This window comes from Xenopus laevis, chromosome 3L (assembly GCF_017654675.1).
Source record: "Xenopus laevis strain J_2021 chromosome 3L, Xenopus_laevis_v10.1, whole genome shotgun sequence".
Taxonomy (NCBI): Eukaryota; Metazoa; Chordata; class Amphibia; order Anura; family Pipidae; genus Xenopus; species Xenopus laevis.
In genome coordinates, this window is record NC_054375.1 from 38,483,129 (window position 1) to 38,627,307 (window position 144,179).

Here is a 144,179-nt window from a genome sequence, read left to right on the forward strand (position 1 = left end):
CTGCCTCCCCCCAGCCTTGGATGGAATACACTGCGATGTTAAGTCCCCGCTGGCCCCCCTCCCTGCCTACCCCCTGCACAGTCTTACCCCAGAATTCTGTCCCCTCTTGAAATAGTGACCACACATGCAGAGTGAGCGCAGCGGAGCTCACGGGCGCCATCTTCTTCTCTTTGGTCTTCGTGTCTTCTTCCTCCACTTTGGCAATTTCTGTCTATTTCGGCGCATGTGCAGTTGTCGCAAACCAGAAGATTGCTCCAACTGCGCATGCCCCATTACGCCAATCACTACATGAAGATTACCGAAGAGAAGATGGCGCCCAAAAGCTCCCCCACGCTCACACTGCTTGTGCGGTCACTATTTTAAGAGGGGACAGAACTGTGCAGGGGGGAGGCAGGGAGGGGGGCCAGTGGGGACTTAACATCACGGGGCATTTAGTTCTCCTTTAATATGAACATAGATCCAAGGCTGATGGAATACACTGAGTACTTTAAAAGTTCAGTTTCAGCCTACTTTTTCCAGCTTATGACTATGAAGATTTTCATTCATCCAAGTCATGGTATATCTAGCATAAGTAATTATAAAATTCTAATTCTTCTGAAGAAGCTGCTCGGGTGAGTAGTGAAACGTCTTCATTGATTACTCAGCAAGTCCAGTTGTTTTAGAATTACCTATACTAGACTTTTCCAGCTTCCATCTCATCTGATATGGTACCAGTAGACTGGAGGAAAGCTGATGGTGATGAAGGATTTTTTCCTCCTCTGAGGTTACATTTTCTCACCTTCCTCTAGATCAGATAGTGGTTAGGTAGGATTTACTTGGCAAATAGACTGAATGCATGCAATGGTTATGTAACAACTACTATGTAATGATGATTGGCAGAGGATGAATAAACGGACGCCACTGCACAAGACTCTTGTTGACCGAGGTGAAAACTTTGTTAAAAGGCTAGGATGGTGGGATTCAAAGCTCTATTTGTCTCATAGTTGCCGAGTACTAGACTAATCAGTAAAGACAAATTCATATATTAATGGCAACTATATTTCTTTCTTTTGATTCATCATTAGGGGAACAAAACAGATGTACTAGATGCCATTGATCTCTCAGTAAAAAAACAAATGGATAAATAAAGGGGTTATTCATCTTGGGGCAATGATCTGGGCACACTAAAAACAACTGATTTGATCAAATGGGGCAGACATGACCCTTATATTGGCTGTGGCCATAATGATATGGTCTAAAAAAACTCCCCATTTACAATGGATACTAAATAAAGGAGTTAATGAATAGTGATGGGCGAATTTATGCGCCAGGCGCGAATTTGTGGAGAAGTTTTTTTGACGCCGGCGATTATTAACGGACGCCCACTGATTGAAGCTGGTCGGCAATTTCGACACCGGCGTCAAAATTCACGTATCATGGGAAATTTGCCAATTTTGGGGCGAAGCAAATTCGCCCATCACTATTAATGAAGAGACAGTGGGGAAAATGTTTTTTTGATGGCTCAAACTTGATTGAACACTTGGTGCAATGTCATTGTGAATGAGAAGAAGGTGGAAATGACCTCATGTATGTAATATTGGTTCACAGAATGCTGTTGAAAGATGTGGTACAAGGGGTTTGGAGTTTTAATTGTTGGCTTGTGTATCTGATTTAGGAAGCTTAAAGGAGAATTAACGCTTAATCAAAGAAGTAGGCTAGACATGCTTTACATTATATTTTGGGATTCCATACCAGCCCAAGGCAACCACAGCCTTTTAGCAGTAAAGACCTGCGCCTCCAAAAATGCCCCAGTAGCTCCCCATCTTCTTTTCTGCTGATTCACTGCACATGCTCTGTGCTGCTCTCACTTACTGAGCTTAGGGACCCACTCACAATATACAGTACATATTGAATGGAAATGTCCTAAAAATAAGGCTGATTAGTAATTATTACAGATAATTACTACATCTTAGCACAGAAACCAGTGCAATTAGCAACAGAATTTAATAATCAGCCCTGTAGCATCAGCTTATATTACAGACAAACTTCATTTTCTGCTTGATAATTTGCGATGACCCCTAATCTTAGCTTCTCAACAGCTGCTCAGAGCCCACTGATCATGTGAGTGTCACAGACACTTTCCAAGATGGTGACCCCCTGTGACAAATTTGAAGTCCTGGATCATTGCTGCTATTGACAAGTAGAAACTTTACACTAGAGCAATAAATTCAGTATATAAAATATGGCATTTTTAACCATATTCATTTGGGTTTATTCATTCGGGTTTAGTTCTCCTTTATGGTAGAGCTAAATATTTTAAATGTATGTAGGGGAGGGCTACAATTAATGGATACATTTGCTACCTAAGTTGTTATGGATTATTATTATTTCATGATAAAACATACATACACCTGTTTTATGTTTTCATTAAAGGGAAATACTCTTTACCATACCATATTTAGCAAGACATTAAATAGGGCTTGTGCTTGAACATACTTTTTTCCTGTTGTTTTTATCAGGGTTTTTTTTATTTTTGCACTAACAGAGCAATCTGAAAATAAAAGGAAAATAATGTTTTGCTTTCAGTTTTGTATTAGCACAGTCATAACAAATCAGCAGGCCACTGAGCATCATCTGTATAATGCAGTGCTCCGTATCTCACAGCCTAACAAAAGCTTCAGCTTAGGGAAGAGATGGACCTGTTTTTGCACAGGAATTTGCGGTGTGTTTTAAATGTGCTTGTAAGAACCTGAAGTAAAATGTGGCTTTTCTTTTAATTTCAGATTTTTCCCTCTAGTGCAAGAAGTAACAAAAACCACACACATATTTTTTAATATGTGGTGTTTATACAAATGGCCTGTAGATGTCCCTGTGCTGAAGACATACTGTGCATACTTCCTGTCAGCTTAAAAGTGAAAGTTACTGTTGTGTAATGGCTGCATGAGAGCCTGCTAATAAAGCACTGTTATACTCTACTCATCCTCGGCTACCCAAAACATAACAAATACTTATATATGTTTTGTGAACAACAGCTCAACAGCTAATTGCTAGTTAAAAGCAGCTATTTTGCCCCGAAAACATGGCACCACCTTCAGACGTGTCTTAAAATATGTGCTTTGGGCAGCAGTGTAATAAACTGTAATAAAATAAATGTGTAGTAAAATGAATTTCATTCAAATTTTTTTTGAGAATTTTCATTGCATTTATATCTTTTATTACATACTGCCTATGATGTTCCCATTCCACAGCGTAAAGGAGAACTGTGGTGATGAGGGGTATGATAGCACTGAAACCCTGAAGCCCTAGAGATAAGGTGTCATATAGAAATGATGCAGACACAAAACCACTAATAGGCATAAAATTGTCCCTTATTGCTCATTCACTGGCCAATTGTGTGTGTGTGTGTGTGTGTGGGGGGGCATTGTTAAACTCTGAACCCTGCCCGAAATCTGATGTGAGGTCCAGAGAGCAGAGCTAGCGACGCCATCATGTGTCTGCCACTGTCACATTGGCGGTTCCAATTAAAAAATCAGGCCTTGCTGTGCTCTGCTTCTTTCGATGCTCTTTCGGGAGATTAGTCGCCCAGCAACAAATCGCTTCTTCTTCAGGCACTAATGTCCCTGAACTGCCATCCTGATGCTTTCTGAAGTCGCCCGAAGTTTACTTGTGACGCAACTTCGGAAACGAAAGCATTCCAAGTGCTATCCAGCCATTGATTTACATTCTAGCCGGCGGGAAGGCAGTTTGGGGAGATTAGTGGCCCGAAGAAGAAGTGATTTGTCACTGGGCGACTGATCTCCCGAAATAGCAGTGTATGTCTCTGCCCTTAAGGTATGAAGATCCAAATTACTGAAAGACCCGTTATCTAGAAAACCCCAGGTCTTGAACATTCTGGATGACCAGTCCCATACCTGTACAGTTATTGATTCTTAATAGGCTGCTTGAATCCATACTGCTGGCAAAACAATCCTATTGGGTTTATTTAACGTTTAAATGAATTGTTTTTAGCAGACTTAAGGTATGGGATCTGCATTACAGAAAAAATATCTTATCTGGAAAACCCATGCCCCAAGATATGGATCCTACACCCCTTTAAAGCTACAATTAGAAGGCAACACAATGGAACCTGCCTTCTATTACAGGTCTCTATTACAAGTCTCTATTAGAGGTCTCTAAGCTGACGGTATCATTGTTTGGGTATTTCAGTGGTAAACTCAGTACTGCTGTTATGGAGGATTGAAGGAATGGCGCAAGTATGTATAAATCTTCCTTTTAATATGGGTGGGGTAAACAAGGTTTAACTCGTATCTTAATACAAGTGAGACTTGCTAATGAAGTTCCCCTATAGCAGAATATAATGCTAGCCCGTGAGCCTTCGCCTTGGCTAAAACTGAAATATTTAGTCGTTGTCTATACGTTTAGTAAAATTCTTCCCATGTAACCCTGACTCACACAGACAGGGGCTGAAAGTAAGCTGTGTTAATGTTCCATTAATAATAATAATGACACTAAGCCCACTTGTTTGACAATTGCAACTCTAGTTTATTATTTGTACATTCAATGTCAATAAAACGCTGGCTGAGGAACTGTTTTGTGCAGCCGTTCCTGGGGTTAAGTGAGGCCCTGCCCCTGTGGAGCTTGCCTTGAAGTGCACGCCATTCAACATTAATGACACGCCGGCTATTAAGAATAATGTGGAATATCTGATTGCTTTTAAAAGCCCTAATATTATTGCCTGCAACTGATACCTAATAGACAAAAAGTTAATAAAGCCGATTAATCTGTATTCTCCTTTAAGCATTCAGTAAATGCTGAACAACTGCCTCTTTGACCTTTAACCCTCCTGCTGTGCACCAGTAGCAGGTGCCAGCTGCACCGAATTTATGACTGATTTCTCCTAATGCAGTAACATGTCTTCCTTTGGCTCTGACCAGCAGCTGGCCTGACCCGCTTGTAGCAAATGCTTCTTAAGTGGCCTGAAGGCTATGTAAACCAGGAAGGGATGAACAAAAGCATGTATCTACCAGCTGCCTAGCCTTAGGGTACAACCCCTTTGTTCTTTACACTATTACCCTTAAAAGCTTTCACTCATGTGTCGTTTTACATGTCGTTTTAATACGAGGGGAAATGCATACGTTTCTGTATGATTCAACATTATAAAATCCTGGTACATGGATGGGACCCATTATCCGGAAACCCATTATCCAGAAAGCTCTGAATTATGGGCCGTCTCCCATAGACTCCATTTTAATCAAATCATTCTATTTTTTTAAATTGATTTTCTTTTTCTCTATAATAAAAAACACAGCACCTTGTACTTGATTCAAACTAAATCCTTATTAGAAGTAAAACCAGCCTATTGGGTTTATTTCATGTTTATATGATATTATAGTAAACTTAAGTTATGGGGATCCAAATTATGGAAAGTTCACTTATTTGAAATACCCCAGGTCTCGAGCATTCTGGATAACAGTTTCTAAACTCTGAACGTCTGCAATTGGAGAGGTCCAGCTCTACATACCCATGTCTCCTGTGCTATACAACTGCAAAATCAATGCTCATAATAAAAGAACCAGCGAGTCGGGAACGGAAATTAGCATAGGATCTATTATCTGGAATGCCTGGGACCTTAGTTTTTTGGATACAGGGTCTTTCTGTATTTTGGATCTCCACATCATAAGTCTGCTCAATTAAAAAAAATATATATTAAAGAAACCCAGTAAAGGTATGGGACCTGTTTTCCAGAATGCTTAAAGGAGAAGCAAACACTAAAGTTAAAAAACCCTACCTCCTACCCTACATAGACCCCCCTCCCTCCTCCCCCCAGCCTAAGTGTTACCCCAGTCAAATGCCCCTAAGTCTTTACTTACCCCTCGGTTCCCATTCTGTCCAGCTATTTTCTGGGATGCGCCAAAACTCAAGAAAATTGCCGAAGTGCCAGTCTCTTTCCGAAGATTTCTGAAGCAGCTGAAGATGGCGCCTGTGAACTCTGATGCCTGAATCTGCACGAGGGGTAAGTAAAAAGTTAGGGGCATTTTCCCGGGGAAGAAGCTAGGCTGGGAGGGGGGTCTGTGTAGGTGTTTTTAACTTTTGGGTTTGCTTCTCCTTTAAGACCTGGGGTTTTCGGGATAATGGATCTTTCCGTAATGTAGATCTTTATACCTCAAGTCTACTAGAAAATCATGAAAACATTAAATAAACCCAATAGCCTGTTTTTGCTTCCAATAAGGATTAATTATATCTTCATAGAAGCTACTGTTTTTTTATTACAGCGAAAATCATTTTTAAAATTTGGACTGTTCAGTTAACATGGAGTCTATGGGAGACTCCTTCCAGATAACAGACCCCATACCTATAGATTGTTTTATCACCGATATTGATCAATGCAGCTTAGTTACCGTCAAGTACAATGTACTGTTTTATTATTACATCGACAATTAAAAAAAAATAATAATAAATAAAAAAAAAAAATATATATATATATATTTGATTGGAGTCTATGAGAGATGGCCTGACTGTAATTTGGAGTTTCAGGATAACGGGTTTCCAGATAAGGGATCACATACCTAATATATATATATATATATATATTATTATATACAATATATAGTGAATAAAGTACCCCCTCTTGTAAAATATAAGGATATTATTAGTTACCGAGGAGTTTCATGACCATATAAAAACACGAGGCCAAAGGCCGAGTGTTTTTATACAGGTCATGGAACTCCGAGGTAACTTCTAATATCCTCATATTTTACAACTGGGGGTACTTTATTTATTATAATACACAAATTTTAGTAAGTCATGTGACAGAAATGACATCACTACTCACCGTTTATAACTGATGACATCACTACTCACCGTTTATAAGGATATAATTTACAGGATATTCATGGCTTTTGTGCAGGCCCGGACTGGCAATCTGTGGGTTCTGGCAAATGCCAGAGGGGCTGCTATAAGGTGCCATAGAAAGTCAGTATTTAGTGGGCTGGTGGGGGGCTGTTTGGGCCTCTGTGTACCTGAAATGCCAGGGCCTATTTTAATTCTCAGTCCGGACCTGCTTTTGTGTATTATATGTGTATAATGAAACTGATTTATAAATAATGTTTACAGGGGGGCTGATTTACTAACATATGGAAAAAATAAAAAACAGTAATTTGCCATGTTTTTGACCCAAAATCCAGTGATTTTCTTGTTTTTTTTCTCCATGACTTCAACTGCAGTTGCTACCATCTGTGAGCCTCATAGTCTTTCATTGCAATTGCCTGACAAGCATTTGACATGACTATTTAAACACAATTTGAGCATCAAAAAATTCTCGTTTGTTTAAAATATTGGGTCAAGCTTTTTCAAATCAAAATTTGGCATCATGATCTTTTTTTATACGAAAATGTCTTGAACTTTTTTGGTGAGGCTTTTGGGGGCCGTTCAGGAATATGTTTGATATCAGTTGAGCTGAACACAGCACAACTGTTAACAAACATGTCGCAATAAAAACAAAATAACCGGAAAATCCGATTTTTACAGAACAGAAATCAATAGTATGTCAGGTGAAATGAATAAAGTTTATTTCAGTGATGCAGATCAGAAAGCTGTGCCAGTATATACACAAGTTTGGGAACCCGCCTTAGTTCTTTGGAGTTTTGTTTATAATTGGCTGAGCAACTTCTGTTAAATATATCACATACCTTATGGAAACAGTAGTATTTCAGCAGTGACATAAAGTTTATTGGATTAACAGAAAATATGCAATATACATCATAACAAAATTAGACAGGTGCATGAATATGGCCACCCCAACAGAGATATTACATGTAACAGCCTCTAGACGCCTCCTATAGCCTTTGATGAGTGTCTGGATTCTGGATGGTGCTATTTTTGACCATTCATCCATACAAAATCTCTCCAGTTCAGTTCAATTTGATGGCTGCCGAGCATGGACAGACTGCTTCAAATCATCCCATAGATTTTCATTGACTTGTACTTCTCCCTCTGCATAAATGCCTTTGTAGATTTCCAAGTGTGTTTAGGGTCATTATCTTGTTGGAATATCCAATCCCTGCAGTGTAACTTCAACTTTGTGACTGATGCTTGAACATTATCCTGAAGAATTTGTTGATATTGGGTTAAATTCATCCGACCCTCAACTTTAACAAGGGCCCCAGTCCCTGAACTAGTCACACAGCCCCACAGCATGATGGAACCTCCACCAAATTTGACAGTAGGTAGCAGGTATTTTTCTTGGAATGCGGTGTTCTTCTTCCGACCATGCAAAGCACTTTTTGTTATGACCAAATAACTCAATGATACTGAACCATCTTTGTTTTCAGATCTTTTAAGAGTTGCTTTGATGATCCCATACTGTCACTCTTCAGAGGAGAGTCAAACAGAAGAACAAGTTTCAATTGGCCACCTTTAATACTTTTTCTCATGATTGGACACACCTATGAAGTTCAAGGCTTTATGAGCTAATCCAACCAATTTGGTGTCACCAGTAATGAGTATTGAGTTACATGCATTCAAATTAGCAAAATTACAAGGGTACCCAAATTTTTGCACAGCCAGTTCATTTGATTTAATTCCATACAACTGAATACTGCTTTGCTAAAAATCTTTGTTCAGAAAACACCCCAGTACTCAGATGTTCCTGGGAAATGAAAGACATCCCACTGTTATCTTTTTTGTTGAAGTGGAGTTAATTATTATTCAGGCTGTGAGAGGGGTTCACAAACTTTTTCATATGACTGTATGTGTAAGCCAGTGTTTGGAAACTGGTTGATCTGCCTTTCCCATGGCCAACAATGTCCTTATCGCACTACAATGATTGTTCGTGCGTTCACGTTAGGTTGTGGAGGCCTTCCCCACTTCGTATAGTCCACAAGGGCACGATTTGAGGTGCAAGTCATGTGTCTGTGTTTAATACTGAATTTGATGCCAGTCCTCAGGTGTGTAAAGTGGGAACCTTGTAGCATTCTACTACAAGTTAGCTAATTTACACATTTGTAGCATCCTTTCTTAAGGGGTTTGTTTAATCAGGTTCCACCCTAATAGATCACTTAGGCTGCGTTCTCTCTTATACACTATCAAAGGATCCCTTTTCCTAAAGAAAGGTAAGCTTGCATCTTTTGGTAAGTGCCTTTTTAACCTGTGAACTAGTGTTCGTCCAGTCCATGACAAAGATTAACTCAGGGGTAGTCCATGGGGTATGTCTTTGTGTTTGCAAGAGCTGCTTCTGGTCTTTAATCTTGCTTGTTGTAACTGTTCTTTTATCAAGTCAGTGGAATACCCTCTAAAGGCAAACTGTTCTGCAAGAAAGGAGAGTTGTAGTCCCGCCATGGTTGGATCTCAATTATTCCTAATGACTCTCAGGAATTGGGAGAACAGGACCCCTCGGGACATGTGTGGTGGGACTGTGCATGTATAAGGCTATTGCAATCTGTGGGTTTTTTGTATAGGGTGGTTCCCTGTTTATAAATCGTGATATCTAGAAAATGAATCTACTGTTGATCATCCTCCAAAGTCAATTTAATGGGAGAGTTCAATTTATTGAAAGTATGATGGATCTCTTTGAGTTCATCCTCGGTCCCTTTCCAAAATAATAGAAAGTCATCTACATAGCGTTAATAAAAATAAATGTTGTCCTTGCCCTTTGGTAACAACCCCTGCTATTTAAATTGTTCAATGAATAAGATGGCAAAAGAGAGAGTGATATTTGATCCCATGTCGGTCCCCGCTATTTGTAAGAAAAAGGCACCTTTAAAGGTAAAGTAATTGTGTGACACATCAGGTGTAACCTGTAACATCAGGTGTTCTTACAAGTGCTTCTCTACATGCTGCAATCCCACTTTCATGAGGAATAACAATGTATCAGCTGGAGATATCCATCGTGACCAATAGACAATCAACTCGTCCAATCATTTAGGAGTGTGCGTAGGAGTGAGGTATCCCTTATATATGAATCCATTGTCTGCACCAGTGGTTGAAAATAATGGTCAATATATGTGGCCACTGGTTGGAATAGTGACCCCATGTCCAAAATAATCGGGCGCCCAGGAGGAGCTTAAACTTAAAGCGCATCAAAAGAACCGCACTCACAGGGCTTTTATCAGTGCAAACTTTTGTAGTTTATTTCAACGTTTCGGCTCTTAACTCAAGCCGTCATCAGGAAGTACAAACAACACAAATAACATCCCTTCTTAAAGGGCCCATGACAAGGTGTGCATACTATTCCTGACAACGGATCATAGTGTCAGGGCCTAGATATCGGTTATACAGTATATATATATCTATATATATATATATACATAGACATACAGAAGAAAGGACGGCACTCCGATACATGGAATAGATGTTTATTCCAAACACATACAAGGATCCAACGCCCTATGCGTTTCGGGAATCACTCCCTTAATCATAGGCATGTATCTTGGACCAAACAGACAGGTTATATACACAACCTCAATAGCGACCCCTGTTGGGCCCAATGTATTAATACAATTTAAAAACATATACGCTTTATTAACCATTAAAACCAATCTGCTAAAGGTCAAAACCTCGTTTTCCATATTAAAAAACCTGACAATCCTTCTGAGAATGTGTAAATGTGTAGAATGGGTTAAATGCTCTAGAGAATAAATAGCTGGTAATAGATGCTTAATAGTTAATCTTCAGCGAGCAAGGGGTAAACCTTTACAATAAAAAAGGTTTCAGAATGTATATCAATAGCATAGTACACTTAGATGTAAAGAAAGCATTGTAATAAAAAATGCAATGTAATAAGAAGTTATAGATGGATAAAGTATAGAGAGGTAGGACATAAGTTAAGGGTAGGAGGATAGGAGAGGGAGATATTTAATGCTAGAGGCCAGTCCAATCAGTGGCCCCGGCACTTTAATATAAATATGATAAATCATGTCTGGTGTTCAGACCGTTCGGTAACCTGGTCTCCATTTTTAGGATCCAAAACGCCTCTCTTAAGTTTAGTAGATGCTCAGCATCTCCGCCCCTAAGGGGTAGTTTCACCTGTTCAATAACCTTTACCGACAGATCGCGGATTCCCCTTTTCGAGCATAAAGCAAAGTGTTTCCCCACGGGGGTCCCCTCATCCTTATTCTCAATCGATCTAATGTGTTCTCGTATCCTGTCTTTTAAACAACGGGTAGTGCGGCCCACATATTGCTTATTGCAGCTCAAACATTCCAATAAATAAACTACATTTTTAGTGTTGCAATTGAAAAAACCGTTGCTGTGAAACACCCTGCCCGTTGTGCTAGATCTAAAAGTCGCCCCCGTGGATATAACTTTACAGGTTTTACAAATATTAGCCCCACATCTATAGCTGCCCTTAGTAGACAGCCAGTTATGTCTATGGCTTTCACGACCTGTAGCCACTAGACTGGGCGCAAGCATTTTCCCTAAAGTGGGTGCTTTCCTCGAGACACATTTGACATTCGTGGCAGCTAGTATTCCTGACAATTTTTCATCGTTGTACAGTATTGGAAGATATCTTCTAACAACATTACAGATTTTCCCAAACTCCTCGCTGTACTCTGTGATAAAGAATATATCATTATCGTTCCCTTTAGTGTTCAATTTCCGATTAAAACTAGCCAAGGTGTGGGAACCTTCATTAGTGCCAATTTTACTCGCTTTATCACATGATGTTTCTATCATCTCCTTGGTGTAACCGCGCCTCAGTAATCTCTGTCCCAAAAGCTTGGACTGTTACTATACATTCTGAAACCTTTTTTATTGTAAAGGTTTACCCCTTGCTCGCTGAAGATTAACTATTAAGCATCTATTACCAGCTATTTATTCTCTAGAGCAGTTAACCCATTCTACACATTTACACATTCTCAGAAGGATTGTCAGGTTTTTTAATATGGAAAACGAGGTTTTGACCTTTAGCAGATTGGTTTTAATGGTTAATAAAGCGTATATGTTTTTAAATTGTATTAATACATTGGGCCCAACAGGGGTCGCTATTGAGGTTGTGTATATAACCTGTCTGTTTGGTCCAAGATACATGCCTATGATTAAGGGAGTGATTCCCGAAACGCGTAGGGCGTTGGATCCTTCTATGTGTTTGGAATAAACATCTATTCCATGTATCGGAGTGCCGTCCTTTCTTCTGTATGTCTATGTGAATTCTAGCAGTGGGGACGCTGCGGACTGAGCACCCGGCTGAAGCAGCAAACAGGAAGTGTTAACTTGGAGCGGTCCCTCTTCTGTGAAACTATATATATATATATATATATATATATATATACATACATAAAAAAATGCAAAATCAGGTAAATGTGTTTAAGTGTTAAAGTAACTTTTTCTTCAAGTACCGAAAGGATATAAGCATAGGAGTCTGTTTAACTTTGAGATCCACTGTTTTATACATTGCAGAGTTAATGTTACACTAATGTTACACTATGGGGGGCATGTGCAAGACTCTCTGTCAGTCACATACACAACCTAAAGCAATAAGTGATTGGTGCAGGACTGTATAAGGGGCAGACTAATTGGAGTTTTGACCATTTACAGGCAGAACCATGGCAAAATATACATCTGATTAGTATTTTAAACCTTTTTTTTTATTTTTTTTAAAACAATAACATTTATAGAGGAAAAAAAGCCGTTTTTGGGTACATCAGGACTACAGTTGATGTAAAATCCAGGAAAACATTCCTTAAAATCAGGGAAATTCACCCATTGAAATGCATTATTAATTGGTGGGACCACAAATTAAAAATTTAAAATGCGTGGAAACTTTAAAATCAGGGTACTTTAAATTGAAACTTAAAATCGGTGTAATTTAAATCGAGGTTTCCCTGTATATAATAAAACAGAAACCTAACTAACTATCTGCCTTGTTGCACTTCCAGCAATATGCCCCATCAATGAAAGAACATCATTTAGGAGACCCTTTAATTGTTAAACCTCATATGGGTTTGCATGTGGGTTGTGGTTTAAATGTGGACTGCCAACAGACTTCATTGTATCATGAATATCCCAGAGTGCCTGGCAGAGTGCTGCTCTATGTGGAACAGCCTGAGTAGGTGGCAGGAGTTTGTACGTATTTGAGTTGAGAGCAGCTCAGTGTTACACAAAGGCAACCGCAACACTGCCAAGTGCTCTATTAGATCTGGGGTGACACTAATGTCTCGGCATGGAAAAGGGCATGGCAAATCTTTTTGTCTCTCTTTCTCTGTTGGGAGGTATGGAATAAGGCACACATTCAATGGCATGCAGTAGTGCACAAATAATATAGCAAGTCCATACTGGGGGAAGGTGGCAGAATGTAACCTAGGAAAAGTGCAAAAAAAGAAGTTGAGCAGTGGGTTATTGGGAAAAAATAACTAAAATGAAGCGCTGAACAGAACAAAATGGAAAAGGAAGGAAGGGAACCTAAAGGTGAAACGGAAAGGAAAAGGAAATTGGAAGCTGCTCTTATATTTAGTGGGATGATAGCCAACTATCCAGCAAGTAGGCTTGTACATGTCTAAGCCTTATCTACCTAAGCAATTAAAAGAGCGCTACATCAGAGAACATGGCATCCAAGGCCTACTCTAAGGGCAATGTCGGACTGGGGTGTCCTGGGTCCAGGTCCGGACTGAGAATTAAAATAGGCCCTGGCATTTCAGGTACACAGAGGCCCAATCAGCCCACTAAATAGTGACTCTCTATGGGACCTTATAGCAGCCCCCTCTGGCATTTGCCAGAACCCACAGATTGCCAGTCTGGGCCTGCCTGAGTCCACTGGGGGGTCCTGCGTGTGGGGTCCCCCACCCCAGTTGCAAAGTCCTACAAATGCTGCCACTAGTCCCCCTGGTTGCGTATCATTGATAACTTCCTTCCCTTTTGTTGCAGAGATCGGGGGTGGGGAAACCAGAGTTTGCAGTTCCAGCTGGAGTGCTGGAGTTTACAAAACATGGGGATTTTTTTCTAATAAATTTAGGTGCCCGAAGATTGCCCCTTAAGCTAATGCTGAAGGTATGACTCTTTGATATCTACATAGAAAATACAGTGTTTCGAAGTCCAATGCATTTTATATTTATCACAATGTGTAGCCATTATTGCAACACTAGTAGTAGACTTGTAGTGTCCATATTTCTTGTTGGAATATCCATCACATTACATTACAGTGCACAAGGAATTTATAACATCACTGCACTATATACACTTTTTGCACTTCTTTATTGACTGTATAGGTCTCATTTGCATTGTAATGTTAGTTCTGGGTGCGCCAAATTTTTTTGAGGTGTGTTGCACAACCTTAAAAGCAAAATGTTCGATAATTATTACAGCACCTAATGGCTTTGTAGACCTGCCTAATAGGCTACTTTCTATTCCCCTGTCATATTCAATTAATTTATTGTAGCTGTTTGTATTCATTTGTATACTCTGAATACAGCTGTCATTTGAAAATATTGATCTCATTTTACAGCTATTTGGGTTTTGAGGCTCAGGCCAACCCTGTCCTTACTGCCTTCCTGACAGATTAATGGATGGATAGAGGGAGGGAGGGCCATGAACACAGAACTGCCAGTCACTCTTAAATATAATTTATTTTAAATATAAAATACTTATTTTCTGTTGTTGAACTAAAAAAGTTCAGCTCTGTGAATGATTTGTTAGTTGTAGAAGTAGCAGCTGCAATGTCTGTAACTACCTCTATCGTGTGACCACCAGGGGGAGAGCGCTTCATACTACTAAAAATATAATCTTTTTAAATCGAATACATTTCAGCATTTTACTATAATACTGCATCCAAGAGACGGCTGTGAAACAGTCATTGGCTGATAATGAGCTGTCTATAGGGAAGCAATCAAATGTTTTGCTGCACAAGTCAACCTAGATAGATGATACGATGCAGAGACATGATGGACAGATATGATAGATGATAGATACATTGATAGATAGATGCCAACACAAATATATGTATGCAAGAATTTTGAGGTTCTTGAACTACAGCTTCTGCATTATAATGGAGAACATGCAAGCTATTGAGATCTATGAGGTCTATGTGTGTGAGTAATTAAATATTCAACTTTATGGTGCCAGCTACTATAATTACAAAAGGTTCATTTGGCTAGTAGAACGTTATATGACTGAATATCAGAAATTATTATATATATGTAGGGATGGGCGAATTTTTTCGCCTTGTTTCAGCGAAAAAATGACGCCCATAGACTTGTATGGCGTTATGAGTCAAAATAAAAAGACGCGTGTCAAAAAAATTTCGCTGCACAACAATTTTTTTGACGCCCATAGACTTTAAAGGGCGTCAGCGACATTTCGCCGGCAGCGAATTTTTGACGAAACGGGTCAAATTTGCCCATCCCTATATATATGCTGTATATTATATTTACATGTGAATACACACAAATACATGACGTGATTTTCCTTCACAGAACATATGATTGAGGGAATTGGAGTCTTGCCTGGAAGAGAACGGATTACTGCTATACGAGTTCAATCATATGTGCAGTCTGGATTAGTAGTGAAGAGGTAAGTACCTTTACAGATACATTGAAAAGCATACAACAATTCAGGTTTCTTTTTCTTTTATTTTTCTATTTTTCTGTTTGAGCAATTTGTCTGGAGTTCTGTTTTTTTTTTAAATTTTTTTAGGAGCTTTCTGGATAACGGGTTTCAGGTCTAACGGATCCTATACCTAGATTTTATATATTTGCTCTAAAATGTTCTCCCAGTAAGAACTAGTGGTGGTCATTTTGAGTGGTCAAGGTGTGGGGTCTATTAGGGGGAATGGGGAAGAAGTGAGATCAATCCCTCAGCCTTAGGGTAGGGGCACAGTGGGTGATTCGGGGAGATTTAGTTGCCTGGCGAATAATCAACTCGTCTTTGCGGCAACCAATCTCCCTGAACGCCTTCCCTGTCTCTTGGCTGGCTAAAATGAAAAATCACCAGCGCTAAAGCACACGCGGCGATTAGTTTTTCACTCGAAGTTTCCTTGTGAGACGACTTCGGAAAACGAATCACCGTGTGTGTGCTCATTCTGGATAACAGGTCCCACCCTTGTACTGTGTAGATATTTCAAGGGTTCCAACTGACTTTGGTATCTGTTTTTTTTGTATTGGTTATTGTTTCTTTAAATTGTGTCTGTATGACTGCTGATGCTGCCTATTCCCCTTCAGGCATGAAATGCATAAGGCTTATTCTTTTATGAGATGCTATTATTCTTAATGATTAAACTTTTTATACTGGCATTTAATGCCTGAGGTTCAGATTTCTGCCAGTCGGACATTCCCAGTAAGTTTTCTTTGAGGAACATGCCAATACTTACACAAAATACCACATTTAACTTTACTATGTAAACACTGAGTTAACCCTATTGACTATTTAGAATTAGGCTCCAGGCTTTAAAACACTTTTTAAAACACCTTCAGTTCTTTGTTGGTGCTATTACCCAGGAAATCTCCACAACCTCTAACATTTAAAGTATGTTTGAACAAAATTGACAAAGTGCACCGGTATAAAGAACTTCCAACAGGCTCTTAGCAACAATACAAAAGCTACATTGCCGTCTGGTCACTTATGATACAGTTCAAAGAAACGAATGTATTCTAATCGTGCTTCTAGTCAACCAACCAATCCACCCACATCATCTGGCTGTGCCCATCGCCACTTCCTCTGTTTTAATTTCCTCTTATCGTTTTCCCAATGGTCTCTTTCCAAGACCTCTCACCTTTATCACTTCTCCATTCATTCCCTAAAGCTGGCCATAGATGTAAAGATTTTTAAAAGATCCGATCGCCATTGTGAGACCACGATTATCTCAAAACAATCGTACGATCGTAAGAATTGACCATCAACTGAAAAGACCATTTGCCAGGAAAACAAAGGGGAGCTGCCTGCTTGTCCCTGCAAACATAGATAGATTGCACTGGGACCAATAACATTTTTTTAACCTGGCCGATCAATTTTTTGAAAGATGTCGGCCGAAAAATCGTAAGATGTACGATCGTTCGAATCCCACTAACCGCACGATAATTTCAAAGGATTGGTCGGACTAAGTTCGGCAAGAAAAATCTTTGCGTCTATGGGGACCTCAAGGTCACACTTTTTTATTTTCTGTTACAGTTATTAGGATAATTGCAAAACAGATTGTTGGACCTGGATTGTTTGGTACTGTATTTTGTTGGCCTGAATAGTATTTTATGCTTCAGGAGAAAGGGTTCTGTTGACCCGAAATGTTGTCAGCTATGATATTATAATAAAGTCAACCCTGAATAAAAGAAGCTGTACACAGTATTCCCTCTGCTTATAATTTTAATATAAATACATTTTATTTTACTGATCTCTTGAGCAAAGTATTAAAAAAAATGGGATAGTGTACTGCTAAGGGTTTTTGATGTAAACACGTAAGGAATCTCAATAATACTCATTCAGCATATGCTTGGGGAAAAATGGGGCTTGCCATATATGGAAAATTGCCTAGCCAAAAAAAAAATGTTAATCTTCCTTACTCCAATTTAATCTTTGTGAATATTCTCCTCCAGAAAGCCAATTCTAAGAACTGTAAATCAGAGAGCTCTGTGGTTTGTACAATGTTGTTGCTTTGGAAAGGCACATTTCAGTTATTTACTGTCTCTGTGCTTCTTGGGTGGGAAATGGCCTTTGAGAGCAATAACATAGTTGTTGAATTAAATAGCTGATATTTTTCCCACACCTAATAAGATTTGTATGTATTTCTGTAAAGATTCTTTAGAGCTTTCACCTCTCTCCTCAACCCCTTTTCTAACTGCTTTAATAAGCATTCTATTTATATCCGTAGATAAATGCTAGCTCAAAGAAAAAAGCATTGCAGAACACAATTACAAATGAGGAGAAGGTAATAAAAGTCATTAATGGAAAATATATTTGAATTTGATATGAAAATTTTGCTTTTGCCAAACCGGAAAGTATATAGCGACCCCTTTTGCCAGTGCAAAAAAACCTGAATTTTAGAGTTTGTTCCGGGCTCTAGTGTATGTATTAAAAACGTCTGTATTTACAGGAATGGGAACCGTTATCCAGAAAGCTCCACATTATGGAAATGCTGTCATAGACCCCATTTTATCCAAATAATCCAAATTGAAAAAAATTATTTCCTTTTCCTCTGTAATAATAAAACAGTAATTTGTTCTTGATTCAAACTAAGATACAAGTAATCCTTATTGGAAGCAAAACCAACCTATTGGGTTTATTTAATGTTTACATGATTTTCTAGTAGACTTAAGGTATGAAAAGCCAAATTATAGAAAGATCCATTATCTAGAAAACCCCAAGACCCGAGCATTCTGGATAACAGGTACGGGGTTATTTACTAAATTCCGAATGCAAAAATCACGAAATTTTTTTTATTTTTCTAAATAAAATCTGACTTGTAAAAAAAAAAATCACAAATTTGTCAGAATTTATTAAACCCCAAGGGTGGAAAAGTCAGAATCTGAAAATCCGGCATCTTAGACCTGTCAAGGTTGCATATAAGTCAATGGGAGAAGTCCCAATGTTTTTTTGATGTGCACTGGGTTTCGTGCACTACTCCGAAGTTTTCTGAGTATTCAGGTGAAAATTCCAAAAAAATCGCCAAAATTGAATGAAAAAATCAGAAAAATTGTGAAAATCTGTTTTTTTTTCCCCGCAAAGCAAATTTTCTGGAAAATGTAATAATAAATAAGTGTAAAAACCCTGAGCGGATTTGATCTGAGTTTTTAACAGAAAATATTGAGATAACTTCGGACTTTGAGAAATAACCACCGTTGTGTTTTTCATTTATAGCTATATGTATATTGTTTTCAATATAATTTATACAGGGCTTTAAACATTTTTTACGCATCAAGCCGCTTTTTCATGTTGGTAATTAAAGGGATGTCTTTGCAACCCTCCTGTTGCATTGATTACAGATCACAGCTACCATATCCCTTTAAAAAAACGAAACCCTAAAAATAAAATTTGGGTAGAAACGCTGTATTTTATATAATGAACCAGTCTAAAGTTTCCAAATCTCAATAACAGTAATGATTCCGGCCTTCGAAGTTGTGCACAAGGGGTCACCATCTTGGATTTTAATAGGAGTGTCGGTGACACTGCACATGCTCATTGTGTTCTGGGCCGCTGTTGAAAAGCTAAGCTTAGGGGGTCGTTGCAAATCATCAATCAAAGAATGAGGTTTGTCTTTCATAGAAGCTGACAGACTGGTTTCTGAGCTGCCATGTAATAAGCCCCATTGTATGGTTGAATACTATGGGCATTTCCTGGGGGAAAAAGCAAAATAATAAATTATATGTGTGTAATGTGAGTGTGCAAAAGCCTTCCAAAATGTCTTTGTGTCCATAATTTACTTGGGTGCGGGCAGGCTGAAGAACAAAGGGGGCACAGATAAAAATAGAGGCGCCCCATGTGGCACAAGCAGGCAAGGCTACACATGGAGACTGGATAATTTTCACTTACCTACAGTTGTTCTGCACCCCTGGTCTATGATCTTTTTGCCTTTATCCTCATTGGTGCGAGGGTATGAATCAAAAGAGGATCAGCAACTGTCAAAGGCTTTTTATTCACACATTATTGATTCTAGCATCTCTTCCACAACAGGTTAAAGCATACTGTTGGCAGGTATTTTTATATCAGCAAATCTTTATTGACCTGTCATGAATTTATGGATGTAAACGGTAGGCTTTGAAGCAGCAGAATGATCAGTGTGAGTACACACAGCAATAATTAGCTTGATTACACCCATTTAATGTGTAATATATAAATCTCATTAGTTTTCTGCTGCCGTTCATTTGGTCAACAGGTGGGAGGAGGCAAGGACAGAGGTGAAATCTCTAAAGAATGTTTGAGAATAAATATAAATCTTATTAGGTGTTGGGAAAAACCTTAACTGCTTCACCAACTATATTATTGCTCACACAGGCCTTTCTTACTCAAGAGAAACATCCAAACACTAAACATCTAGTGAACACTTCCTTAAAGCAGCAAAATACTACGGTCTGCAGAGCTGTGATTTCCAACATAGACACAGGGGTGAAGTCACAAAGAGTGGTGTCAGCCCCAAATTAGCGCTAGAGCAACCTTATTGAGTGCACTGCACAAAATTAGTTCAGCGCATGGGTGCTCAGCCGGAGTAATTTCAGACATGGAAATTCTTCATCCACAAAAATTTTATTGTAGCAAACAATGTGATACAGTGGCAATGTTTGTGCAGATCAGCCTACGCGTTTCGTGCCCACAACCAGCGGCACTTCCTCAGGGCGCTGAATTAATTTTGTGCTGTGTTGTCACAGGAGTTGTGTACCTGTATAGTTCTCGCGGGATGCCGATGGAGGAGAGACAAGCTTTTGCAACCCTGGACAGGTGAGCTCCGCTTTTCATATTTTCCCGCAACCTTACTAAAGTGGACCTGTCACCCAGACACAAAAATCTGTATAATAAAAGTCCTTTTCAAATTAAACATGAAATCCAATTTCTATTTTTTATTAAAGCATTCATAGCTGCTGTAAACTCATTTAAAAATCTCCGCTGTCAATCAAATATTGTCTGCCCCTCCTCTATGCCAGTGGCATAGAGGCGGGGCAGACAATTACTTTCACTTTCCATTCAGCACTTCCTACATGTCACTGCTCTCCCCACATTCCCCCGTTCTCTTAACCATTTAATTGTGTAACCAGGGCATGGAAATGGACATTGGGTCCCCCATTCTGGTGCACAAACAAGATTCTGAGATGATAAGAGGCTTGTCTTACAGTGTGCACAAAATGGCTGCTGCCTGCTTGCTATAATTATGAATTCCCAGACTGAAGGAAACAAGATTCAATAATTTATATAGTGTAATTAAAGTTCATTTTGCTTGACTAATGTGATAAAATAGGATTTTGAATAATTTCTTTGGGTGACGGGTCCCCTTTAAGTGGCCTCCACCATTAACTGTGAAATATCTGCAATGTTTTATTGTGGTTTTTTTTTACGGAATGTGTTTTTCAAGAGTTCCTATTAACTGTTACTTCAAGGTACATTTTTTTCTAGGATTCTAATACTCAAACAATGTTTTGATAGACCAGGTTCACTTCCATCTAAACCTAAAATTGCAGAGATAGATGGATGCGTCTGATGCATTAATTGAAGCTATTTTTAATTGCATTCTGATTCCACAGATCTTCTTCCTTGTGCACTATTTCAATTTTGCAGGCCACAATCATTTTCATGAATTTAATACAAAACATTTTGGTGGCTTGGAATCAAAAGGATATATACACATTTTGAATTTGTCAGTGTACTCTCCAAAACTATATATGGTTTTGTGGTCAACTTAGTTTTAGTGGCATTTTCAGCCTTTCAATTCTACTTTTGGTGCAGTCTTTAAACATTTGGTATTGAACTGCTTTATGTTTTTGATGTAGACTGACCAGTGCCTGATTACAAGTCATGCTGTGAAAAAAAATTGTGTTTGGTAGAAAAACAAGACATAAATTCATGAGAATTTCATGAATTTGGCCTTAGTCTGTAGCATTTCATGACACAAGGAGGCCTGAGCATCTCATGACGCTGGCATTTACCTGGCAAAATTTTGTAATAGTGGTTTTTACACTTGATAAATCTCAAAATTTTCAAGCTTTAAAAATATTTTTTTAGAGATTCATGGCAAAAATTAATTTTGTTAGTAAATGGGCTCCTAAGTGTCAGTGCTTTAAATGTACAATATATAAAATGTAATAGACCATTTCACTGTAATGAGAACATTGTCCAAACTGAATGTAATCACCACCGTTAATAATATAAACTTAATAATAATTTCTAATTTTCTATTCATTTATACCTGAGCATGGACAAACTTGCTGTAACTCCCATTCTTCCCAAATTCTGTAAGACATTTTGAAAGCAAAACAGATCCACATCCTTTTTATGGGGGAATTGCCATCTGAATTTTCCCCATTTGCATGAATGGTTTAAATCAGTTCCGAGGTGTTGCAAAATATTTCTTTTTAATAGATTTCAGGGATTGTGATGGGTAATGAAAAATCAGGCATAGGGAGAAATATCCACCTTATAAATTGTTTATTTTTACAGTTTTTTCCCCCCCAACCTTTTTTCTTTTAACTCATAAGCATGCCCCTTGGTCTAACACACACACCAGAATGTTCTCATTTATCTGTAATCATAGATGTTGAAGGTCAGCTTCATATTCTGCCGGTTTCACAATCACAAAGGCACCGCTCTTGTCAACATCTATAAATAAATACAATAAATATTGTTATATAGCAAACTCAATGTTATTTTAAACATATAACTTGTACCTTTTGGCCAACAACTTTTTTAGTAGATTGTTATAAATCTCCAGAAAACATTTTATCTGTAAAAAGGATATATATTTAATTATAAAGATCTATTGCCGCTCTAAAGCTATGTGAGTTACCTGTAAATGAGTTACAACCACAAGAGACTGCATTCTTGCAATAGTTTACAAAATCTGATTTTGGGGCCACAAATCTGATATTATATGGGGACAAAGACAAATACAGTGGTATAATTACTGGCTTTATATGTTTTGTAGCGGCATACGTACAAATATTTTTACATGGTGTGCTATAAAGAATTCCTAAAGCATTAATACAGTGGCATCTCTTTACTTAAATTCATTAAAATTGGCTATAACTTTTTCCAGATTAAGGGCAGAGACACACGCAGCAATTCGGGGAGAATTTACCAAGAAATGGTGTACACAGGGAACTTTTCTTTGAAGTTAATCTTTATTAAATTGGGTGTGATTACAAAATTTATACACATAAAAAATCCTTTGCAAACACATACTAAAGAAGCTGTCAAGCTTGCTCAAATAATGGTGTATTCAGGGAGCTTTGCATTACATTTTCACACCAAAAAAAGGGCAGAGACACATGCGGCAATTCTGGGAGATAAGTTGCCCGGTGACAAATCGTCTCTTCTTCAGGGTGACTAATCTCCCCGAACTGCCTCCCCTGCCTTCCTGCCGGCTAGAATGAAAACCGCCAGCAAGATGGCACTCGGAGCACATCGTTTTCCGAAGTCGCCCAAAGATTCCTCTTGAGGCAACTTCGGGCGACTTCGGAAAACGAATCGATCCAAATGCCATCCCACCGTCGATTTTCATTCTATTTCATTTAATTCGGACACAAAAAAATGTATATATCCAAATTGACGCCCGTGTCCAATTTTGGACGTGGGTGTCAATCTCGGTTTTCGTAATTTTTCGCCATTTGGCGGTAAATTCGCGAATTTTTCATCGAAACGGGAGAAATTTGCCCATCACTGATGGTGAGAAGAAGCCTATACAATCTACTGCTGGTGCCTGGAGTTGTGTTATATACAATCCTGCAGAATCATGGCACTGTGTCAGGACTGTGTCTAGTCTGGTGGCCGACTATTCGTAAAGATGTCAAAGACTTTGTTGCTGCTTGTACCGTTTGTGCCACTTCCAAGCCTAGCCATTCTCGCCCTAGCGGGTTACTACAGCCTTTGCCTGTCCCCTCTCGTCCTTGGACGCATTTGGCAATGGACTTCATAGTCAAACTTCCTCCCTCCAGTGGGAACACCGTGATCTGGGTCGTCATAGATCGTTTTAGCAAGATGGCCCACTTCGTCCCTTTACGGAAGCTTCCATCTGCAGTGGAGTTGTCACAGTTGTTTATTCAATTCATTTTCCGCCTGCATGGCTTCCCGGCGGAGATTGTCTCTGATAGAGGTTCCCAGTTCACGGCGAAGTTTTGGCGTTCCTTATGCAAGGTCTTGGGTATTGCTCTCCAATTCTCCTCTGCCTATCATCCCCAAACGAATGGGGCAGCGGAGCGAGTGAATCAAGCCTTAGAACAATTCCTGAGAAATCATGTCTCCCTCTGCCAAGATGATTGGTCTGATCTTCTCCCGTGGGCGGAATTTACTCATAACAACGCCTGTCATTCATCCACTGGAAGATCTCCATTCATGTCTGTGTATGGCCAACATCCTCAAACCTTTCCCGCAAGACTTTGTTTTGACTGATGTCCCAGCCGCTGATGACCATGCGGCCCATATGTCCGCTATTTGGGCTGCAACCAAGTCTAATTTGGAGAAGAGTGCTCTTGTGCACAAGACCTTCGCGGATCGGAGACGTAGGTCCTCTCCTCTCTTCAAGGTTGGTGATAAAGTTTGGCTTTCTTCCCGAAACATTGAAGGTGCCATCTCCCAAGTTGGGTCCGAAGTTTGTGGGTCCATTTCCCATCTTGGAGATTATCAATCCTGTGGCTGTCAGACTTCATCTTCCCCCTGAGATGCGAATCCCCAACGTGTTTCATGTCTCCTTGGTAAAACCCGCTACCTCCAACCGCTTTTCTATTGACCAGTCTCCCCCTCCTACTATCTCTGTGGATGGTCAACAAGAATATGAGGTGGAAAAGATCCTTGACTCCAGAATCTCCAGGGGTTCTCTTCAGTACCTCATCAAGTGGAAGGGCTTTGGCCCTGAAGAATGCTCCTGGGAAGGACACTCTGATGTTCATGCTCCTCGTCTTGTGAGGGATTTCCACGCCAGGTTTCCCCAAAAGCCTTGTCCTGGTGGTCCAGAGGCCCCCCATGGGGGAGGGGGTACTGTCAGGACTGCCAGACGTACCCGACTCAGAAGTATCCGACGACGCTGTTTACATTCCCGGCGGTCACAGTGAAGATCCAAGATGGCGGTGCCCATGCTGAACAGATGGCTGCAGCGTCGCTGTATGAGGATGTCATCTCTGGTGCCGGGATCTCATCATAAAAGGGCGCCCAAAACACTGTGACGGCGCCCAAGAATAGGATTTGCTGCCATTAATCCTGGGTTCCTGTTTGTATTTCCTGATTCCTGATTCCAGCCTTATTCCAGCCTGTTTCCAGCTCCCAGCCTGAATCCTGCCCCCAGTCTGTTTCTAGCTCCTACTTTGGTTCTGACCCCCTGCCTGAACTCTTGATATTTGCATCTGATCTGCCTGCCCTCGTTAACTCCTGCCTGTGACCACTACTACTGATTCTGCTTAACCCTTTGGATACCGCGACCTTGCTCCCTCAAGAGGGCTTACTCCTTGATCCAGACTACCTCCCTGGAGGGAGCTCCCGGCTCCCTGACACACTGCTACATTTGTGAAAAACGTTTGACTTGCACATGCTGAAGTAGATAATTTGGACAGGCAGATGCACAAAAGATGGGCAAATATTTATCATAAGGTTTGTTTTGAGAAGGTCTTTGGTCCAGTCACAAGACTCATATTAGAAAGCTGTGTATCCATATTTTATATCACGTAAACTCTAGAAGCAAACTATATGCCTATGCTTTAAAAAATAGGCTATTAATCACTTGTCTAGACTTTACAGTCAAAAGGAATTCGGAATAATGCAGGATGCATTTAAGGAATTCCAGATCTCTGACTCGTCTATGGAAAACACTTTAAAGTACACCACTGAAGTAAATCAGCTCACAATAAATGCAAACACTTTTGCCTGCGTGAAACAATTAACAGGAAGAAGTTTTTATAGAGTAAATATTATATTTGAAACACTTGTAATTTAAAATATCAAACTGTGCTGATGTGATTTAAGCTTTTCCTACTGAAGAATAAGCGAATTTGCATGTATAGAGCAGAGAGTTCATAAATCTATTATGCGAATGTATATTATTCGGATGTGATAAGAAAATATTTGTCCCCTTCGGTTTTGCTAGTTATATGGCATGCTGGTTAGTAAACTTCTATAGGCTCATGTTAAATCAAAACCGCAATTGCAGTCATGCTTAAAGGAGAAGGAAAGGCTTGGTGCATTTGGGGGTGCACAATGTTAAGCACAGGGCTGGATTTCTTCCCCGGCCGCCACTAGGCCGCGCGGTCTGACCAGGCGGCCGCGCGGTCCTAGCGCCCGCCTTCCCAGCGCACTGGCGAAAAAACGCCGGCGCAGCTGGTGTAGTTGGATGGGGACGCGAACGTCCCCATAATGCGGCTGGGCGGCATTCCGCCCCTATTTTTTGCCGCCCTAGGCCCGGGCCTATGCGGCCTTGCCGCAAATCCGGGCCTGGTTAAGCACCCCCAAATGATTGTATATACTTACCTGAAACCCCGGGCTGGTGTTCCTATCAGCAGAAAACTGCATGACCCGGGGTTATTCCAGTGAGCACCATGGAGAGATCTTCTTCCATCTTCCTCCTTATTTGCGCGGCTATGCATGCGCAGTAGAACAAAAAGCCGAACATTAACTAAAAAGTCGGTTATTTCATTCGACTGCGTTTGCCCTGAGAAATTTGAAGAAAGAAGAAGTCGGAAGTGAATCACTCTGTTGTGCTCACTGGTATAATCCCGGGCCCGGCTGATAGGAGCACCGGCCCGGGGTTTCAGGTAAGTCAATACAATCACTTGGGGGTGCCTAACATTTGACACCAACAAGTGCACCAAGCCTTTCCTTCTCCTTTAAATGGTTGCAGTTATTGCGCATATGGATACCATTCATGAAAGGCCCTTTGGCCTAAATATGCTCCCTGCACTTTGCAGTGGGGAACCTTGGAGCTACCCTAAATTATGATGGAATTGTGATGCAAAATGCTGTGTTTCCATGGTCGAGGTGTGATCAATCTCACAAATTTACATTTGAATAGGGGGAATAAAATTCGAATGTGTGAATTTTAAAACTCGAAAATTCTAATTAGAATTTACTATTCAACCCTTGATAAATCTGCCCTTTCACCCTTTCAGGTTCATGAGTGATGTTTCCATTTTTATTTACTATGATGTGGTACATATCGGTTCTTCAATGAGTAACTGTTACTTTCCTGAGTGCTTGTGTTAGTCACATGTTGTTCTACGGATGCTTTGCTGGCATACAGTATATTTAAGAAACAAAACATTTCCGGTGCCTTATTTGAGAATGGATACAAAGGTGCCTTATGAGATTAGAAGAAAAGAGATAATGGGGTAATTTATTATGTGCAGGAAAGGGTGAAAAGTATAAAAAACAGGTGCAACCCGCCATGTTCTCTGCCCTTTGAATTGCCACAGACAATTTGCAGTGCTGTATTCATGGGGGATGCACATAGGTGTATCCCCTGCCCACACCCTACTTGTCCCATAGCTTGCACATCATTTAGACATAGGCCGCACCAGGCCCAGTACTTACTGCTTGTCCTGTGCACCTTTTCTATATACCGGTAAGCCCAACTAAATGAGCTCATGTCAAAAAGAAGGGTACATTTTCCCTTTAAAGGAGAAGGAAATTCATCCTTGGGGCGCCAAATATTAGGCACCCCCAAGTGATTGTATTGACTTACCTGAAACCCCAGGCAGTGGAAAAACTGCACCGGCCTGGGGTTATACCAGTGAGTACCACGGAGCGATCCTCATGCGCCTTCTTCTTGCTTCAAATTTCCCCAGGCAAACGCATGTGCCATTGAACAAAATAGCTGACTTTTTAGAAGAAAGCTGAAAACGGAAGAGAAGCGTTCCTGGTATAAACCCAGGCTGGTGCAGTTTTTCCCCTGCCCGGGGTTTCAGGTAAGTCAATAAAATCATTTGGGGGTGCCTAACATTTGCGACCCCAAGTGCAGGATGCCTTTCCTTCTCCTTTAAAGGGTGGACACAAGAGGTAGCTTAATTACAGCAAATGAGCCCCTTTGTGCAAAAAAAATAACATGCACACGGTGCAATAGAACCGAAGAATGAAAATAATATAAAATGAGTTTGAGTTAATGTTGTTTATGTTATAGAGTCCACACAATCTTTCATACCGTAATGAACAATTAGTCATTAGGGCCTAGCTTCTCAATGATGTAAAGCAATTTGTAAACCATTTCTTTTAATAGGTTTGGGCATTACCCGGCCAACACAGATGTCTTGAAATCTGAAACCTATAGCCATAAAGCAGGATGCTTGTTCATTATATTTCCTGATAGACAAATCATCTACAAAAGTAGCATTTAATGGCCAGCCAATGAATAATCAATGGCTCACTTTTCATCTGAGTGTGAAAATGAGAATAATTTAATACATTGTCTCTGTGGTAAGCAGCGTGGCCTTGGGTTCCGTTTCTATTCAAGGCTGATTTATAAGGAAGCAGAAAACTAATGTAAACATATGATCACTAAGCACCATCATTGTTTATAATAACCCCCTACTGGTACACTCCCTTAGTCTAAAACATTATTTCACCAGGCTATTAACCACCTCCAGCTAAACCTTTATACTATCTTTTTCTGCTACTTTACTCTAGTCATTCATTTAGGCCAACAGACTTCGAAGTAATTTTATACGCAGCAGAGAGCGGGCGAAATTGATTTTTCACTCAGCACTCAGTTCCCATCTGAATAATTATCAATTTTACTGCCTCATAAAGAGAAGAGTCAAAATTTCAAATCAATTCAGAGAGATCCTTTGAAAGGACAGATATTATGCAAAAGAAGAAAGGTCAAATCGCCAGTGACCTAAGGAGATGATGTCACTCCAGTGTACAAAGTGGTTGACATACAGACGCGTCAATGAATCTAACGAGTACTAATGCAAGTCATATTTATGCTGACTACTACAAAGATTCATTAATATTTTAAAGCATGCATTTAGTGTAAATACAATGTATTCCTCTTGCAATGGGATTAATAAATATATATCACTGCTTAGTCATATGATATAAAACCAAAGGATAACAAAGTATTGTGCGTTGTTAATAAAACGCCCGAATAAATATTTCATATATAGTAAAAGAGAGGCCGCTGTTAATATAACTTCATGCGGTGATATTGCAATAAGAAAAGATGTATTTTGACTTTTTGCTATAAAATGCTTCTAAATAAATAGGTCCATGTTATTAAATTAAATACTTCCCTGCTAAATGTGTTGTAAGCCTTTAATAAGTTATAAAAGACTTTGAAAAATAACTAAGGCAAATGCAAGAACTGGAAAATGGCTAGGAAACTGTCAGGGGGCCTAGCGGCTCCCAGCGGAAGTAGTCGGGACCAAGGAGGAAGCACACTAGGGGTTAAAGTCCAATTCACGGTAAAGGTAGGGATCAGGAGAAATCCGAGTCAATATTCAGGCAGGAGATAAATTGCAGGCAGAAATCAGAGAGGTCAAAGTCCAGGCAAGGTCAGGAATCGAGGAATCAATAGCAGACGAATGATAACAAACCCAGGAATGTAGCAAACAATTCCTGTACCTAGGCATTGAACCGATGACCTGGGCATCCTTTTATTTGAATTTGGCACTGGTTTGTGACGTCATTGTGCCGGCGTTCTGACACCAGCATCACAGCGCCAGTGCCTCCGCTACCCATGTGGTAGCTATGGGCGCCGCCATTTTGGATTCACGGCCTAAGAGGACGGGCACGCTGACCGGCGCTCGTGACAGTACCCCCTCCCCCACGGGGGCCCCTGGACCACCAAGCCTTGGTTTCTGGGGGAAACGATTGTAGAATTCCCTTACCGGTCGAGGGGCATGTACATCAGAGTGTTTCTCCCAAGAGCATTCTTCAGTACCAAAGCCCTTCCACCTAATAAGGAACTGGAGAGAACCCCTGGAGAGTCTGGAGTCTAAGATCTTTTCCACCTCGTACTCTTGTTGGCCATCCACAGAGATAGCTGATGGAGGAGACTGATCAGAAGAGAAGCGATTGGAAATTGCTGGTTTCACCAGGGATATGTGGAACATGTTGGGAATTCGCATCTCAGGGGGAAGCTGAAGTCACGGGATTAACAATCTCCACAATGGAGAATGGACCAACAAATTTTGGACCCAATTTGGGAGTAGGCACTCTTAAGCGAATGTTCCTAGTGGATAACCACACCTTGTCACCAACCTTGTATGTAGGAGAGGATCTACTTCTCCGATCGGCAAAAGTCTTGTACACAAGAGCACTCTTTTCCAAACTTGATTTGGTTGCAGCCCAAATAGCAGACATATGGGCTGCCTGATCGTCCACAGCAGGGACATTAGACAAGACAAAGTCTTGAGGATGTTGACCGTATACATAAACAGAGACTTTCCAGTGGAAGTGTGGCATGCATTGTTATGAGTAAATTCCGCCCATGGGAGGAGATCAGAACAATCATCTCGACAGAGGGAAACATGATTGCTCAGGAATTGCTCTAATGCTTGGTTCACCCGCTCTGCTGCGGCATTGGTCTGGGGATGGTAGGCGGAGGAAAACTAGAGAGTGATACCCACGTCTTTACATAAGGAACTTAGCTGTGAATGGAGATCCCCTGTCAGAGACTATCTCAGCCGGGAAGCCATGCAACCAGAAAATAAATTGGATGAAGAGTTGGGATAGTCACCTGGTGGAGGGGATTAGCGGGAAGACAATGTTCTTGACAGAATGGACTCCAATGAGACATCTGTCTGTAAGACCAATCAATGGAGGGGTTATGTAAGCGTAGCCAGAGTAGACCCAAGACATCAGGAACAACAATTTTTCTTTATGTAAAGTCCCAACCTGCACAGGCAATTCCCCTGTTGTCATGGAAATTATTTTGGATGTTAGTGGCCTATTATCACTCACCGTAACCCGTAGGGGAATAGTCAATGGATACAGAGGAACATCCATATACTTGGCAAAAAGAGCATCCATGAAGTTTCCTGCAGCCCTGGAATCAAGGAAGGCAGAGCCAACAATCGCCTTTGTGGCCAAACAAATCTGTAATGGTAGAAGAAACCTGTGAGAGTCCTCTTGGGATTTTGGAGTAATGCCACCCACATATGTCTTCCCAGGTTTACCTTGAAGAAGAGGACTCTTTGGCTTCACAGGACAGGAGTTTTCAAAATGAGACTGACCACCACAATACAGACATATAGTCCTACCAAACGCCTCCGGAGCTTCTCCTGCTCAGAGAGACGTGCCCTTCCGATCTGCATGGGTTCCTCCGGAGGAATAACAGAAGGCTGCTGGGGTGATGGAGGCAACAGGGGTCTTTGGAAGCGGGGAGCCAACGTAGGTTGGAATCTCTTGATACGGTCCTTATCTGCTTGATGTTCTCTTTGCCGAGTGTCCACCTTGACAGCCAAAGCAATAAGGTCTTCTACCAGTGTAGGTTATTCACGGGAGATCAGGTCGTCTTTAAGGCGGATAGAGAGCCCATTGTTGAAGGCAGCATGATAGGCTTTGTTGTTCCAACCAGTCTCTGCAGCAAGCGTACGTAATTCAATAGCATATTCAGCATATTGGCCGCCGAAGAGTATGGACGTGCCGACCGGCGCTCGTGACAGCCCACCATTTTTTAAGTTTAGCAATCCTTATTTGCTGAACAATTAAAGGATAACTAAAGAATTAAGCTACAAAACTTTTCCTTATGTATTAGGCTTACATACAGGTGTATACTTTTATTACAGTACATGATTTTGAATAGTTCCTACAGCTTCTTACTCCTCTTTTCTTGCTTAACTCACTTCTAGGTCCCTGATCCAGACTTTGCTCAGTGTGCAAGTTCTGGTTCAGTGCTGTGACCAAAATATCTCCATCCCTAAATGAAGCCACACCCTTAACCTGAATCTTTTTCCACTTTATACACGTAAAACCTTTTTGGGGTTAGACTTTGCACAAGAAGCCATTTGTTTTTCATTTACTATTTTATCCTTTTAAGTTGCTTTACAATACATGTTGTTATGTTTATGTTTTATTTATGAGGCATCTATCCCCTCAGACTTGTAATTTTAAATGCTTTCCTTTTTATCCCTATTAACGTCTTTAGATCTGAGTTAAGCCACATAGGGTGGTCCTTAGTGCTTTAAGCTGTCTTTCAAAAAGGAAACATGTAATATATTGTTTTAATAAATTTAAATTACAACAATTTCTGCTGTGTGTTTTTAATTGAAAGTCTCATGTCCCAATCTACAATGACTTTACAATGCTAAAGTTGGCTTTTCTAAAATTGATGACACAATGCATGTCTGTTTTTAACAGTAAACATTAAGGGGGTTATTTTTCAAGGTCCAAATATCCGAACCTCGAATAATTCTATTCTATAAATTAGTGGGGAAGGTACCAGTGTCTGCGCTGATTCAGAGCAAAAAACTCAGAAAAAAGTCTTCGTTTTTGCGGAAAACTCCGAACAATTCGGAGTTTTGGGGGAAAGCTCCAAAGTTTTCTGAGTTTTGCCCGACCCTATTTTTCAAATTTTTTTCATAAATAAGGTTGATTTGGAAATTCAGAGTTGCTCGAAGTTGGATATTAGAAATACTGAGATAAATTCGGACCTTGATACATAACCCCCTTTATGATATAATATTATGGTCTCTATTATACAGGTGTTCAAGTACTTGAACATCTGCGATTAGAACCGGGTTGTTAGAAATCACTAGCTCCAATATAGAAATAGCCATGCAGCACATTTAAAACTTATTGCCAGTAGCAGTGCTGGCAGTATTATTGCTACAGTCAACATCTGAATAATTAAAATTCCCCATTATTAAGGTTTGCTCCAGTGTGGCAGCCTTTCCTATTTACAGCAAGATTGGAACCTCTTCCTCTTTGCTTTCGTGTGGGGGGCCTTTTGTATACTACAATTAACTTGCCCTATTGTCTGTTCCTCTGTAATAAATTCATGTGGCTTTAGCTCCCTCATTCTACTCCACAAAGTCTTCTTTTATGCTAAGTATTAACATATGCTTAACATACAGGCATACCCCTTCTATCTTTTCTATTTCCACTATCCCTATAGCCCTCAATATTTACTGCCTAGTCATGTGACTCATTTATGGTTCAGCACAATGACATCATATTTCTCATCTAATGCCATTTCTCCAACTATCCCATTTTGCCAGTTATGTTTCTTGCATTAATAAACATATATTTAATAGAAGCACCAGTCTGCTTTTCTGCAAGTAGGACAGGATATTTCAATTTGCACTTTTCAGGTGACTTTGACACTCCTCCAACTTTGTTTTTCTAAACTAAAAACATACAAAAAGGAGTAGGCACACTGAAGACCTACAAAAACAGCCCATCAAAAAATGGTAAAAACATTATTTATAGCATCATTAAAGCCTAATTGTGTTTCAGTGACTCTTTCTTTTCATTTTTCTTCAATCACACGTTTGAGATGATATTCTTTTAATTCATTTGGCCTTGTTCAGTGGAAAGTTTTAGGAGCAAATTCTTTAAGAAATCTCATAAATTCAGATAAAAAAATTTGGCATCTAAAACTTCAGGACTCAGGAACTTCTGTAGAAGTCAAGGGGTGGTAGATTTTCAACATTTAAACTATTTTATAACTTAACTTATAGGGGCAGATTTATCAAGGGTCGAATTTCGAAGTAGAAAAAACTTCGAAATTCGACCATCAAATAGAATCCTCCGACATTCGAATTCGAAGTCGGAGGATTTTATACATCGTACAATCATATTCAAATTGTAGTACGATCATACTTCGAATCGAATGATTCAAACTATTTTATTGTACGATTTTTCTTCGAATACAAAAAAGAAATATGCTCTGGAAGGTCCCCATAGGCTAACATAGCACTTTAGCAGGTTTAAGTTGGCAAAGTATTGAAATCAAAGATTTTTTTAAAGAGACAGTACTTCGATTATCGAATAGTCGAACGATTTTTACTTTGAATCAAAGTAAATTCGAAGTGGTAGAATCCTATTTGATGGTTGAAGTATCCAAAAAATTACTTCGAATTTCGAATTTTTTTACTTCTAAAACTCCCTCGAATTCACTTCGACCCTTGATAAATCTGCCCCATAATGTAATTTGAATTTTTAAAAATGTATGGAACGGAGTGATTTTTGTGTTAATCAAGATTTTTTTTTTTGTGAATTAATGCCATTAAGTCTTTCTGATCTGCAAATTTTGTAAATATGCTAGCAGGTGAGTAAAAAACCAACTCAATGGTATTGTTTTGTCACAACTGAGTTATCATTGCACATTTGGCATTATTGCAGTGTTCAGTAGATAATGCCTTGTTGTAGCTAGTGTGGTAAGCTTACATTTACTAAAAGCCTCACATGAATGCCAACTACTGTTCTTCATTACATCTGCTACAGAAAGGATAAGTAATGTAGACTGACCGTGCCAATGTGCTTATAACACTGTCTCCTACAGATGAGAAAAGTTATTATAATCAGGGCCGCCTTCAGGGGGGCACAGGGGGTACAACTGTACTGCACTTTTCAAAAGAGCCGGGCAGCGCTGAAGCCATGCCGCCCTTCCGAAGTCTTGAACCGATGAAAAGCCAAACAGCTGAAACGACGAAAAGACACAAAGTCACGAAAACAGCTGAAACTGAAGACCTGAAGTGGTGAAATTACCCAAAGTCATGAAAGGAGGCAAAGTCCTGAAGCCACGAGTTCAATTCTACTAAACACCAATATGTATTTTTTTATTTTTTTAATCCCCTGGCCACCAATGTATTATTTTAATACTCTATTGGCCCCTGCCGCCAATGTTTTTTTAAAAAAATATTCTCTGGGGCCTTTATTTTTTTTTAACTTGTAGGGGGGCCCTGACCAGCAATTTAAAAAAAAACTTTTATGGGGGACCCTGGCGCCACATTTTTTTTAACTTATAAGGGGGCCCTGACCATTAATAGTTTTATAACTTGTGTGTGTTGGGGGGGCTAATTTTTAGCACTGATGTCTATGTGGTCTTTTAACTGTGGTGTTTTGTGGGCAGGATCTGGGGTGGGGCTTGGAGGCTTGGGATGGGCGGGGCCCAGGGGGCCCCCTAATATGTTTTGTATAGGGCCCTGTGATTTCTAATGGCGGCCCTGATTATAACAACAACTTGCATTCTATAGCTCCAGTTATGGTTGCTGTAACTTCTTGAGGAATTTCAGAACTTTTTTCTGGAGTCATAGACATGGGTATTAATGCATGTACAAAAGGGTTTGTATGAGTACTCCAAGGTAAAATTAAAAGTTACACTGGAAGAGAAAATGGTGAAAACCTAAGAGCTACAAAACAGGGGAAATGGATAAATTCACATTGCCTATTCCCATATTTTCAAAAACATTTTCAAAAACCTTTGGCATAGCCAAAGTTCTGATTTTGTAAATAAGAGTTTTCATTGTGGAACACTGCTGAAGATGTTCTTTGGTTGGCAGTGACATGTGTCTTTTCAGAGACTTTTCAAAATAAAACAAGTTTTCTGTTTGTTGTCAGGAGGGATTTTGGCCAGATCCCACCAGTACTTACATTTCATCTGCTATTACTCTTAAGCAAGCCCAGAAATGGGCCTTTCTGATAATAAGTAGGGGTCTTTAGTAAGGGGGTTTCTTGTGGTGTCCTAAATACAATTGGGCTATAAGGTCTTGCCTGTTTGTTTTTTTAGCAGTGAAAAAGAAATGGAGAGAATTGGGTTGCTTGCCGTCCAGTGGCAGAACTACCGGGGGAGCAGGGGGTGCGAGCGGGCCAGGGCCCGCACCCCCTCAGGGTCCCCCGGCAACCCGGGTGTCACTGAAATGCGGGCCGCACGGAGGGGGGCGGGGTTCCGGATGCGCGTCACGCACTAGGGCCCGCCCCCCTCTAGTTATGTTACTGTTGCCGTCTCTGGTGTAGGTTGTAAGTGTCAGTTGGCCTGGCAGAGATTATCCCCTATAATATACAAATGTTGCTTTTAATAATATGGGGTATCATGATCATTATCATCTTTTATTTATATAGTGCCAATAAGATATACAGTGCTTTACTTTACTTATAACAAACAGGGAATAAATGGTGGATAACAAACAAGGGTTACAGAGTACAATAGGATTAGAGGGCCCATACAAATTAGAGTTTACAAACTAAAGGTTAGAGTACAATTGAGATATTACGATTTTAGAAACAATTTGGTGATATTTTGATACAGCCATGATTGATTAATTAAGGTACATTGAATAAGCTTCTTTAAACAGGTGGATCTTTAAGGAGCGCTTGAAAGTTTGGAATCCCTTTAATTGCAGAGCAGTCTTTCCCCTTGAACAGGGGTCCCCAAAAGTAAAAACATTTTGCAAGCAACAAAAGTATGCAAAAATGTCACCAAATATGAGTTGCCAAATATGAGCTGCAATTGGCTGCTGGCAGCGCCTATGGGAACTGACGGCCTACAAGAGACTCTGTACATATGATTTTTATGCAACAGAAACCTGCCTTGAACCAAGGAATTCAAATTGAAGTGTCTGCTTTAAGGCCTCTGGGAGCAACACCCAATGGTTTGGTGAGCGACATGTTACTTACAAGCCACTGGTCAGGGATAACTACCCTAGAGAGACACATGCACAGCAGCAGCATGGCACAAACTGAGGAGGCACAGAACACTCTAAGCCCTACCCTACAAAATACACACACAAAGTGGGTTATGTAATATAAGGTTCACAATTTGCTACAGTTCTTACCAACTAAAGTAGCACATAGCATTTACTGGTCACTTTTTAAAAAGCAAACGTTATTAATTGTCATGGACAACTGCACCTGGGCAAACCCCGTGCCTTTTATTACATATGGAAGATTTAGTATGTAACTTTTATTTTCTTTCAAATTCGTTTTTTAATTTAGTTGGGTATAAATTTGAGGGATGCAGTTCACATAATCTGGGGTCAACGTCCACAAAGATGGGATAGGATAGCATAAACTATAACTACTGTTATAATATATATAGAGAGAGAGAGAGAGAGAGAGAGAGTAAATCAGCATTACTCAAAATTAAAAAAAAAGAAGCATATACAGGTAAACCCATTTTCCAGAAATCTCAGAATTATGGAAAGGCCGTCTCCCATAGACTCCATTTTATCCACATAATCCAAATGTTTGGAAGCAAAATCTGTCTACTGGGTTTATTTAATGTTTACATTACTTTCTAGTAGACTTAAGGAATAAAGATCTAAATTACAGAAAGATCCTTTATCCAGAAAACCCCAAATCCTGAGCATTCTGCATAACAGGTGCCATACCTGAATTATCTCATGGTATAAAAAGGTGTTTGTTTTTCCAGTGGGAATGTAATATTTCATTAATATGAATTGTCTATGGCACCACTGAACAGTTAGATTAAACATACAAACACATGAATAAAAAACAGAACTTCTTCAAAGAAAAAAAATATATGTCTATAAGAAATAGTCATGTCAAATTAATCATTTTTAATTAATTTGATTACGTGATCAGGAGAACGCACAGAAGAGAGACCTAGCTTCTTTGTTTACAGGCAATTAGGATACTGCCTAGAACAGCTCATTCCCCTCAAGCATAATATAAATATACTGTATATATACTGTATACATACAGGAAGATCATCTCCCATAGGATCAATTTTTTTGGCAAGCAATTCTAATATTTAAAAATAAATTCCTTTTCCTTAGCCATATTGGTGATTAAACAACCCTATTGTGTTTATTTAAATGTGTTTTCCGTGGACTATGGTGATATCTTTTAGATAAATGCAATATATATAAAAAAAAATAATCCAGCCTTTTCTGAAACCCTTTACAAATGAAGTCAAAGGAAGGCAAGCATAATCCCCCAACAGTCCAATAAGTAATCTCATGCAGAATTGGTAAATGCAATTTTCTACAAAAACGTAATAGGGCCCAATGCACACACACACACCTCTAAAACAAACCGTGTAATTGGCCACAATTTTGTGTACATAATAATGTCACGTTCCAATATTTCCTGTAACCGCTTATAATTTGTTTAACATTATCATTTGCTTTTCATTCATGGTATGAATGTGTAATTTTCATTTCACTTTTAAACTGTGCACAATTATTTGAAAGGTTTTAATAAAGCTTTCTGCAGCGTAAAGTCATATTTTATGCACATTTTACTTTTATTGTGAGGATTGTAAATATTTGCTTTTTCTGCCTTGCCCGGAGGAAAGATATAAATCTTGTCTCAAGTGAATGAAAACCATTTATCATATTCATTTTCTTGTCAATACAATTATGAAAAGCCTTTGGCTTTTTTCCAGGAAACTTGATTTGCTACAGAAACCCAATTAGGATATGCAAGCTTTCTTCTAAACACTGCTATAGCCTCCCATTTGGAAGCCAACATGCTTTCATCACAAATGACACCTCACTAGTGACTAGAGCCCTATGATCATATCTGATAAAAGCTGTTTGGTTACATTCTATATCTGCCCGCTGTAACTAAAGCAGAACTGGGCCATTATTTGTTCAGACTCGATGCTAATTGTTTTTCTGATACATTTTTATACTACATATTCAAATTCATTTAAAAAGAACTAATAATAATTCTATCAAAATAAAACATAATAAAAAAAAGTTTCTATTATGATTAATAGTAGTATTAATATTATTATTATTAAATAAATCATTCTGTGGTTGAATGTTGAATACATTTACTCTGTACTATTAAATGTGCAAGTAAAGCATCATAACATCATACAGGTATGAGATCTGTTATCCAAGACACTTGGGGGTTTTCCGGATAAGGGATCTTTCCGTAATTTGGATTTTCCTGCCTTAAGTCTACTAAACAAATCACTTAAACATTTAATAAACCCAATAGGCTGGTTTTGCTTCCAGTTAGAATTAATTATATTTTAGCTTGGATCAAGTACAAGGTACTGTTTAATTATTACAGAGAAAAAGGAAATTGTTTTTAAAAATTTGGGAAAAGGCCTTTCCATAATTTTGGAGATTTCTGGGTAACAGTTACCATACCTTTAATTTTCCAGGGGAGGGCCCGAATTTAAGGAACGCATTTGAGGACATCATCGGAAGAACACACGCTCCTGCATGCGCTCTCCTAACAAAGAAGTATGCAGACTTGCCTCTTACTCATTGATCCGAAGAGGCTGCAGTCACACCTCTATGCTTTGCCCTCCCTCCTCAGCCCTTAGCCCACCTCTGTCCTCAAGGCTGACATCCCTAACTCACAAGCGGAAAGCAGACCACGGAAGGCTGAGGAGGGAGGACCAAGGGCTAAGGGAGGACCGAGCCATGAGGGGAGAGATTGCAACAGCAAGTGTGGGCAGCATGGAGGTGTGACTGCAGCCTCTTTGGATCAGTGAGTAAGAGGCGAGTCTATGGAACGCATTTTAGGACATCATCAGGAGAACACATGCTCCTGCATTCGCTCTCCTAATGAAGAAGTATGAATGCTTTTCTCTTATTATACTCGCTTAGCAGAAAAGACTGCAGTTACACCTCTGTGCTGCCCACATTTGCTGTTGCAATCTCCCCCCTCATTCCTCAGCCCTCCGTCCTCAGCCCTCCCTCTTCAGCCCTCCATGCTCAGACCTCAGCTCGTAAGCCAGGCTGAGGGCTGAGGAGGGAGGGCTGAGGACGGAGGGCTGAGGAATGAGCCATGAGGGGGGAGATTGCAACAGCAAATGTGGGCAGCACAGAGGTCTGACTGCAGTTTATTTGGATAAGTGAGTATAATAAGAGACGAGTCTGCATACTTCTTCGTTAGGAGAGCGAATGCAGGAGCGTGTGTTCTCCTGATGATGTCCTCAAATGCGTTCCGTACACGTGCAGGGGTGGGGGCGGCAAGTGCCCCCCCCCGCCCCATCTGCAGACACCCATGTATAATATATGTATATGTAAATACATATAATAAATCTAAAAGCCGGTCTTGAAATTAACATAGCCTTGCATATTGCCTAATGGCATTTATGGAATCTGCCATCACAACCTCACTGGCAGGGCATTTAACATCCCATTGGGTCACTTTGGCTTTGTCCTGTGAGGAAACTTTGGACAACTTTGAAAACATAGTCAGTGCCCTTTTTTTTCTTCTCTTTTTTTTTTTTTTAGAAAAAAAAGAGTAGCTTTAGAAGACACTGACTGACTCTGCTTAGAGTTGCACAGAGATGCACAGTTGTACACAAAAATCTACAAATTATTTTCAATTAAGGAGGTCCCCAGCTAACTACCATATTAATGTATAAGTAACATTTGTTACTTTTGCCCAAGTACATAACCTTGTGAAGTCAGTAAATCAGTCACAGGCTCACTGAAACTTGTGTATTATAATAAATAATGTGACCTCTGTTGCAAAGTATGAGGGTAGTAGCAGGCTCCTGGTCATGGAACTCCTTGGTAACATATAATGTCCTTATGTTTTACTAAAGGGGTACTTTATTCACTTATTAACAATACGTCATTGGGAGGCCTATTTATCAAAAGTTTAATTTGTATTGTTTTAGAGGTTTTTACTAACTTGCCTAAACTCATATTGTTAAAAAGCACCAATGTCTACTTATTTATTAAAATATCCAAATAGTAAAAGCACAGATAAATTAATTATGTTTTATGCTTCTGTACCAGCCCAAGGCAACCACAGCCCTTTAGCAGTAAAGATCTGTCTGTCTCCAAAGATGCCCCAGTAGCTCCCCATCTTCTTTTCTGTTGATTCACTGCACATGCTCTGTGCTGCTGTCACTTACTGAGCTTAGGGACCCACTCACAATATACAGTACACATAGAATAGAAATGTCACAATATAAGGCTGATTAGTAATTAATACAGATAATTACTACATGGCAGCACAGAAACCAGTGCAATTAACATCAGAATTTAATAATCAGCCCTGTAGCATCAGCTTTTATTAGAAAACCCTCAATTTCTGCTTGATCATTTACAACAACCCCTAAGCTTAGCTTCTTATTGGAACAGTAACACGAAATCCATTTGGCGGTGCTCGATTTCTCCTCCCTGGCTTTCTCCTATAGAAGGCAGGGAGGAGAAATCGAGCGCAGCCAGATGGATCGTCGCCATGTCGCCTTTTCAGAAGAGGAACGCAAGCAGAGTATCGGTTAGATATTTCTTAATAAAGTCTTTGCGAATGTAAACTTAAATGTGTGCTGGTGTTTTTTTTCGTGAAGGGCGAACGCATTTTTTATAGAAAAAATTTCATGTTACTGTTCCTTTAACAGCCGCTCAGAGCCCACTGAGCATGACACCCGCTGAGTATGACAGACACTTTCCAAGATTGTGACCCCCTGTGACAAGTTTGAAGTCCTGGATCATTGCTGCTATTGACAAGCTGAAACTTAAGCTGGTGCAACAAGTTCAATGTATAAAATATGGCATTTTTAGCCATATTCAATTTTAGGGTTTAGTTCTCCTTTAATGCATTTGGACAAAAAAGTCGCAGAGACAAGAAAAAATGCCCATTGACTTTATTGCATTTGCAGTGAGAAACATTGTGCTTAAAAAAAACATTTTGACGCACATTGACTGTAATGTGTTTCACACATTTTTTGCCATTTCACAAATTTTTTGTTGAATCGGGACAAGATTCACTCATCACTTTTAATAAATATTGATTTTTTGTGGTTTAGTCCCACTCCCACACCTTATGTCTCATTCCCTTCCCTTCCCCTTTTAGATTGTAAGCTCTTTTGCACAGGGCCTTCTTCACCCTTTGTACTGGTCATTATGTATGTAACTCTGTATGTTCTATGTATGTAATTCATGTGATTTCTTTGTGTAACCACATTTATTTCTACTGTTGCAACAGTGAAACAATTGTATTTTATATATATGTAATATATGTAAGTAGTATATTATACAGTTAACTGCTTTATTTTGTTACATTGTTATACAGCTGTTATTGAATTTTTTCCTATTGTCTCTTTCTTTTCATTTCACTTGTCTTCCCTTGTCTTCATTGAATTATGCTAGCCCATCTTAAACTGTAACCTGCTAAAATAATATAAAATATATATTCAATTGAAATAATAAGCCACAGCATTACATGCACATCCCAAGAATAATAGTATTTAATTTACAGTAAACAGATCATATTCCTTGTTCAAATGCTTCTGGTAGACAATCATGATGCCTTATCCATTTAGCATCTGGAATGAGAACCTGCTGTAGTCAATTCCTCTCTCCATACTGACACATGATGCAAACTTAGAAGCTAAGCAAAATGCAAGGAAACTGGTGTTAAATGTCAGATGTAGCCTCCACCTCTGTCTGGCAGTCTACAGAGAAGCATCTGTGTTGGCCTTTGTTGGCCTTAATCCTAAAAGTGTAAGCACTATGTTGGTATCAATATATTATTTTGACAAGAATTATAATATTTAAATGCAAACAGTGGCATGCTTATTGTTATATGGCATCTTCTAAGTCCCTCCCCAATCTAGTTGGACCAATATGCCTGGTGCATTACAGGGGTTGTTCACCTTAGAGTTCACTTTTAGTTTGATGTAGAGCAGGGGTTCCCAACCTTTTTCACCTGTGAGCAACATTCAGATGGGGAGCAACACAAGCATGAAACAAGTTGATTGGCTATTTGGTAGCCCCTATGTGGACTGGCAGCCTACAGGGGGTTCTGTTTGGCAGTAAATATGGTTTTTATACAACCAAAAATTGCCTCCGAGCCTGGAATTCAAAAATAAGCACCTGCTTTGAGGCCACTGGGATCAACATCCAAGGGGTTTGGGGAGCAACATGTTGCTCACAAGCTACTGGTTGGGGATCACTGATGTAGAGAGTGATATTCTGAGATAATTTGCAGTTGGTTTTCATTTTTTTCTCATTTTTGAGTAATTTAGCTTTTTATTCAGCAGCTCTCTAGTTTGCAATTTCAGCAATCTATGTTCTTGCACTTTTGTATCTGACATAATCTCTGTTCTGAGATAGAAAGAGAAGGGTGTGATGTTGAATGTTGATATTCTTGGATTTTGAAAAAGCTTTTGCTGCATAAATGTTTGCTTTCTAAATTTTCTGTTGGTCTTGGCAATGCTGTTTGTACACGGATAGGACACTGTGTATATACACAATAATCTTGTATGTGAATCCCAAAACTATTTACATATGATATAATAGTGGGCTATTTATCATGCTGTGTAAAACAGAGGAGAAAAACATCACCGGTGATGTTGCCCATAGCAACCAATCAGCAATTAGATGTCAATAGTCACCTACAAGTTAGAAAACAAAAACAAATATCTGATTGGTTGCTATGGGCAACATTACTGATAATGTGTTTCTCCGCTGTTTTACACAGTATGATAAATAGACCCCATACTCTTCTACATTGTGCTTGACCACATCAACACCAGATCATACTGTTAGGAGAAAAAACATTATATCTTATATATCGGCAACTAATTTGTTTGAGCAGAAATTTTACAAAATTAAATACTCACAATAGTTCAAATTGCAAAAACCGTATACAATACTCTTTCCAAATAATGACAAATTGTTTCGAGTTATCATAGAAAGTGCTTGGTACATAAGCCTGATCATTTCCAAGAATACAAAATGCATTACGTGAACGAGATACATTTAAACTACAGCTCTCAACGTATCAACAACAATTTTTATTTGGTTATTAAACCAATATTAATTGGTTATTTGTTAGCCCCTATGTGGACTGGCAGCTGCAGAAGGCTCTGTTTGGCAGTACACCTGTTTTTTTATTTTTATTTTTGTTAAAATGTTTTTATTGATTTTCTCAAAATAGAAATATAAAATACAAATAACAACGAGCGCTGCGCTGCATCTATGTCACATAAATGAATCCGATACAATAACACACGACTCTTGGTGCTTTTGCTGCACATTGCATTTGACTGCTGGGTTAGCTCCTGTTGGATGAATCAGCAGACATTCGATTTGCTTTCTGTCATCATGTACTGTTGTAATGAAGAAGGATATGAAAGATAGGTTGAAGTTAGTAAAGAAAGAAATAGGGAAGGTGAGAACCAAACTGGAGGGGGAAAGGGATAGAAGACAGAGGTGGATTAATTAGGTACATTTTTTACACAATCCTAGAAACTCAAGTATACCATGTTCTGCATGTACTACTGGCCTAGCCGGTAAAACACCTGCAAGGGCCGGTATTACAAATTCACCGGCAACGTAGCTGCCGGTAATTTGTAATACCCTTAACAAAAGCCCTTGCCCTCAGGTGAAAACGTACCTTTTGTTCCTCATCTTGCCCTTGCATGATGTGGCCCACCCCTTTTACGTCACGACCCCCTGTGGCTCCCGCCCCTTTTTCAGCATGACTCCCGCTGTGGTTCCGCCCCTTTTTGCATCATGGTCCGCCCCTTTAGTTCCCCCCACCCCGTTGGACGGTCATTTTTTTTTAAAAGGTTGCAACCCTAGTACTACCTCTGGTCATATTATTTGTTCCAGCTTGCATGCTCTAAAGGCAGGGCCAGAACTAGGGGTAGGCAGAAGAGGCAGCTACCTAAGGCACAAAGATTGGGGGTCACTGGGCAGCTAGCTCTTCTGCCTACCCCTAGAATGGACTTGAACCTTGGAGATCAGAGTCGCTACCATCTTCCAGAATTCCTGAGCCACCGCGCATGCCCACCAGCTGTGCAAGAAGGATCCTTGTTGGAATGCCACTAAGTCTACTGATTCGTGTGGGTGTGTAATAGTAGGATCTTTTACTAGAGAATGCACAAATTGATGTTTTAATGGCCGTATCCCAAATGTTTGACCAGGTCTTTTCAGAAATTGTTCTGCCTAGATCATCCTCCCGTCATGTAGGGTTGTAGTATGTCTGACGTAAGACAGCTGTATACAAGTGAGATCAAATGTGTTGGGTATGAACGTTTGTAGCAGATGGTCTCAAAATAGGTGAGGGGTGGAACTGTTTGGTTTCTAACTTTAGATTCCACAAAATGTCTTATTTGCAGGTATTGAAAGAATTGTGTATGCAGGGCGTCATGCGTCTCCTTACATTGTTGAAATAGTATGACTTATCTGATGTAAACGTGAGGAGTTTGAGCATATTTGCTGCTATCCAGGGTTTTAATTCTGTTGGGGTGCATCTGGGCAAAAAATCTTTATTGTAAAAGATGGTTCTGTATCTAGTGTTAGGGGTGCTTAGTTTCATTTTGAGAGCCGTTACTTACCATTAGATCTAATGCTTGCGCTGTTAGTAGTGGTTTATATGCACTCACCCATGGTGCTGATTCTTACATGGTAGTAAAGAGTGATGCCCTGCCAACCTCTGGAGTATCCCGTTACTCATCTTAGGGTATTTCAGCATGTGGGAGGGAGATGGCTTCAGAAGAAGCTCTTTAACCTTTTCAGTAGTCAAGAGTACACCTGGTTTTTATGCAACCAAAACAAGCCTCCAAAACAGAAATTTAAAAATAAGCACCTACTTTGAGGCTACTGGGAGCAACATCCAAGGGATTGGCGAGCAACGTGTTGCTCATAAGCCATTGGTTGGAAAGCACTGGTTTAGAGTATTGTCTTGTTGGGAAGTGAGACTCTGAATAGGATAGACAGTATACAGAAAGTATGTTTATGGTGCTATAGTTATTATAATATATAATTTCATTATGTTTGTAGGAAACTATTAGGTAGAGGTAGCCACACACTGGAAAACAATTGGCAATGCTCAGTCAGGCATACCTGATCTTCCAGTATTTAGTAGAATTAAGTCTGAAGCAAACAAAAGAACAAATGGCGAGCGGCAATAGTGTCGATTATAAAAACATTTAAACATTTTTATTCATTAAAATACTACTCACAAGTGTGATTTTAAAAGAGCATATCATATCAGGCAAATAGCATTTTCCCCTGGTGTGCAGGAAACCAGCTGCTGGATCAGGTTACATTGTATATGGACATTAATTAGCATACTTATCAGCATTCATCTTGAGTCCTACAGATGTAGCCAATATGTAAGCCTTTCTCCTACTGTGCACCCGTACTTTTCAGCTCCTGCAGCACTTCAGGTCTGTTGGTTAGGAGAATCATAGTGATATTATCAGTGAGGGGTTTGTAAGGCCATATTATTCCTGCTCCCTGGGTGAATCCCGTTAGCAACTGCCTACTCTTTTCAGGTCATGTGACACATCATCAGGGAATTAAGTCTAGACCAACTGGATTTTTCTTGGTTTTTCTGGAAAATATTTTCCCACTCATTCAAACAGCTTCTTCAGTTAAATTTCCCCGGTATTTATCCCTTGACATCCAATCACAGTGGTCCCACTGAACATATTCAGTTGTTGGCTGAAACTCACAGAGGTGTGAAAGTGTGACCCAGTCACAATGGTACCACGATCCTCATTGAGGCAGATTTTCATTGTGCAATATATTCCACACCAACACTCATCTCTAATAATTTTTCACTTACCCTGTTTACATAATTTTTTTGCCACCTGAATTTTTCCCAGTTCGGTTGAATGGATTATTTTACTGGCAGAAGTATTATTTCAAGGCAGTTGAATACACCTTAAATGGAACATTTTACTTGGGTCATTTTTATTTGAGTCAATCCTTTTTAGTTAGATTCTTCTTCATTATTTAATAGATATTATTTTCCACCTACTGTACCATTTCAGAGCAAACATGGTGCTGATTTATGGTAGATTGCAATAACAATGTTTAGCACTGACTACAACTGTCAGATTTACTAGGCTTTTCCAGTGCTGAAGAAGAGCTTGTGCCTATCATTGATCCCCTCCCCAGTAATTTGCACAGGAGATGAATGAATTAGACGGGTGTTAGAGCTCAAAGCCATCAAGCACATTCTGATGAATTGACACATTCATCTGCTTTGACAATTGTGTCAGTTCATTAAACATTTTCCTGACTGGCATGAGAATGTAATAAATGTTCTAATAAATTTGATACAATTCAAACTTTTGGGTATCCTTCAGGGAAACCCCGTTTCGAATTTTAATAAACCAGCCCCCCTACTGTGACAAATGATAAATTGTGGCAGCAGCTTAACTGCTGTCAATTTTGAGATCTGATGCCCCGACAAACAATGCGCCCATTCCAACCATAGACTTCAAAATAACGTGACTCCTGCGAATAGATAGTGTGAAGAATTGATGTCCATTTCCAATGAAAAATGTAAAAACTAATTTTACAGCAAAAATGCCAGTTTGACTTCAGGTTTTCGAAACGTGACTGTTTGAGATTTAACAAGAAACTGGATAACTTGATTATAAAAATTTGGCATGTAAAAGCTGGTAAGATCATGTAGAAGTCAATGGGAGCGATATTAGCTAAATTCAAGTTATAAAAATGATGGGCAGAATATGATTTGACAGCGTTTGACTTAAAATGTTTGAGATTCTTGTTTCTGATAAATAAGCACCCATTTTAGATTTTTCTTTTTTCTTTTTTGCTCTAAAACTCACAAAATTAGATTTACTAAAACTTGAAGTTGCAAGATTTATCAAGTGCAAAAAACTAGGATAAACTTGAATGTGAAAATTCTGCATCTAAAGGCTACCAACTTTGGGGTATATTTATCAAAGAATAAAGTTAGAGATCACCACAGTCCTCTAGAGTGAAATTCCGCCACTCTCCATTCATTTCTATGGGGCATTGACAGGCGTATTTATCAAAGGATGAACTTTCACTTTCACCATTGATAAATACTCTTTTAAAAATCCCATAGAAATGAATGGAGAGTGGCGGAATTTCACTCTAGAGGACTGTGGCGATCTCTAACTTCACTCTTTGATAAATATGCCCCTCAGTGTAGAAGTCAATGGGAGATACTGTATCCTAGGCAAAATGTGATTTTTCTTTCAAGTAGATTACTAGCATGTGGTTTAGGCACAACTCATTGGGCTTGTAGATGTACATAAGCCCTAATATGTAGTACACAGTGACTCGGTGTAAAAACACCCCACCCATTAGGAATTATTCTGCCCAACATCAGAATCTTAAACAGGGTCGCATATTAAATAGATCTATTTACACTTGTTATGCATGTAACATCAAAATACTAATTAAACAAACCATACCTCCCACCTTCTAGGTTTCTTCCTAATAAATAGGAACAAGAAAATAAACATTAGTGTAATCAAATAAGTGAGGCACTGCTGAATTTACCAATTAAAAATAGTGTTCTTAAATAAATTTGGTCTGTTCCAATTTATAAGAATTTGGTTTTAAAGGTATATTTCGAAATCCTAAACTGCTGGCAGATGAACATTTCTATTTGTGATATAACTTTGCTTTATTAATAAAATAAAACATTCTGACTTGGCATGACTAAAATACCTAGAAGCAAGTGTTTCAGGGATTCGCTTAAAGGGGACCTGTCATCCAGACATGTAAAAAGCTGTATAATGAAAGTCCTTTTCAAAATGAACATGAAACACAAATTCTTTATTTTTTATTAAGACATCATACCTATTTTAAACCCATTTAAATATCTAAGCGGTCAGTTGTACATTGCCTGTTCCTACTGTATGCCTTAGGCATAGAGGCAAGGCAGATGTCCACCAAAACAAACTTGCCATTTTGGACTGTTTGATATCCATCCAGAAGTATACAGGAAACCCACTCATACGGATCAATATTTGTTGTTCGATTCCCACCATCCGCTGGAACACAAACTGGGTGTCATTAGAACTCTGCACCACAGGGTGGAAAGTGTGATAACGGATACAGAGTCCAAGGACATGGAGCATAAACATCTCGGAGGAGCTACCAAGCCCAACAGGAACACCAAAAGAAATAACTGCCCAGAGAAACCTAGTAGGTGAAACATATGTAGCTGGAGTGTCGGAGAAACTCAGGAGGATTTTCAACAGACCCCGCATTCCTTTGTTTTTCAAACCTAGCAACACTGAGACAAAAATGTGTGCACTGACTTATATATTGGGTACCCAAAACAATTGCTCTCCAAGCGAATGGAAGGGTGTGTGTATGGATGTTGGGTTTTCATTTGGAGGGGTTGAACTTGATGGACTTTTTTTGTTCAACCCGATTTAACTATGTAACTATGAATGGCTCAGCATAGGAGGGCAAACTATATAGGGCAAGACACGATGGTCTTTTTACACCTAAAAGACAAGGCACACTCCTGTGAAGATAACAATATCCAAATCTTAGATAAAGAAGGCCGCTGGTTTGAAAGAGGGGTGAAAGAGGCAATTCATGTCAAGGTGGAGAAACCATCCCTGAACAGAGGAGGGGGCTTTCAACACCACCTACATACAATGTAGGGCCAAGCCAGCTATGTGCCTAAGGCAACCTGGCTGGCTGCTTCGATCCCTTGCCGGCGCAGGTCCGAGTGCACGTCCCGGAGTGCGCATCTGTGCTCAATATCTAAATTCGTGGAGGGTGAAGACCGCGCGCACAGAAGCAGACTGGAGAGTGCCAATGGGAAAGAAAGGGTCCAGACCAGGGTAGGCTGAAGGAAGAGGTATGGGCTTGGTGCCCCCACTTTGTTGCGCCCCAGGCACGTGCCTCTTCTGCCTATCCCAATTTTCTGTCCCTGCAATGCTGTTCTAACATCTGGACCCTGGCAGTTTCAGAAGACTTCACACATCCATTCATGCAACTCTCACAACCATCACCTGTTTCTAGGAGTTGCATGATACCTTGGTAATCCTATCACAGTAACTAAGAAGCAATCACAACCTCTGTGAGTTTCAGATGTTTCCTATACAAGCAACTGGCTGAAACATTGCTCTTGGGGTAAGCAGAAAGCATATGTTTATATAGACTTAGTAATAAAAAGCCTCTGAATTATATATCATTAGAGAGGAAGAGCAAAAGCGAACTGCATTTTTATGTGAGAAAACTTAAAGGACAAGTCAACTCTGAAAAGTTACAATTGCCATTGTGATTGGTTAGTGGAAGAGTTTATATGACGGGGACTTCCCACACCAGTCAGTTGAACTGAAGAAGCTGCTCGGATGAGTAGTGAAACGTCTTCAATGATTACTCAGCAAGTCCAGTTGTTTCAGAAAGTCCAGTTGTTTCAGAATTACCTTTACTATATACAATTACTTTCATTTTCCAATCTGCACTTCCTAGATTTTACTTATACAGTAAGGTTCAGTATTCAGTGTTGAGAATAATGAGAACAGGAGTTAAGTTACCCAGGAAGATGGGGAGTCCAGGTGCTCAAGCCCCAGACCTTCAGCTCGGGGAGGCAAATGACATGCAAGTGGATAATAAAGGGCTGGCACATACAAGACCACACTCCTTTAGTTGATGTTGTTTATTTAGCAAAAAAACATCACAGCAAAGCCTTATGTGTTTCATGCCTTATGGGCACTTACCTTCACCCTCCTTCCTAACTAGCTAATTGTGTAGCCAATGCATGGGCATCAAGTCCCCCATTCTGGCAGATGAACTAGATTTTGGGAGGAGGCCAAGCTTACCTTAATGTCAGTGTCCACAAAATGGTGTCTGCCTGCTTTCTGTGGCTGCGAATTCCCAGACTGAAGCGAACGATACTTAAACAATTTTTATGGTGTAAGTAATGTTTATTTAATTTGATCAACATGATGAAACAGGATTTGGAATTATTGCTTAGGGTGACAGGCCCCCTTTAAATTTACTTTTAATATGATGTAGAAAGTATTTCTGAGACAATTGTTTGATTTCAGCTGATTTTCGATTTCATCTGGTTGCCAGGGTCCCAATTATCCTAGCAACCATGCATTGATTTGAACAAGGGAATACAACAGGAATATGAAAGAGTCTGAATAGAAAGACGAGTAATAAAAAGTCCTTACAGACCGACGCAGTTGTTGCGCCAATTGGCGGCATTCCTTAAAGGCTCTTGCGTTCAAAGCCACCCAATGGTTGCTCTTCAAATCTTTTGCAAGGGCAAATATTGAATTGACTCTTTAGAAAAATGTAGCAGATGCCAGGTGATAAACAGACCTGGAGGATACATTACCACTGCTATATCATTTTATTCAGAGAGACCAGAAAGGCATTCAGTTGCTATTAAATGTAGTGGTATTTAAATGTATTAAATACCACTGAATTTGCAGTTAATGCATATTGTAAACTTACTTAGAATAACATTATGCAAAAAGGATAGCGTGGATGGAGATCTCTTTTAAGACTTGCTACTTAACCCCAGGCACCTATGCACTTTTACATTGTTAAATAGCTAATTAGCATTTGAATGAGGATGCATAGCACATGGCTGCATTTTATTTTGTGTCTGCAACACAACATTTTAAAGTTCACCTTTAAATTAATTGTAAGAATACTGTAGACTGGCCTAACTTTTTAATTGGTCTTATTTTTTTTTATTTTTTTTTAATGGGTTTGAATTATTTGTGATGAATCTATGTTTATTGCTTTTATAATTACTTTTTACCATGTTGTTCCAATTCATCATCCACAGCCAGGTTTCTAAGGTAGGTTGGAACCTAGAAACCAGATAGCCACTGAAATTAAATAGAGTTACGATGCAAAAATCTAAAAAAAAAAAAAGTAAATGGAATGGCAAAAGCAAATGGTCTTGGAAGAACTGTCTGAATTATACTAAAATTTATTTTGGTATCGACTACCCTTTAATTACTAATTTGTTATTTAGCATATGCATGTTTATGTATTCAGTTTTAAATGTGTGAGCCAGCAACTATAATGGTTTTAAAAAATGTTCGGTTCAAAATCCATAAACCACAGACAGTGTTTATCTAACTTTATAAATGGATGATACCATTTTTTTTATTTTTTATAATTGCAGTTTCAGTCGTGATAATCACTTTAATGTTTTACTAGTACTTTTTACAAGAATCCCTAAATGTATCTGCAACATTATCCACCTTATTACATACTTACAACCCACAAACATCATCTAGCATAAAGATTCGGCCACAATATACTTACATGCCTGAGAGGACAAAGTGGTAGGTATAGGTTCCTTGGGACATTGGTTAAAGGAGAAACAAACCCTTTATAAAAAAAAACTCTACTCCCCTACCCTACATAGACCGCCTCCATAGTCCCCTCAGCCTAGCTGCTACCCCAGGCAAATGCCCCTAACTCTTTACTTACCCCTCCGTGCAGATTCTGTCCAGCGGAGTTCACGGCAGCCATCTTCTTCTCTTTAGTAATCTTTGGAATGAGACTGTCAGTTGGAGCAATTTTCTGTATTGCGACAACTGCGCATGCATCGAAACTCATGGAAATTGCCGAAGTGCCGGTCTCATTCCGAAGATTACCGAAGTGGTTGAAAATGGCACCCATGAACTTTGCTGTCAGAATCTGCGTGGAGGGGTAAGTAAAGAGTTAGGGGCATTTGCCCGGGGGGCAGCTAGGCTGGGGGGGAGGAGGCAGGGGGTCTATGTAGGGTAAGGGGGGTAGGGTTTTTTTTTAAATTAAGGGTTTGTTTCTCCTTTAAGCCCTGTGTACGGAATTGTGAATTGCGGTGGCGTTGACAAACAGTGATTAATGGTTTTATTGGTTATTATACTTGGCTCTGATTGAATCCAAATCCCTCCAATGTGCCCTATAGATCCTTATATAGAAAGGTTGTTATGTGAGGGTTAATTGGTCTGATGTAAGATCTAGGTGGGATCCATACATTAATTATTGCTATTTAGCATTATCCCAAATAAACTAAGACCAGATCAATACATCAAAATATTTCTAATTGTTTTTAACCTAATTCATTTCGTCCACATTTTTTTTCAACGGTATAATTAAAGAAACGCTTTAAATTGCTTCAGCACATGATCCTTGTTGAATGTGAACTATCTAGGTGAAGGTTGAAATCAATTCACACAGGGCACTTTATAAACTGAATGCACTTTATACTGTATTTAACTTAACTAGCATGAATTTTTGACTACAATGAGTGAGATAGACATTTGGCACAAATGAACTTGCTGTATCAAATGCATTAATGAATTTTTGGAGAGCTGTATGATTCTTTCACGTATGAATTAAATTGATACATTTTTTTCTTTTCTCTAACTGCATTTTATTTACTTCACATGGAACGGAAGTTTTAGTGTGTTATAGAATGGGCAATTCTAAGCAACTTTTCAATTGGTCTTTATTATTTGTTTATTATAGTTTATGAATTATTTGGCCTATTTTCCCGACTGTTTCTAGCTTTCAAAAGGGGGTCACTGACCCAGACTAAAGACAAATGCATTTTAAAGCTACAAATGTATTATTTCTATTTTTTATTGCTCATCTTTCTGATGAAAGAATGTCTGATAGAAGCCATGTAAAAAGGCAAGTGATTCGTAATTATATTGCTTAGATTTAAAAACTATACAGGCAGGGACCTCCTTCATGCTGTGGCTCTTAATATGCAAAACTTATTCTTTCAGAATTCTCAGGACCTGGTGTTTTCCAGATAAGGTTTTTTTTTTTATCTTGTCTACTAAATAGAATTTAATTTTATTTTTAGAATTATTTGCTGAAAAAAGGACTCGGTGGCAGATGGCCTTTCCGTAATTGGAGCTTTCTGGATAATGGGTTTCTGGATAAGGGATCCCATTGCAGATATGTATACTGTATATCTACATATACAAGTAGCAACTGTGGCATTATTTACAAATCACTATCTGTGCTACTGATATGTTGCACACATGTATAGCTCTACATATACAAGTAGTAATTGTGGCATGATTACTGGAAAAATCATGGAAGGAAGGTATATCCCTCCCACCCAATACTCTGTGAAGCAGCAGAAAGAGCAGTGAACATGAGAAGCTGATCAGGTGTGTGGGCTAATTAGCCTCATCTGTAATTAGAAGAGGTGTAGACAGGCAATGAGCTCTCTCTGCTCTGAGAGTAAGGTGTGCAGCAGCCAGAGCTGTTCTGGAGAACTGAGTAAAAACTCCTTGTAACTGTGAGTAAAGGTGGCCATACACGTAGAGATCGGCTCGTTTGGCGATGTTGCCAAACGAGCGGATCTCTCCCCGATATGCCCACCTTGAGGTGGGCAATATCGGGCTGATCGGATCGTGGGCCCTAGGGCCCAACGATCGGATCCTAACGAATAGTAATGGGCGGTCGGATTGCAGGACTGCATCAATGAATAGATGCGGCCGCGATCCGACGGGATTTATATATATATACACGGGCCAATAAGCTGCCGACACGGTCTGTCGGCAGCTTTTACCGGCCCGTGTATGGCCACCTTAAGTCTGTTGGATACAATTTTGTCCTTTTAGTGGCTGATAATTCACCCCTTTGTCCCAGGCACCTTGGCAGGCTGGAGCAGTGGGCCCTTTGCCTGGGTTTCTGGTGGGCCTCACCTCCCCCTGTCCAACCCTGATGATAATTGTTTCAAAAGGGCAGGATCCCTGATAACAGGATTGCCTGCTAATTAACTGATTTCATTAGCTTAATTTACCCTGTATGTTATACAAACATACATTCATACATGTATTCGGTAATGTTGAGAGCCCAAATTTTTGATCTAGGTAAAAACTGCTAGTTGATTCAGAAAGCCGAAAAACCATCTTGAAGCCTCTCCAATTTGCCTCAGAGGGGAAAAAATTCCTTCCTGACCTCAATATGACAATTGGACCGGTCCTTGGATCAGTTCCAACTCTTTCTTGAATCTAATGTATCAGCCTGTACAACTGATTTAGGGAGAGAATTCCACAACTTCACAGCTCTCACTGTAACAAACCCTTTTTCAGATGTTATGATGAAACCTTCGTTTTCCAAATAGACCTCGAAAAGAAAAGGACGGCACTCCGATACATGGAATATACTTTTATTCCAGTTTGAAACAAGGATCCAATGCCCTACGCGTTTCGGGAATCACTCCCTTAATCATAGGCATACATCCTGATCCAAACAGACAGGTTATATACAAAATGTGAATAGCGACCCCTACTGGGCGCAATATAGTAATTCAATTAAAACAATCATATTTTATTAATATAGTAAAACCAATCAACCAAAGGTAAAAACCTCGTTTTCATATAAAACCTTTCTGTAATCAGAACAAACAAAACAAAAATCCTTGCATAGATGTGTGAATCTTACTTAAAATGCTGGAGAATAAGTAGCTGGTAATTAATTCATTAATAGTTAGTAACTGGCAACCTGGGATAAACCTTAGTTCAAATATAAATAATAAATATATAGGTCTTCAATTGTTTAAACATACAAATATAAATATAAATATATATGTTTGAAAAAGTAGAAAAATATAGAAAATTGTAGAAAAAAGTATAAATTGAGAATCCTCAAAAATTCTATATGAATCAGATAAGGTAAAATGAGGGACAATGAGGTAGAAATTGGGGGAAGATGGAAGAGAAAGCCGGGCTTCTGTTGAACATAACTCAGTTGAAGGCCCTGACTGGCTAATATAGATATAACAAGTCATGCCTGGTATTCAGGCCACTGGGTATCCTAGTCTCCAATTTTAGGATCCAGAACGCCTCTCTCAAATTTAACAAACGTTCTGCATCCCCACCCCTAAGGGGTAGCTTCACTTGTTCGATGACTTTCACTAACAAGTCTCGGACTCCTCTTTTAGAGCATAAAGTAAAATGTTTACCCATAGGAGTCCCCTCATCCTTATTCTCAATCGATCTTAGATGTTCCCGTATTCTTTCTTTTAGACAACGAGTGGTTCGGCCCACATATTGCTTATTACAAACTGAGCATTCCAACAGATACACCACGTTCCTGGTGTTGCAATTGTAAAAACCACTATTTTGGAACACCCTGCCCGTAGCACTAGATCTGAAGGTTGCCCCTGTAGAGATGACCTTGCAAGTTTTGCAAATGTTGGCCCCACATCTATAGCTCCCCTTAGTGGACAGCCAGTTGTCCCTGTGTCTCTCACTAATTGTACCCACTAGACTTGGCGCCAGCATTTTCCCCAAAGTGGGTGCTTTCCTCGAAACACATTTAACATTTGTAGCTGATAGAACTCCTGACAGTTTTTCATCATTGTACAGTACTGGGAGATATCTTCTAATGACGTTGCATATTTTTCCATACTCCTCGCTGTACTCTGTGATGAAAAATATATCATTATTCTTATTGGTACTTACATCTCTACTTGAACCTTCAAAAGTATTGGATCGCCCATTAGTGCAGATTCTACTCGCTTTCTTACATGACATTTCTATCATCTCCTTAGTATATCCGCGCTTCAGTAGTCTTTGTCCCAGGAGCCCTGATTGTTCCTTAAAAGTGTTATCCCTACTACAGTTTCTCCTATACCTGACAAATTGGCTGTAAGGTATACCTCGTATAGTATGCTTTGGGTGACAACTTGGGGGAACACTATTTTAAGGGCTAACAGTTGTCACCCAAAGCATACTATACGAGGTATACCTTACAGCCAATTTGTCAGGTATAGGAGAAACTGTAGTAGGGATAACACTTTTAAGGAACAATCAGGGCTCCTGGGACAAAGACTACTGAAGCGCGGATATACTAAGGAGATGATAGAAATGTCATGTGAGAAAGCGAGTAGAATCCGCACTAATGGGCGATCCAATACTTTTGAAGGTTCAAGTAGAGATGTAAGTACCAATAAGAATAATGATATATTTTTCATCACAGAGTACAGCGAGGAGTATGGAAAAATATGCAACGTCATTAGAAGATATCTCCCAGTACTGTACAATGATGAAAAACTGTCAGGAGTTCTATCAGCTACAAATGTTAAATGTGTTTCGAGGAAAGCACCCACTTTGGGGAAAATGCTGGTGCCAAGTCTAGTGGGTACAATTAGTGAGAGACACAGGGACAACTGGCTGTCCACTAAGGGGAGCTATAGATGTGGGGCCAACATTTGCAAAACTTGCAAGGTCATCTCTACAGGGGCAACCTTCAGATCTAGTGCTACGGGCAGGGTGTTCCAAAATAGTGGTTTTTACAATTGCAACACCAGGAACGTGGTGTATCTGTTGGAATGCTCAGTTTGTAATAAGCAATATGTGGGCCGAACCACTCGTTGTCTAAAAGAAAGAATACGGGAACATCTAAGATCGATTGAGAATAAGGATGAGGGGACTCCTATGGGTAAACATTTTACTTTATGCTCTAAAAGAGGAGTCCGAGACTTGTTAGTGAAAGTCATCGAACAAGTGAAGCTACCCCTTAGGGGTGGGGATGCAGAACGTTTGTTAAATTTGAGAGAGGCGTTCTGGATCCTAAAATTGGAGACTAGGATACCCAGTGGCCTGAATACCAGGCATGACTTGTTATATCTATATTAGCCAGTCAGGGCCTTCAACTGAGTTATGTTCAACAGAAGCCCGGCTTTCTCTTCCATCTTCCCCCAATTTCTACCTCATTGTCCCTCATTTACCTTATCTGATTCATATAGAATTTTTGAGGATTCTCAATTTATACTTTTTTCTACAATTTTCTATATTTTTCTACTTTTTCAAACATATATATTTATATTTATATTTGTATGTTTAAACAATTGAAGACCTATATATTTATTATTTATATTTGAACTAAGGTTTATCCCTGGTTGCCAGTTACTAACTATTAATGAATTAATTACCAGCTACTTATTCTCCAGCATTTTAAGTAAGATTCACACATCTATGCAAGGATTTTTGTTTTGTTTGTTCTGATTACAGAAAGGTTTTATATGAAAACGAGGTTTTTACCTTTGGTTGATTGGTTTTACTATATTAATAAAATATGATTGTTTTAATTGAATTACTATATTGCGCCCAGTAGGGGTCGCTATTCACATTTTGTATATAACCTGTCTGTTTGGATCAGGATGTATGCCTATGATTAAGGGAGTGATTCCCGAAACGCGTAGGGCGTTGGATCCTTGTTTCAAACTGGAATAAAAGTATATTCCATGTATCGGAGTGCCGTCCTTTTCTTTTCGAGGTCTATGTGAGTTTTAGCAGCGGGGACGCTGCGGACAGAGCACCCGATTGGAGCAGCAAATGGGAGTGTAAACTGGAGCGGCCCCCTTTGATCACTTCGTTTTCCAAAGTTGCCGAAGTTGCCGAAGTTGCCTCACGCGGAAAACTTGGGGTGACTTTGGAAAATGAAGCACCGCGAGTGCCATGCCGCAGGAATTTCTCATTCTAAAAGACAGGGGGAAGCAATTCTGGGAGATTAGTCGCCCCAAAGAAGAGGTGATTAGTCGCCGGGTGACTAAATCTTCCCGAATTGCCCAGTGTGACCTTACCTTTGAACTCTCTCTAATTCTCTTATTCAATAATACCTATCATACAGTATCTATGCCAAAACCCATAGGTTTAAGCAGAAAGTAACCTAAAAGAAGTTAGCTTTTTTTTTTGCAACTTATATTTTATAAGGGTTTTGGTATTTTTTTCACAATAAACAGAAAAACACAAAGCATTAATTTATAGCATGCAAAGGTAAAGGAATAAACTTAAAGTGAGATAAAAAATAGATTGAAAAACATCAAAGGTTCTAATGGTAAAGAACAGCAAATGATTTTGCGCAATAGTGTGGAAATCCATCTGGCATAATTTACGGTGTTCAGCATGCCAGTGACATCTGCGCCTGATTCTTTAATTGTGCTCCACCGGTTGACTCTGGGAGCCCTGGGGTTGAACCATATGGTCAGGAGGTGGCAGTAGCTCCAGGGTTCAATTGCATCCATAGATGTAGCAGCGCTCAATTCAGAATGGCAGGAAGGACTGAGCAACTATGTGGAAGTGCAAGGAGTATGTTGTAAAAATCCAGTAGCCTTTGTACATGAGGTGTGATGGCTTGCCTAAGGCTAGGCCCAGATGTTGTATTACATTGTGGATTCTCCGCAGGCGGAGAATCTGCTGCCCTGCAGCTCCCCTTGCCTTTTGAATTGCGGGCCGATTTCAGAGCCAAATGCAAGATCCGAAATCCGCCTCATCTGCCTGCACTTGAGCGGAAAACAATGCTTCTGGGTGCAGAGAGAGCAGGAGCAGAAAAGCAGCAGGGCAGTGGATTCTTGGCCTGCAGAGAAATGCAGGCTGAGATCCAACATTGGGGCAAATTTACTAAAGGGTAAAGTGGCCGTTGCTAGTGAAAATTCACCAAAAATTCAATCCATAGGGACATCGCTAATTTACTAACAGTCATAGAGGACAATTAGCTAGTGAAAGAGTACGTCGCTTACAAATTTTCGCACCCTTTCGCCAGGCAAATTTTCACTCAGGCAAACGATCTTTGCTCCACAATTTCACTAAAGTGTGAATTTCCATTACTTTACCCCTTTCGACAGAGTTAACTTTGTCAGTTTAGACTTAGAAGAATAATGAGATGAAGCTACATCCTCTTCAAACGTATGTCATTGACATATCCTGTGTGCCGAAAAGTCCTAAAAAAAGTTAGAACGCTAGCATTTTTTAAAGTTTTAAAGTGGGATTATGTTTAAAAGTTGTAACTGTTAAATATATATATATTAACCATTAGAAGGTCATGCTCATGTCTAGGACAAAAGATGATCTCTTTTTTTTTATCTTCATTTTGCTTCCGTTGACATTTTTAATAATAAGTGGACATTTCAAGCAATTTCACCATCTCTAATAAAGATATATATTTATATATATATATTTGACCTATATGTACCTGCCCTATTTAAATTGACCTAAGCTTAAATATATTCACACAAGTTTCGCTAGGCAGAAATGAATGGTAGTGAAAGTTCACTATAAAATGCTAACGCTGACAAATTGATCTCTTGTTATAATGATCCTATACCTAGAAGCAGGTTCAGACTGGACCAGCAGGATTAAACCTGGTGGGCCTTGACCCTCGTGGGCCATGTTGGTCCAGGCCTGCTCCCCCAATCTGCCATTTCCAGTCAAAAAGAACTTAAAGCTGGGGCAACATGAAATGAGGTGGTGTGCGCATGCATTGTGGGGGGAAATTGGCCGTCAAGAGGGGGGCCCTGTTGGCTGCCAAGAGGGTTCTTCATGTTGCAGCTCCAGTGGGCCTCCATCTTGCCAGTGTGATGCTGCCTAGAAATTGGGTAGTCAGACCTGGACTGGCTAGCAGTTTGATTTGGACAAATGCCAGATTACTGTAAGATTCACAGTCACTTTTTAATGGGCATGTGATGGCCTGCTTGACTTTAAAATGCACTTGTACATGTACTTAATATGCCAGGGCCTCTTTTTAAATCTCAGTCAAGACTTGGGTGCAGGTCTGGACTGAGAATTAAAATAGGCCCTGGCATTTCAAGTACACAGAGGCCCAAACAGCCCACATAGTGGCCCAAACAGCCCCCATCAGCCCACTGAATACTGATTTCTATGGCACCTTATAGCAGCCCCTCTGGCATTTGCCAGAACCCACAGATTGCCAGTCCGGGCCTGCTTGGGTGGTGTCAATATCTCTGGGTTATGTGCACAATCATGCACCAAATTATCTCTTGCAAGGCAGATCAACATGTACTGTTGTGGGTAAGGGAGTTAGGAGAAGACACTAATTGAATTTCATTATCTCATCAACAAATTAGACTAATAGCTTTCCAATAATGATCCAAATCTTTATTGTCATTGGCTAAAAAAATCTTTTCTTTCATACTAGTTACATAGTTAAATTGGGTTGAAAAAAGACAAAGTCCATCATCATTGAATATAAAAAATGGCAGATTTTAATGCCAATGAACAGAATGCAAGAGCATAACCATGCTGAACAGATATAAGTCTAAAGTATACATTCCATATATTTAGCTTGTAAAAAAACAAAACAGCACTGTCTAAATAAAGAAAAATAAGCCAAAAGACACAAGCAAGAAGCCTTTGTTAGAAAGTGCATTGATGGGGCAAAATGAATGTTATTGCTTGCTTTTTTTTTTGGTTTTACTATCCCACAGATATTATCCTCATATTTCTGCGATATAATAACAACAGTGGAAAAAAAGGGTGAAGGGTCAGTGTGCTTTGTCTTTAAAATTAAGATGGCTGTCTTCATTCTTACTGCACACTCTTAATTCTAGATACACGTCTTAATAACTTCTAAATAGTTCCAGCAAAAGAGCCATGTCAGAGGAATGAGCAGCCCCAAGGTGCTTCAACTGGAGTGTTTTCATCTGCCTTTATTGCTCTATCCCTCTCCAGAATTAAGGCAATAACCTGTGATAAATTATTCAGGAATTGCTACAGGGATCAAAGGAAAATCATTCTGTTAAAGTGCTGTTTGCAACATTTGGCACTTAGTACCAAAACTTTAATGTGTGTATTCAGAAAATCAGGCATTTTAAATAATTTAACATGATGAAGCTTTTACGAAACGACTAAAGATAGCAATCGGCGACTTAACCACTGCAGGGCTGGCCCGGATTTCGCAAACTCCTTCCTGTGAATCATGTCGTGAGCCTCAATAAACAAGGGTGGCGTCGCCCTATATCCTCTTAGCTGCAGAATTTAGTTTAATAACGCCATTTAGTTCAGTTGTTGTTTTTTTTTTTCCCTCTTTAAAGGACGCCATAAAATAATGTGTTGCTTCTCCAGTGGAAAAACCATATCATGATGCCGTTCATCAATAATTCTAGTAGGTCTCATAATTCATATAAAGTGACAACAATGCTGTGTCTACATTTTAGCAGAGAAATCGACTTACCCTAAATCTAGTTTAATCAAGATATATCACCGATCACATTGACTCAGCCCAAACTGTATAAACGTTTATAATATAGTTGCAACTGCCATCATTCGGCAGGCGAGAGTTATCTCGATTCTGACAGCCTGCTGGATCAGGATTCTATGCCCTCTATGTAAAAATGACTTGGAACTGTGGTTGACGAGCAATCCGGCATTTGCAATGTTTAAAACGCTAAACTTACGGCACGAATAATTTTGTTGAAAAGTTTCTGCTGGTGATGCAGTAAACAATTTCGTTATTCAGTAGGGTAGCTGGAAGCACTGTGTTATCCTTACACAAATTAGACAGATGGTGCTTATAGTAAAATTTACTAAAGGTCTGTCACAACAAATACAGCCAAGTTGCATATTTAATCACTGCAGAACGTTGTCTACCTGCAGCTGCCAACTGCTAATCCAATTTCCCTGATAAATGTGGCAAGAGACATGATCAGCAATAAAGAGCATCTAACTCAATTTTCCTGCAGGGCGTCTTTTGATGAACATTTAGGATGGAGGAAAAGAAGTGCATGCACTGTGTGGCCCAGCCTTGTAGCAGCTGTGTGTGGATTTTGAAGGCACAGTTCTCGGGTTACTCACTTAATTCTGTCACTGTCATTACATTGCAATTGATCTTAGCTGTTGCCTACACAGCATTACTGTAGATAAAGCTGAATCGGGCCATTATCATGCATCAAACCTACTCAAAAGCCCAGAGATAATCCGTTAATTACTTGTGATTTTATTTGTAAATACAATTAAAGTGAAATCAAGTCTCTATCCGGGTTCATTAAGAATTTGCTGATACAAAACAACTTACAGTGGAAAAAAACATGCAAGGAGCAGCCTTTTCTTATCACCTATTATTTCTTTTTTAGTTACACTCAAAATGGTATTCACAGGTATGGGGCCTGTTATTTAGAATGCGTAGGACCTGGGGCTTTGCAGATAACGGATCTTTCCTTAATTTGGATCTTCATACCTAAGGGCAGAGACACACGCTGCTATTTCGGGAGATTATTCTCCCAGTGCCAAATTACGTCATCTTCGGGCAACTAATCTCCCCGAACTGCCTTCCCGCCAGCTAGAATGTAAATCATCGACGGGATGGCACTTGGAGCACTTCATTTTCCGAAGTTGCATCATGAAGAAACCTTGGGCGACTTCGGAAAGCCAAAGCGATCCGAGTGCCATCCCACCGTCGATTTACATTGTTGCCGGCGGGAAGGCAGTTCCGGGAGATTAGTCGTCCGAAGAAGAAGCAATTTGTCGCTGGGCGGCTAATCTACTGAATTAGCAGCGCGTGTCTCTGCCCTTAAATCTACTAGAAAATCAGCTAAACGTTAATTAAATTTGCTTCCAATAAGGATTAATTATATCTTAGTTTGGATCAAGTACAAGGTACTGTTTTATCATTACAGAGAAAATGGAAATTGTTTTTAAAAATTTGGATAAAATGGAGTCTTTAACAGCCTTTCCGTAATTTGGAGCTTTCTGGATAATGGGTTTCCGGATAACAGATCCCATACCTTGTACAATATATATATATATATATATATATATATATATATATATATATATATATATATATATATATATATATATATATATATATATATATATGTGAAAGGAAACTCATAAAACCGGGAGTCCTAGGCTTAATAAAACCTTGTGTTTCATTATTAAATACTACGAGATCCTGAGTCAGAGGTTGTGTTGGCCGATCGGGTCAGTGTTTCTTCATAACTAAAGTTTTATTGCAGTATCTATGGCAAATATTTTTTGCTGGCATCACCAGCCTCAGAGGAAATCTCTTACTGGGACCGCCTATGTATGGATAGAAATAGAAAGTAAGAGGAAGATACTGGGAAATTAGCATACCTCCCGTTTTCTGCAGGACAGTCCCAATTTTGACAGCTCAGCCTGCAGTGCTGGGATTTTTATCAAAAAGTCCTGAGTTTCTCTTTGATCTCCTGCGCTGACGCCAGAAAAAGATACAACATTTCTGAAACTTAATGAAATAGGAGGAGGCTTTTTGGCAGAGAGACCAGAATACTCAGCACCTGCACTTAGGTACAATTGTGACTATTAGCAAAACTGTTATAACATATAAAACATGTTCCTAGAACTCCCCGCAATCTGTTCATAACCTGCAAATTTTGTAAAATGGACATGATATTTAGGGAGTGTGGCCATAAAATGAGCTTGGTCAAACATTTTTACTACGCTAAACGCAATATATCTTTGTATCCCTCTTTTCATTTTTCAAATGTTGGTTGCTATGGATTACTGCCCTGGAGCAAATTTGCCCAGTGTTTATAAATGAGCCCTGGCCAGTCCTACATTCACATTCATCAGATTCCTTGACATTTCTACTGTTTCATTACACAATAAGTTCCTCAAGCAACAGTAATGAAACAGCCCAAAATAAAGTTACAAATGACCTCTATAAAGAGAAGGCCAAAGGGCATTCCTCCACCTTCTGACCTCTCTACTTTTGATACTGTCCACCTCTGCATGTTAATGCAACGTTTCTATTCTATTGGTATCCACAAGTAGACTGCATCCTGGTTCACTTTTTACTCTTCTTACCGATCCTTCTCTATCCCTTAGTGTGGGCGTGACTCTAGACTCTATACTTACCCTCTGATATTCACCCTCTTTTCAAAAGCATCAGCCATTAATTTGAATTCAAATATCACTTGTATGCAGATAATATCCAGATATATTTAGAGATCCCATTCATTGACTGCTGATATTCAGGTCCTGCTCTCTAATTGCACCCTTCTGGATTTCGACGCCAAACTCAAACCTTTCCACCCAATCTGCCTTTCTATGATTATTACTTACTATTACTTATTACTATTACTTATTATTACTTATGGCATTCTCATTATCGACTGCCTGTAGTTTGACTCTTGTCTTTCCAATTATATCAATACCAAAGCTAACATTTGTCATGTTTTGATCAGCAATATTGCCAAGCTCCATCCCTTTCTTCCTATAGAAAATGTATCTCTTTTTTTTTTTCTCATCCCACCTAGAATTTAGCAGCCAACAACTAACAACCTTACAGATTCTCACCTCTATACATTTATTCTCTGCACCTCAGACTTGTCTCTATTGGGCAAATTTACTTACCTCTGAGGTTGCGCCAGCGTTGACTTCGCCAGGCGAAGTTTCAACAGGGCGCCGCTAATTCACTAAAATCCAAAGTTAGCGAAGTTGCACTAACGTTCAAGCGTTACGCTATCGATGCCTAATTTGCATACGGCGCCAGTGTCAGACTGGGACAGAAGGGGTCATCCAAAAACCTTAGGCCGGGGCCCACATCAAACCTTAGACCAGGGGCCCACTCTCAGTACTAATATTCTTCATCTCCTCAATAAACCTCTATTCTCCTAGTTTGTTTTCTTTACATACTATAATCTACTATTCTATTTAGCCTCTTTGTTCTCATAAAAAGGTAATGGCCATGAAATAGGCCAAAAGTTTAGCAGCATGAGGGCCCACTGACACTTTGGCCCACCAGGAGTTTTCCTGGTATCCCGGTGGGCCAGTCCGACACTATACGGCGTCAAGTTAAAGTACAATGGACGTATATGTTGCAGCAAATACATTACACTACACAAGGGAACCTTAATAAAATAAAAAAGTTGTTATAATGCCCTACACATGAGCCCAGTGTATAGTTTATGTGCCATAGGTTAGGAAACATAGGGGGGAAGGAGGGTACCCCCAAAAAAATTAATGATCTTTTTCAGGCCTATAACCCTTAAAAAAGTAAGACACCAGCGTTTTTTGGGACTTAGAAAAAATGTAAACTTTTTTTTGAAGCAAGCCCTGTCTACTCTATTGCCCTTCGCCATAGCGCAACTTCGCCTGGCGTAAGGGTGAGAAGTAGCGCTAGAGTAGGTCCACATCACTAGCGAATTTACACCAGCACCCTTAAGAAAATCTGCGAAGTAACGAAATTACGTCACACTGGAGAATTTGCGCTAGCGTTAGCCGCTTCGCGCTTTAGTGAATTTGCCCCTATATTTCCTGCTTGTCTCCTCCATTCTTCTCTGAGCCACTATATTTTTACACTGCCCACATTAATTCACTGGAGAAGGAAAGTCATAGTCGCTGGGTTACCAAAATGTTAGTCACCCCCCAGTGATTACAATCGCTTACCTAAGACCCCAGGTTTGTTCTACCACTAAAAAACTAAAAAACAACACCTCCCTGGGGTACTACAGTTGGAGAGCCACGTCACCATCCATTGCTTTCAACTTGCATTCTCTTTATGGCCTAGTCCAATTGCACAGTAAAAAGCCAAGTTTAGAAGATTTTTATTGTAACATGAGATATATATATATATATATATATATATATATATATATATATATACATATGTATTTGTGTGCAGATATAGATCATACATGCATACATATACATTTGATTTTATGTCAAACCTAACTACCTGTCCAACAAGACATCTAAAACCCTCTTTAAGGCCATAAGGGAATCTACTGTCACAGCCTCACTCCCCTCAAGGGAAAGTTCTTCAGGTTCTGTTCCTCAACTCTAAAGCAGTGTTTACTTTTTAGGTGGAAAAAAAAATCTGTCTATAATGTCCTCTAATGTATTTTTAAAGAGCAATAACAATTAGGAGTGATACAATGTGCTAACTAACCCAGCGTTTCCAAGGACCAATTAGCAACCAATCTATCCCTGCAAGAGATAACACAATGACAAGAAGCGATATGTTGGGTTCTGTGTAATTTAATTAATTAACACTATTTTATAAAACAGTGGCTGGCCAGCCTACTAACAATTAAAATTAAACTTCAACAGATTCATATAGATCATTAACTTTCCAATTAATTTTGGGACAATGTTTTTAATATATAATCAATTAAAATGCATCTAGAGTGAGCAGATAAAAAATATGTTAAAACATCAGCATATTTCTAATAATGGATCAAGAGACAACAAAATTATTATTATTATTATTAATATATTATTATTACTATATTATTTACAAGTAGCATTTCAGGGTCAGTGTTTCTTTTTTCGTTATTTGGTACACAGGGCGGAGTAGGTGGAACATACAGCCATCTTGGAGAAGGAAGAAGCGAGTAAAAGAGGTGTGCTGCAATTCACCATGTAGTGACTTCAGTAGTGGCAGAGGGGAGTGATTCCAGCAGTGAGAGTATATGGCCAGGCTGTGGATGCACCAAATCCACTTTTTCTGGAAACAACTAAGTACGGAATCTTCCTTATGTGCCCTTTTTTAATCAAGACATTCCTTTAGTTGCTTTAGTAGTCTCTTACTAGGGTAACAGTTGGTTAGCTGCAAAATATCCATAAATCCAGTTGGGGATCCCGTTTGTCAGTTCTCCAGTTTAGTCAAAACTATCTGTAAAGTGGCAACATCCTGCATGGAACTTAAAGGTATCCTGTCATCGGAAAACATGTTTTTTTTTCAAAACACATCAGTTAATAGTGCTACTCCAGCAGAATTCTGCACTGAAATCCATTTCTCAAAAGAGCAAACAGATTTTTTTATATTCAATTTTGAAATCTGACATGGGGCTAGACATTTTGTCAATTTCCCAGCTGCCCCTGGTCATGTGTCTTGTGCCTGCACTTTAGGAGAGAAATGCTTTCTGGCAGGCTGCTGTTCTCAATGTAACTGAATGTGTCTCAGTGAGACATGGGTTTTTACTATTGAGTGTTGTTCTTAGATCTACCAGGCAGCTGTTATCTTGTGTTAGGGAGCTGATATCTGGTTACCTTCCCATTGTTCTTTTGTTTGGCTGCTGGGGGGGAAAAGGGAGGGGGTGATATCACTCTAACTTGCAGTACAGCAGTAAAGAGTGATTGAAGTTCAGAGCACAAGTCACATGACTGGGGGCAGCTGGGAAATTGACAAAATGTCTAGCCCCATGTCAGATTTCAAAATTGAATATAAAAAAATCAGTTTGCTCTTTTGAGAAATGGATTTCAGCGCAGAATTCTGCTGGAGCAACACTATTAACTGATTCATTTTGAAAAAATGTTTTTTTCCCATGACAGTATCCCTTTAAAGTTTTGCACACTTTGGTATCATCAGAAGAAACAGAGGCTGTCTAAGGTTTTCTAGTGGGCCCCTGGCAACCCAGTCCGACACTGTACTGATTTACAAACGTAGGTGCTAAATTGTGCAGTAACCCATAATAATCAGATATTTGCTAACATCTAAATTGTAGTAGTCTGATCAAAACTAATTTCTAATCATTTGCTACTGTAAACTACACAGGTGCAATTCAGCCCCAGAGATGCAGACTGAATGTCATCCCATTAATCAAGACAACATTGTGTAAGAGTGCTGAGATTGTAGAAACTCTGGGGCAAATTCACTAAGGCGCGAAGCGCCGAACGCTAGCGTTAATTCGCTTGCGTTTGGCATTTTCGCTACTGCGCAAATTCACTGGCGAACGCTGGCGTAGTTTCGCTAGTGTTACTTCGCAACCTTACGCCAGGCGAATCTTCGCTAGCGACGAAACTACGCAAATTCACTAACTTGCGCAGTGTAGTGAACGCTACCTTTTATGCTAGACTTCCTTCGCCACCTAAGACCTGGCGAAGCGCAATAGAGTAGATAGGGATTGTTTAAAAAAAAGTCAAATTTTTTTCTAAGTCCCAAAAAACGCTGGCGTGTTTTCTAGATGATGGCTGATAGGCTGAAAAAGATCTAAAATTTTTTGGGGCTCCCCTTCCTCCCCCCTACATTTCCTGACTCATGGCAACTTACCTAGACAGTGGGCACATGTGTAGGGCAAAATAAAATTTTTATTTGCAGATTTGAAGGTTTTCTAGGCATTTGTAGTGCAGATACGTGTTCCTCCATTGAAATTTGAATTTCGCGCCGTATGCAAATTAGCCTTCGCTAGCGCAACTTCGCTTTATATAGCGAAACAACGCTAGCGCAACTCCGCAACCTTACGCTACCCCTGTTTGCGAAGCTCTGGCAAAACTACGCCTGGTGAAGTGCGGCGAAGTTCCGCCTGGCGCAACTTCGCATCTTAGTGAATTTTCCCCTCTATTTCCGAGAGGCAGCCAGTTTGTGACATGTAATATCTATTTTGTTTAATGTACAATCATAATAAAATGTTCTGTTAAACCTTTCTGGTGATAATGTAACTATTCACTTAGCATTTCAGTAAAATGCAAAGACTTTTCTTGACAAACTTTGTAATGCCGAGCAATTGATGAAAACTCTCCATAGCTTTGTTGGTACAAAACCCAATTGGAATTTCTCTTTTTCCAAAAGATCCAGTCTACTAATCCGACCAGTCAATTGTGGCAAGCAGGGGGCTCCTTGTTTCACCCATTTGCTAAGGTGTTGGATCTTTAATCCATTGTTTTCTCAGATTAAATAGTATTTTAGATACATGAGGTTTTCTTCACAAATGAAACATTTTATTTTTACCTTAGGGTGGTGTTATAGTGACAACAGTGCATGCTGTCACCTTATGCTCGTTGGTACCTCATAGGGCATGTATTGAGTCATCCAGGAATCTTCTACTAAAAGTGGTTTGCATGAGGTCACTTGCTTATATCATGGCTACATTTTCCTAGTCCTTAGGAGAAAGTAATATTTTGATGAGAAAAATGTTACATTGCCCATGAGTTGTTTACCAGCATTTGTCTAGCCTGGTGGCGCATCATACATGACATTTCATAAGACTTGTATGAAGTTTCTATTGAAGTTAAAACATCTCCTTATACTGGAATTTCAGTTGCCACCTATTTCATGCTATAGAAAAGCTAAGGCTCATAAAAAAACATTTTCTCCCGCCCTCTACCATTTGCTGTCCAGCACTTTTTGTATTAAACTTAAAACATTGACTTATGTCAAGTTCTTTTATTAATCTATCCAATTACGATATACACCCCCAGACATAACCTTTGCTTTGCACACAATACTTTTTCTCCTCCACCATCAACAACTCTTCCCACTTATTCTTCTATTCTTCAGAAGTTCTGTCTAGACATTGGACTTAGATGTTTTAGAATTGTTCCATTTCTACAATGGACTGACCATAAAGCTACTTCCACAAGGATGTGCAACCCACCTGAAGTTTGGCCTTTTTAAGGTGGTTCCTGTGTTATAAACAGGCTATTTAAAGGGATACTGTCATGGGAAAAAATGTTTTTTTCAAAATGAATCAGTTAATAGTGCTGCTCCAGCAGAATTCTGCACTGAAATCCATTTCTCAAAAGAGCAAACAGATTTGTTTATATTCAGTTTTGAAATCTGACATGGGGCTAGACATATTGTCAATTTCCCAGCTGCCCCAAGTCATGTGACTTGTACTCTGATAAACTTCAATCACTCTTTACTGCTGTACTGCAAGTTAGAGTGATATCACCCCCCTCCCTTTTTCCCCCCCAACAGGCAAACAAAAGAACAATGGGAAGGTAACCAGATAGCAGCTCCCTAACACAAGATAACAACAACAACAACAGCCTGCCAGAAAGCATTTCTCTCTTAAAGTGCAGGCACAAGTCACATGACTGGGGGCAGCTGGGAAATTGACAAAATGTCTAGCCCCATGTCAGATTTCAAAATTGAATATAAAAAAATCTGTTTGCTCTTTTGAGAAATGGATTTCAGTGCAGAATTCTGCTGGAGTAGCACTATTAACTGATGCGTTTTGAAAAAAACATGTTTTCCGATGACCGGATCCCTTTAAGCAGAGATTATTCTGTTGTTCTGCCTATTCTGACTCCACTTGCTTTGTGCATGCTGTACAAAGGCCCTGAAAAATAAGTTCTGCACTACACATCCAGTTGTCCTATGGGGTATGCCTGGTAAACTGGAAAAAAGTCAGTGGTGGGACACTCGGCAAACAGTATGCCAGACTGGTGCCTTTTTTGAAGATAAAAGTGGGGGAGACGTGGAAGTTAAGCGTTTCCTTCTTATTTAAGTTACAGCTCCAATTTAAATGGCAAGACAGAGCAACAGAAATATCTAAGCTCTAGAATCTGCTCAGATATTTCAAAATCTTACTTAATGAACCATGTCAGCTTATTAAAACAATTGACTCAATGGCCAAGAATCTAGGATATTCCTGACTGGGGACAAGCAGTGTAATAAAAATGATGACCGTCCCTAAGCTATTATATTTATTCCAAACATTACACATATCAGTTCCCTCAGGACACTTCCAGAATCCTAGCAGAGTAATAAGAAAGTATTTCTGGCACAGGTTGAAGGAAGAAAGGCGCAAGACAAAGGGGAACTTAGACCTGCCCTGCATGTTTAAAAATGATATAGCCTGACATGCTCTAACTTGGGCTTCACATAGATTATCTTTGATATGGAGCCATGAAGATGCAAATATTAAAGTGATACTGACACTAAAAATGTTCTTTTTAAAATATTAATGTACATTAAAAGTTACCTATAGGTCATGTTGATAATTTTTCACTGATAGTTCTGCTTTCGTAAGAAATTGTCACTTGAAGTTCCTAAACCTGACTGTTTTGCCAACCCATCTTAACCTGCCAGTTTGGGGCCCATTTACTTAGCTCGAGTGAAGGATTAGATGAAAAAAACTTCGAATTTCGAATGTTTTTTTTGGCTACTTCGACCTTCGAATCAAACGATTCAAACTAAAAATCATTTGACTATTCGACCATTCTATAGGGAAGGTCCCCATAGGCTTTGGTATCTTTTTTTGGGCAAAGAAAAATCGTTCGATCGATGGATTAAAATCCTTCGATCTAACTATTTGCTCTAAATCCTTCGACTTCGATATTCAAAGTCGAAGGATTTAACTTTGATGGTCGAATATCGAGGGTTAATTAACCCCCGATATTCGACCCTAGGTAAATCTGCCCCTTAGAGTTTCTAATGCTAATGGACTACTGCTGCACAAATATGGCAGCCCCCTCATAGAGAAACAGGGTAGTAAGAAAGGTAATGTATAAGCATCAGGTAGATACTTTTATGACAAAATTATAAACAGCATTCAAAGACAATGTTATGATAGATAATAAAGGTTATTTTTTGATGTCAGTATCTCTTTAAGCATTTTGTAAAAAATCAATCAGTTTTAGGAGCATAAGGCGTTTCCTCCACCAATGTATATCTATATAACGGTAGCTAAATTGCATATTCAAGCTTTTCACCCTGACTTGCACCGACAGGCAAGGTATCTATTATGGGTTGGTTTTTGGAGTAGTGATGTGGGGGCTGGCTCGACACCTGTAGGTTCAGGTTGAGCTCCTCTTCCACTCTCCCCGCCTGAGACCATACTCTGTAACCTTACATTAGGCCAGGGGCACACAGGCAGTTTTGGGGAGATTTAGTCGCCTGGAGACTAATCGCCTCTTCTTCGGGACGACAATCTCACCGAACTGCCTTCCCCCTGCATTCCGCCTGCTAAAATGAAAAATGGCCTGCGCCAATGCACTCGCGGCGCTTCGATTTCCGAAGTCACCGAAGTTTCCCAGTGTGGCAACTTCAGGTGACTTCGGAAATCGAAGAGCCGCGAGCTGGCGTTTTCTCATTATAGCAGGGGTAAGGCAGTTCAGGGAGATTGTCGCCCCGCAGAAGAGGCGATTAGTCGCCAGGCAGCTAAATCTCCTCGAATCTATCCGTGTGCCCCTGCCCTTACTCTTCATTTGGCTCCAGCAGTCTGCCCTGCCCCCTTTCGTGATGTCAGAGATGGGCAGGTCGGCGTGGGTTGATAAATGGAGCTGCTAGCTGGGTTAGGTATGGGTGCAGGTTGGCGTTATGGTTGGGAGCAGGCATATCACATTTTTGACAACCACTATTTTGCAGTAAAAATGCAATAGTAAAAATGTGTTTTCTTAAATGAAATGTAATAATCTGCCCATATTCAATAACCAATGCCCTGTCATTTTGCAACTAACGCTCTCTATTATTTGTCAGCCATTCGGTTTACATATAAATGTCTACATGCCACTGCTAACTGCTGTATACAATATGTACATCGCTCAAAGCGGTGCAAATCCTCTATTACACATGTTGAATATGAAAAAATCCCAAACTTTTGCTCCCCCTTTTTCCACTGCATTATAGAAAAAGTAGAACCACAATATTTTCTTTTTATACTGCACATACGTCTCACTCACTATATTCCATTATGCAGATTAATTCGACTACTTTCTTTATTTGTTTGTTTGACTGATCAGCTAGAAGGGACATAATGATTTATAATTCAAATAACGGGGAAATTAAATCAAATCAAGTGAATATATTTCCAAATATGCAAACCTTGAATAATTGTAAAAACTTATTTATAACCCTGCCGGTTTATAAATTAGATACTGCCTTCTGCTGTTGAAAGTGTGTCATCTTATTCCCGATTACATTATGTAAAAAAATAAATAAATATATATATAGATATATATATATATAATTTAGCTTTCATATTTTAATTTATCTGCACCAAAAAAGTCTTCCTTGCTTTTGACTTGTATTTGGTTGCAATAATACAGTATATGCTTAAAATAAGATCTTCAAGATTTCATTCACGAACTCTCTTTTCTGGGAACACAGCAAATGCAACTTACAATTTCACTGAATAGCCAGAAAAAAAAAATAAAAAAAATAAACAATGTTATAAAAAAGAAATAGAGGTGGTATTGGAGATGAGAAGACTAAGGGCCGCTTAATAGAAAAATACTTGGCCATGGCCATCGAAATTGGGTTGTGTTTTGCTTTCCAACCCAAAATTGGAAAACAATTCAGACAGGTGTAATTTATCTTTTTTTCTGATTTAATACCAGGGAAATATATTAAAATAATAAAAAGAATCCTGAAATCCTCAAAATTTGCAGTGATAAATAGCTCTCCCTGCCTTTATTGCATTATACCTACTAACAGAAATATTGCACAGTGAATTTTGCCAGACAAGGACGATTATTTTCCAATAAAAAGTTGCATATTAAATTCCAGCACAAATGTGGGTGTCTAATACTTTTGATATCTTTCAAGCTTTTCTCAGGAACATGGCTTTAAACTTAACCAAGGTAAAACTAGATAGATAGCAGCATTAACACTTTTACTGTCTTGGCTAAGCAACACAAGGCATACCTTCACACATTTCCTGCTTATCTTGAAGCATTTTACTGAGCTGTTTTCAAATTAGTCTTATTGTCTGCTTTTGTTATTCTTGTAGCTAAAAGGAATTCATTAATCTAGGCCCTTGATAAAACTCTACAGCAGATAACTAATCATTATCTGTGTCAGTTTTATTCCTGACAGATTTGGGGGTTGTTTTCCGAGGGACAAAATTTGTTAAGCTTGTGTCAGTATCAGTATCTGAATATAATACACTATTCTGACTACATTTTCATAAAATGTATAAACCAGAGTGCTTTCATGTTGCCCCACATAGGGGCAGATTTATCAAGGGTCGACTTTCGAGTTGATGGAAGTTTTTTTTTTTTAAACTCCCATCACCTCGAAATTTGAATAAAAAAGGCCAACCGAAATGTATTAAAAAAATATTAAATCTTTTAACTTGAATTGGCTGTATTCGATCGTTGGATTCGAATTCGGATCACATTCGATCGAATTCGAATCAAAGTATTTTCCAAAAAAAAACTTTGATTTTTCAAAGTCCACCATATGACTCCAGCAATTCGGCAGGTTTTATATGGTTTAAAGAAAGGTTTTAAAAGAAATAGTACATGATAAATTTCAATTTTCGAATTTTCACATTTTTTCAAATTAGATTTGAATTTGGACTATTAACTAGTCGAAGTACACTATGGGGGTTATTTATCAAGGTCCGAATTTATCTGAGTATTTCTAAGTTAGAAATCTGAGCTATTCCGATTGCCTGATTGGACCTTATTTATGAAGAAGAAAGGCAGAAAAAAATGTCTGGCAAACTTCGGAGCTTTCCCTGAAAAAATCTTACTTTTTTGAGTTTTTTGTGCAGAAACTCATCGGATATCAGTACAGACATCAGCGCAGACGCTGGGACCTTCCCCTTGACTTATACAAGACCTCGAGAGCTTTTAGATGCCGCAGTTTCGGATTTGTGGTTTTAAGACCATAATTTAGACTTTAATAAATCTCGAAAAATTTGTCGTTTTTTCCCTCAAATTATTAGAGGTTTGGATATTTGGACCTTGATAAATAACCCCCTAAAATTACCTCAACATTCGAATTTAAAAATTCCAATTTTCACTTCGACCCTTGATAAATCTGCCCCATAGTGTGCAAAGTGCACAAAAATGCTGCAATCTTTGCACTTTGCCCACTGTGGGAGCATTGTGCAAATAGCCAGAGGCCTCTGTGCTCTGTACAGAAAGCAGCCAGCAGGGGGGGGCTCAATTGCTCCCAGCTTCAGAATTTAGGGGGTGCCCTTGCACTTGCCCACACCCCCAGGGTCATCAATGACTCCTTGTAAGTGCCATTTACTACAAAATGCAAGTGCAATTCTGGACACAATATACTGTGTTTGTATCCAAAATGCAGTGTTTTGCATGTAAACTCCAACTGTGGGCTCAATGGAGAGTTGCATTGAGATTGATGTGATCTGTTCTGAAAAAAGTCCTAATGGCATAATTTTCATAGTTTTCATAACTCAGCATCAAATGGAAGTCTGTGCCTTACTGTTTAAGCATAATTCCTCTGCTGTATTGATGAGAACCCTGGAGCTACCACCAACTTTGAGATGGTGGTAGCTCTAGGTTTCTTTTGTATGAGTTGTCCCATTTCTGCATAATTCATGCAAACCAGCCTGGTGCAATGACACTTAGCAGTTCCTCTGTGTAGAGATAAAGTTTTTTTTTACAATTTTTACTTGTCACCATTTTTCTAATACTGAAATGTAAAGTTTAATTTTTCTGAAGCAGTTTGGCGGGGGGGGGGACATCTCAGACTGTGTAAATAAATTGTAAATAGTTGATACATTTCTTTTCTTTGGCCCTGCTGAGCGGCTGTTAGAATTGATACAATAGTTGCTGATATTTCACAGATGCTGCAGAGAAATGTATTAAGTAATGTAGCTAATTGTAACGTTCAGGATCTGCACCGGAATCACTGAGCAGCCACATTGAAACACCAGAGTCAGGAAAATGAAACATTAAGGGGCAGATTAAAACCTGCCAAATTGCTGTTTTAGCCTATGGGGGACCTCCAAGAACCTATTTGGAGTCAATTGGAAAACTTTGAAAAATCAAAGTTTTTTTCTGGAAAAACTTCGGATCGAATTTGATTGAATGTACTATTACTTCGATTTGTACAATTCGTAATTGATCGAAAATGGACCTATCCGATCGAAAACGGACCTATTCAGCCAAAAGAAAAACTGAATTAATTTCGGTTGGTCTTTTTGAGTTTCAACGTTTTTTAGTATTCGAAACGTCAATCTTGAAAAAAAAAAAAAAAAGTTAAAAAATGGAAAGCTATTGAAGACTTTATTTCTGAGGAACAATCCGAAAACAACTGAACTGAAAAAAGTGTTTGGAAGGTGAACAACCCCTGTAAAGGCATATATATATATATATATATATATATATATATATATATATATATATATATATATTTATGTATGTTACTATATTCAACAATATATTCAGAGCTTAATCTGGCATAATTTGTAATAAACACAGCATTATTAGGTGCTCCATTATAAGCAGAGTGTAATCTAATGTCACTATTGACACACAGAGCTTCATTTAGTACAATATGTTCTATACAATAACATGCAAAGCTTGTCCTGCCCTCATGTATAATATGTTTAATATGTGTTGGTTGCATTGCTTTTTACATTTATTAAATGTGTTATGGGGCCACCTATTGGCCAAAGTTATATGTGCACATATTGAATTTCTGTTTATCTGCAAAACCTCCAATCCTGCATCTTTATGTAATGTTTAGGTTCCTCCTACTCTCCATTTTAGCTCCATGTGTTAGAAGGGTCTGCCTGCTATGCTGGTGGCATCACTCCTGCATTAATACTTTGTTTTGGAGCCGAGCAATTATATCACCCTAGTAAAAATGCATCATGCAGGTGCCTTCTTACAATGTACCTCTTGTAAATGGTTCCACAATGAAATGTTACAGAAGTTAACACCTGTATAAGTTGTCTCAGTCCTTCTTGGAAAGCAAGAGAAAATCTAACACTTGACATCTCCAGCCCAGTATATACAGATATGATTACTGTCATCCACAATGCTCAGGACCTGGGGGTTTCCGGATAATGGTATTTTGGATTTCCATGTCTCAAGACTACCAAAAAAAATAATTTAAACATTAATTAAACCCAACTGGAGTGTTTAGCCACCAATATGGATTTGTGCAGCTTGGTTACCTTCAAGTACAAGGTACTGTTTTATTTTTACAAAGAAAAAGGGAAATCATTTTGTAAAAATATAAATGATATGATAAAATGGAGTCTAGGGGAGATGGCCTTCCAACAATTTGGAACTTCTGGATAACTGGCATTTGGATAATGGATCCCATACCTGCATTATAATGCTCATTTGTTGTCTGTACTGGTTTCTAACTTGTGAGTCCATGTACAAGCTTGGAGCATTGCACAGAACCCTTACTGGGGACATTGTGCACCAAATCCTAGTCTTGTTAAACCAGGAGATACTGTAAGTCAGTGATCCCCAACCAGTAGCTCGTGAGCAACATGTTGCTCTCCAACCTCTTGGATGTTGCTCTCTCGGGGTCCTCAAAGCAGGTGCTTATTTTTGAATTCCAAGCTTGAAAGAAAGTTTTAATTGCATAAAAACTAAGTATAGTGCCAAGTAGAGCCTTTTGTAGGCTGCCAGTCCACATAGGGGCTACCAAATGCCAATCACAGCCCTTACTTGGCACCCCAAAGGGACTTTTTCATGCTTGTGTTAATCCTCAACTCTTTTTACATTTGACTGTGGCTCATGGGTAAAAAAGGTTGGGGACTCCTGCTGTAAGTATTGAATTATCTCAAGAAATAGCAGCGAAGAGCTATCAACAATGTTTTAGAAAGACGCTAAGTGAACATATTGAAGATGGTGGTATGTTACTAAGGAAGAACTACCTTTCAGGATAAAAATTAAGCTAATTACCCCGACGTTCAAAGCAGTTTACAACAGTCTTCAAGTTCTGGTTATGTTCTTTTAGCAATATACTCTTGGACAACTCACTCATTGCCACTTACCATACATGCCTCACCATCCACCCCTTCCCATACATACCATACATACAGTACTATAACTAACCATACATGCATTCAAAACTTTGATAGAGCTGCACCGTATACATACAAGATGTTTCTGATTTCTGACTGCACTTCTGAGCCTCTGAAGAGATCACAAAGTCATTGGGCTTTTAAGAAGATCGTTTGCCAGGGTAAAGCAGTACTTTACTATTGGGGGTTTGCTGTGGACAATCCACGGGAAGATGTAGTGAAGGAGTCGAAAGAGGCTCTTTGAGAAATGATGTTGGTGATACGCACCAAATAGTATTTTGATCTGTAAGCAACCCATATCCCCATGTCATAGCAATCCCAGATAGGACTTCAATATCAGAACCAATTCTTTCGGAGGTGTGTAAGAGGTCCCAATACTGTGTTATGTCAGGCCTATGCTTGCCAGATGTTGGTGCACTTTGTATCATCGCTCACACAACCTTCTTCAATGTGGTGTTTGTCATTCTGCATGCCTTTATAGTCATTGTATAAGAACTAGATTGCTTTGGTCCAGTGAATCCAAACTTTTTTTTCTACTATTGTTACCAATTTTGCCTGTTCCTGGCCTCTACAGCCAGCCTTAATATCTTCCTGGTCTCCGATTCTGACTCTGTGCTGCCTGCCTGCCTCAACTCTGGATTTCATCTGATTGCCTGTTTTCCTCTCTCATTGGTACCACAAATTAGTCAATATCAAAGATTAGTCTTCTACTGCACCCCATGTCTCCAGCCCCATTGGTAATGCTGTTAGAGTGATGTGCTTATGAGTTTAATTCTTTGCTGAATCAAGTCTGGCATGTTACTATTGCACTTGCTAATTCTAATGACACCCAGCTAACACAGTCTCGGATATTGATACTAGACATATGTGAAGAGCAATTTTACTATGGTGTGTGTTTTTGTACTTGCGACCCCATATAAGTGCAATTGAACTACTATTTACCCTTTTATTAGTATGTGTTGTAAATAATATTGATCATAACCTTGGCCAATTTTTCTGAAGAAGAGCAATGGCCCGGGGAGAAGAGGTAGCAATTTAATTCCCTGGGGGTGTTTTCCTTATCCTTTAAACAGGGAACACATAATTTGCATTGATTCTAAGAAGAAACAAGTGGGTTTTCTTAAGAAGACTTAGGCAAATATTTCGAGACCTCTTCTGTGGTAGAAATAAAACCAACTTTCTATCTGCGATTAAGGAGTTACAATAAATAGGATCATGTGCACATTGTTCCCAAGGATTGCTAGTGTTATCTCTAATTATAGACATCTGTCACAGCTAGCTATCCTGCAGTAACCCTCGCATCAATATGCAATGTACAGACAAAAATGCTCCCGGGCACAAAAATGGAGATCAAGGCACAAGAGGTGAAACATTTGTTCTGCATTTTACATAATCGCATAATCTGCAATTGTATCTGACTCTGCGCTACGGGTGCATATACCAACAACTGCCTATATCGAAATAAATATGTTTATATATTTGGTTTTGCAAACAATAAGATAATTGTCCCAAATAAAGCATGCACTCACAGGTCTTATCCAAGGTGAAAAAATGGTGTTTATTCAGCAAAAAACTGCAGCAGTTTTTATTATAAAATATAAACAAGGGTGTTAATGCTTACAACTTTCTAGTTGTAGTTTACATGGCTGTCTGTTGCAAATAAACACTACAGGTATGGGGCCTATTATCCAGAATTCTCTGGACCTGGAGTTTTCTGGATAAGGGATCTTTTTGTAATTTGGAACAGTGGAGAAAAACATCTCTATGTTGCCCATTCCATCCATTGATAAAGTGGAGCTACCAGGATTCCCGCAGTGGCCTGCATCCAGTGACACGGCAAACGTGTGCCTTAAAGGAGAAGGAAAGGCTAAAATTAAGTAAGCTTTATCAGAAAGGTCTGTATAAATATACTAGTTAACCCTCAATGTAATGCTGCTCTGAGTCCTCTGTCAAAAGAAACACAGCATTTATTTCCTTCAATTGTGTATACACATGGGCTTCTGTATCAGACTTCCTGTTTTCAGCATAACCTCCAGGGCAGGGCTTGAGCATGCTCAGTTTGCTCCTCTCCCTCTTCCCCTCCCTGCTGTAATCTGAGCTCAGAGCTGTCAGTGAGCAGGGAGAGACTCAGGCAGGAAGTGATGTCACACCAAGCTCATATGGCAGCTTCTATCCTTAACAAACAGAGACAGTGTCTAGAGCTAAACTTACTTAGGGTGCTTTTCTGAGCACATTTGCAATTTACAATAAGTTTCTAATTTTAGTGGTTTCTGAGATATGCTAATAACAGACTTTTGGCTCAACCTGAATACGGAAAGTACATAGTATTCTAAGGCTGCTAATATGTCAGAAGCCACTTAAAATAGGAAAATGATGCTGGAATTATAGGAAAAAATACTGCGTTGTGGGTAAAAAGTATGGTGATTGTGTTCCAGATTGTAATTGTGAAACTGTGAATTGGTAAATATTAATATTAAATGAATTATAGAGCCTATACAATAAACATATAGATATGGTTGTTGATACGTGTTTATATCTGTGACGCACAAAGGTATATTTCAGTGGCTATTAATTTGAAAATCAATTCCTAAGGGGACCTTTGAATCTTCTGTAGAATTCAGCTGCTAAATGCCTTAAACAGGACTAATTTGAGACAGGCCCAAATCTTATTACTTCACTGAAATTAAAACCTAGATTTTAATGACGTTCTAGTCGAGCAATAGTCCCTCACTTTATTGCTTTCCAAATTCCTTGTTAATCATAGTGGGAAAAACACCCCTGAGGGGGGAAATTGATGTGGGGGTAGTGCACATTATAAGTGAGAGAGAAAACACTGTTTCATCTTTCCGTGCACATATTAGTCATCTCAGAAGGAACTGAATGGCAGTTATCTGTAAAACAGGCATTTTTCTCTGAAATGTGCAACCTGTGGGCCATTGGAAAATTCTGTTGACTTTCTAATTATTTATTTTAGCAGAGAGGCACGAGCCACAGCTTATACATTCTATTCCTTTTAAAATAACCGCCTTGTTAAAACAAAACTAGGAAACTACATCAGAATCAATTCTTGTTTAGCGACTGGAAACCGTAACAAAAGGGGATTATGTTGTATAACTATTGAAAGTTAAAAAAAAAAGAAGAAAATACTCCTACTACGACATAGTATTCAGTGGCTCTCAAACGTATTCACCCATTTGCAAAATTATTTGCAAATGAAAAAAAAACAAAGTTCCGATTTACCCACTTTGCTGTGAAACCGTGATATGAAAGAGGTTCTCCACCTAAAAACGTATTGTTTTGCACAATGGAAAAAAAAAGAATTCAATATCAACATACTGTAATTTAACAGCTGCTTTTCAATGAAATATTTCCAATGATTTCTAAGGGTTAGTTCACACGAGGAGATTCGGGGAGATTTGTCGCCTGGCGACTAATTGCCTTGTCTTCTGAGCGACTATCTCCCCGAACTGCCTCAGCGTGTTTTCCCATAGGCTATAATGAAAAGTTGCCTGCGGTAATGCACAAGCGGCGATGCGTTTTCCATAGTCGCCCGAAGTTGCCTCAGCTGAGGCAGTTTGGGGAGATAGTCGCTCAGAAGACAAGGCAATTAGTTGCCAGGCGACAAAATCTCCCCGAATCTTCTCGTATGGCCTTACCCTTAGTGTATTTCTAATTTAAAGCCACATTCGTTTATTCTTTTCAGTTCACCGATCACTTAACTCTTGAAAATGTTTTAGAAGTTAATTCATCAATCAACATCTTCTTCTGTACCGTTTCAGGAATCAGAGGCAGTAGTATAGGGAATGGAAACAGCTGGGCAGGTTTCATAAGAAATTAAAAACCAGGGGAGTAACTACAAAGGAAGCATACCCTGTGGTTGCAGGGGGGCCCAGGAGTGTAGTCGGCCCTTTAAGGCCCTAATTAATTTCTATATATTTTGGTGGAATAGGTCAATGTACCAATGCCCAAACTGAAACCATCAGTAACGTCTAGCAACATACTAGACACAAGCCACTGGTTGGGGATAACTGTTCATGAAGACAAATAGAGGAAATTTTGACTATACCTTAAATGCAGGTTCAGATTGATCCCTATTTCCCTATATGCAAGTAGTCCTCTCCATACTCTAATATTCTTTTCTAATATGCGGTTTCAGATCTGTAGCCATGTCTCTGGCCATGTTTAGATGTCTCTTTCTATCCATGTGCATGTAACCATTGGCAGAAATCACTGGTGAAAATATTTAATAGAAAGTATTAAATATGGATCGTATGAGCATAATGTTTATTTGTACGCAGGCAAAGTAATCACTTTAACCTCTAACCCCACCTCTGCAATTCCCAAATTACCAGAAACTCTAGATGGATTTGACGGCTACTCCCTATATTTAATCAATACCAACAAAACTGGAGCTCTTCCGATAGGATTACAAAAACATTATTTTTTATTTTACTATTCATCTAAGATTGCTCTTTTTTATCTTCATTCTTCCTTAAAGTAGATGACCATCCTGCTTTTTTTTTATGCTCAACACTGAAGATAAGGGGATCAGGGACATTTCCATTAGGAAGTCTAGGTGCCGCTTCAGAGGTCCTCCAAGGGAGGCAACTGAGCAAATCAATCAGTAAGTGCATTCCCCACCTTTATCGCCTTGGTGATGGACAACTGTCTAATCTATCAACTTCCTTACAATAACATGCCCCACATGCTATTGTGTGCATTTCGTCAAATATAATGAAAAGCGCAAATCCTCCTTTTATCATGACCGCAGCACAGATTCATATAGTACACGACAATGTAATAAGCATATTATACTGTGTGTATTTTGCAGGCCTCCATGATTTATTGAAGTAGTGATGGGCGAATCTGTGCCGCTTGGATTCACTTCGCTGAAATATTAGAGAATTTACCGTGAAATTCCCGAAACGGCAAAAAAATTTCGAAACGCATTGAAGTCAATGGACAACAAAATAATTTTGAAGTGCAGCAATTTTGACGCAAGCGACAATTTTTGTATGCGCGACTATTTGGTCCAAATGCTTTAAGGTGCACAACAATTTTTTTTAGACGCAGAGGATTTTTTGCTGGTGAATAGGCGCTGCAGTTTTGCGAATTAAATCGCTTGCGGCAAAACATGGAAATTCCGCGACTTGATATATGCCGAATTTATTCGCCCATCACTATTCATAAGCATCTTGTGTGTATGTACTCCAATTCGATTTAGGAATGTTCGCTAAACATGTTCCAGAACTTGCTGCGGTTTCAATTGTATTAAAGTTTTCTAGATTCTGACTGTAACGTTTGTGCTTTGTTTTTTTTCTTTTAGGGTACAAACTTTTTTGCCTGGTATTGTTTATTAGTGATTTTGCCAGCAGCCATCTGGTTTTCATTGGAAAAAAACAGTTTTTTTGTGCTTGAGAAAATGTGGGGGAAAATGGCAATATTAGAATATCGAATTATGTTGCGTCAGAAAAATTACCAACACCTTCCCATTGACACCAAAACATTTGTATTGTAGCCATTTTGCAACTTTTTCTGTGGTTTCATGAATTTTTCATTGAAGCAAAGCAGAAAAGTTTTGCTTATCACTAGTTATGCAGTCATGGCTCGTTACTCCTCTTCTGCATCAGAACATACATATTACAGTACTAGTCACAAAGTCATCAAATTTGCACTTATAGGGACCTTTGACTTGTTCTGCAGCAGATTTTTCTGTTTTTGATACTTCTGGTGGGACATATAGGGGCCCATTTACTTAGCTCGAGTGAAGGAATAGAATAAAAAAAAACTTCACATTTCGAATGATTTTTTTTGGCTACTTCGACCATCGAATTGGCTACTTCGACCTTCGACTTCGAATCGAACGATTCAAACTAAAAATCGTTTAGAATATTCGACCATTCGATAATTGGAAGTACTGTCTCTTTAAAAAAAACTTCGACCCCTTACTTCGCCACCTAAAACCTACCGAGGTGCAATGTTAGCCTATGGGGAAGGTCCCCATAGACTTTCTAATGTTTTTTGGTCGAAGGAAAATCGAACGATTCGAAGGATTTAATTGTTTGATCGAAAGATTTTTCGTTTAACTATTTGCAGTAAATCCTTCGACTTTGATATTCGAAGTTGAAAGATTTACATTCGCCAGTCGAATATCGAGGCTTAATTAACCCTCGATATTCGACCCTATGTAAATCTGCCCCATAATATATAATATATCCCCTCAAAAGCATCTAAGATTATTTGCTACTATGTGTTACATTCTTCACTAATACCAGTTGGCCTTTTAAATATAATATGAATAGGCAATGTTTAGCTTCAAAATGAAGAAGATACATTCCATTATTAAAAGAGAGAAATTGGGAGGGGGGTTTAAACACAAAGAATACTTATTTGTATATAGAGAAAATATATATAGAAAACCATGTCAGAAAAACATGCATGGGTTATGGGTTTAAATAAAAGAAAAAGGTGTCTGCACTTTTTTTCTGCAATGCCATCTAATATTTTTATATGCACACCCATACATACATAGGTAATATTTTTAAACATCTTTTTATGATGGCAAATGTGAATTTCCTGAAGATTTTCATGCTCAGAGCAGTCACACACATTATGACGAATTGAGACATATATCTTCCTTGATAAATGTGTCAATTTGTTAAACCCCTTTCCTGGCTGTCAAGAAATTGTTGATAAATGGGGAAATCATTGAATTGCGAGGAATCCTTCAGGATTGCCCAGTTTAGTCTCTGATAAATATGCCCCATATTGTTGGTTTGTGCTTTTACAATGAAGCCATGTGATCCTATGATTAGTGTGTGGATGTGTTAATTTGAAAGGGGAAAAATATTTAAATGTATGCAGAGTTATTATTTGTTATTCAGAGTATGGATATCATCTTTATAGAGCTTCGCGGAACTAGCTCACTTTTTGTAAATTTTTTCTACTTATATGTGGCATAAAACATCTACAAATATGGCCTGTTGTAAACTGGAAGAAAGTGTTTGTTGTGTTTTATTTTATAGTTCTTCTGAACTTGTAGAACACTGCAACGTTTTATTTTTTGCCACTTTAACGGGGCAAGTAGACACCTATGTGCCCTTTTATTTTCCAAATGAGCAAGATAAATAAAATTTTAATTACAAGGGTTGCTCAAAATGTAATTTTCTTTTTTAATTATAAAGCATTGCCTTCTCTGGTAGTGTAGCACCTAATCATCATAAATTATACTACTTTGTACTACTAACATGCTACCGATCTATGTAGCAGTGAAAGTACAAGCTCAGTAAATTACCATAATGTCCTAAATCCTGAGCTGTCAACATGAGCGTTAAGGGGTAGAATATATTGTCGTTATGTAAAGTTGATTGTGGTTTCTACTGACAGTAGATGGCAGTAACTATTTGGCTAGGGCCAGAAGGCTGAGAATCTGCTCCATTACTGCTGCCCATCTGCCTGATGCACCTGGAAACATTACCTCCACTCTGGTGCAGGCAGAAAAGCTGGTTTCTGTATGAAATGCAAAATCTCACATTTCCGAAGCAAAAGTCTGTCTCATCTGCCTGCACCCGAACGGAGGTAATGTTTCTGGGTGCAGGGACATTGGGCAGAAGGGCAGCGGAGGAGCAAATTCTAAGCCTGCATTTCTCCGCAGGCCAAGCCAACTCATCTGGCCCTAGCCTTAAACATAGACCTTGGTTAAGTTGTCCTCCAAGGAAACTTCTAGGAAGGGGGAGATTAGAGCCTTTTATAAGGGGCATTGTTCAGAGGAACAGTCTCATGGCAAATAGCTAGTGGCTGGATAGAGGGATGGTTATCTTACTCTAGGAGAACACAAAAATAAATAGAATGTGGATTGCAAAAAACAATATGTTTAAAAATACAATTTATTATACAATCACTAATACACTGGCCGGCCAGGAAACACAATATATAATTAATGAATAAATAGTAGTAAAATCAGTTATAAGTACAATCCAGATGGGCAATCGCTTTTCCTGTAGGGAAAAAATTCAATTGACTTATCCTTGGTGTTGGTATATGCTTGTAATTTAACAGGACAAGAGAAAAGTTGTGAGTTGTAGTTCAACAAGACAAGGGAATTGCTTCCCAGAGTTAAGAGTCGGAATTCCTCCAATATGGTGAAGCAGTGGAGTGTGCGGAGTACTTGGCTAAATATATCAAGCAGGCAAACTGATGAATGATGAAAGTTATTTTCTTCAATCTGTTAGAGGTTCAGTCACTTTGACCAGTCATGATCGATGGGGGACAATTTAAAGCTTCTTTTAGTTATCCAATCTTGGAGTGTGGTATTGGCTACGTAGATAAAATCCAAGTCATTTTAATTTGTTTTCTCCTTATTCTGATCTTGACTCCATTGAGCTCTGGTTTTGCTAGGCTTTTGTGCCAAATTTACGGTTCTGGTTTTGTTTTAGCATAACACAGTTTACGTTGGTCTCCAGTTTAGTGTTGGCTTCCAGTTCATCTTAGCTGCCAATTCAATATTTTTAGCACTCCTCAGCACTTTAGTTCCTCGATCTTTGGTGTCTGGCCATTATAGCCCATAGGTGCCAGTCTATAACTAATTAACATTAATGATGCAATTGCATCTTGATGGGTTCAGATTTTTATACCTGTGTATCAGCTGTCTCTACCCAATTGATTGAAAGCTCTTGTGTAGGGCCCTTATTACCTAATTTATCAAGTTGTTTGTAAATGATGTAGCTGTATGTACATTGTTGTGGGTAATGATGGCACTTTATAAATAAATGTAATGTTTTAATTTACCCATGGACACGTTAAAAAGTGAATATATAATCATGTGCTTTTTATGGATAATAATACACTTATTTTACATTTAAATATATTTTTTTGTTTGATTTTATAACAGGCTGTTCACTGATTTTTTTTTATTATAAATTTCTTCTGCAGCTTGAAGGGGAGTATCTGTCTTTCGACAGCTTGCTGTTATGTTTATTTTAAATATCCCTTGTGTAAGTATGTATTGTTTTTCCTTCTACAAAGTGATCTGTAAAAGATAAAGAGCAGGCTATTTACAATTTAGTCAATGAATATAACCCTGTATAAACAGGACATTCACATTCTACCTTTAGTGCAAAAAACACATTTAAGCAATATAACAATGATATGCTACGATAAATCTCCGACTACAAAAAGCAGTATAAATTTATACTTTAGAATATGCACTTTCAAAGCTTGTTGACATTTTTTGTATATATTATAGCTATTTTCCATAATGGTCAATGGTTTTTGTGTACTGTTTACATGTCTGGCTTCTTGTTTGGATTTTATTCGGTGATTTCTTATTAATTTTTAATGTAAAAGCACTTAGCATTAGGAGTTTGACATTTAGTCTGACCTTAATCACCAAGAGGATCATGAGAGGTTTATGCAGTGGGAAGAAAACTGTTACTGCATGACAGAAATGATGGGAAATAAGTAAACAGCCTTTTAAATCTTCACCAGAAATCAATAAGGTTTAAAGATGATGGACGCTGGTGTTTTTGCTGCTTAAGGAGTTCAACCTTTTACGGGAATATCTTCTCAAAGTGTCAGCATTTATTTCACGTGCGTACAAAAACACTGCTGCAAATAGACCTCTCTGCATCATTATTACTTTGAAGTTGATGCATATCACTTGCCATAATAATGTGGAGATATTGAGTCCGAGGAGAGATTAAAACTTTAGTTTTAGTAATCAATGGATTATGACACCAGAAACAATAAAAATGATAGATGTGCGTGTTTGTGTGTGTGTGCACATTAAGGTTACCAGATTATTTGAAAAACCTGGGACGCATCTAATAAATGCAGTATGCTGGGCAGATTGCAACTGAATTAAATGCAATCAATGGAGCCCTTTCAGCTGGACCTTCTACAAGTACAGATGGCGCATTGTCTATTCCAGAGGATTTCTTGGGGTATTACACTTATTTAGATTTTCTAATTTTGGTGCCCTCGAATTTAGGCCGGCACTGCCCCTTTCAAAGCACTGATATGGCCCCATCTTGAATATGAAGTGGAGCTTTGGTAACATAATGGTTAAGAGGCATATTTATGAAACAAAGAAGTCAAAGGAAAAGCGATAGAGGGTATGGAAGCTCTTAGTTATTAGATAAGATTTTCCAAGTTGGGATTGTTTACACTGAAGAAGAGGTGCTTAAAGGGATACTGTCATGGGAAAACATGTTTTTTTTCAAAACAGATCAGTTAATAGTGCTACTCCAGCAGAATTCTGCACTGAAATCCATTTCTCAAAAGAGCAAACAAATTTTTTTATATTCAATTTTGAAATCTGACATTAAGCTAGACATATTGTCAATTTCCCAGCTGCCCCTGGTCATGTGACCTGTGCCTGCACTTTAGGAGAGAAATGCTTTCTGGCAGGCTGCTGTTTTTCCTTCTCAATGTAACTGAATGTGCCTCAGTGAGACATGGGTTTTTACTATTGAGTGTTGTTCTTAGATCTACCAGGCAGCTGTTATCTTGTGTTAGGGAGCTGCGATCTGGTTACCTTCCCATTGTTCTTTTGTTTGGCTGCTGGGGGGAAAAGGGAGGGGGGTGATATCACTTAAACTTGCAATACAGCAGTAAAGAGTGACTGAAGTTTATCAGAGCACAAGTCACATGACCAGGTGCAGCTGGGAAATTGACAAAATGTCTAGCCCCATGTCAGATTTCAAAATTGAATATAAAAAACCTGTTTGCTCTTTTGAGAAATGGATTTCAGTGCAGAATTCTGCCGGAGCAGCACTATTAACTGATTCATTTTGAAAAACCTTTTTTTCCCATGACAGTATCCCTTTAAGGCACATATGATAACCATTTATACAAATTTAAGGGGGCTGTACAATAACCCCTTTGATACTTTATTCAACAGTAGATCCTTCCTGTGGATGCCAAATAAGGTCTTTCTCTTAAGATGTGAGAATTCTCTCCCTTAAGCAGTAGTGCTGGCAGATACATTATATAACTTCAAAATAGGACTGGATGCCTTATTAGTAAATTAAATAATACAAAGTTAGTCAGGAAGGATTTTCCCCCCTCTAAAGGCAAATAGGAGAGGCTTCTGGGGGGGGGGGTTCATTTTACCTTCCACTGGATCAGCTAGCAATTAGGCAGGTTCAACTTGATGGACACTATATTTTTAACCTCATTTGAGTTACTATAAATGTTACATTTTAGTCACTTTTACTTGACATGTATGATTAAATTATATATATATATATATATATATATATTGTTTTATTCAGTACCTCCTTTAAACTACAAATATACAGTATGTACTCGAATCGCTGCAACAGCAATACAATGCCCATGAATAAAAGTACATCGCTCATGACTGAAACTTTTAATTACTGGGTAAATGCAAACTGTTTCTGTAATAACATTATGCAGAAATTGCTATTTCATGAAAAAGAACAAATTGTGAAATACCAATAACAGCCTCTGCAGGTATCGCTCTTAGATCCCTGTCTAATTACACCCAGCATTCAAGCAAACCGAAGAACCAAAACAAACAGGCATAATTGTATTATTCTAATTAAGTCATTTGCCAGTGTTACAATGTATTCTGGCTTCTGTGAAATGAGTTATATTTTTTATGTTTACGGTAATTCAAACTTTTTAAAGCATAAATAAAATATTACTCCGGCACCCTACTTCGCAGAGGATCACCACCCTTGAAGACTGCAGTATTGTCGGTGTATTGCTTTTACACTAAGAACAGGGCATTGTAGCCTTAATTCTGATTACTTTTTCTACTCGTATTCCTCCGCATATTTGTGTGCCAGAATTAACTTTTTATTCATCTCTGTTTGATCTTTAGATTGCCATAAACATAAAGAAGGATAGGGGACAGGATAATAAAATGATATCATTTATTATGATCATGGAATGCCCACCCAAAAAATGTAAACAAAAGAAAAGGTTGTTTTCAGCAACATTGTGAAAGAGGTATTTTGTACTGTAAATGCTGTATGTGTAAATAATAACACTGGAATTGTGAAATGTATACCAATGTTGACTAATAAAGTTTAGATATTAATACTTGGAAGTTGTAAAGGCTGTTGTCTAAATGTCCTTCGTGGGCCCTGCTGGCTCATACACAATCCCTGCCTGTAGGTACTGCCTCGAAGTCTAAATGCAGGGGGAGTGGGCAGTAAGAATCTGGCCTGGGTAGTGAACATGAACAGCAGGGGCCCCTAAGGGCCCTCTGACACCCAGTCTGACGCTGATTCAGTATGTCATTCAGTTAACAAATTCAAAGAAAGATTTCAAGTAATAATGTATTTTCAAATGCAGTGTCTATTGTAAGTAGTGTCTGACTGTCCTTTGCTGTTGCCCCTTCTGAATACTCCTACCACTGAATCATTGCCTTGGTAGTCATCGATCCAATATCCAAATTTCAGTACATATTCAGTAAAGGGAGGAGAATAACAGATGTATGTGGAAACTGGAGCCAAACAATTGTTGGTTTTATAGTCTTGTAAACCACAAAACGGAGTAGCAAATGGCAGAATGAAACTGTTCTCAGTTTTTCAGCTATTTCATTAGCAAAATAATTACAACTTTAATATCAGAAGTAATTTTAATTAAAACGGCATTCTACCCCTTTTTTTCAACATGATTGCAACGGGTAGGATTTTCACTGAATCTGTTTTTTGTTATTTCTTGCTCTAAACATGGATACTGAAGCTACTCCATGTTTCTTACTCGTGGAGTAGCTGCAGTTTCCGTGTCTGCAGTCAAACAGATGCCAAATACTGCTTTAGAAAACAAATATGCACCTGAAAACAAGCTGCACACTGTAAACCATAAGAAGAAGAACGAACCCCCCATGAGTGTTATAAAGAGGAAGCTAGGAAACACCAGATACCTGATACATATAGTAATCTTAAGTTATATATAGTGATGGGTGAATTTATTGGCCATGCGCAAATTCGCTGCAAATTTGCGTCTTTTTCCGCCAGCGAATACATTTCCGAATTTTCCGCAATAATTAATGAACGCCCATTGACTTTCAAAGTTGATGCCGGCACCCAATTTGACACCGGTGAATTGTCGCCGGCGTCAAAATCAGCATTTTGCGAATTTCGCGGCAAAACGGGACAAATTGGCCCATCACTAGTTATATATAAAAGGCAAAATGAAACCATGGGCCACAAAATAGGACAGATAGGAAACCATAGAGTGCCATATAATTTAAAGACAATAATAAATAAGGGTATAAGGGAAACCCTGTAAACCCTTGTAAAATATTTATAAGAGAGAACATTTGAACATTAGAAAATACTAAATAATATCAGAATTCATGATATCCTCCAAAAGTGGAAGGGAAACAAATAGACAGGCCACTAACTCTTATATTTATGGATTGTTGTTTGTAAGGGTCAGTGTCACAAAACTGAAGTCAAGCTGGTGTGATAGCAATCATTACATGAAACCAATATCTCAAGCATGAAATTACAGACCCTCAGGGGAATGACATATACATTGGTTTAGAATAAAAATGTGTGCCATGCTGAAATTAACGCACCCACTGAGTGACCAAGATCTCTGCTGATGGAGGTGAAAATGAAAGCCCCACTATGTGTAAAAAGAGGGATTGATCAATAAGGCCCCATGTTTTACTAATATATAAGACTGGAGCACCCTCTTCTGGATAGAATCAATTTTCTTTCCGTAATCTGGATCATCATAACTTAAGTCTTCTAGAAAGTCATGTAAACATTAAATAAACCCAATAACCTGGTTTGGCCTCCAATAAGGATTAATTATATCTTAGTTATGATCAAGTGCACAATACTGTTTTATTATTGCAAAGAAAAAGGAAATCCATTGTAAAAATTTGGATTATTTGATTATAATGATGCCTGTGGGAGATGGCCTCTCCGTAATGTGTCGCTTTCTGTATAACGGGTTTTCAGATAATGTGTGTGTATATATATATATATATAGTACATCCAAAAAACCGCACTACTCAGGTCTTATATCAATTTAAAATAAAGTATTTTTAATGGCACATACTAAAAATACTTTATTTTAAATTGATATAAGACCTGAGTAGTGCGGTTTTTTGGATGTACTATTTTGATTTTTTGAAACGCGCACCCAGGCATTTTTGGACTTTGTTTTTCGTGAGTGCCAATATTTCTATGCTTCTATATATATATATATATATATTAATAATTCATGAACATAAGTACAGCGGGCTAGAGTCCTGCGCGGGTCCATTTTTTGGGACCCGCAACCTGCAATCCGCAACCCGCTTGGAACCGATACCTGGCCCTACCCGCAAGTACCTTTTCTGCATCCAGGACCCGATCAGAAAAAAGGAGTAAATATCTCTACTGAGAAGACCCGCGACCCGTAAACACGCAGAACAGCCGACCTGCGTCTTTACCCGCACCCAGAACTTCTCCCCTCAACCCGCAAGGTACCGTAGGTTTTTGCGGGTAACCCATGGGTACCTGACCCGCTGCAGGAATCTACAGCGGGCAAATTTCATTTTCAGAAGCAAATTGACAAGTTTTTACCTATAATGTAGAATTTCATAATTTCATCCCCCTCATAATTCCAGAATAACTGCAATTGTGCATGGCACAGTTGTGCCCAATGCAGAAATAATGCAATTGTGCATGCGTATGGAATCAGTGCAAGTTGCAACTAACATTTTACTCCAAGTGAAAGAAAATACACCTTTGCAGATAGGGAGTGGGCATTTGAAACCCTACAGTATTTTCTCTTAGAGCACTATTTCAGGCTAGTAAGGGACCATGGTCCTTTAAAATGCAGAATAAGAAAAACAGAGTCACCAGTTGATTTTTTTGTGCTATAACATTTAAAATTTGTAGTGGAACATAGGCCAGCAAGTCAGTAAAGAAATGTGGATGCCCCAGATCCCTGGTCTGCTTAGTCCTACAGTTGCTTTCATCTGGTTTATTATGAATTCAACTTGCTTTCCAGGGTTCTAGTAAATGTTTTTCCTTATTTATGGGACACCAGACAGATGTTGTAATACTGTAACCAACTTAACAATGCTTTATAGGGGCTGTGCCAGCATATATGTTCTTTATATTGAGCCCAATTTCTAATGGAAATTAGAGGATATTGTACCTGTTAGGAGCTCCTGGAGACCAGTGTGCCTCTCTACTTCTTGGCATGTGCACACATGTTGACCACCGTGACATGTAACATTTGAATTTAAAAGGCCTATTCTACTTGTTTTCATTGCCCACGCTGGATCTCTCAACTATGGTTCCTGTCTAAACTCTTGTTCCTGGTTTGATCACCTGGTTATTGACTCTTGTCTTATCTTTACTCTTGCTTGCCTTGACCACAATTCAGTTTAACCCTTGTCTGTACTCAAGTTCCGGGCCCCAAAAGGTCTTCTGTAAAGACTGATCACCACAGGGCTCTCCTGCTCTTCAAAGCTGAGATCTTCCAAGCAGTTCCGCCTCACAGAACATGGCAGTGCCTCTCTTTAAATGCCTTGTGTTATGCAATTCTGCCTGACTGAAATGTATTTAAATGGCGTTGCTTTTACTGTTATTCTTTCTTCATTGCTATTGTTCCTCTTTCATAAATGTCCCCTGTAATAAAGGGAAAAAAAAGCGTTGGAACTCTTAAAATTGATATTGTTTGTTAGCTTATACAGTACATTTTAATTAGTTTAGCAAAGCAAATGCAAATCACATTTACCGACTAAAAGCAATAAAACTGAAGTACCAGTTAAATATCCACAATAATTAAAGGAATCATTTTTAGTCTTGTACAATTAGCTAATTTGTTTTACAAACATTTATTAAAATGAATTCCCATTTTATTATTCCATAGGTAGTTACACAATGGTGTTAAAGAAACAACAACTAAAAGAAAAAAAAACATCATAATAATGAAAGAAACCCTTTGAACACTTGCCTCCTCAATTAAGACGAAGACTCCCCAAGTAATATCAATCTGGAAGAGACTAATTATATTAGGTTTGATATGCATTCATTGCTTCTATTGCCTCTGAGCAAATTGTTTATTAGAGAAAGTTATATCATACAAATCAAATCAGAATGGGTAAACCATTATTTCTGAGAGAAACTTTAGTCATCAGTCAATTAATCCATCATTTTCTCAGGATACTTCTTTAGCAGGCTGATTCTATTATAAACAATTTAGATATCATGTGATTCAATTAGAAGGTAAATTTATTGACAGCTTCTTTAATATTTTTATGATTAGCAAAACTGGAATTTTCTGCATGTCAGGAGTGTAAAATGCACTGGGTTATAAATATCACAGAGAGGATTTGATAAAGCTTCAAGCTGTATGAACTGCGACAAATTTCCACTTTTCAGCTGGTTAGAAAGCGAAATCATTTTCATTTTATTTAATTAAAATTATTCTTAGCACGAAAAAAAAAAATAGTTTTTAAAAAAATACAGATTGCTATGGTTGTATGGGGAAAATCCCCAAGGAAAGGTTTTGGCAAAGAGAATGGTGTAAAGTATTCAACAGTAGAAAGCTTTCAATTTGATTTTATAAACAGGCTCAGGAAAAAGGAGATGCCTCTACTTCAGCATTGCTAAAGGCAGTATGAGCAGTTGAGAGCCAAAAGTTGGAATCATCCTTCTGACCAACTTAATGTAATTGCCAATAAATTTACAATAGCTGCCAATCTGCCCACAGCCTGCCTCAAATCTGCCTCTTTCCGCTTCCACACTCACACTATCCAGGTTTGATCCAGTGATTGATGACCTGGCTCCGCCCCTTTGATATAACAACTCCCTGTAATGTCACTGCCACGCCCATTGATTTCACTGCCCACCTTCTTCAAGGACCCTTCACTCTCCCTGCAGTATAGTCTTTGTAATCTAAGTAGTCTTTGCCATTATCTGAATAGCAACTCTCCATTGGTCAGATAATTAGCTTTTATTTGCAATGCGGGCTGGTTTGTACCAGGTAGTGCATGAATAAGGGAGTTCTTTACAGAAATACTGTCACATATTCCTGGCTAAAACAGTGATAAAACAATTTTAAGATACAAAAACAGCTCAGAAACATGTATTTGCCTGGAACAGTAAAATGGATAGATATTTAACAACACATTATTTAAGCAAATAATAACACAAAAAATATTTAAACATTAAGGGGCAGATTTATCAAGAGTCAAAGTAAATTCAAATTTTCATTATTTTTGGAATGGAATTCGACTAGGCAATATTTAGGGGCATATGTATCAAGGGTCGAATTTCGAATTGAAAAAACGTTGTAATTCTAATTCAAAAAGACCAACCCAAATTAAGTCTTACGTTTTTTTTTTTTTTAGTCGAATAGGTCAGTTTTCGATCGAATAGGTCCGTACTTGGCCGAATTAGAATCCAAAGGAATAGTGCATTCCATCGAATACAATTCCAACTTTTTCCCCACAAAAAATTAGATTTTTCAAATCCAACCGATTGACCTGAAATAGGTTCTAGGAGGCTAAAACAGCAATTTGGCAGGTTTTAGATGATGAATGTTCGATTTCTAAAGAGAAAGTACATAATTTTGATATTCTAATTTTTTATTTTTTTTCAAATCGAATTTGGACTATTCCCTAGACAAAAAGTAGCTTGAAATTTAAATTTTTTTCATTCGAAAATTCACCTCGACCTTTGATAAATCTGCCCCTTAAAATTGGATTTGAGATTTAAAAAATATTTTAATTAAATTTTTCTAAATTTATCTTGTATTAGCCCTTCAAATTCAACTATTCACTACCTTAAATCATGCCAAATTGCTGTTTTAGTGTATAGGGGATGTCCTGGGATCAATTTGGAGTTGTTTGCAGCCTTCCTAAAAATCTAGTTTTCTTTGGAGAAAAAACTCAAATTCGATTCGAGTTTGCGGGTCGAACCCATTCACCCAAATTTGAAAAATTTGTTTTTTTTAAAAAACATTGGTAGTTTTTTCCTGATTTTCTAGTTCATGGGAGTTTTTACAAACTCCCATGAACCTGAAATTCAACCCTTGATAAATCTGGCCCTAAATAAACCCAATAGGATTGTTTTGCCTCTAATAAAGATTATATGGAATCAAGTAAAAGGTACTGTTTTATTATTACAGTGAATAAGGAAATATATTTTAACATTTTTTAATTTATTTGATTATAATGGAGTATATGGGAGATTACCTTTCTGAAATTTGGAACTTTCTGGATAACAGGTTTCAGGATAATGGATTCCATACCTGTATATTACTTAAAACAATGAATCTGGCTTTCATCTTGCAAAACGGTGAGAAGAATTTGATCAGGTTTTCTCATTTTTAACTGATGAAGTTGTCAAGATTTTTCATAATTAATCACACAATCAAGATGTTCAAATCATTTGAATCATGATAAATCTGCCACAAACGGCACATAAAACACCCTTTAGTTTAATATGAAAAAGCGTGTGCTAGCGTGTGTCAGAAGTGAAAATTAAGTTTCTTTTCTGTATGAAACAGGGCACTTTTTGCTACATTCTGTTAAATCTTAGGGGTCATGTATTATTCCCAGAGGTTCAAGTGCTAAAGCCCCAGGGAATTATGCTCTCTGCACCAAAACATCTCGCACTTACTACAGAGAGCAGTGTCAGGAGGCTGAATGATGTGCAACATTGGGGACAGGTAGAAAGCTGGAGGGGAGATTCTTACATGCCTCTCACCGCACCACTCTTCACCAAAGCCATTCTGACTAACACAGTAATTTCTGTATTCATGGCAATAGCACTTAACACTATAAGCAACAATTTATTTAAAGGCTTAGTAAATATTAAGGAACATAAATTATTCTATATTTGTAAAAATAAATATCAGAGGAAAGAGGAAACCACAGGAAATGTAAAACGAAAGAAAAAACAAACCAACAATCACTTGTACCTGCCAATTGGCTCTTTGAAAATAGGACATACAGAACATAAACATTTCATACAGTGCTAATTGACAATAGCTTTATCTGCAGCCAGGAAATGGCTTTACTACTATATCTACTTGAACTATTAATTCCATGCTCTCAACAATGCTGTGGTTGCTTTATTGTTCCTTTAATTTGGAAGCCTTTTAAGAAATTGGACTGAAAGGCTGACAAAAAAATAGCTAGTTAAGTTGCATGGATTAATAAATACACTTGCAGTAGGACCTCTGTCTAAACATATAACCATAAAGTGAAAGTGATAATAGAGCACTTTTGCCAGGTAAACTATTCATTTGATAATTTGAACTGTTTCAATGATATCTGGACTGCTTTCAGATCATTTTAAATGGATGATAAGCTGTTCACAGAGGAACTGAAACTGTAGAGGTCTCTAAATCTTTTCTCACTTCCCAAAGGTTTAGGATGATAAGCTGCTGACATCCAGTCTCTTTGCTGCTGAGGGCCAATGTTGGCACAACCTTGTCTTGTGATTTGTCTGCTGGGAGAAACAGCCATTGTCAGATTTCTGAATGTTTCCAGTAACACCATCCTCTGAAACCCATGCCTTGTCAAAGCAGTTTTTGCTTGACAGTTGTAAAAGAAATTGTCATAACCATACATTTGCCTGCCCTTATACTCTGAGCTGTTTTACTATTCTACGTTATTCTTTTCCAAGCACTAGTTTATTTTGGTAAAGTCTTCGGTGATATAGGCTCCTATATAGGTAATGTTGACCCAGCAAACATAACTGTGTTTGGTAAATTCAACCTCTCGGGAAGCTTAAATATTTGGAATTGACCTAAATGATACCAGCCACTAGCAAAAATAATGTAGATAAAGAACTTATTATATTTATTATCCCACTTTCTGGGAATTATTATTTTTATTATCAGAAATCTTTTTTCTGTCAGACATAGGGGAATAAATATCCTCGTGAATTGGCTTTGAAAAACCATCTTCACCACTTCCTTATTTTTAGGAGCTGCATATGAACTGAAAAGCTAAAGAGGATTCCCTGTATTCAAGTCTGTTTAAATCTACAATTTTATTACTTATTACTCTGACTCTGATTAGTAATTCTGGTTCACCAAGTCTGGCCTATTTGTCTAATCTGGTTTCAAACTGCTATAATCCAGCACTTAAAAACTGGTGAGTATTATCAAAAGGGACAAACGGTAATTAATTTAGATTGAAAAGACTTTCCATTAAGGCATGTCCACTAAGAACAAAGAACTGTCTATTAATTTCAATCTCTAGTAAGGTTTTCTTTTTCTTGGCTCAACATCCTTCATACCTTGAATGCTATAGAGAGTCTTCCCAAAAAACTTGTTCAATGAATAATGTATGACTTCCTTGGCCTCTTTAGTCTCCCTTACCTAAAAAACATCTTGTATGACTTTGAAACCTTCTTCTGCATTCATGTGACAAAAACCACTATATATTGTTTTATACTAAAGAAAAAGTTTCCCCCATAGAGCTTTATTTTGCCAGTGCACACATCCTCTGGGCAGTGATTGCTTTCTGTGGTATCTAGACTTCATAGTAAAGCTACAGAAATTTGGCATAATATAAATGGCCATGAATAACACAAAGAATACAAAAAAGATTCTAAGAACCTGCACTTATTACTCTAAGCTCAGTTGGATGGAGGACTGGGGCTGATAATAGCTGAAGCTCTAGCAACAATCATCAACAAGCAACCAGAAGGGACAAACTGACCCAAATTGATGCCTAGGCCTTTTCACCCATATGGACGTACTTGTATTATCAACAGTATCAACCTCTTGTGCGTCCAAATGGCCCTGAATGCAATTTACATTTTAAGTAAAGAATTTGCACATGCAAAAAAGGTTAATCTGTTTTGCATCTTGTGCCTGGGCATGACCCCTCAAAGAAAATTGTAGCCACTTTGAATCCTAAGATACATTGTAAAGCCATGGCAAATGTGTGCAAGTGAATTGCAAATTCCCAAGTAGGCCAAGAATATAGCTAGGTAGAACACAATTTGAGCTATACAATATGAAAACCATTGTGGTGACATTGTCTAGCTACTCTATGTCTTAAAGTCTTGGCAGAGTAGAGGTCACCCTCCAAGGCCTACCAATCACAGACCATCCCAGTAAAGCCAATTTCTCTCTCTCTCTCTCTCTGAGATCCCAATTAGCTCTCACATTACTATATCTTCTACCTATGTCTGTCAGTGCTGTCACCTTCAATGTTGGCCCAGGTCAGATCCCATGGCATACTTTCCTCTTTTTGATATGTAATAGTAAATCTTTGTCACGAAATTCTGGGCAATATATGCTGGGGGTATTTTAAAGTTAATATGTAAAAGTCTTTTGTATTTCAATCTATATGTGCCTCCTAAAGTATGTCTAATCCACAACGAGTGGGTGATTGCCAATAGCAAAGTGAGTGTGCCAAAAGCTGTATGTAGCTGCCTCTAGAAATATGTCTACTAAATATCCAGTGTCCATGGCATAACTATAGAGGAAGTGGGGCCCATGGGACAGAGGGGCCTGGACAGTGGGGTCTGCTTTCTCTACAACTTTAAGATCCCACTCTCCCAGGCTCTTTTACCTATTTTGTGTGTATAGTGAGGAGCAGGGGACACAGGCCTGCAGGAAGGGCCAAGTAGGTGCGTACGGTGGGGAGCGAGGGACACTGGTGAGCAGAAGGTGCAGAGAGGGTTGGGTAGATGTGCTCCAGTTCCCTTTGAAGATTTTTGTGTGTGTGTGTGGGGGGGGATGACCACATTGCTGTCCAGTGTGTAATTATTAGTACTAGCATATTCTGCAGTGCTGTACAATGGAAGCTGAATATATATATGTATATAAATCTCACCAATGAATGTAGAGAGACAAGGGTTTGAGGCACATTAAGTGTTATCATTATTATTGCATTGTAATGCTATAAAAAGATAAGAGAATGTTTATAAGCCTTAAAGAGGAACTATAACAATTTAATATAAGCTTCATCATACTAAAATAAGAAACTTTCTAAATACAATCAATTAAAAATTCTGTAACGTTTCTGAGAGAGGAATAGTGAACATAAACGTGATTATTACAGAAACGATTCAGAATATTTAGTTGGTTGAATTTAGAAAGTTTCTTATTTCAGTATGATGAAGCTTAAATTAAATTTTGATTTTCGCGATAGCTCCTCTTTAACAGCTGGGGGCTAAGGTTAAAACATGGGTTGAAAGACTGGCCAGAACTGCTTTGAATGGCAGGGTTATTTAGTAGTCTGAAGTAGGCTTGGCAGCTGCATTTAATAAGGGCTAAAATGGGAACAGTCTCTGTAAGGGAAACGCCAATCAATAAGGAGTTGTGGTAGTCAATATATGAAACACAATAATGGACGAGTGAAGGAGGGGCCATTACCCCACTCCTGGTACAGGCACTCTTGTTATTGCCAATTACAGCCTGGTGAACACACATCAAGCTTTGTAAAAAGGTGATGAAATTCTCCACAAATCTCTATTTGCATCTCTTATTTATCTGTGTATTGATTTTATGCGAATGTGCAGCTCTGTGTAAAAAAAATAGCTGTTTGCCATCACCGCTTTTTGCACAATTCTGCTAGAATTTACCTGCGGCCTGAATTTTTTCTGCTGACTTCATTGGCTCATGTAAGGCATCAGGTGGGATAAAATATTACGTCTGGGCTGTGTCAAAGAAAATGCATGCAGTATAATAAAAACAGTGACCAGTTCCTTTCATCGAATGTTTTCTGCAATTGCGACGGATGGCATCAACAGAAGAGCCAACATTTAAGTTCACTGTGCTAACTGATAGGAATTTGCTGCTTGTGGGAAAATAAGGCTCAGGTAAGGACACAGTTTATTTCAAAGCGGAGTGCGATGCAACGTTTCGGGGAGTAAAACCCCTTTGTCAAGCAAATGGTATGCTTGACAAAGGGGTTTTACTCCCCGAAACGTTGCATCGCACAGCGCTTTGAAATAAATTTTGAAGATTTCTTACAGTCCTGTGTGCCGTTGGAATTCCTTTGCTGTACTCTGCTATGGGGCTTGCCGAACTTCTACCATTGTGCACCAGGCATATAGTTGTTATCAATTGGGTGTGCAAGATCCTGCCTTGTTCCTAGTCAGGTAAGGACAAAGTGCAAAAATGGTATGCACTTTTGACTTTTGTCACAATTGATTGCAAGATGCAATTGGTCTTTTACGGTATAGCGTCCTTTTCAGTATGGCACAGAAAACTGTGGTGAATTTGTGTTAAGCTGGCCACAGACGCAAAGATCCGATTGTATGATCGGACTTCCCCATCTCCAAACCTGCCACTAACCATAAAGATCAAAGTATTACCATTCAGATAAAATATAAAGTTGTAAGAACAGATCAGCCAATGTTCTGCCCTTGACAGCAATCGTACGATGGTCATTGACAGTCTCCCTCTGAAAATCGTACGATCGGCAATACACTCAGAGATATTATCGGCAGCCAACAGAAATTTTCTAACCTGTCCGATAGACCAAATGACTGATCTCCGCCGGACGAAAAATGTCGGGACTCTCCACCTACTATCCGAATATCGTACGAATCCTCGATTAGTGTGTGTTTCGTTAGGACAAGGTAGTTGTGGATATAAGTGCAATGCACAACTCAGACCTGGATGTAACACCTACTCAAAGTAGCTCCAGTAGAGGGATGCATTTGGAACCTTTAACCTTGTACCAGATGCCGAAAGGAAGGCACAACTGATAAACTGGCATCCAATATATATAATATATATGTGTGCGGTATAGTCATACCTTTTGTGAGTGTCATTTTTGAATTAATTTACCGTATATACTCGAGTATAAGCTGAGTTTTTCAGCATCCAAAATGTGCTGAAAAAGTCTACCTCGGCTTTTACTCGAGTCAGTGGGCAGTAGCTGAGATTGCAGTCACTTTTAATCATTCCTATACCAACAGTTCGCTTGGGGAGAGACTGCAATATCACACAGCGCCCTCTGTTGCTTAAATGAAAGAATAATAGTGACTGCAAAATCACACAGCGCCCTCTGTTGGTTATATGAAAGAATATCAGTGACTGCAATATCACACAGCGCCATCTGTTGGTTATATGAAGGATTAACAGTGATGGCAATATCACACAGCGCCCTCTGTTGGTTATATGAAGGATTAACAGTGATGGGGGTCACTTTGGCGGAATGTGCGCTGCTGGGAGACAGGGCTGTAGTTGTGTCTAGGCTTATACTCGAGTCAATAAGTTTTCCCAGTTTTCATAGGTAAAATTAGGTAACTTGGCTTATACTCGGGTCGGCTTATACTCGGGTATATACGGTAGGCATAAAACTACACTCCCAGAAACCATCCCATCAAGCAGCATTGCATAATTGGGGGCACCTGCTGTGTGTAGGATAAAACATTTTTCCAACATCAAGGGAGCAATTTATTAAAATGTCTTTGCTTCTAAAATCAAAGCAAGAAAAAGATCAAACAATCATTTTCGTCATGTGGTTTTGTCACTGGTACCTTCGATATCTATCGAGTTGTGCTTGAGTATTTTTTTTAGTGAAATTTCATTGCTTCAGACCTGGAGAGTTGGAATTGTTTTTTTCAGCATATAAAAATGTTAAGTTTTTTTAAAGTCTCAATCATTGTGAAAACAGCTGGATTTTTTTCTGCACAACAAAAACCATTTGAGACTTTTAGGGACAAATTTATCAAGGGTCGAAGTGAAAATTCAAAGTAAAAAAATTAGTATTTCAAGCTATTTTTGTGTACTTCGACTATCGAATAGGCCAAAATTTGATTTGAATTAGAAAAAAATTTGACTATTCGAATTTGAAAAAAATGTTACTATTTGAATATCGAAATTTATTGTGTACTGTGTCTTTAAGACTTCGACCATTCGCCATCTAAAACCTGCCAAATTGCTGTTTTAGCCAATGGGGGACCTCCTAGAACTTATTTGGAGTCATTTGGTGGACTCAAAGTTTTTGGGCCAAATACTTTGATTCGAATTTGATCAACTGCACTAAAACTTTGATTAGAAAAATTGGATTACAGCCTATTCACCCGAATTAAAAACTTTGATTTTTTTAATACATTTCAATTAGTCTTTTTATTGAATTCGAATTTCGAAGTTATGGCAGTTCAAAAAAACTACCATTGCTTAGAAATGCGACCCTTGATAAATCTGCTCTTAATGTGAAAAATTTGATCAATGATAGTCGTTCTCACTTTTTTCGTTTTTTCCCCCAAAAATTTGAATTTTAACAAATATGCCTTCATGTGTCACCAGCCTTATGCTAAAATGTAAAAGTAAGGTGAGCTTTATAAACTATGTGATAATCTCTAATTTAAAAAATAGTCTAGGTTTACAGAACATAACCAAGCAGCCTAAATTCCCAATAAACTGACAATCAAAATAAATGGGGATTAAAGGGAAAAATCCATACAAGGATATTAGAACTTGCTGAAGAGTTCTGTGGCAATATAAAGGAATAAGTGTGCAGGCTGAGTTCTTAAATAAGAACTTTTTTTGGACTTCACACATCCATTTGATGGCACAGAACCAATAGCAAATAATCCCCCATCCCTTACTCAGTAAATCACTATAGAAGATCATATTTAAATTATAATATAATGTCACCCTTATTGCTTCCCCCTGCAATGAGTTCCAAAACCCTAAAATGTATTTAAAAAAATAAATAATATATATATATATATACAAAAATTGGGAGTCCACATCTGATTTGAATTTAGTTAAGCCCAAGGGACTCGCCCCAGTTCACAGGCGATGAACATATAGAAAATTCCTTTTATCCAAAGATAGCTGTCCCAAGGCTTTTTTTCCATAAAAGTTTTTCTTTATTTAAATTAGCATTAAAATTCAAATACAAACAGACCCCACCAGGCCCACCTTACGCGTTTCGCACCATCCGGCGCTTAGTCATAGGTGTATCATAGGTGTACCTAATGCTAATTTAAATAAAGAAAAATTTTTATGGAAAAAAAGCCTTGGGACAGCTATCTTTGGATAAAAGGAATTTTCTATATATATATATTCATTTCATATTAGATAGGTGCAAGAGCAATGTACAGTTTTATAATTACAGAGAAAAGGGAAATCAATTTTAAAAATGTAATTTGCAATCTATGGGAGATGACCTTGACGTAACTCTGGATAATGACGTAACTTTCTGGATAATGGATTTCCAGATAACAGATCCCATACCTATATATATATATATATATATATATATATATATATATATATATATATATATATATATATATATATATATATATATATATATATATATATATATATATATATATATATATATATAGGTATGGGATCTGTTATCTGGAAATCCATTATCCAGAAAGTTACGTCATTATCCAGAGTTACGTCAAGGTCATCTCCCATAGATTGCAAATTACATTTTTAAAATTGATTTCCCTTTTCTCTGTAATTATAAAACTGTACATTGCTCTTGCACCTATCTAATATGAAATGAATCCTAACTAGAGGTAGATGTTCCAATTGGGTTTATTTAACGTTTAAATTATATTTTAGTAGCCTTAAACTATGATGATCCGAATTACAGAAAGATCCCTTATCCGCAAACCCCCCCCACATTTATACTCTTAATCTGGACAATTCCCAGGATGCCTTTATAGCAATGAGCCATTTGCCACAGCAGCACTAGAGTTCCTCTGCAGCTATTACTTCAATGCTCCACCACTAAGGCAATTACTTCACCAAGTTGCCCCGATTTTTTAAAAAGGAGCAATGATACAAAAGCTCAGCAGTGACACCACATGGTTGTTACAAGAAGTAAAGACCAGTAGAGATTGCAGAAAAATAACGCAAAAAAATGCGATAATGAGTTAAAGGTGGTGTAACTCAGAAGAACCCTCCTATACAATGGCTTTATATGCAGAGTATTTCATGTGCCTTTTTGTAATAGGTACCGCAGTAATTATGTATAATGTATTGGTATACAGGTGAATATTAACTGTACTGTTATACAGAGACATGCTATTCCGGAATACCATGTGACATATATATATGATATGCTGTTATTGATATTCATATTAGTATGTTGTTAAACAGAGTCCCACAGGAATGCTGATATGTACTGTTATACAGATACACCTAATGCTGATGTACAGAGAATGGAATGAGCTTTACAGACGATGCGCATCCCCCTATGCTGAAATGCAGAATATGTATTATATGTATAATAATTATGTTCTTATACAATGTTTCCATTATGCAGTATGGGATCAGTTATCCAAAAAGCACCGAATTACGGAACAGTCACTTCCCATAGACTTCCATAGATTTTATCCAAACAATCTACATTTTTTAAAATGATTTCCTTTTTTTCTGTGCTAATAAAACAGCACCTTGTACTTTATCCAAACTAAGATATAATTAATCTGTATTGGATGAAAAACCAGCCTATTGGGTGTATTTAATGTTTACATGATTTTCTAAAGGCTAAAATTAAGTAAGCTTTACCAGAAAGGTCTCTATAAATACACCAGTAAACCCTCAAAGTAATGCTGCTCTGAGTCCTCTGTCAAAAGTAACACTCCATTTCTTTCCTTCATTGTGTACACATGGGCTTCTGTATCAGACTTCCTGTTTTCAGCATAAACCTCCAGGGCATGGGCTTGAGCATGCTCAGTTTGCTCCTCTCACCCTCTCTGCTGTAATCTGAGCCCAGAGCTATGAGTGAGCAAGGAGATACAGGAAGTGATGTCACGCCAAGATAATATGGCAGCTGCTATCCTAAAGAAACAGAGAGAGCTTCTAGAGCTGTATACCCAGCTATGGTGAAGCATTCTGCAGAATAAATATAGTTTTATAGCTTGCAATATTGTGGCTAATCTATTAGCAATAAACTGCTTCAGTATATTTCCTTCTCCTTTAAGGTAAGAAGATCCAAATTACAGAAAGATCCATTATAAGGAAACCCCCAGGTCCATTCTGGATAACCGTTCCTGTACCTGTATAGTAATATAAAAACATGGCCCAAGATTCTCAAATGTACAGTACTGCTATGCAGACACACCCAATATGCTGATGTATAATTGGTGTAATGTACTGCTATACAGGCATATCCAATATGCTGATTTTCAGAGTCTGCAATATGTTGTTATGCAGACACATCCCAGTATGCTGATTCATAAAAGGTACAATGTACTATTAAATTAAAAGCATTTTGGACGGCTAATGTCTTGCTATAAAGGCACGCATTGATTCATGCACAAAGACAAGAGTAAATGCATTCTGGGATAGTCCAAAAGCACAGACACAGGGACTCAATCCAGGTACAGGTACCAAGTCATGGACAAAACACAAATAAAAACAGATGTATATAAATAAATACAAGGAGAGAGACAGACACAATTATATGCCCTGTCACGCAATGCTGCGAATATATTGCCGTGTAAAAAACAAATGCGCGCTGTTAACAAAGGTAAATGAAACTAGCTGTAATGAATGTGTGGCTCTAAACGATTACTCCTGTTTATTTGTGTTATGATTTGTTCGAAAACGGCAAACACATTTTTTTGCCAGCAATTCATAGCGCGCCTGTATTACGCTAAATATATTTAGTTTTATGGAGTCTTACTAAATTCACTCGATGACAGCCGTCTGTAAATCAGATAAAACACATATAGTGCTTTATAACTTCTTTGTACTGTTCGCAACAGTATTGTTTATTAGGAGAATGATGCGCCGACAATCTACGCCGTCGCCAAGTAACAGAAACAAACCGGCAGGCTTCTGCTACCAGACGGTATATTTGCTTTTAACAATCATATAAATATACATGCCTTTTGCCGCCATCAAGATAAAAGTTTAAATGACACAAAACATTGTGTTTAGATGCCCAAATCAATGCTAAAAGTTCAAATTACTGCATTGAGCTAGTAGTCTGAGAAGAAAGCCATTGATTTTAATCTGCTTGAAGCAATCAATTACTCCCTGTCCTCATTATTCCAAACTGTAATGAAAACTAAACTGCATCGTCTTGAAAACTAAATGTGAAGATGATCATAAACCAGAATTTAAATGCCATGGATTATTCATATCTACCCATTTAGATTTGCCATTTCCATTATGAGTACATTTGCCATGAGCATTTAATGGACATCTAAAAGGGAATTCATTAAAGCAAGAGCTGTTGGCAGCACTTATGGGCTGCAGACTGCTTTATGCTTTCCATTAATAGCGTACTATTATTAAAGTGATATACTGTGTTGATCCCCCTCTAGAGTTTGCATAGAATACTGAAAGAGATAAATTCTTTTTAGCACTTCCAGAATGAAATTGAGCTCCCCTTTATAAATAGTACAGTGCTTTAATATTATTCTGCAATTATTATTTTAGGTGTTTAAATAAACTGTCTCAAATTTCATCCCTGTATTTTTTTTTTGCTCATCTAAAGAAGGAATTTATATTTGTTTTTTTGCCTTATTCCCTTAAATTAAGTACAATAGAAGCTTTGTAATAGCAGATATTCCATGGGAATGACTATTGTAGCTTCATATTAAAAATGCAAAGGTAATACAAAGCAAAAATGAAGACAACATAGTGGCCAACAAATACGGGGGGATATAACATGAAAAACTGCAGTCCCATTCACTATTAAGGGCAGTGATTTATTAAGGTTCAAAAGGTAAATTCGAATTTTTGAATATTTTGGTCAAAACAATTTCGATCACCAACTCGAATTTGAATCAGAATATGAGATTTCTCACATCTCTACCCTGGAAACAGTTCTAAAATATTCACGGCCTAAAACCTGCCGAGTTAATTTACAAGTCAATGGCAGAGATCCGTTGAACCATTTGAATATGTTATTTTCCTTCCTGGCATTCAAGTTTGTTTTCAGAGGAAAACTGGATTCGAATTTGATTGAAATTTTTGCGTCGTTCGTATTCAATCAAATATTAGATGTTAAAGTTTTTTCATAAATAACCTCCCATTCGAGTTGTGATTACATTCTAATTAATTAAGCTGGCCATGGATGTATAGATTTTTAAAAGATCCGATTGTCATCGTGAGACCAAGATTATCTCGAAACGATCGTACTAATTGACCATCAACTAAAAAGACCAATTTGCTAGAAAAACAAAGGGTAGCTGCCTGCTTGTCCCTGCAAACATAAATAGATTGCACTGGGGCCGATAACATTTTTTTAACCTGGCCATACAATTTCCTGACAGATGTTGGCCGAAAAATCCTAAGATGTACGATCGTTCGAATCCCACTAACCGCACGATAATTTCGAAGGATTTGTCCGACTTCTCTAAAATCGGTCATTCAGCAAGAAAAATCTTTGCGTCTAAGACTTAAAAAAATTCACATAACTTCAGCGAAATTCAACCTTATATATATATATAGACACACATACAAGGCCAGTCAGAAGAAGCAGGATAGAAAAACTCAAATCATCCAAAATATCCTGTGACTCCAAAATTCATATGGAAAGATTTTAATCAAAGTTGCATTTTAAAATACATACTTGTAGATACATGAATATTTTTATATGAATTTTTTTGAGTCACAGGATTTTTTGGATGATTCAAAAACATCCACAAACCTGTTTTGTGCCGATTTATTAATTAACACAATTTTTTTACTAAAACTCAAAATTTGAATTACAGTTTTCAAAACTGAAATCTATTAAGAGCAAAAACCACAAATGCAAATCTAAAAATTCTGCAACTTGAAAATTCAAGAAGACGACAATGGGAGTTGTCCTTGGCAAAATGTACCGGTAAGCACTTTTATCAATTTGAGTTAAAGATTTTTAAATGCTTGGAATTTTTTTTAAGAGTTTGCAAATCCATTGAAAATGAAGAGCACAATACAAATTTGCTACATTCAAGTTTTTTTCATGTATTCATGTGATCAAGTTCTTTTCTCATAAATAAGCACACAATCGAGTTTTGAAAGTAGTTTGAGTTTATTCAAATTTTTAAAAAATTCACAAATTTGAATTCTGATAATTGTCTTTGTAGCACCTAGTGGCAATCAGTGGCCTCTGGTGCGCTGGTAGCATTAATGTGCAGGGGAGTTTTGTACTTTATACTTGCCACGACAATCATAAAGTGCATTTTTCTGTCTGCGCCTACAAAAGTGTTTTGAAAAGAAATTGCCAATTGCACTTTGTATTTTACCCTTTAATTAAATGAGACACCTACTCATCTTTTCTGTTGAATCATAGTGCTGCTTTTTAAGTTAATTTTTACACATAGGTGTGAATGTTGACAAATTTATATATGCTTTCTTTAAAATATATATCATAACCTCAATTTCACGTAGAGGGATTCTGAGGTTTTTTTTTTTTTTTACAAAATGCACCAGTTAAATGCCATCCTTAGCAAAATCCTGCATTGAAAGAGGTTTTTAATATGTAATTTTGAAATTTAATGTGAGGTTAGACATGTTCTTAGTTTCCCAGGTGCCCTCAGCCATATGACTTGTGACTTTACTGCTGCAAAGGAAGGCAGCGATTCTCTATTGATCTAAAAAAAATGTGGCATGAGCTTTATATGTAATAAAATAAATGTAAATAAGTTATATTTAACAGTTACAACTTATAAACATAATCACACTTTAAATATGACTAAAACGTCAGCATTTTGTCTTTTGCTTATAACTTTTTTGGAATACAGGATATGATATTACTGAAATAATAATGTTGAGGATGTAGTTTCATTGTATAATTTCACCTGGTAGAGCCTGGCAAAATAGATTTTGGTGAAAATGGTAACAAATTGAAAATTTCATACTTTGATAAATTATCAGAATTACGATTCTTTGCCTGAGCGAAAAGTCGCCTAGCGAAACACATCGAAAGTTCTCCAGCGACAAGGTAATTCACTTGCAAAGTTGACTTTTAGTAAATAGGCGATGTCGCTGCAAATGGTCTTTTTAGCAAAAATTCATCAAAAAAGCACAATTTGATATTTAGTACATGTGCCCCCTTGTAAGAAACGATTGTTATGAAGAAAGAGCATTTAGGGGCAGATTTATCAAGGGTCGAATTTCGAAGTGTAAAATACTTCAAAATTCGACCATCGAATTAAGATACTTAGAATTCAAATATCGAAGTCGAAGTATTTTTCACCAAATTTGGCCATCAAATGATCGAAGTAAAATTGATCGTACGATTAAATCGATTTGAACGATTTTAGCGTATGATCGAACGATTTTACTTTGATGTGCGAAGACTTAGAAAAATGGTCTAGAAGGTCCCCATAGGCTAACATAGCACTTCCGCAGGTTTAATTTGGCGAAGTATTGAAGTCAAAGTTTTTTTTTAAAGAAACAGTACTTCGATTATCGAATAGTCGAATATTTTTGTTTTTGCACCAGTTTTGTACCACTTCATTTGTACCACTTATGAACCAGTGGTTGGGGTGCTGGTTCAGAAGTTCCAAAATAGAAAAAGATATAATGTGTCAGTGCTCCAAATAGTAGGATTAGAGTTTAGTTTTGATGGTGTTAATGGAGAGCAATGTTCCCACAAATTTTTCTTTAGGTCTGTGTATTCAAAAATGTCTGTACAGGTACTTTTCGAAATTGTGCACTGGTGAATAAAAAAAAGTTGCTGTAGCAATATTTTGTCCCATATTAAAATCAGAATGTGTTTAAGAGAGGGAGATGAATATTTACAGTTGTGGTCTGCAGTTCTTAAAGGGGCAGTATACCCCCTTTTCAATTTAGTCAATAGGACTTGAGCTGAATTTACTTTTTTCCTATTTTTTAACCCCAATTCTATGACTATTTATTTAACTAAACAGGGCAAAGAGGGAAATCAATGATACTCCATGTTTTGTCTGTGCTAGTTTATTAGATTACAGTGGCGTAACTACCGAGGAAGCAGACCCCGCAGTCGCGGGGGGCCGGGGTTCAGGGGGCCGGCGGGGCCTGCTTCCTCAGTAGTATGCACAACCATCAGGGAGCATTTTAGAGCATGGTGCGGCCAATCCGGACCGCTGCAAAGAGTGCCGGCCTTAGGGTAATTTCGTCCAATAGAGTTGCCACCTTTGAATTTTTTATTTTACCGGCCAGCGGGGGGGGGCCACGCCGTAAAAGGGGCGGAGCTACATCGCGCGAGCGCAAGATGAGGAAGGAAAGGAAGGTACAAATTCGGACATTTCCCACAGAGTGAGTGTGTGTGTGTGTTTACCAGTGTGACTTCTCACGTTTAGTTAGTAGAAAAGGTGGATAGTATAAGTATCCCTTTGTTGATACTGATTTTGTGTGTCTTTTAAGTTCCTGACTGTATGACAATGTGTGTGTGAAAAATATCAGCATTTGGTGGGGGTGTCGCCCTCACTGGCTCTCAGATAAAGGTGCTAGTGGGTGCGCCTCTTACCTTGATTTTCTCATATGTACCAGATTCATATAAATCTAAGTCTATTTGGAAACTGTGGGGTTACAACAAGTGTTGGAAGCAGTGAGTTTGTTGTTGTTCTGTACAAAAGATTAGGGTTCCCCTACCTCCGCCCTTGTATGTGCCCTACTTGTCCCCTGCCCCGAGTATTGCTGCCCTCTCACACACCCTGACTGCTCGCTGTTGCCTTCTCACAATCCCAGCTTCGCCTTCAAACTGTTGTAACAGTGCAGCATATGGCACCCTTTAAAACCAAAAATAGAGGATAAAAGCAGATATGATTAAGATGTATTTTTACATCTTCAACCATATAGCACCTACTTTTTATTACTGGGACCCTCTAGAACTGCAACAGTTTGCCTCTTGCGCCTCACTGAACAGAAATAAATACTGGTTTAAACACCCCAATGCTGATTAGGCCCCTACAATTGTTCCCCTCTACTGTCTGCTCTATTTACCTACATCTAACCAATCTATTCTCCTTTGCCCAACTGACCCTGCCTTTCCCAACACTCCATGACGTCACTTATGTCCCAATGCATTCCATTCCAGAGACTTCCAAATGACGTGATCACGTGACAATGACGATTTTGCAAGAATGCCTGCCCTTCCTTCTGCAAAGGACCCCCAAAAAAGTACTTCGGACACCTAATTAAGGCAACGATGTAGTTACCCTGCTTGGGTACTCAGGCTGATTGCAGGCTACATTCCCCCCACCTCCTCTTGTTAAATATAAGGAGCAGCAGAAGAGCCAAGCGGTGACAGACTCATGATTTGAATTTCCCACCCACACTGGCTCTGTAAGCTGGGCTATGGACTTGCTAATATTGCATTTTCAAATCATGTGAAATTGTGACTGTACCATCCTTCTTTAGTACTGGGGTGTTTATTCATGGAATTGCTACTGTGCCATACTTCTATGAGTTCTGGGGATATTATACATGACATTCTCCCACTATTTTGTGCAGAGGGGGCCCTGAAGATTTTTTTGCAGGGGGGCCCTGGCATCTGAAGTTACGCCACTGTTAGATTACCGGTGCGTAGATAAACAGAGGTCCATTATGCCAGGGGATTATCTGTGATCTGTGATCTAATTATTAGAAGGACCAAACATGGAGTATCTTAAATTTTCCTGTTTGCCCTGTTTAACTAAAACATAACAACAACAAAAAATACAAAAAGCATATGCTGCCCATGTCCTATTCATTGAACTCATGTTGACATATTCAACATGTTGGGATATTCATGAAATAAAATTCCAAAGAAAAGTTATTTAGAGTATGCAAGGAGACCAACGTGTCTTCCTCCTCCCTTTTGTCAATACGGTCCCAGGGTCTTTGCACATGAGCCTCTACAGGATTCCCTTTTGGCAGCGGATATTATGAAGTAAGTGTGCATCAGGACACCAGCGTGCCTGGTGCTCTCTTGGGAGGTCAGAATAAATTTTGCTGCCAATTTTGGGTTTTCATAGCCCCTTTTGGTTTCATTTGTTGTCCAATTTGGCTCTAAGTCCTCGGATCTATTCTAAGCTACTGTTTATGGCTCTACTGTCTTTTTACTCTGCGCCTGTTCCTGGTTTGCTGCCTGCCCTGGCTCTTTGGCTGTCATTGACTAGGCTTTTGCCTGACTCTGGTCTGTACTGGAAATTCCAGAATGGAAGGTTCCAATGGCAAATATATTAAATAAGTTCAAATCTTGTCCTGGACAAAAAAAATTTTTTTCACTCATTTTTGTAAAAGCTTCTATTCTCAAAACAAAGTTAACTTTATTTTGCTGTGTTACATAGCAGTTAATAATTTTATTTAGTGTTTCATTTGGCCAACAAAATATTAGCCATGTATTTGTGTAGTCTAGTTTATATGCTGTCCGAAATGTTAACTTAGGCTTTTCTCAGGGATATTTAAAAATTGATCAGAACCCCATCTAGCACCGAACTCATGCAATCCATAAATTTTTGTTGTGGTTGGTCATTAATGGTAGTAGATAACAATTCACAAAATTACGACAGCAGCGCAAATAGCAGTAGCGGCCAAGTAGAAGACCCTCAATTGTCCAAGCATCCAGGAAATAATTGTGAATGAGTGAATGCTAATAGAGTTTTTGAAGGGAATATAGCCTATCTACAAAACACCACCCCCAGCATCTCAATACTTGGTCTATATGGGAATTAAGAGGCTTTATTTCATTTAACACCCCCTTAACTGATAGAGTGGCCTCATAATGTTAAGTTACACTTCACTTGACTAACTGTTAGGTTGGTGTTTGCATTTTACCTGAGCTTAATCAAGCTATCTACATACATACTAGACTAATTATAAATAATTATCAGCTAGGCATGATACTATTTCTGCTGGGAATTTAAAATAGCTATGCTTCACTCTAATTTAACATGGAAACATTGGTAAAGGTTTTTCATGGTATTATTTGGTCTGAGGGTAACTAGGTGCTAACATATATATGTAATTATACTCTGTAAAATACAATTTGTAATGTTCAAGATTATGTGGAGCTCGTCATATACCTACCTACTCTATCCACAGACATAATGCGAGTATTTCTCCTTTTTTTTTTCTTTTTTTTTTCTTTTCTGCTTTGTGATTGGTCTTTCTTTCTTTGTAATTTTCTTTTTATATATTTACTTTATTATATATTATGGATATGTTTGTATCTTTGACAATTCTTTCAATAAAAATACAAGTTACAAAAAAAAAATTCACGAAATTTCTTATAGGATCCTTAATTCTTTTGCAGACTTTTCGAACAAAAACCAAAACATCATGTAGAAGCTATTGCTATATGATTCAGTAAATATCTTGGATATTTGTTGAAGGGGTGACTAACAGGACTTATCTTATAAACAACTTAACTTGGCTATAGGAACAAGGAATATTACATCCTTTAAATTTTAAGATTTTATCAAAGAAAACTCTTTTGAATAAATGCTTCTGTTAGATATTAACATGACAGATGGTTTGCAAAGTACATGGAAAGTAAGATAAACTTGATTTAGAACTGTCAAAAAACCCAGAAACGTGTTTAAAAAAAACAACAACTATATTTTGGAATTTGCTTTTTGTTTACGTGTGGAATCATTGGCCACTATGGAGCACAAGGACCATTAAGGGTTTAGTGAGAACCAATGAGGAAGGTGAACTGGGACACAGTCAGATAGAAGCAAGCTATATGGCACTAGAACAAACATGGAAAACAGGTTAAATCACCACATTGCTTCTCCTTGTGTTCTGGCAGTGATAAATACTTTGGAGCATCTCCACCTCCTCTGTTATACTTGTTCATGCTCATTTTTGTTTTTCAGTCTCCTTTTAACATCAAACACTCTTCAAGCATACTGCACCTTATTTGCTCAATGATTTGGTAGTACCAAATATTTAATTCCAAATAGTATGCTGCTGAGAGTTTCTGTTGCTCCATTCCCCCAGAAATGAAAGATGAATGATGAATTTGAGATGCTCGTTTTGTACACTGGGTGGCTTTCTTTTAACATGAGTGATACCATCACAATGCTCCTCATCTTCCTCCACAATAGGTCTTCTTTCCTTCTCACTAGACCTTGCTAATTCCTGAGAATATATTGTCAAATTCTTCCTACTGTACTCCTGGGACCAAATCTCCTCATAACATGATGTCTATAAGAGTCAAGAGTGAGTTTATTGTAATTTCATCCATATACGTTTGTACAGTACACAGCGAAACAAAACAACGTTCCTCCAGGACCATGGTGCTACACACAACATAAATGTACCGGACAACAGACAAAAAGTGCAAGTGCAAAAATATGCAACTCCTGCAAGACAGGACAGCATAGTGCAGGGACAGGACAAGACAGTGCACACTCAGCAGATGTAATATGTTAAATAAATAATGCTAAACGTCAGACATGATTGGTGTATCATAGTGATATGATAGTAGTAAGAACATGATAAAGAACATGATAAAGTGCAGATGTGCACATAGAGAACAATTGTATCCAATGGCTATTTATTTATACAATGGCGTACATCGGCTGTGTTACGTTGAGGTATATAGTAAGGTCAGATGGAGTATGCGTGTGAGAGAGATCTGTCTGGTCCCTGAGTATTCAGGAGCCTTATGGCTTGGGGGAAGAAACTGTTACACAGTCTGGTAGTGAGGGCCCTAATCCTTTGGTACCTTTTTCCAGATGGCAGGAGTGTGAACAGTGAGTGTGAGGGCTGTGTTGGATCAGCCACAATGCTGGTGGTTTTACAGATGCAGCGAGTGATGTAAATGTCTGTGATGGAAGGAAGAGAGAAAACTATGATCTTCTCTGCTGTCTTCACTATCCTCTGTAGGGTCTTGTGCTCCATGACAGTGTAGTTCCCCAGCCCAGACAGTGATACAGCTGCTCAGAATGCGCTCGATAGTCCCTCTGTAGAAGGTTTTGAGTATTACTGGTGGGAGATGGGATTTCCTCAGCTTGCGCAGGAAGTAGAGGTGCTGTTGGGCTTTCTTAGCTAAGTAGCTGGTGTTGTAGGACCAGGTGAGGTTCTCCGCCAGGTGGACACCAAGGAATTTGGTGCTTTTGACGATCTCCACATTAGAGCCGTCGATGTACAGTGGCAGGTGGTCACTCCTATTAACCGCTGCACCTCCTCTCTGTATGGTGACTCGTCATTATTGCTGATGAGACCCACCACGGTCCTGAGCCCAATAACACCTATCCTAACACCATCGCCCCCCCTACCAGAGGCCACCTTACATCACCTCTACCCACTGAGTTAGGCTTCTAGCAACAGCCCTTCCTACAACCCCATGGACACGACCACCCCTTTCCCAACTCCTGGCAAAAGCCCTCCTCAAAAAGGTGATGATTTTGTTGAATGATAACCGTCAGAGGTTTTCTTATTTTAACTGCAAAGTGATATTTAATACATTCAAAGAACAAAAAAACACATTTTCCTTAAAATAATGCCTTGTTTACATTGTTATAATACTGTATATCTCATGTTTTTTTTTTATTAATATAAGGACAATGTCTATGTATTAAAAACTGTAAAGTGCTGATAGACTTGATTGAATGCCTATAACCTGGAGATAATATGATTGCAAACTTGCTATAATATTTACATATTCATTTCCAAACTGTATTGCTAGGAAAATAGCGCACGTTTATAAAGTACTAAAAGCCCCGAACTTTAGATTTGCTTTAGGCCTAGAATACGTTGAGCAGGCCTTGCACGTTTGTTATCAATATAATCTTCCACTCCGATTATTAGCTGAATGTGTTAATTTCACTATTTTAAAAAGAACGTTTCTGCTAAAGCCTAATAAATATGTTCTTTTTGACTAACTGGTACATTAGGAAAACAAAATAAAGCTGTTAATATGCTATTCATACTTAACCCTAGATGTTAATTTAAATGAGAGACAATATTCAACTAGAAAAAAAAAACTCATGCCAATTAAAAGTAACAGATGCAAAGTAATATAATTCTCATTCCTGATGTAAGATCATCAAAAACACTATTTAATAATTTTCATCTCCTGGAGGCAAGAGAGAAGTTTTATTGCATATTAAAATTTGAGTTCAGTTTCCCCAGAGGTAAAAGAAAGTTATTAAAGCAACTTATTTATTGTTGATAAAACTATCCATTTGTGGTATGAGAGGGAAAAAGCAATTCTGTGCACATAAAAGTAATGCTATAATAACAGTTTTCGGGGATATGACAATTTGTGCAAGGTGCTTTTTTTTTGTATGAGCAACTCTGTGCTAATGGTATATATTTAATAATACAATCCTATTAGTGATCCATTAAAGGGAAGCAGTTAGTGATCATTAATATACGTATATCACATGAGATACATATATCTATGAAAATCAGGTTCTGTATTCCGGATGATCTGATTCATAACATTAAACCCATCAAGTGTCTCTGCAAAGAATGAAGAATTAAAAAGGTTGAATTCAAATTAACTCCGTTTCTAAAGGACAGCTTGAATTCTAGCACCCATGCAAATTTAGCCCACCTTCCAGTTCTGCTTTCATAATGGAATAAAGAAGCATATTTGTCCGGTTTGAAAAAAAGAGGCCATGCCGAAACAACGAAGATATCATTAATCATTGTGAAAAAAAAATCTTATTGCTCATATATGCTCATATTTCACTGCTCTGGCAACCAGAGGTTGGACAACAGTAAACAAAAATAACTTCATTGATCAAGATGGATTTTTTTATAATATAAGAAAAAGAATAAACCATATTGCTTAAAATGTGAAACAGGACAATGAAATATTATTCAGGCCTATGCTTAAGATTTGTCATGCAAAGATTATGTTGACTGAGGTATATGGCTTTCATTTTAGTGTGAGTTAGGCCAATTTATTAACAATTACTGTAAATATTAGAGAAATGATTATTGCAATTAAAGATGCACCATAGTAATTTTTATACAAATGCTGCAAACCGTGATACAATAGTGATAACAATGAACACTAGAATGACTTTTCAAGATCTGCTGGCCTGTTTCTCGCTGTGTTCGTGGAGAAGGAATTGACTTGAATTAAAACTCCTGAGAGAGTTGCCGGCAGAAGCCTATACAGCTTGGAGAACATCTGTTAAGTAATCTGGAAGTACAGTCATTTTTTTTTTCAAAATGAAGAACATTTAGGGAAAAACATTGCTAAACATGACCATATAATTTCTTGAGGACGGACTAGTTGTCCACATGCTTAGTTGTAACTAACAATATATCACAAATGAACAAAATAAATTATGAGGATGAAACCTCGGTGTTCATAATAGTGGCCTGGAAACAATCAATATGACTACTAGTGTGATATCTGTTTCTACAAAGGCGAGGGATCAGAGCTTGGTCTAAAAAGCTGTGTAAAATAAATGGCCAACTCATAAAGTTGTGTCATTTCTTTTACACCACCCAATCCCTGTATTTCAGGCTCTTAGTAAACACTGTTATACAGGTATGGGACCTGTTATCCAGAATGCTTGGGACCAGGGGTTTTTTGGATAATGGATCTTTCCATAATATGGATCTACGTACCTTAATAGAAAAAGTGAAAATGTGGGAGCACCAACCATCATAGTCTATTGTGTAGGATTAAAAGATTAATATGCAGTGGCATCTTTGGGAACAGTAAATATGGGAACCTTAGTACACAGCACCCAGGACTGTCGTGTACTGTATTGTTGTAATACCTTAACAGCTTAAACAACCATGGAAATTCAATGGGCGGCATGCAGGTTTAGACCAAGGTAGATGGCCATATTGACCATGGTAAATTACAGCGCCGCACTTGAATACCACCCGGAGCCCACCCTTCCACCCATCCAGAATGCGACTCTGAATATGGGTTACGGTATGTCCGATAATCTGCTTAATTAGCCCTTGTAGTAACCCGTCTAATGGGTCAGCGGTTGCTGAGGGTAACTGTGCACAATGATCGTCTATCTGAATATAAGACAAACCTGTCCCAACCAGAACCCACACTTCCAACAGCTAAATATGGAACCACTGAATTGAGCCTGTGTGGCTCCTGCCTAGATAAATTGGCTGAAGTGGCAGCACCCAGGAAGCAAAGCCGGGGGTTTCATAGCCGATGTGCTTAATCAGATTGAGCCTGTATGGCTCCTGGCTAGGTTGGTTGCTAGAGGTGGCAATGTTCAGTAGTCAAAGCCGGGAGTTTCTTAGTAGTAGTATACCAAAGCTACCCTCCATTCGCACTTCCATTAGTCCGTTCCACCTTGTGCAGCGAGAGTTCCAATGCCCTGCCTATTATAACTAAAAAAGAGTCAATAGCGCCTGATGCGCTTTTCGCCCGGCAATCCCAGGCTTTATCAAAGGCGCTTTTATTAGTTTCATATTGTCTATGTACCTTAAGACTACTAGAAAATCATTTAAACATTAAACCCATTAGGCTGGTTTTGCTTCCATTAAGGATTAATTAATTATATCTTCGTTTGGATCAAGTACAGGATACTGTCTTGATACTACAGAGAAAAAGGAAATAATTGGATTATTTGTATAAAATGGAGTCTATGGGAGAAGGCCTTTCTGTAATTCAGAGCTTTCTGGATATCGGGTTTCCAGATACCAGATCCCATACTTATATTTATGTTGTAACCCATTTACGTCAATGGGAAAGTATATGAAAGTAAATGAACTGTATATACAGCTTGATAAATATGCTGTTTCAGACATGGTGATGTCTGGTGATCAGATTCTTATATGTGGTGTATTAGGTGGCTGTCTTTTTTTTATTCTGCATGATAAATAGGCCTCTATGGGGCCCATTTACTAACAATCAATTTTTTTTCCCATTTGTAAAAATTTGTGGTTTTCCTATTTTTTTTTAAAAAAGCTCAAAAGTTCAAGATTTATTAAGTGTAAAAACTATTAATGCAAAACTGTCAGGTAAAAGTTGTTGAGGTCCTATAGAAGCCAATGGGAACTGTGCTGGACTGTGTAAATCAATTCAGACTTTTAGAGGTTTTTGGATTTTTTTTTTCAATAGGATTGTCTGAAAAACTTGAATTTGTTAGAGGTATTCATATTTTCTAGCACATCATTCAGAGTCCTTTTCCATTCATACTTTTGTTTAAATTCAGATCTTTTAATAAATGTCCTTTTAGTAAATCCGTCCTTTGATAAATAGGCCTCCACGTGTATAGCATGAGATTTATAAATACGTTCAGTTTGATCAATGCTTTTACTGCATTTACTTGTACCTTTAATGCCTTCTCCGTATCTTTCAGCCCAACTAACACATTGGTTCTTGTTGTATTTTAAATATGGAATTTCACTAAAATAAATGAACTGTCCAATATATTAATTACATGGTTAAATATACATTTCCTCTTCCAAATATCAAATCCGCCACTGTGAATAGGCCACAAAGACCATGTGCAATACTGTAGTTTACACTTCAGTGTCTCCACCTTAGTTAGAATGGAATTCGCATTTACACTATTGGCAGAAGCTGTCTGTACCAAAGGGCAGCTCTCATACTTTAATGGTCTGCAATAATCTATCTGTAATGATCTGCCTAACAAATGGAAAACATTGACATTTTTTTTATATCAGAAGGTGTCAGTAGCAGAAGGCAGCCCTCTCTTAATGGTCCTCAACCTTCAGATTGTAATTTGGCCCCTGTGGGCCATTAATATTTTAGCTCAAATTGTTGATTAGTTTAGAACAGAGTAACATGTTTAAAGTGAAAACTCACAGAGTTACATGGGTGATCTAGCGGCTCCAGCCCCAAATTCTAAGACAGAGAAGCAGCAGAAGTCCTCTAGAAAAAAAAGGACTCCAGGGATCCACAAATTTCATGTAATTGTAGTAAAAAGAGGTTTTTAAGATAATGGGGGTAATTTACCAAAGTGCACTTTGGAATGCAATCACTATGTTATTTTCCCATAATTCCATTGTTGTCTTGTGTGCATCAGTTCTTCTTCAATAATTAATAAAACAAATAACAAGCAGGATACTTGTCTCCATAAGTAACTGGATTCCAGATAGTGTGGTCTACTTATAAGGTTAAATGATGTTGATGTTTCCCCTGGACAGCATGTAAGAGTAGCTATTGATTCCTAATAATGAATGACTGATTGCAAGTCATCAATAACAATCAATAGTACTTTTTGCAGCATCAATTGATTCATAATGAATCACAGCTTATTAATTATAGAGTGATCAAATTTGAATGCTTAGCATGAGATCTTCAGAAAGTCAGTTCTGACTCACTTCCTGGAAAAGGGATTCAATCATACCAATATTTTATCAGTATTTTAATTAAATCACCTGGAAAAAATGTTAAAAAGTTTAACACAACCCAAAGGGATTCAATACCCCAGACAATTTGATCTTTTGGGGGGTCAGAGGGACTGATTTCCTGGAATGTTTGGACAATGTTCAATATAATTTTTAAACAAATTCATAAGATAAGTTGGTCATATTTTTACAAACTTCTACACATATCCAATGGCTAGGAATTTTACAGGAAACCTGGAGGACGCCCCTTTGATTTTTTGATCAATCTGCCCCTAGATATTTTTAAAATTGGAAAAAAAATGTATTGCAATATATTTTGGAAAAATGGGGGAAACTACCACCATGACTAACATAGTGCTTTGCTCCTGTTTTTTACACTTTGCACCTTGTGCTCCATCAATAAATGACCCCTGATCTTTGTTACATATATTGTATACCCTGAATATGCATTAGGACCTCCTCCATGCTGGACCTCCAGCTACTGGTTTTGTTGCATATACAGGTATGGGACCTGTTATCCAGAATGCTCAGGATCTGGGTTTTTTTATAACAGATCTTTCTGTAATTTGGACCTTCATACCTTAAGTCTACTAGAATGTCATGTAAACATAAAATAAACCCAATATGATTGTTCTGCCTCCAATAAGGATTAATTTGTTGACAATTAAGTGTTTGGAACACAAAACGCGTCAGGCTGTTTGACACAATAAACTTCTTCACATTTGAACATCTGCCTGGTGGAAGTTTTTGCCCCTGAGTGCCTGCTCCAATTTGAGATTAAGGATTAATTATATCTTAGTTTGGATCAAGTACAAAGTTCTGTTTTATTATTACAGAGAAAAAAGAAATCATTTTTAAAGATTTGGATTATTTGGATAAAATGGAGATTATGGGAAATAGATAACGGGTTTCCGGATCACATACTTTTATTATATCACCCCTGGAAGCTATAAACTTACCATAATAGTTTATGAAATTTAAACCGAAGGAACACCCTCCTTGCTGGGCAGGGGAAAAAGTTGTTTATGATTGGATTTATAGTATTTATTCTTGAATTGGATTATGAAAATATAATACATTATTTAACATAAGACATGGATGGTAGAACAAATAGCGTATAAACATTATACACAATCTGCAAAAATGAAAATTGGGACTGAATTAATTCTGAATTCTTCAGTACAAACTTTCTCTCTTCTCTCTGTGACTCTTTTAACATTTTTGTTGAAACAGTATTGTTTCTAAGGCAAAACTTTAATGAAGCTTTTTAAACTATTCTGCGGTGAAAAGTTAATTTTAATAGTTGTCTAACCCATCTGTAACTTTTCCATAGCCTAAACAGGTTTGTTGACATGTTTAAACTCTAAGGTTCAACAAGTAATCTTACTGTCTGTAGTGACTAAACTTATCATTAACATCCCCATGGTAACTACTCCATGCTTCTCTTTGTCTTTCATAGCATGCCTACTGGCTAGTAATGGAACATGAGAAATAAACACATTCCCTGATCTTTTATTAGAAGCTGGAAAAGAAAATCTGACCCTTGGGTTCTGCAGTTAAAAATACATTACAAGTGCAAATAATAAAGTCAGCATGAAAAAGAACGGAGTATAAAAATGAAATAGTTTGAGTTAAAATTTGCTCATTACATAACATTTAATTGTTAGTTTATATTTTCAGCACATTGGGGACCTTTATTGCTTAGCTCTCGTATAGTAATCGGGGTAATAAAGACAATAGCAATTTAACAGGTTTCTTTGAAGTACGTGCAGTTATCTGTTAAGTTCTTGCGGAATCTGATTGTTAAAGGTAAGCTATGGTCATTAAATACATCAACATTTTTAAGGACATTATAATAGGCATCACATACTGTTATAAGCAGGTAAATAACACCTGACTTTTGGAAAAAGAGAAACATATCAAAAAGGAGGTTTTAAATAAAACAAATATAGAGAAACAAGAACCCAAACAAAGTCTCAGTAGCAATTAATCGCACCGCAGAACTTGCTACTAATTCATTATTAGAGGTCGCTAACAAATGTTCACATTTTCTGCCTTATCCTCCTCCATAATAAAAGGAACCAACCCAGCACAGAACTGTTAATTGAAATGTTAATTGAAACAGAAATCAGAAAACCAAAAACTCATATTAAACTATCTTTTGGTTGTATTATCCTTTATGTATTAAATACCATGTTATACAGCATTCTACAGATATTGTTTATCATTTATCAATGGAATTTATAACCTAAGTTCCCTGTTATGTTCACATGACATTCACAATTGGTTGGACTGATAACCTACATTGAGACACAAGGGGCTACAACATGGAGCTGGTCACTGCTCCTATATGTATTTTGTGGTCACAGCCTCATTGCACCCCCACCTAATGGTTTTAAAAATTAGTGGTGAGCACAACTTTCCCTTCTTTGTTATAGTTATACAGGAGCAGTGACCAGCTCCTTGTTGTAGCTCCCACCCTTCCCAGCTATAGTCAGGTGATCCCACTGGTGTCTAATAAAAGGGCAGCCAAGTTTGGGAGTTTTACTTTGAAAGCAGCTAGTAAGTTGCAGGTAAAACTTAGTCCCTTTGTAAAATGTATAATAAAGCAATAGAATTCTTAATGAATCAGATTTAAATTGAGCGTAGGACTTTGCGCCGTTTCGCTTTGCAAATTTTGCGAAACGGCCGTTTTTGGCGCCGGCGTCCGTTTTTTGAAAAAAAAAATTTCGACGCCGGCGAATTTTTGCCGCGAATTTTTGCGAATTTATTCGCTGGCGGTGAATCGCGCAAATTTGCCGCGAATTCGCGCCTGGCGAATAAATTCGCCCATCACTACTGGCCAGATATGGGATGACTTTGACGTAGTTGGCCAGCTTAAATATATTGCAATATATGGACAAACAATCCCTGTGTTGTTTAAAGGGTAAGGCATTTTTCAGTAGCAGTATGCACAAAATGTCTCTGTCTTAAATATATTGATAATGGGTTGAGTGCAGAGGACTCTTGTATTTTTCTATATGTTTTTTATGGTCACAGCCTCATTGCACCCCAGCCTAATGGTTTTAAAAAATAGTGGTGAGCACAACTTTTCCTTGTTGGGTTAAAGTAATAGTATAGATGTAGTAAATAAGTTGTGTGCTTTGGCCATGTCCTGGGATAGTTATCCCAAAAAGGTTGTTGGAATATGTTATGTTACACAAAAATCCTATTGAATATTGAAGTATGTTACATGGCCTGGACTGATTTGTATTTGACTGTGCATGAACACTAGTGTGTCTGTGGAAGAATAAAGTGTTGAAATCAATTAACGATTGGCAGTTGTCTGATGATTTCTGGTATCAACTGTCACACCAAACACCAAAAAGATCAATCATTGTAAATCCCTTACCCATTAAACCCCAAAACCCAATCTCAAACCGACTTTAAGACTTAGTTATTGTATCTATTTTTATTCTAATTGCCCAACTCAGCATCCTTAACTCAACCCAACATAACAGCATCCCACAGCCCACTGGTGAACTGAGATAACGGCAAATAACTGAGATATCTACTCCTGTCGCAGGAGGTGGGACATTAATATGGAATGCCTAAAATGTACAAAAAGTATCAATTAAGATAAACTGCTATTACCTGGGACTGTTTCACAGTAAAAAAAATGAATCCCTCCCTCAGCTCAGTACAAGTTTAGTGTCCGCTTTTTCTTACAGTATGAAGGAAGACACTTCCTTGACAGGAACTGGAAGAATCATGAAAATCTCAGAGACAATGGTAAATGTCATAAGATACAATAAATGCACTTGAACTAAAGATGTTTATTATGTGATGACACATTACATGTAATCTTGTAACATTAAGGGGCTGATTTATTAAGCCGTGATCTTTTCAAATTGTTCTTTTTCACGACAAAAATCTGAAAAAGTTGCAGGAAAAAAATTGCCGGATTTATTATGTGACAAAACAATTCCAAAATAGAGAATTTTACTTACCTACTTGACGTAAATTCCTTTTCTTCTAGTCCCGACATGTCAGTACACATGGGCCCCTCCCAGACCTGGAGGTAGGACCTATAACATAGCCAATCAAAATGAATCATGACCTATAAGACCACATGACTTCCTCCTCACCACAGTTATACTTTTGCCATAGCAGTACAGTAACCAAAATAAATAATTGGGATGGGAAACCCTGTACTGACATGTCGGGACTAGAAGAAAAGGAATTTACGTCAAGTAGGTAAGTAAAATTCTCTATTTCTTCTACGTCCCTCCATGTCAGTACACATGGGATCTACCAAGCCATGCCCCGAAAACAAGGGGTGGGAATAACCAACATAAGGCAAAAACCAAACTGATGCTAAGGAGGCCCTGAGAAATAAGGCCAGCATCACATCCATCCAACAGGGGAGCTGATAAAATGTATATCTCCTGAAAAAGGTAGATAAAAGGCACAAGAACAACATGTCCTAGGACATGGTAAACGATCGACAACAAGAGCTACAAAACTAACCACTAAATTACAGAGACCGGCACTTGAGGATCAAGCATTGCAGATTAAGAATAACCATATTCTGCTTAAACTAAAACACCCTAGAAACCACCAGGAAATCAATCAGATCAGAAACTAAACACCAGTGCTGGAGAAATACACGATCCTCAGCAACAGCAAGTGGCCCTAAAAAGACTTGGCCCACATTAGCCTAGTCCTGCAGCTTAATGGAAGCAGCTCAAACCAGTGCTGACCGGAGTCAACTGCACACCAGAGATCAGCCCAAGATCCACCAACTCCATGCTAATAATACCTAATGAATACTTAACTAAATGAACACCAACTCTGGGTTATCCTAAATCAGCATATCATTATAACCATTGTAGAGCCATGCTGTTATGGCCCAGTATCTCCACCAACCACCAAATCTAAACTGAGCATACAACAACACAAGGATAAGCTGCTGAACCAACCAATGTGACTTAAGACCATCTACCAGTAAGATATGCTGTTGTCCCAGCCAAATGATACATAAGCAAGCAATGGGACCCAATCCAATTACAGTTCTAGAAAACACCCACTACATCTCAAGCTGCACAATGCTACAGTTTATGCAAAAAATGAAACAAACCTGTGACCATACATAGAAGCTACTGAATCCAATAGGCTACTGAACCAGCCAACAGCTGGGGTCACAATCCAAAAATCAGGCATGCCAGAAGCTTATAGCCTACAAACACTGGTACCAACCAGCAATGATGCACAATCCACTGGCAGAGAGCCAACCAGCATACATGCAACCAGTGGTGGACCAGCCATCTATTATGTATTCCAACATAGATGTGCAAGGCCATTGTCACACTAGCAGGCCAAGATGCCCGTCAGCTGAAGTGTTTGCAAAACACCAGAGTGGAATTCTAATACACAAGCAATAGTACATAAGACAGCTATTGTGAATGCCACCCTTGGGGACAAGGTCATCAACTGCACTGGCAACTGACACAAAAGTCAATTTCCATACATGCAACAACGGAGCACAAGCCAGTTGTTGAACTTGCAAAACCCTGGTCCACAAGCCAGCCTTATTGATAATAAGCAGTGGCATACAAGACCAAAAACAATGCATGTAAGGCAGAAGCAAAGGTTAACTGTAAGCCGACAACATATGACCAACCTCAGCTGCTGAATACCAATCAGCAACAAAATTAGCTATGGGCTGTGAAACTCAGAGCAAACACCAGCTGATGGTACAACCCATGTTAGATCCAACCAAATAGTCAATCATGCCTACTGCTGGTGTCACCAGAACCATGCCTGCAAGGATAGTAGACAAGACAAAACCAATGGCTGTTGGATTGCCTCCAAAAAGCTCACAGGTAACAATGTGGGAAGCCCACACCTGTGTCTGTTCCCAAAAAGCACTAGATTGCATCTTGTGCCTCGCTGGGCATATAGCAGGGGGGCTATTTTAGCACATGGCTAGGACCATGGGTATGCCCATACCTGCACTTCTTCCCAATAAGCGATAATTTACAGATTATGCGTCTTGAGGCATCAGGTAAATTCTTCTCCATTGCCTGGGAATCATCCCTCTATTTTTTACCTCGGTGTGGACACAAACACAAAAAACCCCAAAAAAATACAAGAGAAAAAAGAAAAGGCTCACAGGTAACAATGTGGGAAGCCCCCAACTGTGTCTGTTCCCAAAAAGCACTAGATTGAATCTTGTGCCTCGCTTGGCATATAGCAGGGGGGCAATTTTAGCACAGGGCTAGGACTATGGATATGCCCACACCTGCATTTCTTCCCAATAAGCGATAATTTACAGATTATGCGTCTTGAGGCATCAGGTAAAATCTTCTCCATTACCTGGGAATCATCCCTCTGTGTCCACACAGAGGAAAAAAAAATAAACAAAAAATACAAAAGAAAAAAAAAACTGTCTTTGATTTCTCTCAAGATTCACCAAAAAATAAAAAGGGAGGAGGGAGATCCTACCTCCCTGTCCAGTAGGACAAAAAATAACTGTGGTGAGGAGGAAGTCATGTGGTCTTATAGGTCATGATTCATTTTGATTGGCTATGTTATAGGTCCTACCTCCAGGTCTGGGAGGGGCAATGCCCATGTGTACTGACATGGAGGGACGTAGAAGAAAAAGAAATACTCTAGCTACAACCTGTTGAAAACATTGCAGATGTCCCTTTTTTCAACTGGAAGATCTTTCTTTGATTTGTGGTTTTAGAGGTTTTCTTATATTTTTGACACCATCTAATATTTTTGCAGCAATATGAAAAAGTCAGTTTTTGCAACTTTTCCTGTTTGTACTTTTTTATTCTGATTTTTCAATAAATTTCATGACGTTTGTAGTTTTAAAGAAAGTGAGTTTAGTTGTGGTTTCACAAAACTCTAAAACCACTGAAGTCTGACCTTTGGTTAACAGGCCTCCACGTGTTCGTTAACTCAACCTGCATAAAACGCTCTAACGTATAAACAGGGGTGCTTTGCCAATGAGGCGAGTTGAGGCTGTCGCCTCAGGCGGCAGCTCCCCACTAGGTACCAGGGGCAGCAAAAATGCTGCTCCTGGTACTTTAAGAGCGAATTTCCAGGGGAGGGGGGGGGGCAGCAGCAACTGCCAGGATCGCCCCTGCGTATAAAACGACTTAGCAGTACTCAAGTACTTTAATTATAATGCAAAACATTCAAGTATTCTATATTTGAACAAATACACTTCATCTTTTTTGATCTTCATACAGCACATATTAAAAAGATGGAGCTAAACTCACAATGTTGATATCTATTTTGAAAACCAATTTTGCTCCTTTATTCTGAGATATTTGTCGTTTAACAAAGCCACACTGCCTACTGAATTTCAGATTAAAATCAAACAAACTGAGTGAACTGTATATGATGTATCAATGTGTGAACTCACAGTAGTATGCCTAAGCAATACCACACATCAGCAGGACACAATATAGTACATTTAATTAAATACATTTTTTAATTCAAAAATGTTCACGTATTTGTGCATTCGACTTGAATAACATTAATTACATTTTAGACTTTTAAAGTTGTTGTATTAAAATCTGTGTTAAATTTACTGACTTCAGGTATGCCAGATTCAGGTATTTATAATGATAAGTATTATAATGTAAAGCAATGTAAATTAAAAAAAAACTATTTACAATACAATTCTATTAAAAAATAATGCAGCTCGTTATATCAAAAGATAATATGCCCAGTAAATTATATTAATAAGTACAAATATTAAAGGAAAAACAGTCCTTGAGTAACGATCAACATTTTCAGGATTTGCCACTTTAAATTTTTTCAGCTTGATTTTTTTAATTTTCAACCGTAGTTTAAATAAAAGTGAATGTTTCTGTGACTTTATGTCTGGTGTACATTCAGACTGATTTTTTTTTCCATTAAGTTGCTTCGAGTCAAAGGTTATTAAAACTGAGGAGCCATCATTTTGAGGTTCTTCCAAAGAATTCTACAACAGAAACAAAGCGTAAATGCTAATTTATAAAATATGTACAAATATTTTTGGGTTTTAAAAAAATGGCTTTTGCCTCTTACACCACTTGACAAAACAACATTCTTAACAGTCATACAGAAAATTATATAAGAGTAGATTCATTTATGCAGCCACAAAAATAAGGTGAGTTTACTTGACAATAAAATATGTATATATCCAATTACTAAACAGTACCTTTATTTCTTCCGTGTTGACTGCAGATTTTAGTTCACCGCAGTAATGGGCAAATGCATATTCCAATAAAGCAGCAAAAACAAAACTAAAGCAGATTCCAAGATAAACATCAACAGCTTTTATAATGCAGTTAGCGGTTGGAAAATTGAATCGAGAACCCATCAATATGGTGGTCATAGCCAAAACAGTTGTAACTCCTAGAACCAAACAATAATATAAATGAGCAATTTATAACTGCATATGTCATCGTGTTGTAAGAAAGTAAAAGTTAATTTAATAGGGAAGGAACAATTAAATATCTTACCAAAACATGTTCTTGCAGGAACTGAAGACATGGATATCCAAAATGACACCCAAGAAAGTATAACAAGCAAGGCAGAAGGTATGTAAGTCTCCAAAATAAAGTAGACAACGTTCCTTCGAAGTATAAAATACAATCCAAGCCTCGGGTAAGTACCTTTTAAAACAAAAAATATTTCCAACTCTTATTATAAAATATATAATAATATATTTAAACTAATGTAACCAAGAAACTAATGTAAAGATTATTTTACACTGAATTTTAAAGGACATGTAAAGCCTACATTTTTGTACCATGTATATAAGTTGGACATATCTTCCTTACCCAAGTCCCCATCCACATCATTTGTACTGCATATACCCCCTCCATTTGCCAGCACCATCACATTTTCCTAAAACAAATATCAGCTTTCACCCAGCAGCCATTCACACATCATCAGTAACACGGACATCTGCAAACAGGAGATGTATGCTGTATAGTTCATGCAATGCAGAATTCCGGTTTACACAAGCACAACATACTTTGATAATAAGTTCTGCTGGGGTTGAGGTGGTTAGGAGAAAAAAATAGGATAGGGCAGCTAGATTTTTTATGGGATCCAGAAATGCTCTCTTCATTGGCTGTTAGACTGCAAGGGTTTCTTTAGTAATCTTAGCTGAGAAGAACTGAGCATGCTCATAAGTTAACAGCCAAAATTAATTCCTGAGGGAGGGGGCAGAGTGGGTTAGAGGAGAAGAAGGGTTTCTAAGTGATTAAGGGAATGCTGCAGTTTTGCTGTTAACCTTTTAACAACCAGAGTGGCAGGTATCTAAAGATTTCAAAAAGACTGTAACTCATTACATTTTGAGGGGGGGTTACATGTCCTTTAAGGTGTCCAACTTGGCACACTTTATCCTTCCTCTGTTTTTTTATTGGTTAGGGCATTATTTTAGATATTTATATTGATTACATGTGACATGCTGTTTTATAAAGTGTCTTAGAACAAACAATTGAAGTATTATTTAAATGAATGTTACCACTGCATATTTGTATGTTGACAACATTAGTCTAGCTTTTTACCTAATTACCATAGGATTACTAAACACATTGACTGTGTTTTCTTTGTCATAAAATTCCCTAAATAGTAAAAGGACCCCAGAAACTCTACAATATGAGGAAAGAGTAAGTCCAGTTGTCCAAATTTTTGGTCTGCGCATGTTAAATCTTACTAAATGAGCAACATCATCAATAAAACAAGTATATGTCCAGTTATAGATATAGGATCTGTTATTCTTAAACATGTTATCAAGGAAGCACCAAATTTTCGCAAAGGGCATCTCCCATAGAAGTCCATTTTAGACAATTCTCATTAGTAAAAATATTTTCCTTTTTACCTTGTACTTGATGGTAACTAAGCTGCATAAATCCATATTGGTGGCTAAATAATCCTATTGGGTAAATTTAATGTTTAAGGGAATAGACATTCCTCAGCTGCAAACACCACAGGGCCGATTCCCTAAAGGGCAAAGTGACTAACGCTAGCGAAAATTTCCCCAGGGTGTCGTCATTTCGGACCTTCACCGATTTCCTAAAGGGCGCTGGCATCACTATGCTAGCCAAGGAGATAGACGCTAGCGTTGCTTCGCACTCTAAGGCCAGGCGAATTTTCGTTCTTGCGAACGGACGTAACTCCGCAAATTCACTAAGATGCGGATTTTACTGAATGTTACCGCATTCGCCAGACTTGCCTTCACCAGCTCAGACCAGGCTCAGTTCAATGGAGTGCATAGGACTTCCTCTATTTTAATGCAAAATCCAAAAAATACTGCATCTTTTCCTTTTTCGAAATTTTTTTTTTCCCCCGCTGGTTAGGGAATCTGCCCCAAGGGTGATGCTAGCCATAAGCTGGAGAAATTTAATAGAAAGTCTTACCAGTTTCATCTTTTCCTTCAGAGGTTTTAGTGTAGTACTGTTCAACTGTGTACTGAGCAAGCTGTAATTTATCCATGCCACGTACAGAGTCATTAGCCCTCATCCAGGCATATGTGAGATCTTTATCACTATAGCCCCCTAAAACAGAAAGTATAAAAAAATCAAATTACATTATATTCATTGACTATTTTTGTGTAGATACATTCACATTTCCACCTGTTCATGTCCTTTTGGGTTTTAATAAGTATTTTGTTTAGCAGACCTATGGTATGGTGATCCAAATTACTGAAAGATCTCTTATCTAGAAAACCCCAGGTCACATCTATTCCCAGATAATAGATCCTATACCTGTATTTATGAATACTTTTTTCTTAACCTTTAAAATACAGCCCTGCCTACAATCAACAAGACCAGTTGGTCTTCTCAATGCAGAAGGATCCAATCAGAAGATAGTGTGCATAGTGTGTAATGTTACCCTTTGGTCTCATGTACACTAGGCTCTGGGTGGTTCCTACTGCACTGAGAAGACAGTGTGGCTACATAGATTTCTTAAAAGAAAACTATATCTCAAACAATGAGGTCTCTATAAAAAGATATTGCATAAAACAGCTCATATGTAAAACCCTGCTTCATGTGAATAAACCATTTTCATAATAATATACTTTATTAGTAGTGTGTGCCATTGGGCTATCCTAAATACAAAATAACCATTTTAAGTACTAAAGGCTGCCCCCTGGGATCATGTAATTCACTGTGCACACATACATGGTCACATGAGCTTATTAATGGACAAAGTTCTGTCTTTTACTTCCGCACTTCTTCCTGTGAAATGACATCACTAAGCTCCGATTATAACTGATGACATCACTAAGCACCGTTTATCCTATATAATAAAGTTGAAGTGTCTCTGCGTCCAGTCCCTGTGTCCGTGGGATTGCGCTACTGCGCATGTGCCCTACGGACTGTCTCTGGCGAATTTTCTACATATGTTCTAGCGCCCGTTAATTTAACGAGCTTAATTATGGTTAATGGGTGTATTATAAAAGTTAATATGATAGTAAACCAGTTAATCAAAAAACGGTGTGTTAATACTTACAACTTTCTAGTTGTAGTTTACATGTCTGTCTGTCCATAGGGTATTTGGTCAAATCCATATTACATGCCACAGTGGTAGTAATCCTACAAAATAAGAAAGGGATATATTCAGCATAGTTAATTGGCATGGAGACAACACCAAAACAATAAACAAGAGGTTTATGTGTGTGTGTGTGTTTGTTAATTGGGCCAAGTACAGGTATGGGACATGGGATAAGGGGTTGCCCCATAATTTGGATCACGTACCGCAAAAATAAAACATGAAATTAACCCAATATGATTGTTTGCTATCAAATTGAAGCATATAAGCAGCTTAGTAGCTTCTTTTTGTAGTAGTTGGTTTTATTCTGTTCTCTCTCTCTTTGGGTTATTAGCTTCAGGTTAATGAGCTTTGTCTGTTTTTCCAAAGCTGATGTTCTTTCTGCCTTGACACAGCTATCCTGGCACAAAGCTTTGTATCTCCTCTCTTGTTTGATTATCTGTTGAATGCCCCCAACACTTATGTCCGTTACCAGTGTAACCAGTTCAACATCCCTGTCCCTGTTGAACATTTTTGTACAACCCACCAAACATGGGAAGAGGTTATAAAATGGGGACTATGTCAGCCTGGATTATTTCGCAACATAGTAGGTCAATAAATTTTGCATCCAGATTTTTTTTTTTTTAATTTTGCATCCACTTTGCACTTGTGCTTTAATCTGAGCTCCCCCCACTGAAATATATTTTTAATTATAATGCTTCTTTATAACCCATACATCTTCAGTTATTACTGAATTAAGCTAACTTTTTTGCTTCTTCTTCAGAAGAACATCAGTACATTTTGATACTGTGCATGGACAAGTCCAAGGCTCTTAATGGAATCCTTGGGAAATAAAAGGTTGTGGCACAGGTATCAGACAGAAGCAAAAGAAACTGTACTTTAGTTGGTAGTTCCTAGCCAGTGCCTATAAAGGCAAATGTGTAATCATTATATCTTAAATATACTGGCACCTTGAATCTTTATTGAAGCACAATTAACCACAATTGTTATACAAAATGCAGTATAGAGAACTATGTATTGGAGCAAGTACCCTTTGTGAATAGTATTTAAGGGCATGCAAAATAGAATGCAATTTCAAATGAATGATGATGTACTGGGTCTTTCCTCATAGGCATTTAACAAACACTAAAAAATAGTGGCAATAGGTCATAATAATGAGATTCGTGCAGTGGTTCCCAAACTGAGGGGCTGCCTCCCCAAGCAACTTGAAGTAATGTCAGGTGAGCTCAGCCTAAAAGTAGAACTTGAACATCAGTTAGGGGGGATAACTACAATGAAAAATTAACTGATGTGCTAGATGTTCTTGAAACTGTGGTTAAATATGTTATACATCAGTATTGTCCTATACGTGCAACCTTGTTATGATCTAAGGTCAAACCTGATAAAAAAAATTTGACCTGCAAAGGGTTCTTGAACTGTAAAAGTCTGACAACCACTGGATTAATGACTTTTGTAGCTTTGAACAGAAAGAGATTAAACTAACATTCTGCAAAATGTAGAGGAAATCAGACAATGCATTTCTTTCTGGAGCATTCCGTAGGATATTCTTTTACTTACTGGGGATATAATATAATATTTGCACATTGTTATCCCCTTCATACTTTTTGGGTATACAGATCATCAGGCTGCAGACTTGAAATGCAAGGGCACAAATTGTTTTCCGAGCATTGCCTCTTATTTTTAAAGGAAGGCTAGAGAAATAGAATCACCCTCCTTGGAGAAACCAGACAGACAGATGTATGTGCAGAAATGTGAATTTAAGTTTTGTTACAAATGTTTCTTGGTGCTAGATAAACTTTTAAAACCTGAGTTATTCTTAAAATATATATATTTTTCCAACACTACTCCCCTTATACATTGTTTGTACGAATAACAAATGTTTCTTGATGCTAGATAAACGTTTAAAACCTGAGTTATAACAGTATCCCTTTATCCCTCATGTACTTTTAAAGGGAAAAACATGATATTATAGACTGTAAGGCTTATTTACAAAAGCAGTGCGTGCTACTAAATGCACCAAAAATGTGTTATTATTACCCTGTATGTTTCTGTGAATTGAGTGCAAGATGTGGACAACATATGGAGAGTCGCTTCCAGCACTCCATTGTGCACATTGTTAATAACAGGATTACTGCTTGCCAATAGTCAGTTGCAACTGTTCACACAAATTGCCAGATTCTGGAATAACCACCATGTTCAGGGTGGCAGTAACACTTGGATTCACATTCATGATTGCATGCACATGGACAAATCAGAGAAGGCTGGGCAGGTGTATTCTGTAAATACATGGAAGTGCAAGAGCTGTGCATTTTTGGGCGCAAGTACTTTTGGTGTTGATACACTCAAGACTTTGCATCCACTTTCAAGCTCCACACTTGCTTTCATAAATGAGTCATTGGTTTGGTTTTCTTTTCTTAAAACAATAAAGTATAATTGAGCAGTACCTGATAGCATACAATACAGTGCCATTAGCAAAAAGCCGTACGAGGCGGTTTTCTACTGTCACATCATGTAAAAATGACTTTTTAGAGTCGACAATATATGTGTCTGGGACCCAAAGGGATTCTACCAGCCGGGCATCCAAAGTAATGCTTCTGTTGCCTTCAAACACAAGGCGCTCATCTGTCCACCTTTGCCGTAAAATAATTGTGGCTGTGTAATCCTGGTAAATTAAGATTGAAAAATTGCTTAGATATTATTGAATCATTATTGATTACTATGCCCTGATTCTAAATGTTCTAGTTTCTTCAGTCTACCCAAAGTTTTACCGCCAACTGGTTTCCTAACCATCTCCTGCTTGAGGGCAGTAGGTTTAACCATCTTAAGGAGCATAAATGTTGCCTGCAAGTTCTTTTCATGGAAGAGAGAACGGATATATATGTTGACTTTACAGTAAATCTGTTTCATTACCTTCTCAGCTAAGCTGCTTCTGCTAGAACATGAGCTCATTCTCTATCTTTTCTAGGGCAACAATTCTGTAATGTGGTGGTCATCCAATAGAAGGAATTGATCAAATGAATAGCTGGCAGTAAGCAGCCATGTTTAGGCAGCAAACAAAGGCAACCTCAATATATTTGTCACCTGAAGTGATAGTAAAACATTATTACTGGCATTTCTTAATGTGCTCCTCTGAATCAACAGTGTCTTGTCCTTCACCTGATGATTGTAATATCATTATAAATGCTACTTCATGGGAGATATATTGAAAATTTGATATATGTTAATATGCTTCTAAAAGAATCACATTACTCTTCAGCAATCTGTCTCTCTTCATGCAGCATTGTGTTGGAGTTGGTTATTTTGAAATACAGTTAGCTCTATTTCATTGTCTAGGTAAAAATATATTTGACCTAACTAAGGATGCACCAAATCCAGGATTCGGCTCGGTATTCGGCCAGGATCCTTGTGCCTGGCCGAACTGAATCCAAATCCTTAAAACCATGTGACTTTTCGTGCTCCCTTTTTCCCTCCCCTTCACTGATTTGCATATGTAAATTAGGGTTCCGATTCGGTTCTGTATTTGGCCAAATCTTTCACAAAAGGAATCAGGAATTCGGGCAAATCCAAAATAGTGGATTCGGTGCATCCCTAGACCTAACTGTTAATCAAAATCTGAATCTGACTGCTGCATAAGGAGAGACAGATTGCAAAGGGAGATATACTGAAAGGTAACTTGATTATTTTGAAATCGTACATCATTTTTAATTGCTTATATTTCAAAAATATTTTCTTTCCATGAGTTTAAGCTCATATTATTATTTTTTGGGATAGTTTTGCTGCAGAATTTAGACAATATCGAGAACACACTCTGCACCAATATCCTGTTTACCCACAATAATACATTCTTGCTGAATTCCATGGACCAAATGCCTGCTGAAAACGAATCAAATAACATTAATTGGAAGGGCAGGCACACGATGAAATATGTGCATCTGAGCCACTAGCCAATTTAATGGAAGGTAGCAGGAATGCTCTTCCTTTCAGCCAGAAATCAGTATAGTCCTTGCATTAAAAAAAATGAATCCCTTTTCATGCATAAATTTTAATGGACATTTAAATCTAAAAATGTTTACATTTTCATTAGTCTTATATTAATTTAAAAAAAAAATGCTCTTTTATTTACTCACCATATTTTCTTCTGAAACTGCATTAATGCTTGCCACTTCAAGAGTTACTGCTATTTCAATAGGCTTTTCTAAGGGCAAAAGAAATTCATCTTATTCTTGAATTCGAAAGTCTGTTGGTAAGTAAGGTAGCGCTAATTAAATGTGTGTGTGTGTGTGTATAACTCATCTGTATTTTATTTTTACAGGATTAAACTTATTGCATTATTGACAGCCTTGGTGTTCTAATTCAGTTAAAAAGGTATGAATGAGAGGAACAGCTTGAAAAGCCGCCATTTATATGAATTTGTATTTACTGGTTCTGTAAGCTGTTAATGAAAGTGACGGCAGACAACCTAAATACTAATGTTGCAGCAAATAAAAGGGTAATATACTGTATGAGAAATAACCCCAATTCTCTCCCACAAAGCAAATGCAACAAAGACAACAGAACAGCAAAAAAAGGGGAAACTCTTCCTAATTAACCAGAATGCAGCCTCCTTTGTCTGTCTTGAAAAATGTAGGGAATCATTTATGAATGTAATATTCGTACCAGCTGCCCAAATTTATGACAATGTAATTCTTCCATTTACAAGTATTGGCAACTAACGTATGTAATACAGTTATAATACACAAAAGCCATGAATATCTTGTAAATTATATCCTTATAAACGGTGAGTAGTGATGTCATCAGTTATAAACGGTGAGTTCTGATGTCATTTCTGTTACATGACTCACTGAAACGTGTGTATTATAATAAATAAAGTACCCCCAGTTGTAAAATATGAGGATATTAGAAGTTACCTCGGAGTTCCATGACCTGTATAAAAACACTCGGCCTTCGGCCTCGTGTTTTTATATGGTCATGAAACTCCTCGGTAACTTATAATATCCTTATATTTTACAAAAGGGGGTACTTTATTCACTATATACTTCTAGTACAAGGATATGACTTTATATAGAATAAGCAATTGCATTTCATAAGAATCTGTTGTTGTTTATAATTGACAAGGGACATTTAACCCTGTCATTTTCAGAAGAATTAACATTTTATTTGCGTTTGCTACAAAAAGTAAAAAAAAAAATGTGTTGTTTCACTGACATACATGAAACTAAACATATACGGGGGAATGTAATAAAAGTCAGTAACGGAAAAACTATTCACAATGTGAAAAGTTATGCCATTGCACAAACAATTTTTGCTTTGCGCAAATTTAAAGGAGAAGGGAAGGTAAAAACTAAGTAAGCCTTATCAGAAATATATCTAAATATACCAGTAAACCCCCAAAGTAGTGCTGCTCTGAGTCCCCTGTCAAAAGAAACACTGCATTTCTTTCCTTCTATTGTGTACACATGGGCTTCTGTATCAGACTTCCTGCCTTCAGCTTAAACCTCATTGCCCTGGGCAACAGCATGCTCAGTTTGTTCCTCTTCCCCCCCCTTCTCTGCTGTAATCTGAGCCCAGAGCAGGGAGAGACTCAGGCAGGAAGTGATGTCACACCATGTTAATACTGCAGCTCCTATCCTAAACAAACAGAGAGTTTCTAGAGCTTTTTACTCAGGTATGGTAAAACATTCTACAGAATAAATATAATAATAATCTATTGGCAATAAAATGCCTCCGTAGCTTTCCTTCTCCTTTAATATAGCTTTTGCGAACCCAGAATCTGTTTAGCGACCACTTCCGACAGTGGAAGACCATTTGCGAATTTAGTTTGCGCCAATTGCGCAGTCAATGTAATAAAACTTCTTACTGAAAAAGTCGTTATGTTTGCTCCAAAAGATTACGACACCTTCAAGCACTTCTTGAGAGTGCGCAATTAAAATTCGGAATGGTTTAAGGATCAATATTACATTGTAAGATGTGGATTTTTATGGTGTGAATTGTTTTGCTCTTTGTGACTTTTATTACATTCCCCCTATAGAATTTAAAAAACTAAATTTTTCATAATATAGAGACACATATTAACATATATGTGTTTAAAGGAGAAGGAACATAATTTACCACTTGGGGGTGCCAAATGTTAGGTTCTTCCAAGTGATTGTATTGACTTACCTGAAACCCCAGGCTGGTGCTTCTATCAGCAGAAAACTGCACTGGCCCTGGGTTATACTTTTGTAAGAGACCTCCTAAAACCATATATTGTGTTAACAATACGATTCTGACAAATTCCAAAATAAATGAAAGACTAAGAAAATGTCTTTCTATTCAAAACCAAAAAACTTCAACTGTTCTGAAGCAATTTTTATGAAAATGTCATTTTTCAGCATTTTATCTTGTGCATGGGATTAAGTACTAAAATAAAAAACCTATTCAATATGAATGTCAGGGCTCTTCTGAGGATTTTGAGGTATATGGCATGTAGAACATAATGCAAAAACATTTTCATCTGTTGCAAAATCAGCACCCGGCAAGCATTTTATGTATCATAATAGCCTCTAAGAGTAAGATAACCCCATTAAACCATATTCTGCTCAGTGCACATTCTGATAAATTCAAAACTGGTAAATCTGTCTTTCTAACCCAAACTACAAACTGAAAGCATAGCTAAATTTAGGGGATATGAATTTGAAAAATTGTCAAATTTTATAGCACCTTATCTTCCATGACCAGCATCAGACTGGGCTAGCAGGACACTGGGAGAAAACTTAAACTGCATCCGCGACCTGCTGCCTGCCCTACGGGGTGCAGTGGCCATAGGCAAGCAGCAACAAGAAAAAGGACATTCACGGCGGTGGGCTTGCAATTTTTCTTATTGAATTTGTATATGAATGGGTGGCCATGTCAGGTGTGCAGCATCAATGATGGCTTTCGCATGTGATTTAACGTTGTGTATATTAGTGTGTCTTGCTAAGGAAGCCCTGTTATTACTGTCTGCTTAAGGCAGATGTTAAAGGGGATATATATATTGTATATACAGAAATATAATAATTGTCATTCCTTGTGCTGAGGGGAAGCAGGGGTGTAGGGCCAACGGATGCTGGTGGCAGGTCCTACTTAATTTGATTCTCAACACAGAGCAATGCAGCACTAGCTGTAAAAAAATGCATTTCCGGCATTTCTCCCACTAGACCACAATAGGCTGCACCTCCTGCAATTCAAAAAGACCTGAGTGCTGCCATCACCACAAAGGAAAACAGTCAGTGAAAGTAGCTCAGGGGAAGCCTGCTATGATTTGAGAAATATATTATAGAAGCAGAGCATGAGGTAGATTTTGGTCTATTTTATTCAGTGCTTAATTAATGGCACACTTGTGTTTTGTACTTTAAAAGTTTCCCTTGAGTCCATGTACCCTCTACTTGCTGTGGCTTGTGTACAATTACACAGAATTCATCAGAGTGGGTTTAAATGCTCTCAGAAGGTAAAATGAGCTTATATTTTAGGGCTTTGCACTTGGTGAGGTAACAACAAACAGAATGAAGAGAAGAAAGGGGTCAGCAAGAACAATACATACTAAAAGGAATCGGCAGCAGAGGCCCAATACATGAAAAACTCACCACACAGCGCAAGATAAATTGACTCATTAAAGAAGGAGACAGCAGGAGGGGCAATAATCCCAAATAATACAAACAGTAGGAGGACTATACAGTGATAAAAAGAGAAACAGCAGGAGATAGATACATCTAGTATAAAAAAGAAACAAGTGCAGGCAGAAAATGTACTGATGAGTAGAGCCTACCCACAAAAGACATATATACTTATATACAAAATATCCTGGGAATGCTGCAGCCCAAACTAAATTTAATTTCAAGGAAAACGTTATTACACATGAAAAAAAACCAAAATTAAATATGCTGAAAACAGTCAAGGTTATATGTTGGTATCCGGTAACACATCAGCTTGACTTAAAAAAGATGCTTCAAAAGCGTTCCTTCTAAAAATGACCACAAGATGGAGACATTAAACCAGTAATCCAGTTTAGTACTATTTCAATTCATTGAGAAGGTTTAAATAAGGCTCAGTGTGTTCACAATTATTCTATTATTAGGTTTCCAACAGGTTCGTAAAACAAAACATATAAAATATGCATAAATTATATAAGGATAGAAAAGTCGATTGGTCCAAAAACCTGATACCCTTCACCCGTTCTCTATCTTATGTGTCCGATAGCCCAGCAGGGGGTTCTAAACAATTTATTTGTGAGATTTCTGATTAATAAAAACATGTAAATGAGTCAATACCATTAAAATTTGGCCTCAGATACTTATTGTAGTCCTTCATAAGAGTCTGAAATCCAGTTAGTGCTGCCATGTCGTCTCCTTTAAGCATAAGCATGTTGCTAAAAAAACAAAGGCAAGTTGTTAGCTGAAGGTTCCTTTCAATCATATTAATGAATGTCATTCTGAATAGTCCCAATGTTGTACTTAAAGGGGTGGTTCACCTTCCAAACACCTTTTTCAGTTCAGTTGTTTTCAGATTGTTACCCAGAAATAAAGACTTTTTTTCAATTACTTTCCATTATTTATTTCTTGCTGATTTTCCAAAATCTAAGTTTAATGTTGAATGTTCCTGTCTCTGGTGTTTGAGTCTGGCAGCTCAGTAATTCAGGTGCAGATTCTAAACTGCTAAAATTTTGCAACAATTAGTTGATACATTTCTCAGCAGCATCTGTGGTATATTAGCAACTAATGTATCAATTCTAACCGCTGCCTGTAATGAAACGCAGGGATTCTGCTCAGCAGAATCAAAGGTCAGAAATGTATCAACTAAATGTATCAATTTAGAACAGTTTACAGGGTCGGCGACCCCCCTCCCAGAGCTGCTGTAGAATGTAAAAAATGATACTTTGCACTTCAATATTAGAAAAACGGTGACACATAGAAAATAGAAAGTAAGTCATTTTTTTCTAGTGATCTATCGGAAAACAATTAGTTGTTTGAAGGTGAACCACCCCAATAAAGGGCCACTATCCCCTAAAATCTGGTTCCCCCACCTGGAGATGTGGGCTAACAAATTAAAGAACAGAATTGAGCTCTCTAAAAGCTGTAGGTTGGGGCTCTCACATGTGCATAATAAGCGTTTGCCGCAGCTTATTATTTGTGTGACATATGATTCTAGGATATCTGACCAATCTACGTAACACACATTCACATAATAAACAACCTAGAGCACTTGCTCATTGTGCACATGCGTGTGCCCCAACACGGCTACCTGCACCTGGGGGACCAAAGAGCTTAATATGGGACTTTTACTTAGAAAAATACAACTATTTGTACCATTGGGAGATCGCACCTCTAATTGGGGGAAACCAGGAAGGAAGTGTAAACATTTTTTTCTCTAGTTTTAAGTATATCACCAATGTTTAATCTGCATATATAATAAATCTGTAATAGCAGCTTCACCTGCTTTTAGGTTCAGCCAATAGGCTACAGTTAGTGATGAGCGAATCTGCACCGTTCGCGAAACGGCAAAAAATTTGCGAAACGTCGGCGGCATCTTATTTTTACCAGCAGATTTTCGCGGCCGTTTTGTGAATTTATTCGCCGGGACAATTTGTGCCTGGCGAATAAATTCGCCCATCACTAGCTACAGTCCATTGACAATTCATTTCATGAGATAAGAAACATCTTATGATGTTGCTCTGCTTAGAAAATGAAGCTAGTGATCACAGAGGAGTCAGCTGACATTTCTCTTTTCAGTTCTAAGCAGATCAACTCAATAAGAAATTTCTCTTCTCGCAACTCAATTACTTTGGTAGTGTAAAAACTGCAGACATCTTGAAAACCGGAAAAAGAATTAATATAAATTGCAAAAGTATATTCCGTTTACAAAGCAGTATTGATTGGTCAAATCATTTTTTCAGACCTGAGACAATGAGTTCTTTGGTATATTCGGGACCTGGGGCTTTCCTGATAAGGGGTCTTTCTGTAATTTAGATCTCCATACGTTAAGTCTACTTAAAAATCATTTAAAAATGAAACCCAATCGGATTGTTTTGTCTCCAATAATTCTATCTTAATTTAGATCTAGTACAAGGTACTGTTTTATTATTAAAAGGCAATATGTTTTAAATTATTAAAAGGCAATATGTTTTAAAATTTAAAATTATTTGATTGGAGTATGGAGTCTATGGGAGATGGCCTTCCTGTAATTCAGAGCTTTCTGGTTGACCGGTTTCTGGATAACAGATCTCATACCTGTATAGAAAGTCCAAGATAAAATATAGAACAAAACAAAATGTGCTATGTCCCGGTAGGATGCAATAAAAATCAGCAAAATAAATACAGTTATATGATTATTCTATCACCAATCCTTTTTTTTTATTATTACAGAACGATAAATAATTATTAGCTATTTAAGGATCACTAATAGCTATAATATTATGACTGGAACAAGGCAGTAACATTATAGTTGTAAATAAAATGTTTTTCCTTTTGGAAAAAGGGAACATTTTAATGTTATCTACATATGTCACTAGTCTTAATAGAGAAAATGATCACACTATCAAATACATTACTAATAATATCTGCTGAGTACATTTTTTTTACCTTTGTAACTGAAGAGACCAAAACAAGAGCACGCAACAGGATCTGCAGAACATTTTAAGGTTCCTGTCTCTGTAAATGGTAGATACGAAGTTCAGTATATCAGCATGTTCCCAACAAGAATTTCACTCCCAAAGCCTTTGACTGGCTGCACCAACTTTGCCCATCCCATTTATGTTAATTGATTAAATGCCTTGCACTTTCATGCCAAGTATGGGCTATTCCATATGTTATGTATCGCCATTGGAATATTTCGGATTAGTATCACACATACTGCTTGAGGCTTTCTTTCTTATACATTAACATGTGCAGTAAAAACAACAGGGTATAGCAATATAATCTCAAATGGTAAAACATGTGGGTTATCTTAAATCACACAATCTAATTCAGCTTTATGGATTGGCTGTTCCTTCTAATCCCTTCTGATCTCAAAATTAGGGACGGCAGGTAGCTAGGCCATGGGCATCCCCTTTGATTTCTCTTAACTACATGTCATGTAGATGATTCTCACAAGGAGCAGGTTGTGTCTGTAGCCCTTAAAAGAGGAATCAAACCCTGAAAATGAAGTGGCTAAAAATGCCAGATTTTATATACTGAACGTATTGCACCAGCCTAAAGTTTCAGCGTGTCAATAGCAGCAATGATCCAGGACTTCAAACTTGTCACAGGGGGTCACCATCTTGGAAAGTGTCTGCGACACTCACATGCTCAGTGGGCTCTGAGCAGCTGTTGAGAAGTTAAGTTTAGGGGTCGTCGCAAATTATCAAGCAGAAAATGAGGTTGGCGTCTAATATAAACTGATGCCACAGGGCTGATTATTAAATTCTGGTGTTAGTTGCACTGGTTTCTGTGCTGCCATGTAGTAATTATCTGTATTAATTACTAATCAGCCTTATATTGTGAAATTTCTATTCTATGTGTACTGTATATTGTGAGTGGGTCCCTAAGCTCAGTAAGTGACAGCAGCACAGAACATGTGCAGTGAATCAGCAGAAAAGAAGACGGGGAGCTACTGGGGCATCTTTGGAGACAGATCTTTACTGCTAAAAGGGCTGTGGTTGCCATTGGCTGGTACTGAAGCCCAAAACATAATGTATAACATTTCTAGTCTAATTCTTTAGTTGAGCTTTAGATCTCCTTTAAAGTAACATTTAATAGTACATTGTACGCCAAAACAAAGAAGAATTGTGTTGAAAATGTATTCTGCCTATTCTATTAATTTTTTTGTTGTTGTATCATAAAACACTAAAGGACCATTGTTTTGTTTTTTACATGTAAAGGATAAAAATTACCCTGCTGATCTCTAGCACCATTAGCCGCCAACCCCCACTAATAGTGAATCTAACCTTTTTGGGAAAAAATGCACAAGCGTATTGTCCAATTGCAAATACACCAAAATCTTAGTAATGGATCATCTCTCTCAAATGTAAGGAAATGTGGAATCTATGGTTAGAAACACAAAGAAAATAACCTTCCTTGACTAATCCAGTATCCCTAAGCTAAACTTAAGGGGATCCTGTCATGGGAAAACATGTTTTTTTTATAAGCACATCAGTTAATAGTGCTACTCCAGCA

General features: G+C 38.2%; 1 protein-coding gene and 1 long non-coding RNA gene across 2 annotated transcripts; one reads left to right on the forward strand and one right to left on the reverse strand.

The window, feature by feature from the left end:
• The first annotated feature begins 15,383 nt into the window (after positions 1-15,383).
• Positions 15,384-89,385, forward strand: LOC108710910. The gene is made up of 4 exons (XR_001934824.2): positions 15,384-15,480; positions 20,259-20,328; positions 86,278-86,339; positions 89,195-89,385. It is a non-coding gene; the product is annotated as an uncharacterized LOC108710910 (long non-coding RNA).
• A 38,198-nt stretch (positions 89,386-127,583) lies between these two features.
• gabrp.L (gamma-aminobutyric acid (GABA) A receptor, pi L homeolog) lies at positions 127,584-142,739 on the reverse strand. The gene is made up of 9 exons (XM_041586147.1): positions 142,608-142,739; positions 140,301-140,398; positions 136,143-136,210; positions 134,460-134,677; positions 131,977-132,059; positions 130,881-131,018; positions 128,973-129,125; positions 128,669-128,865; positions 127,584-128,449 (listed from the first exon to the last, which is right to left on the reverse strand). Exons 1-9 carry the CDS (start codon positions 142,658-142,660, stop codon positions 128,171-128,173), a joined length of 1,287 nt encoding a protein of 428 aa, XP_041442081.1. The 5' UTR covers positions 142,661-142,739; the 3' UTR covers positions 127,584-128,170.
• Positions 142,740-144,179: the final 1,440 nt, after the last annotated feature.

Bases quoted from the DNA above. Each gene is read 5' to 3' on its own strand.
- gabrp.L (XM_041586147.1), bottom strand. From the start codon at position 142,660: ATGTTCTGCAGATCCTGTTGCGTGCTCTTGTTTTGGTCTCTTCAGTTA. The intron at 134,678-136,142 runs GTGAGTAAATAA...TTAATTTACCAG, and splicing joins CAGTTTCAGAAGAAAATATG to GATTACACAGCCACAATTAT. The intron at 128,450-128,668 runs GTACTGTTTAGT...TTTCTGTTGTAG, and splicing joins TCAACACGGAAGAAATAAAG to AATTCTTTGGAAGAACCTCA.